The sequence below is a fragment of the Oryza brachyantha genome, chromosome 1, assembly GCF_000231095.2.
Source record: "Oryza brachyantha chromosome 1, ObraRS2, whole genome shotgun sequence".
NCBI lineage: Eukaryota > Viridiplantae > Streptophyta > Magnoliopsida > Poales > Poaceae > Oryza > Oryza brachyantha.
In genome coordinates, this window is record NC_023163.2 from 746,138 (window position 1) to 882,204 (window position 136,067).

The 136,067-nt window shown below is 39.7% G+C and overlaps 15 protein-coding genes and 3 pseudogenes across 28 annotated transcripts; 5 read left to right on the forward strand and 13 right to left on the reverse strand.

Annotated features, from left to right (window-relative positions):
• Positions 1–1,243: 1,243 nt before the first annotated feature.
• LOC102705568 (beta-1,2-xylosyltransferease XAX1-like) lies at positions 1,244–4,433 on the reverse strand. The gene is made up of 4 exons (XM_006643657.3): positions 4,174–4,433; positions 3,864–3,998; positions 2,775–2,915; positions 1,244–2,624 (listed from the first exon to the last, which is right to left on the reverse strand). Exons 1-4 carry the CDS (start codon positions 4,418–4,420, stop codon positions 1,405–1,407), a joined length of 1,743 nt encoding a protein of 580 aa, XP_006643720.2. The 5' UTR covers positions 4,421–4,433; the 3' UTR covers positions 1,244–1,404.
• Positions 4,434–8,873: 4,440 nt separating this feature from the next.
• LOC102705290 (beta-1,2-xylosyltransferase XYXT1-like) lies at positions 8,874–11,708 on the reverse strand. Its single transcript, XM_040520128.1, has 4 exons — positions 11,253–11,708; positions 10,751–10,834; positions 10,494–10,619; positions 8,874–10,267 (listed from the first exon to the last, which is right to left on the reverse strand). Exons 1-4 carry the CDS (start codon positions 11,395–11,397, stop codon positions 9,075–9,077), a joined length of 1,548 nt encoding a protein of 515 aa, XP_040376062.1. The 5' UTR covers positions 11,398–11,708; the 3' UTR covers positions 8,874–9,074.
• Positions 11,709–16,708: 5,000 nt separating this feature from the next.
• Positions 16,709–20,185, reverse strand: LOC102705014 (beta-1,2-xylosyltransferase XYXT1-like). The gene is made up of 4 exons (XM_006643655.3): positions 19,820–20,185; positions 19,632–19,697; positions 19,078–19,188; positions 16,709–18,263 (listed from the first exon to the last, which is right to left on the reverse strand). The coding sequence occupies exons 1-4, from the start codon at positions 19,947–19,949 to the stop codon at positions 17,107–17,109; spliced, it is 1,464 nt and encodes a 487-aa protein (XP_006643718.2). The 5' UTR covers positions 19,950–20,185; the 3' UTR covers positions 16,709–17,106.
• A 9,692-nt stretch (positions 20,186–29,877) lies between these two features.
• On the reverse strand, positions 29,878–33,520 carry LOC107304138 (beta-1,2-xylosyltransferase XYXT1-like). Its single transcript, XM_040519900.1, has 6 exons — positions 32,984–33,520; positions 32,786–32,872; positions 32,606–32,689; positions 32,232–32,414; positions 31,857–32,105; positions 29,878–31,287 (listed from the first exon to the last, which is right to left on the reverse strand). Exons 1-6 carry the CDS (start codon positions 33,162–33,164, stop codon positions 30,080–30,082), a joined length of 1,992 nt encoding a protein of 663 aa, XP_040375834.1. The 5' UTR covers positions 33,165–33,520; the 3' UTR covers positions 29,878–30,079.
• Positions 33,521–38,518: 4,998 nt separating this feature from the next.
• On the reverse strand, positions 38,519–41,592 carry LOC102704743 (annotated as a pseudogene).
• Positions 41,593–42,641: 1,049 nt separating this feature from the next.
• On the reverse strand, positions 42,642–50,600 carry LOC102704459 (leucine--tRNA ligase, chloroplastic/mitochondrial). Its single transcript, XM_015832633.2, has 20 exons — positions 50,261–50,600; positions 49,988–50,132; positions 49,829–49,885; positions 49,194–49,313; positions 48,887–48,991; positions 48,522–48,745; positions 48,363–48,429; positions 48,130–48,284; positions 47,186–47,447; positions 46,894–47,088; positions 46,166–46,245; positions 45,900–45,962; positions 45,739–45,820; positions 45,303–45,380; positions 45,117–45,218; positions 44,863–45,035; positions 44,620–44,797; positions 44,008–44,085; positions 43,260–43,391; positions 42,642–43,080 (listed from the first exon to the last, which is right to left on the reverse strand). The coding sequence occupies exons 1-20, from the start codon at positions 50,560–50,562 to the stop codon at positions 42,847–42,849; spliced, it is 2,832 nt and encodes a 943-aa protein (XP_015688119.1). The 5' UTR covers positions 50,563–50,600; the 3' UTR covers positions 42,642–42,846.
• A 4,871-nt stretch (positions 50,601–55,471) lies between these two features.
• Positions 55,472–57,135, reverse strand: LOC102722350 (annotated as a pseudogene).
• Positions 57,136–58,340: 1,205 nt separating this feature from the next.
• Positions 58,341–62,407, forward strand: LOC121054707 (annotated as a pseudogene).
• Positions 62,408–71,589: 9,182 nt separating this feature from the next.
• Positions 71,590–74,471, reverse strand: LOC102704185 (alanine--tRNA ligase). Of its 2 annotated transcripts, none has more exons than XM_006643653.3 (8): positions 74,263–74,471; positions 74,019–74,159; positions 73,791–73,903; positions 73,316–73,408; positions 73,058–73,160; positions 72,907–72,981; positions 72,431–72,526; positions 71,590–71,953 (listed from the first exon to the last, which is right to left on the reverse strand). In XM_006643653.3, the coding sequence occupies exons 1-8, from the start codon at positions 74,368–74,370 to the stop codon at positions 71,894–71,896; spliced, it is 789 nt and encodes a 262-aa protein (XP_006643716.1). In that variant the 5' UTR covers positions 74,371–74,471; the 3' UTR covers positions 71,590–71,893. The 2 variants fall into 2 exon arrangements, with proteins under 2 accessions (XP_006643716.1, XP_015694315.1); XM_015838829.2 differs by having other exon boundaries at positions 74,019–74,156; positions 74,263–74,470.
• Positions 74,472–74,969: 498 nt separating this feature from the next.
• LOC102722630 lies at positions 74,970–76,755 on the reverse strand. Its single transcript, XM_015836864.2, has 4 exons — positions 76,471–76,755; positions 76,195–76,377; positions 76,000–76,059; positions 74,970–75,496 (listed from the first exon to the last, which is right to left on the reverse strand). The coding sequence occupies exons 1-4, from the start codon at positions 76,693–76,695 to the stop codon at positions 75,209–75,211; spliced, it is 756 nt and encodes a 251-aa protein (XP_015692350.2). The 5' UTR covers positions 76,696–76,755; the 3' UTR covers positions 74,970–75,208.
• A 1,168-nt stretch (positions 76,756–77,923) lies between these two features.
• On the forward strand, positions 77,924–80,989 carry LOC107304831. 3 transcript variants are annotated; one of them, XR_001550886.2, is made up of 6 exons: positions 77,929–78,329; positions 78,435–78,550; positions 79,179–79,292; positions 79,364–79,444; positions 79,649–79,756; positions 80,655–80,989. XR_001550886.2 is itself a non-coding variant. In XM_015840476.2 (5 exons), the coding sequence occupies exons 1-4, from the start codon at positions 78,252–78,254 to the stop codon at positions 79,751–79,753; spliced, it is 372 nt and encodes a 123-aa protein (XP_015695962.1). In that variant the 5' UTR covers positions 77,924–78,251; the 3' UTR covers positions 79,754–79,756; positions 80,655–80,989. The 3 variants fall into 3 exon arrangements, 1 of the variants encoding a protein (XP_015695962.1); XM_015840476.2 differs by lacking the exon at positions 79,179–79,292 and having other exon boundaries at positions 77,924–78,329; positions 79,372–79,444; XR_001550887.2 differs by lacking the exon at positions 79,179–79,292 and having other exon boundaries at positions 77,928–78,329.
• Positions 80,990–82,321: 1,332 nt separating this feature from the next.
• On the forward strand, positions 82,322–85,128 carry LOC102703906 (fruit protein pKIWI502-like). Its single transcript, XM_015832590.2, has 5 exons — positions 82,322–83,024; positions 83,593–83,692; positions 83,765–83,860; positions 83,950–84,030; positions 84,562–85,128. Exons 1-5 carry the CDS (start codon positions 82,540–82,542, stop codon positions 84,622–84,624), a joined length of 825 nt encoding a protein of 274 aa, XP_015688076.2. The 5' UTR covers positions 82,322–82,539; the 3' UTR covers positions 84,625–85,128.
• A 124-nt stretch (positions 85,129–85,252) lies between these two features.
• On the reverse strand, positions 85,253–87,559 carry LOC102703427 (CAX-interacting protein 4). 2 transcript variants are annotated; one of them, XM_006643650.3, is made up of 3 exons: positions 87,471–87,559; positions 86,935–87,004; positions 85,253–86,370 (listed from the first exon to the last, which is right to left on the reverse strand). In XM_006643650.3, exon 3 carries the CDS (start codon positions 86,340–86,342, stop codon positions 85,569–85,571), a length of 774 nt encoding a protein of 257 aa, XP_006643713.1. In that variant the 5' UTR covers positions 86,343–86,370; positions 86,935–87,004; positions 87,471–87,559; the 3' UTR covers positions 85,253–85,568. The 2 variants fall into 2 exon arrangements, with proteins under 2 accessions (XP_006643713.1, XP_015688077.1); XM_015832591.2 differs by having other exon boundaries at positions 85,253–86,403.
• A 1,944-nt stretch (positions 87,560–89,503) lies between these two features.
• LOC102703154 (eukaryotic translation initiation factor 3 subunit A) lies at positions 89,504–96,986 on the reverse strand. Its single transcript, XM_006643649.2, has 14 exons — positions 96,870–96,986; positions 96,581–96,661; positions 95,874–96,355; positions 94,933–95,148; positions 94,483–94,851; positions 94,356–94,385; positions 93,486–93,713; positions 93,210–93,371; positions 92,496–92,717; positions 92,218–92,421; positions 91,512–91,715; positions 91,347–91,427; positions 90,707–90,908; positions 89,504–90,377 (listed from the first exon to the last, which is right to left on the reverse strand). The coding sequence occupies exons 2-14, from the start codon at positions 96,624–96,626 to the stop codon at positions 89,833–89,835; spliced, it is 2,991 nt and encodes a 996-aa protein (XP_006643712.1). The 5' UTR covers positions 96,627–96,661; positions 96,870–96,986; the 3' UTR covers positions 89,504–89,832.
• Positions 96,987–102,737: 5,751 nt separating this feature from the next.
• LOC102702883 lies at positions 102,738–103,562 on the forward strand. The gene has a single exon (XM_006643648.2). The coding sequence runs from the start codon at positions 102,738–102,740 to the stop codon at positions 103,317–103,319; it is 582 nt and encodes a 193-aa protein (XP_006643711.1). The 3' UTR covers positions 103,320–103,562.
• Positions 103,563–105,169: 1,607 nt separating this feature from the next.
• LOC102702601 (EEF1A lysine methyltransferase 2-like) lies at positions 105,170–108,257 on the forward strand. The gene is made up of 7 exons (XM_040523157.1): positions 105,170–105,558; positions 105,776–105,904; positions 106,321–106,455; positions 106,912–107,008; positions 107,248–107,351; positions 107,537–107,588; positions 107,849–108,257. The coding sequence occupies exons 1-7, from the start codon at positions 105,263–105,265 to the stop codon at positions 108,044–108,046; spliced, it is 1,011 nt and encodes a 336-aa protein (XP_040379091.1). The 5' UTR covers positions 105,170–105,262; the 3' UTR covers positions 108,047–108,257.
• A 187-nt stretch (positions 108,258–108,444) lies between these two features.
• Positions 108,445–112,013, reverse strand: LOC102702322. 6 transcript variants are annotated; one of them, XM_015838288.2, is made up of 9 exons: positions 111,736–111,934; positions 111,198–111,382; positions 110,842–111,074; positions 110,048–110,119; positions 109,824–109,891; positions 109,568–109,718; positions 109,372–109,452; positions 109,164–109,253; positions 108,445–108,913 (listed from the first exon to the last, which is right to left on the reverse strand). In XM_015838288.2, the coding sequence occupies exons 3-9, from the start codon at positions 111,067–111,069 to the stop codon at positions 108,800–108,802; spliced, it is 804 nt and encodes a 267-aa protein (XP_015693774.1). In that variant the 5' UTR covers positions 111,070–111,074; positions 111,198–111,382; positions 111,736–111,934; the 3' UTR covers positions 108,445–108,799. The 6 variants fall into 6 exon arrangements, 5 of the variants coding, with proteins under 5 accessions (XP_015693774.1, XP_015693770.1, XP_040383307.1 ...); XM_015838284.2 differs by having other exon boundaries at positions 111,195–111,382; XR_001550453.2 differs by lacking the exon at positions 111,198–111,382 and adding an exon at positions 109,013–109,071 and having other exon boundaries at positions 108,822–108,913.
• Positions 112,014–119,058: 7,045 nt separating this feature from the next.
• LOC102722913 lies at positions 119,059–124,070 on the reverse strand. 5 transcript variants are annotated; one of them, XM_040529528.1, is made up of 11 exons: positions 123,741–123,814; positions 123,397–123,571; positions 123,094–123,137; positions 122,416–122,612; positions 121,672–121,844; positions 121,277–121,561; positions 120,871–120,929; positions 120,725–120,761; positions 120,564–120,635; positions 119,915–120,218; positions 119,059–119,734 (listed from the first exon to the last, which is right to left on the reverse strand). In XM_040529528.1, exons 2-11 carry the CDS (start codon positions 123,447–123,449, stop codon positions 119,366–119,368), a joined length of 1,593 nt encoding a protein of 530 aa, XP_040385462.1. In that variant the 5' UTR covers positions 123,450–123,571; positions 123,741–123,814; the 3' UTR covers positions 119,059–119,365. The 5 variants fall into 5 exon arrangements, with proteins under 5 accessions (XP_040385462.1, XP_040385464.1, XP_006645447.1 ...); XM_040529530.1 differs by lacking the exons at positions 123,094–123,137; positions 123,397–123,571 and having other exon boundaries at positions 119,915–119,953; positions 120,083–120,218; positions 123,741–124,070; XM_006645384.3 differs by lacking the exon at positions 123,741–123,814 and having other exon boundaries at positions 123,397–123,731.
• Positions 124,071–136,067: the final 11,997 nt, after the last annotated feature.

Below are 136,067 nucleotides of genomic sequence, written 5' to 3' on the forward strand. Positions count from 1 at the left end.
CTTTATTACTGTTGATTATTTTGGTGTCACGTATCAAGCTGGTTATGGCCGTATGAACATTAAACAACTACTAGAATATGTATTGACTGACTGACGAAGGAGGAGAGAATGTCCAAAAACCGTAATTTGGAACGTGTTTATTGGGACATATATTCCGTTGATCGATCATTTGCAACGTACCATACTTAGTCTCGTGGTGCCACAGTGTCTCCATATTGTTTTGGCAGATTCGTTGGTTGCAATTGCATAACGTGCAGGACACAATCTTTGTAGCTGTATCTGTATAATTAAACAAACTCATTGACCTCACCTACCGATATGATCATATATAGATACTCCTGAATGTATTTTACATTGTATTACTTCTCCATGCATACATGCATTGGGTTCCCAGCTAGCTATTGCTATTATTATCTCCCATCACACTAGACAATGCAATTCATGCAAGTAAATTATGCTGGTCTGGTAGGCATCTGACTTCTGTATAGAGAACTTCTGTTTCTAACATTTTTCCATATAAATAATAAAATATTGAAACAAAACCAATCAAACCCTTTTTGGTTGTTTTTAGGGAAACTTAACAGTCTATCATGCCACCCCAGACAAGCCAAAATGGTGTGGCAAGTAACAACTCTAACCAGTGACATCACAATAATGAGTTTAAGTAAAAAAAAAGTGAGAGAACGTGGGCATGGCAAAACTCTAGTGACGCCATACAGACATGCCTTTCACCTTTTACTATTTGCGGTTTCTTTTATTTAACGCCATTGATTTTTTTAAAGTCTACATTTGATCAATCATCTTATTAAAAATATGTAATTATTAATTTTTTCTTATAATTTGATTTATTCAAAAAACACTTTAAATATGATCCATAATTTTATACATTTAAATTAATTTTAAACAAAACAAATGATCAAATATTGGTAAAAAAGCTAATAATGTCAAATAAAGTTAAAAAGAAAAGATGTTTTTAAAAAGAAACAGAGGTTGCCTTGATCGTTAGGCCCATCTGAACCGGACCAATCTCCACGGCCCAATTTAAATTTCTAGTTTTAGGGACAGCAAAATTGGGCCAGAATCCCATGTAGAACTGGGCCTCCAAAACGGGCCTTCACAAACAAGCTTCCGACTTCACTTGGTTCATGGGCTTTTCTGGGTCGACTCGCACGCAGGGGGCAAAAAGAAAAGGGAAGAAACTCCTATCAATCCTTTTCTATCCTTTTTTAGTTCTGGCTCAGATTTTAAGTGTACGCATTCCAGTATACATAAGAACAAAAGTTATGTCAAGAAAAAAAAGAATTAATCAGCAAAGAGCCAAAGAATGAACTATATATGTATATATACAAACCAAAAAAAAAAAGAGAGAGAAAGAGAAAGAAAAAGAAGAATGAAAAGAAATGGTCAGTCCTGGAGAAGGTCGAGGACACGCAGAAGCGTGGGCCTGAACCTGCGGAGGTTGAGCTTGACATCCTGCGTCATGACGACGTCGGCGAGCGCCTCCCAGCCCTGGGCGTGGATGGCCATGGGGTCGCTGAACACGGCGTGCTCCCTCGGGTACCTCGCCGCCAGGCTGCTCTCCTCCGCCGCGACGTGGTACTCCACGTACCTCAGCCCCATGCCACCCGCCGGCGCGCCGTAGAAGTTGGTCGCCATCCACTCCATCCTCCCCCACGGCACGACCTGCACCACCACGCCGCCCGTCGGGAGGAACGCCTGGTTCGCCAGCCCGGCGCCGTGGACGCCCACCAGCACGTCGCACGCGTTCACCGCCGCCGCGAACCTCTTCACGCCTCCGCCTCCGCCGCCGCCGGCCTCGGACACCACCACGTCGAACCCGAGCTCCCTCGCCATCGCCGCCACCTGACGAGCGTTCAGCAGCTTCCTCGTCCGTCGCCTCGATATGATCAGCATCCTCGGCTTCTTGCCGCTCGTCTCGCCGAGCACCGACGGCCTGTGCCTCCTCAGGCCGTACGAGTGGCGCAAGAATCTCGTGAAGTCGACCATGGTGTATCCCTTGGGGTTCCTCGTCGGATCCCGGCCAAGGATCAGGTCCCTGTCTCTCACCAGCCCAACGATCACGTGATCGAAGCAATGGACATTGCCGTCGGAGTCGAAATCGACGATGTCTCGACGCGACAGCCGCCGGAGCACCGGCTTGTACTTCTGAATCCACCACTGCTTGTAGTTTGCAACGAACAGCTGCACCTTCCCTTTGAAATGGAAGGTGGTGAGGTAGAGAGGGACCAGCACGTCAGCCATGTCATGGAAGAAGTTGCCGGTGTAGCCGCCGATGGAGAAGATGACTGCAGGGACACCATGGCTGACATTGCATCTGGGAGCATCGCCTTCGCTTGCAGCTGATGTGATCGCCACTTCTCTTACAAGAGGCAGCAGGAACTCATCCTGGCGTGCGTATGGCCTGATGCGCCGCGGCGGCGGCGGCGCAGCCTCGCGTTGCTGCGATGGCATGGTCAGAGTAACCGAGGAGGTAGCCGGAGCAACTCTAATGTCACCGGACATGTGGCAGACGACTGGCCTTGCATAAGGGAAGCCATCATCTTTACTCTTATCATCACAGCTCATCTTACTTCTAGGTTTTGGAGCTTCAATCTCTGAAACTGCTGCAAAAATGAGGAGGATAAAAAATATCAGAGATAGAATTGGACAGTTTTTTCTATGGCTGATTTTACTGGGGATTAATTATGTAGGCATAAGATAATTGTATTAAGAAATCCTTTGTATTGTAACTATTGTTGTTGTTAAACTCTGACCTATCTGTGGTGATTTCCTAAAAGAGTCTTCCTGTTCAGGAGGGGGATCATACCCTGCAGAGATTGCAACCTTTCTCTCTGGAGTTGATTTATTCTCTGAATCTGTCTCGTTTTTAAAACTTTCACTTCTAAGCTCAGAACCTGCAGAGCATTTTGAAATTGCAAAGAATTATTTATTTATTTATTTTACAAAAGCCACAACTTCTTCCTCATCCTCAACTCTAAAATGCAAGCGTCCTTTTATTGGCACCGTAATCAACAACTGAAAGAAAATTTAACAGATCCCCACTAAATCACGATAGCAAGTAGTACTAGTAGTAACAAACATATCTTCTCCTTTAATGGTTCTTCAAGAATCTACAAGCTGTTCACACTTTTTGGATAGTGTAAGTGAAACAAAGTTGTTCACTTGCATGAATCATGATCATTACGGCATATGTTCTTGAACTTTCCTATATTCTAGTCCCAACGTTGGAAGATGTTTGCATAGTAAAACGCACTAGATTAGCAATTTAGCATTGCATTGGTCCATATTTCGATGAATTTAGAACACAAAGAACAAAGAACAAAAAGCATTCACTAGATTAGCACTAGATTAAACCAAGAAGGGGAGTAGAGAATTATTTTATTACTAGTACTTGGCATTGGGGAAGACAACAGCTTCCAATGACAAATCCAATGTCCTTGCAGTTTCAACCGGAAACTAAAAAAAGTAGTAGCTGGTACTAGAAACAGAGAGTTCAAAGACAATCACTACTCCATTTAATCCTCCCAAATAATTGATATTGAGCTAGCATGCATAATTGAGGGCCATATCTGCTCATATCAATCATAGAACTGCAAGGGGGCCCAATCAGAAAATCCCAAACCTAGAAAAAGCACAATGTGGTAGTGTAGTAGTACTTGCATTGCATTTCCCCTCAACCTGATGCAACTAGAGTGGTGTTGGTGTGTGGTCCAGGCCAGGACAGGACACTGATGCCACTCACAAACATGCAGTGATCTGGCTCAACAGTGCAAAGGGGGGATGCATGCATCAGCTGGAGCAAGAGATAGAGATATAGATGATTCTTCCAGCTCTTTCCTCACCTAATTCCGGCGATCTTGTCGAAATATCTTCAGAAACTGTGGCCATAATCAGAGGAGCAGCAGGTCTTCGAGGTACATTCGTACTAGCAGCACTGCCCTCCCAAGAACTCACCACCCTGCTCCCTGCTCCAATCCCTGAAGATACAGTTCAGTAAAGCAGCAAAGTAAGACCAAATTACAGACAACATGTAAGATCAGAATCGAAGAAAGAACCCAAGAACTGAAGAAAGGAGCAACCTTTAGTCTCCTTCCTCTGTCAGTTCATCATCAGATCAGTACTAAGTGTGGGGTTCAATGATCTCTTACTTACACAGGGCTTGAGACGGCAGCGCAGAGAAGAACTTGGCGAGGCAGACGCAGACCAGCAGGGCGAGGAGGCACGCCGGGAACAGCCTGACGACGGCGAGCTGCCTGCCGGGCTCGGGCTTGCTCGTGTTCTTGGCCGCCGTCGCCGCCGCCGTCCCGTTGCTGTGCCTCGGCTTCCTCTCCCTCGCCGTCGCCGCAGCCTTCATGGCGATGGCTCTGCCCGCGCCGTGCTGCACCATGAAGGAGGCCATGGCCGCGCCTCCCTGCACGCCGCGAATTGAAGGGAGTGTGGAGGGAGGAGTAAAGTGGAGTCAGGAGTGTGGGGAGCGAAGCGCAGGGTGGAAAGTTGCCATTATTAGCCTTTGCTTTGCTGCTTCTTCTTCAGTTTCTTTTATTAATCTGTCCTGGTTTAGCAGCTGTAATAAACTAATAACCTTTAATTACACCTGCAAAGATCAGATCAGTTTCATATTCTGATGAGACTAGCATGAATGCCTCATGGGTGATTTTTTTTGGAATTTTTAAGAAAAAAACCAAACGCGTATTTACAAAAGAAAATAATTTATTAATATACGTATCGTTAGCGATATAACAACCAATGCTATAAAATAAACATAGGTGAAAAAAAATCTCAAAATCAACTTTAAATTTAAGATTTAAAATTTAAATTTTGGTTTATAACGTAAGGACAAGAAGAAAAAACGGAATGGATTGTTTTTAGTGCTGACGATTTCTAGTTAAGGTTGTTTTGTTTGATTTGGACTGCTAATGCTAAACATGAATCAACTATTCTGAATGCAAATGGACCAGGCAGTAAGTGTATATTTGGATCTAGTGACTTTTTTATATTCCCTTATCACATCGGATGTTTAGACGTTAATTATGAGTTTTAAATATATACTGATAACAAAACTAATTGCATAAATAAAGGCTATTTCATTAGACAAAATTTTTAAGCCTAATTAATCCACGATTAGTAAATGTTTACTGTAGCATCGTATTCGCTAATCATAGACTAATTAGGCTCAATAGATTCGTCTCGCGAAATAGTCCAGAATATAAGGTGTGTTTTATTAATATTCTATATTTAATACTTCTAATTAATGTTCAAACATTCGATGTGATAGAGACTAAAAAAAGCTGGGAGGATTCAAACGCCCTAAGTACAGCTAGCTCATAGGACCTACCACCAGTGTCGGACAGTGATTCCAGGATATCACAGGAGTACTTGGTGATGAACATAAATATATTATCAGATTTTTATAGTGACAATATTATAACAATGAAGTTAACTAATACAAAATAAAAATCTACTTCAAAACATTAAGAGAATGAACTAGTTAAACCTTTAGTAGTTAAAAATTACGTGGAAAAAACGAGGCAGAATATGCACGGTTCGCCACAGGACATCGAATGGGACTACTGCCAAATTAATGTAGGGCTAGGAGGAGTACGAACTGACGAACAAACCACTCTATAAACAGCGCGGTCCTGTACGTTCTTCATCACGCTGAAATCAAAACCGATTTTCTCTGAATGCAGAGATCTCAGCCTCCGTCCCGTAATAAGATCGTTTTTCAGTTTTTGACTCTTTCCGTTGTTTTTCAGTTTTGACTCTTTGTCTTATTTAAAATTTTTTTATGATTAATATTTGTTTTTACTATATGATAAAACGTGAATAGTATTTTATGCGTGATTAAATTTTTTTAGATTTCTACACAAATCTTTTAAATAAGACAAATAATTAAACACTGGGCACGAAAAAAACGAAAAATAGGGTTATCATGACACGTAGGTAGTAGCTACTTACCGCCGACACGCCATTGAGATGGAGTAAATTCAGACAGGGATTAACTGCTTGCGACAGCTTCAATTAATAAGCTTGGATTTGCACGAACAGTTGAAAGCATCAGAAAGGGGAATGAACCGAGGCAGCTGCACAGTGGCCTCTCCATGTGGCAGTTGGGCAACACCACAACACAACAACAACTTCAGCTTACTGGAGCTCTTCCCTTCTCTTCTCTTCCTTGACAAATCACAGGCTTGCTGAAGCCGCCGCTATATTTGAATTATGGCGTCGATCCATGGGCGCATGTGTGATGCTGGTGCTGCTGGATCGGTATACAAGACGAGAGCAAGAATCCAAATGCACCTTCCTATCATCCTATTCCTGCTTCAATTTCTCTGAAAAACCCTGTTGATACGACCAGACCGTTCACGGGCCCGAAACCAGCCAGCAAGCATCCGTTTCACCTTCTTTCTCGCTGCCTATCTATCTGCCAACAAATCTGTAAAGCTAGTTATTAGTACAGCTTAACAAAAGTGCTCTGTAAAACACATTTGCTTCCCTACAAGAGGGAAAATTATAGGGAATACATTTTAATACTGATACAGAAGGATTTGCCAAGCCTTTCTTTTCTTTTCTGACTAACTAGCATTGTGGTTTTTACATATTGCGTGGCTACCATGCATATATAGGTTCTTATCTTAATATTAATTGTTTTTATTTTTTAAATTTATATTTTTCTAAATTTTATTTCTACGTGGAAGCTTATTTTACCTTTCTTTATTTGTTCATTTACGATTCCAATTTTAGATATAAATTGTATTTATAGATGAACTATTCATTCAATATTAATTTTTTTATTTTTTTTAATTTTGACATTGGATCTAAACTGAATTCTATTTTTTTTTTGTTTTTGGATTAAGGTAGATTCTGTAACCCATGAGAGCACACTTGGTGCTTTATTATATATAATAGATTACATGTTGACTTTTTCTCTTAAAATTACTTACTATGTTTCGAAATTATATTTTATAGATGGACTCTTCACTCAACAATAATTATATTTTTAATTCAATTTTTTATTTTTCTAAATTATATTTTCACATGGATTTTGTTTACTTTTCTTTTTTAATCCCAAAATTGTATTCCTAGCTGGATTCTATTTTTTTGTTTTTCAGTTAATGTAAGATTAACTAGCCTATGATAGCGGATGTGATGACTCGTTTTTCTATAACTTTATACATAATAAATTGACAGCAGATGAAAATGAATGCATTGTGCTACTACCTCCGTTCAAAATATAATCATTTTTAGGTTAGAAACAAAAGTCTATGATGATAAAAATGAGAAATGATGGGGGAAGGGTATGTGGGTGTATAAAATGAGGAAAAAAAATTAATTGATAAGTAATTTATTGAACACGTAGTCATTAAATGAGAAGTAATTTATTGAACAAGTAGTCATGTAAATATTGCTAGAAATATTTATATTTTACTACAAGATTAAAGGTTAGAAATGCCTTATCTTTCAAGACAGAGGGAGTGCATTTTTAAAATAAAACATGGCCCCAACTGGGCATATCCAATCAGCAGAGGATCAGATAAGAAAATACTACCAAGTATAAGAGTCGATTTCATTAAGTTTTAAAGTAGAGTTGGACTTATTAATGGCGCCAGAGGGTGGTGCAATGCCCGCCGCCTGCATCGTTGTCATGTTCCTGTAGCCGGTGTTGCTTGCACGTATCTGCTACTCCCCTCCCTCCTCACCTGCCATTCCGGCTGCTTCGCATTACAATTTATACATTACATTACATACAACCTGTTCGTTCCTTCCCTTGTTGACATCACTGCTTGTCAAAGTTGCTGACGGCTACTCCTCTCCTACCGGCCCAGCAAGAATCGCCAAATGGGCCCTTCTCGTTTGTGGGCTTGCTGTCTCGGCCCATTGATTGGATTATCGTACTACTCCGTATTTTTCTCCAGTTTTTAATACTCCATCTAATCCAAAATACAACACTACTTCCTCCGATCTAGATTTATCAATAAACTAATATATATGCCCAAACTTATTAGCAACTACTACATATATAGATCTACATAGATGATTCCATTGAAATAGATATTTTCTAAGTTGCTATATTTCGAAACGGAGTAATTATATTATCCCAATGAATTTACTTATACTTTGATCATTCGTATTATTTTAAAAAACTATGCAAATATATAAAAATATAGGTCATTATTAAATTATATTTAATGATAAATAAGAACACAACAGAATAATGATAATTATGAAAAAAAATTAATGTGACTGGACAAACATATTTCACAAGTGAGTGTCATCGTCTATTAAAAATCAGACAGATTTTTTTTTTGTTTATAGAAGAAAACCTTCCATTTTGCGTGTTAGTGACAGGTGGAAGTCGGCGGTTAGGCAACTGAACCGACTCATCAGTTTCTGTTGGACAACCAAACTCTACCAACCTCTTGTTCTTTACAACAACAAATTCAATGCAATCTGTCATCTTTAACAGAGACATGTGCTAAGAGCAATAGCATGCTATAAGCCAGCTATAAGTATATTTTAAAGAGATAAGAGAGGAGAGAGAAAAGAGGTGAGCTACTAATCTGTAGTCAGCTACACACGGGCTCCAAGACAAAATATATGTATGACATGTGGGACCATGTATTAATGTTTTTGAGGTAACTATTGTATGAGTTGGCTATTAGATTGACTATAGATGAATTGAAGCTAGTAGTTGGCTATACTATTGAACTTGCTCTAATGTGTAGTACAGTTTCCAGTTGTTTGGTATGCTAACTGTACTTTTTTAAAACAAAAATAAATAAATTTGAACTCTCCATTTGATCGAGCTGAGATCACCAAACACAAACACAATGCGATGCTAATCATGAACAATTCGTTCCAATCCACCCTCCATTATGTGCATCAAACGGGATACAAAGAAGAGTTGAATGCAATTGTAAAGCTGTGATGATGATCATTCAATCGATCGTTGTTTGCTGTGAAAGAACTCAAAAGAATAGAGAGTAAAAGAAGAAAAATAAGATAGAATGAAATGGTGCAGCTAAGCTAGCTTAGCCTAATTACACTCTCTATTAGTTCTCTTTGAGGAGATCCATGGCGTTGCGGAGGACGGGCTCGAAGCGGGCGAGGTCGAGCCGGATGTCCTGCTTGCCGAGGTAGTACTCGGCGACCTTCCCCCACCCGCTCCGGTGAACCGACTCCGGGTCGCGCACCGCCGGGTGGTCGCGCCCCAGCGTCTCCACCAGCGTGCTCTCGTCGACGCCGGCGGAGTAGGCGATGTACTTGAGCTGCATGTCCTCCGCCGGCTCGCCGAAGTCCACCTTCCCGATGTGCTCCATCTTCCCGTACGGCACCACCTGGATGAACACGGCGCCCGTCGGCAGGAACACCGAGTTCGTCAGGCCGGCGCCGTGGACGCCCATCAGCACGTCGGCGCGGTTCACCTCCCGCGCGAACTCCCCGACGTCCACGTTGAACGGCGGGTCGCCGATCACCACCTCGAACCCCACGCGCTCCGCCGCCCGCACCACCTCGTCCACGTTCATCAGCTTGCGCGGGTGCCGCCGCGAGATGATCATCATCCGCGGCTTCCTCGCCTCGTCGCCGGGCTTGACGCTCACCGGCGCGTCGCGCGGCAGCGAGAAGGTCTCGCGGAGGAACTTGGTGAACTCCGGCATGGAGTGCCCCATCGGCTCGCGCGCCGGGTCGATGCTGAACTCCTTGTGCATGCGGATGCCGACCACCGCGCCGGGGAAGCACCGGACCTTGTCGTCCTTGTCCATGTCGACAATGTCGTACCTCGACAGCCGGTCCAGGATGCGCTTGTACTTTCCGACGTACCACATCTGGATGTTCTCCACCACCAGCTGCACCTCGCCGTCGAACCGCCGCGCCTGCAGGTACAGCGGGATCAACACGTCGCTGAAGTCGTGCCAGTAGTTGCCCGTCAGCCCGCCCATGGCGAACACCAGCGCCGGCACCGGCGACCGCACGTCGCACGCCGGGGCGTCCCCCGCCGACGCCACCTCGCGCACCGTCACCTCCTTCAGCCCGCCCATGTGCTTCCTCGAGTAGGGCAGAATGCGCCACTCCTGCGGGTTCGGGTTGCTGCCGCCGGCCTCGATCGGCGGCGGGATGACGACGGTGTGCGCCGCGCCATGGATGCGCACGTCGCCGTCGATGCTGCACACGTCGGAGGCCCATGGCCCCTGGATGTCACACGCCGGCTTCTTGGCCGGAGCGCTCTCCTCCACGGTGGCGACATCTGCATCAACGAAGAAAAAGCAGATGTTTTTACTCAATTTTTCTGTGGCTTTCTGTCCTGACAAGGCAAAATCTGCATCGAACACGTCTCTGCCGCTATCCATCTCAGAAAAGATTGAGGTGAAAAAGGGATGAACTTTAGGTTGGAATGGATTGGATTTTGCTGAAAATTAATCAAAGATGTGTACTTTATTTTCTTAAATGATTTGCAAGTAGGAGAAAAGTACCAGTGGGCTTGTCCTGGGTATGGTCCTCCTCTGTTTCTTTCTGTATCTCTATCTCTTCAGCTGACGGGGTCTTCTCCTGTACTACCGCTGCATGCTCATGCTCTGCCTTTGGTGGCTGCTTCTGCTCTGCTCCATGCAAAAGATAAATTGGACATACAAATTCAGAAGCAAAATTGAGATGAACTTTGGTTTGATGAAAATGATTGGAATCATTTACGGGTTGATTAATTAGTTAGTTGATTGATTGATCAGTTTACCTATGATAGGGGGCAGTTGCTTCTTCTCTTCCACGGCCGGGGTGATCGTCGGTGAGGGGTGCCCCGGTGATGTTTTCCGAATAGCTGCATCACGTGAAGTTCAAATCTATCAGTTTCAGTGTCTGAATGTTATTAAAACCAAGATTGTTTTCATATTTAAAGACGCTGCAAGAAAACAAGTTGGAATTTGGATTCATGGTGGTGATCGGTGCCCTGATTTCGCGGTTACGTGCAAGAACAAGCAAACGCGTGCTTTGAATTCCGACGAACTCCGCATGTATTACCAGAAAGTGATCCCGATTAACATCAAAAAGTTTTTCTTCTGAATCATGCAGGCAGAATCAAAAGGAAACCTAAAAGATTGCACCAGAATTCAGAGAACCTGAAAGCTTTTTCTTGTCTGAATTATGCTTCCTTTGTACACCGAAAAGCATGCAGGGAAAAGGCGGCCACGCCAGAAAGAGCAACTCGATCAATCAATCAAGAACGGAATCAAACTCACCGTTGGGTGCGGCGATGGCGAACTGCTCGGAGACGGTGAAGTAGGTGAGGAGGACGAGGAAGAAGCCGAGCAAGAAGCCGACACCGAGATACTTCTGAGCTGCACCCTTCAAGCTCTTGATGAGCTTGCCATGTTCACCTCCCATCTCTCCCTCTCCTTCCTCCCTCTGAATCCTTTCTTCCTCCTTGCAGCTCTACTCTCTCGTGATAAATATGTGTGTGTGGTTGTCTTTCTCTGCAGGTATCCTAGAGACACCAACTCCCTGGCATGGGAGAAGAGAGCCTTCCAAGAACTCTTCTCTTCTCCTCAATGGACCAGTTCTTGATGATGTCCTATATGGCTGGCTACCTTCAGGAGGCAGGAGAGGACTTAGTCACATCTAATTACTATATTTCCATGTATAATGACACAATTATCATGCAGTAGTTAGCTTAAACATGTGTGGTAAGGTGCATTTTTTTATTGGAATATACCCTTTTTTGACTAGTTATTGGATGCTTATTTCCAAATATATGCATATATATTTATTGGAGCAGTTGGCAGAAGGATTTCTGAAATCCCAGTTAAGTTGTGTGTACATGATTGTGTAGGAGGTAGCATGTGAGAGAAAAAGAATAAGTCATATATGAGCTAGGAGTGAATGATTGATTGATTATGGATGTAAGGTGTAGAACTTAACTAGGTCAAATGCATGGAATATTTGATCAGAATTGGATGTTTCAGTAGAACTCATGAGCTGTCAGGGCATGTCATCAAGGGCCCCAACAACCTGCCTTGTTCAGAAACTACAAAACGTTTTTTCATGTGTACACACTCTTTATTTCTTTATTTTTGTTTGAATTGTTTTTTAAGTCACGTTTACTTATGCCACGTTCTTCTCCCTCTATTACTAAACGGTGTGGTTTTTTAAAATTTTATATAGAAATATTGCTTTAAATAATCATATTAATTTATTTTATATTTTTATAACTAATATTAATTAATCATGTACTAATCTATTACTATATTTTTCGCGCCTGATAATTGACCTACAGCCGAGCGCAACCTTAGTTATACAAGCTGCTTATGTGAGCTGCATCTTTTTCCTTGTACTTATGCTTATAACTCAAAATATGAATTTTAAAATTTTAATTTAAATTAATTTTAGAGTTTTCCATCGTATTTATTTTTTTGGCTTTGTTTTTAGATCTCAAAAGAAACATATATAAAAATTTTACCCATAAATTATTTTTTAGTCATTAATAAGCTATTTTGCTTATTCTTAATTTCAGCCAAATCATCGTGTTGATGTCTCGTTCTTTTCGGCTTACAAATTGTCGTAGAGACAGTTTCTAAGCTGCTAGCAGTATGGTTTTTCCGAAAACTTTTAACAAGCCTTTTTTTTTCGAAATTCCTTTTAACAAGCTTTGTAGGATCAACTTTTCAATGTTCTAATATTTTATTGATCCGTTTGGTATATCGAATAATTGTCATAAACTAGTGAACATCCGATGAATTTAAGTCTGTCCGTGAATACACGTACGGTTTGGTTGTCAAATGCCAATCCTATCTCTTGTTTTTTTTTGAAGATAGCAATCCTATCTCTTGTGCCTGTTCTGAAAGCAATAAGAAATGTTAGTATCTTCTGGAGGCAGAGCATCCAGACAAATTCGTCACTCTTGCAGAGTTGCATTTTCTTCTCTTGGTTAAGAAAATGCTACATTTTATCTCAAAACTGAAAAAAAAATTCTCGTCCTTTTTTTCCTCTCTGCCTCTCAGAATATCACTTTCAGCCAAGAGAGAGACGATGCAAGACTTGTTTGATTGCTAGTTTCTGAAAGGAATCAGATGCAATGTCACCGATTATTTCATTGCTCATGATAGGTGACCATGGCCTACTGCAATTGTATATACATACTCCCTAAAATACAGTGGACAATCATCTTTTTCAGATCGAGATTCCTCTTGATGGTATTCATGATCAATAAACTGATGAACATTATGCTTCAATGGAGTCCAGCTACTTTCATGGGCCTCCCTTTCTCTGAATCCTGATGTTTATTTCTTCAGAGCTTTCTCTGATGCTTGTTAAGGAGTAGCTCTCAATGAAATCATCTATCTCTCTGTGCAATGCAGTACTGCTACTTCAGTGCACGCACGCCAGCTCTCAATATTAATTCGTGCCACTGTTTAGATTTTATTCTCTGATCAAGCACCGTCAGTAGTTCAGAAGTGATGGATATCTGCATTGGCCATCCTGGACTCCAATATTTACATGCAGAAAGGTCATTTTCAGGCCTGAATCCTGAATGCAATACGGCTGCCAATTGACCTGTAACTGATGAATAGAGATTCATCAAGAATTCACTCTGAAAATTGAGTGCAACATACGAGTATACTTTACTTCAAAATCAAGTATACCACAATAGCCGTAATATAATATTGGTAATCCGGGCAACTCACCAGCGCATTTACTGGTAGTATTAAAAAAATATTTTTTACTTTGTTAATTACTTGATTAGCAGTATTTTGTATTTTTATATTTTTTGCAATAAAGGTCATAATAAAAAGGACGATATTACCCTTTCAAATTTCTACGATATCTAATATTGTTGGTAGTATAATTTAATCGTAGTCGTTCGATAAAAATAGATCAATGGTATGGATTAAATTCTATTACCAGTAAAATATACTGAAGTCTCGTGGTAATCTTATCAGTAAGACAATAAAGAATGTCCACATGAAAGGTCGTTAAGTTGATGATCAACGGCTGCTGCTGGGCAGCCGGGAGACACGCGTAAACGAACCAGCGACGACATGCTGGCTTCTCTCTGTCGTTGATTAGCTTGCTAGTAACATGATGTAATCTGGACACGGTTATACGTACTACGCCACATTGTATAATGCATATATTAATTAGTGGCAAATTAATTATAGCTACTACCAACGTTCAAAATCCCTTTGCACTAGTTAAGGTCAGAGGTAGAAACTACTCCCTCCCTCTTGTTACATAATTCTCATCATCATTTTAGATAAAGATATGATCAACTTTTAAAACTTTAATTATTAATAACTTTTAAAATATATAGTTTGAAACTAATAGGACAGTATGTCACCCAGTGTGCTTTAATAAAAGAAAAAATATATATTTAAATAAAAAATCAGAATATAATTAAAAAATGATAAAAACTATCAAGCTGAACTGAGTAGCAATTACATGTACTACCTGTCACAGTCCAGTCCACACATAATAAATAGAAATCAAGTGTTGATTATAGCTATGGCATACCTGCAGTTGCAGACATGTGCCTGAAGGTTGAACAGAGTGGAGGAGCAACCGACGACGTGGCTGCAGTGCATGCATGTTGAATGGATCAACAAGATACTAGCTGTGAAGGAAGTGCCGCTACGTAATTAACGTGGTTTAGAATATTACCAATAGATGTTAATATTAATGACAAATTATTTTTTAGGAATTAGGCTAAAAGTATATCTCTAACAGGTTCCTAAAGCTATTTTTAATGAGATTTGTTCCGGTCTAACAAAAAATACCTCATGTACTAAATCGTTTCTCACTATTGGATCTAGCTGGGTAGGATGAACACTGGTAGATCCAACGATCAGAAATGATTTGGTACCGCGAGTTATCGATACCTCGAGATACTTTTTGTTACTTTTTGTTGAACTGAAGCAAATCTCTTTTTGTATATTTATGCATACATGATATCAACTCTCGTATTCTAAATTTAGACTCTCTCGTATTCTAAATTTAAAACAAACATATGTATTTCCTAATACAAAAGTAATTTAGTTTTAGAGATATGAAGGATCCAATACAATGCTTTACGAAATTAGTATGCTCTATCTATTTTTCTCGAACTCGTAAATATATTATAAAAAAAAGTTACGTTACACAACGCACAAAACAGACTGACCTTATGCTGACCTTATGCAGGGACCCTTACATGAAATAATTTCTAGCGAACAGGCGGGAATTGGTATGCTCTATCTAACTAATTATTTCGTTGCTTGTTTCACTTGACCTAACACTTTATGAACATGAGAGTTTTATTCTCATTAACTAAGATGTCATATCAACATTACCCCATTGCTAAGAGTTTTTTTTGTCGTATTTGGACAGGCTCATACGTGCATTATTTGAAATTGAAAGGTCAGCCTTATTTGTTTATTGCATCGAGACCATTCTAATAATTCTACTCGTAACTCGTAAGAAAGATTATTCAAGTTTTATTTGCAAAGGCATCATAACGTGATTTATTTTTAACGAAATTCATGCGTAACTGATGTAGGCTTTAACTACCTCGTTCCAAAGTTTCGATGGTTATTTTCAAAAGGAAGTGTTTATGTTTGAAAACATCCACTTGCTAGTTGCTACACAACTAAAGTAGAGGTAGGATTTAAATTCTACAGCCTACGAAGTTATATGAGTTATCTGAGGTTTATACAACATGGCTGAAATTTATGCCCATTTTTTTGGATACATTGAGCAAGAAAGAAGGATTTGATTACTTCTAAGAAGTTTTAAAACTACTACATCCGTTTTATATTGTAAGACTTTCTGACCTTACGTAAATTCATCGATTGATAAATGTATATAATTTATATATATGTCTAGATTCATTAGCATCCATATGAATCTAACCAAGACTAGAAAGTCTTACATTATAAAACGGAGGGAGTAGTTCCTATTTAGATCTATATATTTTCGAAGATATGTACATAGATAAGTGAGAGAAAGAGATAAAGAGAAGGTGTCTAAAACCTAAAGGCATGAGCAATTTTCCCATCCCTGAGGAGGTACCACTATTTTCTATACAAAAATTTGGTATATCTAGATACCAGAATTTGTATAGAAAATAGTGATACTCATGTTACCTCCTTAAGGATAAGGGAAAATGCTCTAAAGGCATAGGCTGAGTTTGTGGGAGTTTGTTGGGTGGGTGTCTTTAGGGGTGGTTTCAGGACGGGGCTTTGCTCTGCGTTTTATGCAGCCTGCCTTCGTCCTGCCCCTCCCCCCTCCCCCCTCCTTTTTTCCCTTCCCTGTTTCCATAGGCTATGTTCAACCATCCCGACCAAAAAATAATAATAATGAAACAGAGAGATAGCAAATAAAAAATATTAGAGTTAATTATATAGCTAGCCTTTCATGCTTCATCTGTTTGTCACCGTTAACTATTACTGTTTTTACTTTGACCATTAATAATGTTTAAACAATTAATTAATGATTAGTAAAAGTTGTATTATTATATATTTATACGTCATACACCATTAATATAACATACTTTTATATATGCATAATATTTTTTAAAAAAAGATAAATGGTAAAAGTTACCAAATAAACTGTAATTAGTGTCAATTATTTGAAAAGAGGAAGTACATGTTAGCCTAATATAAACTTAGAACTAATAATTGACTCTACTATTACACTTGTTCTTATTAGACAGAAAGAAGCGGTCTGCATCATAAACCCTTACATCGTATTGTTTGTTTATGAGGTTTGCACTAATATGCAGCACGAGTTTAACATTACAACTCTACTAAAGTTAGCCGCATTAATGCGACTATATGGCCAGAAGTTAACATTAACAGCTCTACTAACATTGCTCACAATCATTTCGATCGATCGGCTTATCGAAACAAATGAATGCGGGCACATATACTCTACCAAATCAATATTACAACAAATGTGCTTGTGCATATATATGCTCCAGCTCCACCAAATGATACATGAACTGAGCAAGAACAAAAAAAAACCATAGCAAAAAAATTCAAAAAAAAGATGTGCTGAACATTTCTGTACCAAATCATCAGCATCGGAGACGATGGATTCCTAGCTATGGTAGCGTAGTGGAGCTTACGAATGGCGAAGGTGATGAAACGCCTGCGCGAGAATGGGCGCGAAGCGGGTGACGTTGATGCGGACGTCCTGCTTGCCGAGGTAGTACTCGGCGACCATGTCCCACCCGCTCCGGTGCACCGCCGCCGGGTCCTTCAACACCTCGTGCTCCGGCCCCAGCATCTCCAGCAGCGTGCTCTCCTCGGCGGCGACGCTGTACTCGACGTACCGGAGCCCCATGTCCGCCACCGGCTCGCCGAAGTCTGCTTTGGCCATCCGCTCCAGCCGCCCGTACGGCACCACCTGGATCACCACCGCCCCCGCCGGCAGGAACGCCGCGTTCGTCAGCCCGGCGCCGTGCACGCCCACCATCGCGTCGAACGTGTTCACCTCGCGGGCCACGTCCTCCACCCGCTCGTCGAACCGCGGCGCCATCACCGCCGTCTCGAACCCGGCCGCCTCCGCCGCGCGCACCACCTCGTCCATATTCACCAGCTTCCGGTAGTGCCCGCGCCGGATCACCACCAGCCGCGGCCGCTTCTGTGGCGGGCTCTGGGTCACGCCGATCGCCGCCGCGGCTCGGGGCAGCGCGTAGGCGTCCCGGAGGAACGCGGTGAAGTCCGCCATGGTCAGACCGCCCGGCGCCAGCTCCGGCCTGACGCTGAACTCCTTGTGCATGCGGAGCCCGACGGTTACGTGGCGGAAGCACCGGACCTCGCCGTCGCGGTCGAGGTCGACGGCATCGTACCTCGACAGCCGCCGAACGATGGCCTCGTACTTGCCGAGCCACCACGGCTGGATGTTGCTGACCAGGAACTGGACCTCGCCGCCGTACTGCCGCGACGCCACGAACAGCGGCACCAGCACGTCGCTGAAGTCGTGCCAGTAGTTGCCAGTCAGGCCGCCGAGCGCGAACACGACGGCGGGCACGCCGTGGCTCACCGTGCACGCCGGTGCCGCGGCCCCCGGCGTGGCCAGCTGCGTCACGGTCACCTCCTGGATGCCGGACACGGTCCTGCGCGGGTACGGCTGGATCTTCCACTCGCGGCGCTCCGACGAACGGCTCGCCGGAACCAGGGTCACTGACAGAGCCGTGCCGTTGATCCGGACGTCGCCGTCGACGTCGCAGGTGTCAGAGTAGAAGCCGTTCGAGCTGCACACCACCTTGCCGTTCTCTGTTGCACACAAAACGAAAAAAAATAATTCACCACGGTTCATTTTTCAATCAGCTAAAAGATCATTAATTTGCAAACAAAGAATAATTAGTTCATTAATTTGTAAAAAATCATTAATTTCACAGTTTTTCAAGGACGCATCGAAAGCATGACGCTACACATTCATGGCTGCATTTAGTCTGACAATAACATTACACTGCTACTAGCCTACTTCTAACTAACAGGGAGAACTGAAGCAATCCGGAGTACATATTTGGGCCCACACGTCAACGCCCGTTAACAAGTATTACCTCCGTTTCATAATGTAAGATGTTTGACTTTTTTATTACAATGTGTAATCATTTGTCTTATTCAAAAATTTAGTATAAATATAAAAAATCACAAGTCGTGTTTAAAATTCTTTTGATAATAAAGTAAGTCACAAGCAAAATAAATAATATTTTCATAATTTTTTGAATAAGACAGATGATCAAAAGTTATAAAAAAAAATTCAAACATCTTGTTATGAAAGATAGGGAGTACCATTCACAGAACATCCATCATGATAGTACACAAGTTTGTAATTTTCTAAAGAAAACAACAAATGTTGATGCAAAATTCCAAATACTAGTACTTGTCCAAACGTCCTCTAAGCTAATAATCCAATGAAGTCATACTCTGAACATAAATCAATGAATAATGTACTAACTATATTCTGAACATAGTAGATGAATGGAGGCCACCAGGATCAGAAACCAACAAAAGGTCACTCTGATCTCTCAAAACCAACAAAATAAAAATCACTTTGTTTTCAGGAACAAATATTTGGACATACCAATCGGTTTGGCATTTGTCGAGTCGATTTTGGGCAACTCCTCTGTTGCGACGGCAGAGGACGTGTCCTTTGGTGTCTCCTTTGGCTGCCACTCCTGCCTCACCTTGTCATCTGCATTTGGCAAAAGAACGGCACCACTTTCATTCTTCAAGTCAAGTGAGAAATCAATCCAAACGAATGCCGAAATAGTAGCATGCAAAATTACAGATGAACAGAGGTAAATATTTGTGCTTGGACAGATTGATACAATCTGTTAATTAGATTCAGAAAGGTAGATGATGAGAATTCAGAAGCTTCTTCGGGCTTCGTCTCGATCTTTTCGCTTCCTTGATCGTCTTCCATCCCTAGTGTACCATGATCCGATCAAACCAAATTAAATACTCTTAGTCCTAGCCCCATCGGAGAGACGGAGACACGGCTCACTCCTTCCAACATGTTGACTTCGATCCCATCGTCGCCATTTCTTCTTTCCACGGTGACTTTTGTGTTTCTCAAACCGATCAAACAGTCAAGCAAAGTACGATCAGAACGTCAGGAATCCGTTGATTCCTCACCTGTTTCAACGGGAGCCTTGCTCATCGACTCTTTCTCGTCGATCCGTGGCGCCGTGCTGGTGACAGCTGCACAAGAAAACATTCAGCAAGAACACATCAGCACACGGACAGATGTAACAGCAGAAAAGAAAAGAAATGATCTTTGTGCAAAGAAGCGTCTTGGAGAGAAAAGAGTTCGTGGCGGTTACCAGTGGGAGTGTCCATGGCGAACTGCTGCGAGACGATGACGTAGGTGACGAGGACGAGGAGGAAGCCGGCGACGAAGCCGGAGTTGAGGTGCCTCCGGAGGCCCTTCGCCGGCTTCACCTCGCCGCCCATCTCTCTCTGCTAATATTCTGAAGCCACAACTCTGAATCACTGAAGAAAGATTGAATCTTTCAAGGTTTTGGGTTGTTCGAGAAGAATTGCACCACCAAGATGCCTCCTTTTTTTGCCCTTTATTTTCTTGCTCGGTTTACATGGAGATGAGAGATGGTGTGATGCTTGGATTTCTCCAAGCTAGCTAAGGCCAGCCAACTCGCTTTTGTAGAGTTGCATATCAGCATCAACTTGCTGTTGTTAAGCATACTAATCCATCTATCAGATTCTGATTTTGCAGTTACAACCCTTCACATGGTACGAAATTCCTTTTTCGTTTTTTTCCTTCTGCTCGTGTGTGGTGCTGGTGCAGGACAGGGTGGACTAGGGTATTAGTTAGACTATTAGTAGCAGTAATCAAATAATTATCTGTAGTGATCAAGTAATTAATTGTGCAAATGGTGGTTGACCAGTGACGCTCTGCGAGAGTTCTGATTGGGTCTTATCATCAGAAGGCAAAACTGGATGAAACAGATTGGAGTTTTTCTTTTCATTTCGCCTAATCTGACATCGACTGATCGAGTTCGTCCACATGCACGTTTGTTTGGTCCGCGTAACATCGACTTTGATTAACAAGCCCCAAGTATCACGATTGTTTTTTTTTCAGGACTGGCTGCTAATTAAGACCCAATGTGGAAACTGATGTTTTTTAGCTAATACTTTTCGTATATGTATTATAGTAGAATGTGTGTCGTACAACATTTAAAATTTCAACGATAAATTTCCCTTCAAAAAAATCAACGATAAATACAAATATTAATATCAGTTACAGAAAATGATATTGATGAATTTGACATGACGAATAAAAAAACTCGATCAGCGGGTTTAATTAAGATGTCCCACGGTATTCGACAAGTTGAGAAAAATACCATTTTTATGGTATACTTACAACCGTCTATTTTACTTTTGCTTATGCTTATAAGTCAAATTTTAAATTTTTTATTTTAAATTTTAAAAAATATAACGTAATTTATTTTTAAATCTTGATTTTTATATCGCTAAGAACATATATATAAAAGTTTTATTCATAACTATTATTTATTCGCAAATATATAGTTCGACCCCTTAATCTCACACGGAGAGCTTGGTTCTAACAACCAGTATGAGGGTGTATATTTGCGAAACCCTGATTTGAGTGTGGGTCGGCGTCCTCTCTACTGGAGGTTATTTGCGAAACCCTGTGCTACAAGCGTGTTTATAGCCACATCATGATGTATTCTGATGTGGAGCTCTTAATCTCCACGAGTATAATACAAGTAAAACAGCCATGGACCTTACCATCATCCAGCTAAGAACACCCAAATAAATTATACTTAGCACATAAAAACCCAAGTCTACTTGCTTACTCATAAGCAATCCATATGCCGTTTTGAACAAGACGTGGTATCACAATCAAGTCGATTCCATGTCAGGTCGTCCTCATCAGGGCAAACACACCAAGTTCACCTCCCTCTCAAGGCTCAGAAGGCCAGATTTGAAACAGATCATGCAATGCATGGTTTCTTCATCGATTAGATCAACCACCAACACCCCCGATCTATTTAATTAAATATGTTTCTAGAATCATTTAACTTCTGACGTGAACACCTCTCACAAGGCATGTTCTCTCCCCATGTCTAATCATTTCTTCATATAGCTCCAACCAACATGGTGGCAACTATCTTGATCATCATTGTTTGCACCTAAATTTTAATCAGTTCTTTTGGATTCCATGTGTATGTTACCAAGCAGAAAGCGATCGTATTCGCAAAATAAATAAATAAACTCACACATGTATACTCTGAATTGTCTTTAGAAAACACATATACTCTGATTTTTCCCAGATACTTGATGTACTAGCATTCTTCATTTGACTCCTCCAATATAGATGTGTGTTGTCTGAACATTACCAAAGGTTCAGTTGAGGCAATTTATAAGCTGCATAATTATTGTGTATGTCTCTTCCTGAATCCTCCATAAGCTGATAATTAAGGGTCTGTTTGTGATTTCAACAATGCAAGGCACATATCTGCAGAAGCACATCACATCCTAATCCTGAAGGAGCCTCAGCCTTTCAGTACAGTACTACATGCATCCCATGATTGGATGATTGTGAGCGCATCCAATCTGCCTCAATCTTGCTAGTTTATTGCTTACTAATCATCTGCGTAGGGCTGGCTAGCTAGTTAGTCCCTGGATCCAACTGCTCAAGTTTAAGCACATCTGGAGATTAGTAGCTATGGACCAGTTCCTTAATTGCAACCAATAAACTAATTAATCCTAGTTAAGTTTCCTTTTTACTACTGCTTGGATGGAATCATGGCACGTATAGTGGCAGTGCTGCAGTACTAGTATATTGTGATCACAGAAAGGTCAGTACCACAGGCAGAAGCTGGGCTTTAACATTGACCATTTTAGCTTCTTCTTCTCTCCCTAGCCAGCACTGTTGTTGCTCGTTCATGATTAATTATAATTATACTGCCAGACTGCAGCATTGTTGGAGATGAATTGCATCCTTCTGATCTGTTCTGTCTGGATGCATGACTCACGTGAGAGTTCAGAGTTCCTCATTTTATTTTGGATAGCAGATGCTGATTTAGATCATAGCTGGTATAAATAAGTTTTGTTAAAAAATCAATGGCCTTGTGTCTGCAGAACAAAAAAAACTACACAAGAATTTCAGTTAACTTACAGTGAACGTACTCTCTTGATCTCCATAAAGCTCATGTTGGTCTCAATTCACAAGTATTGAATCAGTGTGACTATATCTTAATTTCTCTTTTGGTATGTATATGCATACACGCCAGTACGGTCTGGTCTTAATGATATCACCTTGCTAGCTCGTGATCATTTGAATTTTATATTTACATTTGATCATTAATCTTATTAAAAATATATAGTTATTAATTATTTTATTATAATTTGATTTATTATTATAGGAAATTTAAGTATGACTTATGCTTTTGCGTATTTGGATAAAATTTTTGAATAAGACAGAACGATAAAACATAGATTCAAATCAAGATGGAGTACATTATCTGAACGATCTCCAATCCAGTGACCCCATTTCAGAGTTCAAACTAAGACAAAGGCATAAAGCTCATGGGGTTAAGAGTGAGATAGCAATAAGCAATGGTGAAACGAAGTCGAGATCGGAGACGAAGTGGAGCACCTGATTCAGATATAATTGAAAAAGAAAAATGTAATCGATCCAGATTGGAATTTTAACTTAGTGCAACTTGCAAATATGGAGTAGTAATTAAAGGTTAGCCTAGCCCTGATGAGAGTCAACTCCACTCAGTAATTAACCGTTGCTGATTGGAAGCTACTGCAATCTTCTTCTGTGCAAAGGGCATTTGTAATTGACCAATGTATGGATATATGTCATCTTGTTTGTTTCCCATATATAACAGTAAGTACTCCAGACATGCTAAAAGGCCCACCCTTTGGCCTAAAGCATATGCCTCGTCCAAAATTTAAATTTTAAAACTTAATTTTTATTTTTTCTTTAGGTCTTTTCATCATAGTTTTATTTTCAGCATCGATGTTTAACTAGCTAACAACACAAACATAAAAATTCTAATCAGAAATTATTTTCTGTGACTAATACGCATTTTAGAGTATTATCCATATCTGGCCCACCGGTGGGGCCTTCCGGAAGAAATGTGAAGGAGGTAGGTGGTGCAAACTCCACAGGAGACAGGATTATGACAAGTTGGATAAACAGTTTGGCAGCCTAATTTAATTTGGATATGAAGTTGGTGCATGCAGAGATGGAGCAACGCAAATCCGTGGAAACTGAAAAGTGCAGAGATGGAATTGCCATACATGCATTATACCGAAATACTACTGTACTTTACTACAGTACTACTCATTTCTTTGAAATGTTACTAAATTCCACCCCATCTTTTAGCCTTGGTTAGGCTTATAACCCAAAATTTAATTTTTTTTAATCTTAAATTTGGAATTAATTTCGAGGGCTCTGTACCGAAGTTTATTTTCCAGCTTTGGGCTTTTAGATCACCATAAACATGTATAAAAAATTTTATTCGTAAATTATTTTCTGTTTTGAAACATATTGTTTGATTTTTTTTTCTTTTTACAAACCTGCAGATGGCCTACTGCTGCTACTATACGGCCATATCTGTATATCTGTACCTGAATTTGTGGAGACTGGTGTGTCTGAACTACAAAGCAAAGTTGGACGAGATAGACACAGCACGCTCCTCCGCGGGCTTTCCCCCGTCGGCCCGTGATTTTCACAGTGGGCCTAGTATCTTCTTACATGGGCCAGACTGGATCTGCATTGACCATTTACGATCCAAGCGATACTTTCTCTGGGCTGAATAGTGTTTTCCATCCAACTAACGCTGGGCCTCATCTCGAGAATGAAAAAAAGAAAACTTTTGTGGGCCTAGCTGGATACGGCCCATTTATTAGGGATGACCTGTTCGGCTGTTCCGTCCGTTGTCCGTGCGTCTCTCCCATAATCCCATTCAAGTTTGTTAAAGAACTCTATGTTATTACTGCCCCGTTCCTAAACCTTTGACATCATTGACTTTTCTATCGTTGGACTAATTTAAAAATTTTACATAATTATTAATTATTTTTATATTATTTTATTTATTATTAAATATACTATTGTGCATATATATAGCTTTACATATTTGATAAAAAAAATTGAATAAGACAAATAGTCAATGCTGTTAAACATTTAGGGACGAGGGAGTAAATGAATTTATTAATAAATATATTTAATTATAACTTATATTTTTCACATATGTATATTTTTTTAAAAAAAACAAAGATTGTTCAAATATATGGTCAAAAATTAATGGTGTCATCTATAAAATTATGGAGTAACGACGTAGTATCAAAATAAGTTAGCCATTTTCCCTAATTTATTTTTACTAGCTACTTTCGTTGATAGCAGTAGTCCAGTATCCCCGAAAATAGAAAGTATTGTAGGTGAAATTTAACTTTGAGTATTGTGTGCACGAAATGGTCGACGACGGTTGACCCCAATTCGTGGCGTGATTTTCTCGCAGCCATCCTCTAACATGTGCCGGGCCCAGCCATCAAACATGGAGACCGTGCTACGTCATCACGTTTAAGCATCAATTTAACCCTTTTTTTTTGGAAGAAAGTCAGTTATACAAATTACAATGCCGGCCGTTTTTATTCTCTTTTCTGCTGATCATTCAACCGATCGATCGGTCCATCAAAACGGACAAACCGACGCACCGGACCGGACCTACGTTTGTGACGTTTCTAGCCCCTTTCGCTCAATCGCAGACATGCAGTTTATTTTTTAATATTTACTTTTACAAATAACATTTTTTTCGTTGATAAAACATCTATTATATGTATAAAGTAATAGGAAAAGGAGCCTCTACGTCGTCTCTCATGTGCTAGAAATTCTGAGATTAATCGAAGAAAAATATGAGAAAAAGAAAAAAAAAGAACAGTCGGACAAAAGGAACATTATCAATCGGACTGATATGCTAATGACCGATTACTATGTTTGTGGCTACTAAGTAAAGTATTTTTGTATATATATGATGCAAACTGATTAGGTAGAGCTATAGGAGACTTTGGCCGTCATCTGACTTGAATTAAAAATAAATAAAAATAATAAAAAGAGTCCATATGTAAATACAGTTTAAAAAATTCAAAACTTGCAATAAAATTTTTAAAATAATTGATGCTGAGGAAAAAGTCCATCTATAAATACAATTTATAAATATCTAAAGTAATAAAAAAAGTAACTTCTACATTGTCTCTCACATGATAGAAATTCAGAGATTACTCGAACAAACATATGAGGAAAAAAAGAACAATCGGACAAAAGGAAAATTATCAATCGGACAGAAATGATAATGACCGATTATATGTTTGTGGGTACTAAGTAAAGTATTTTTGTATATATATATGACGCAAACAGATTACGTAGAGCTACAGGAGACTTCGGCCATCATCTGACTTAAATTTAAAATAAATAAAAACAATAAAAAGAGTTCACGTGTAAATACAGTTTAGAAAAATTCAAAACTCAGATTAAAAATTTTAAAAGTGTTGATATTGAGGGAAGAATCTATCTATAAATACAATTTAGAAATATCTAAAATTCCAGTTAAAAAGAATCAGATTAGAAATACATTTCAGAACTAAAAATAAAGAAAAATAATAAAAAGAGTTCATGTGTAAATACTGTTTATAAAAATTCAAAACTCGGATTAAAAATTTTAAAATAATTGATATGGAGGGGAAAAACCATCTATAAATACAATTTTTGGAAAGATCTTAAAAATTGAAAACTTAAGAGAAAATGTCCATTTATAAATACATTTTAGAACTATCTAAATTTTAAATTTTAAATTAGATATTATGCAAGCGTGTACCAGTACAGTTTAGAATACAGATCATTAATACAGATCTAAATGATGTTTCATGTAAAAATATAATTTAGGAAAATTTAAATTCGATTAAACAATTAAAAAATTATTATCTAGATAAGATACATATATATAATATATATATATATATAGATAATTTATAACGATACTAACCACGCATTTTATGCGGGCCGACCGTACTAGTTATGGCTTATAATAGTTTGCTTGTGTATCTCGTTGGGCACACGTGATTGTCATACAGAGACAAATGGAACCAAAAAAGAATTCTACGCACTAGTTTGGCTCATCTCTGACCCTGATACGCTACCAAACTCGATCATCACAGGCCGACACCAATCAAATCACTCCCAGTTTCGAGTATCAAGAAACCAAAGTCAGCCACAGTGTACACACAAACAGGAAGGAGGCATTGGTCAGAGTTTGGTAACCAGGGGCATCAGCTCTACCAAAAAAACACCAAGGATAGCATCCTACTCGCGTCAGAGAATCAAAATTCGCCAAGAACAACAGAATTCGGCAGCGTTTGGCACTGCAAACAACTCATCTTCCTATTATTCTTGAGCTGTATGTAGCATGCATGAATCATCATCTGGTTTAACCGGGTCAAATCACGGCCTAACTTGCTCAACATTGCGTAATTAAGGTGAGTTCAGTCAGAGCTATTCCAAGCAGGCCCTGCAGCTTCATTTCAGTTCACACACGTGACGGTGGAAATCCAATTTGCATCGATAAAATAAATCCAAATTTCAGTAGTAGATGAATAATTGTAAATTTTTGTGTGTACGAGATTAAAATAACTTTAAAATAACTGACATAATTTTTTATTTTTCCTGATCAGAAAAATACATGAAAAAGAAAGGAGGTAGAAAAAATTTTGGATTTATGGTTAAAGAAGAAAAAGAAGAAAACTAGGGTTCCGTTGAATTTCGGATCCTTTTGCTGCAACTACAGTCTACAGCAATGGGATGGGACCAGCCCAACCCAAAGGCCAAAACCGAACCGACACTCGATTCAATTCACACACATGACAGATATGGTGATCAGCAATTGGAGGCAAGGAAGCAGAAGAAGAACAAGCTGGCCAGGAAAGAAGGATCTGGAAAGAAAGGCTGGAAACCACCCGGTCCATGCATACACGGTACTACACTTTGCCTGATTGATTGCCTCCTCTTCTGTTTCTCAGCTGCTGTTGCTGCTACTAGCTTGCAGCTGCAGCAGTCCGTCCAGAGATCAACTTTCCATGAAACCTTTATATTTTACTGGTGAATTGGTGATCACACTCACTCCAAATGCTAGTAGCGGTGTAGATTCCTGATGGCCTCATGGCCCCTATTCCCTTTCAACTGTTTTCTAGGCTTTCTTTTGCCTGCCACCTCACCTTGATCCTCTACAGGACTCCAGCCTGCCAATGCTGTTCACTTAATTAACTCTTGCACATGGAAAGCTTGAGCTTGTTATCATATATACTAGGTTATTAACCAGCACAAAGAATAAAAAGGTATCAACCACCTTGTTACCAGCAGTAGATTATGCAAATTATGTCTGCATTTGGCTGTTTGTCCATGTGTATGAGTAGTGCTAGTATCTTGCAACGAGGAAGATCACAGATCAAAGCATGGATGCTTCAACTAATTTTACAGTCATAGACAAAGGGCAGATTCCCTGTAGATCTACAGACACGTAGTGGTACTCTTGGTTAGCTAAGATATACTTGTTAATGCAGTGATTATCTCAGTGAGACACTCCATACACATGCAGGTATGCAACTGATTTCTGCTCCACAAACTATTACTCACAGTACTAATAGCATGCTAGCTGATTGCAACTGGCTTATACACGAGGAAAACCATCATCACTCTCCCATGAAATTGTCGGTGATAAATCTCCGATTATCTTTTTTTTTGAAACCGAATAAATCTCCGATTATCAATCAATATAAATCAATCAGTGAATGAATGAATGACTGACTGAATGTGATGGCAGCAATTGCTAGCTCGATATATCACGATCAGCTGGGCCCCAAATTGCACAGGTTGAAAATGGCCGGATGATTATTGAGCCTAGACCTGTCTGACCAGCTTGTTTTACCAGTTTTACTCATGCAACAGCTTGACAGAGAGTGACAGTCTCAAGTGGTCATGTAGTGGTAGTTAGCATGGATACTGTATATTAGCAGCAAGTGTGCGTATATATTCCAAACTGTTCGATTCAGTCTGCACCAATCGATTCATATGCTTTGTTCAAATGAATGAAATAATTAGTGGTCCAAGCTAGCACGCAGACATGGCGTGAGATCGATCCTCATCTCATGACCATATGGTCCTGACTCCTTAGCATGTACTACTAACAAGTAGCATAATGTAGTACAATACTGTAATGGTATGTTAAATGTTGCTAGGGTATTAGTACTTACCTTTTTCTTGCCATTGTTATTGCTTCACCAACTATTTGTTCGTCTGCCCCCTGGACATAGTTGCTTGATTACTACTAATTGCTACCACGATCGGATTAGCAAGGAACCAGTACATTCGTTATGGTTATCATCAGTACTAACTGCAATCTTTCAATTCGTACTTTGGAGGTTTCGTACCATTAATTATTCAGTGCCATGCATTTATTTTTTTTCTATCGATCGTCAGTATGGTACTGTGAATTTTAGCAATAACTCTGTCCTGCTGTCGTTTTGGAAGAACTCACGGAGCAACGTGCGAGCTGCAACTGTGTTGGAGCTCACGTTGCTCGTCCATGGAGGCCACCGACGATCCATCCATACACCGTTTTGCTTCACTCTTGGCACGATCTCGCATGCCTTTCTCAGACTTATTCTACATTTTTTTGGTCCCTCCAGAAACCTAGCTTTGCAGTAGCATGTGCTTGATTAGTTAATTTAAGGATGCATGAAGCATTAACCTTACTAACTGAACAGTGAACACTGCTACATTGATTGGTTCTTAATTAGCATAGCAACTGGCAAGTGCATCTTGCATTGAGCATGTGGGATGGTAAATTCTGACATGTTACATGGAGTAGTTCATCAAATCCATGAAATCGAAATGCGAGCTAAAGAAACTTTCCGTTCAAGCTCTGCATCTGCTACTGCTAGGACCAAGTTTTTTTTAGTAGATGAACACGGCATTGTTGACTGCCGAAGACCTGTCCGTCCTTGCTTAATTATCCGAGGATTCCTGCATTTATATCAATTGAAACCATCTGTAATTGTACAAGTGCTCTGTTTGTACATGTCCTTGATTCTCGTATGCTATATCACCGTGTAATTTATTAATAAAGTATCTTTTTGATCGTACATAAATAATTCTATGCTTGAACAAAAAGAAACAAAGAACAGTTGTTACATTATGAGCTCTGAATGAAAAAAAAAAACCAAACCATAATCTAACTAAGCATTGTACACTTTGGGGGGTTTTGGCTACTAGTAGTATACATGATCAACTCAACTACCACCCATAAACCTCATCATCCGATCGAAAAGAAGGAAAAAAACAAAGAGATGATTATAGTATGCTGCTGATCTCCTTTCCCTGAAACATCATGCATTTGGTCGATCAGCTTGCTGCTACACTCTACTTAATTACTGCTGAGAGTGAGAGGTAGTACAAGAAGAAGAAGAGAGATCAAGAAGATGGTGTACATTGGTGCATCATCCATGTCGATCGATCGATTGAGAAATCGAAATGGCTAGTGGAGTGTGGTGTTGTTGTTGCTTTTGTGCTGCCGGAGATGGGCAATGGCCTTCTTGAGGATTGGCCGGAATCTCTTCATGTCGAGACGAACGTCCTGCTTGTCGAGGTAGGCTTCCTTGAGGGAGACCCAGCCCTTGGACTTGACGCCGTCGGGGTCGGTGAAGATGGGGTGGTCGCGAGGGTACTGGTCGATCAGCGTGCTCTCCTCCGGCGTGATCCGGTACTCCAGGTAGCGGAGCCCCATGTCCCTGGACGGGCCGCGGAAGTAGCCGGCGACGAACTCCAGCCCGCCCAGCGGCACCACCTGGATCACCACGCCGCCGGTGGGGAGGAACACCATGTTCGTCAGGCCGGCGCCGTGCACGCCCACGACGGCGTCGCACGTGTTGGCCAGCTCCGCGAACGGCGCCACCTCGTGGGTGCCCTCCGACACCACCACCTCGAACCCGACGCGCTCCGCGCCGCGCACGATCTCGTCGGCGTTCACGAACCGCCGCGTGCGCGCCCGCGCGATCACCAGCAGCCGCGGCCGCCGCCCGCCGCCCGCCACGGCGCGGGGTAGCCCGTAGGTGGCGCGCATGAACCGGGTGAAGTCCACCATCGTGTAGCCGTTGGGCGCGCGCGACGGGTCGATGCTGAAGTCGGCGTGGCAGGTGAGGCCGACCTGGACGTGCCGGAAGCAGTGCACGCGGCGGTCGTCGTCGAGGTTGATCAGCTCGTAGTTGGAGAGGCCCTTGAACACCGGCAAGAACTTGCCGAGCCACCACATCTGGAAGTCGGACACCAGGAACTTCACCTCGCCGGAGTACTGCTTCGCCGTCAGGAACAGCGGCAGGATCACGTCGGTGTACGCGTGGAAGTAGTTGCCGGTGTACCCGCGGTCGGAGAACAACAGCCCGGGAACGTCGTGCCGGACCGTGCACGCCGGCGCCAGCGAGCTCGCCGCCGGCTCAGCCAGCGACTGCACCGTCAGCACGCGGACGTTGCGCATGGCGTTCGGGTCGGCCTTGCGCGGGTACGGCTTGATGCGCCACGACTCGGGGCGGAAGGTGCGCTCGTCAGCGGGGCCGGGCGGCGCCACCAGGGTGACCGTGCCGTCGGCGCCGGAGACGCGGGCGTCGCCGTCGAGCTCGCACCAGTCGATGCGGCGGTTGGACCAGAGATCACACAGCGGTTTCCACTCCTTCCGCGGCGCCGGCGCCTCTGAATCATGGGACCATCAATCAAACACCACGATTGCATGTTAATTATGACCATGTTTAGCCCCCCAAAATTACAAAAACAAATCCAAATTTAAGAACACAAAAACAAATGTTGCTGTAGACCCTACGACCACAAAACAAGATGGTGATGATAATCAAACGATAGACACGAGAGGTCTAAAAATGTGGGCTATCTATCAATAAGCCATGGAGCATGGGGGTGATGATGCTAAACTCACATTGCCCTCATCTCAAGAAAGGTGAAGGACACAGGATGAAAACAAAAACAAAGGTGGTCCAAGGAAGAGCAAGAACAGCGTTGGGCCTTGCGTTGGGATAGACTAGACATCAAAAATGTGTGTCCAAAAACTAGTCTGCACAATCCACATTCTGAATCTACTCTACATGGTGCCTTGCAACTTGCAACGAGAATTTATGCTCAAAATCTCCAAATAGGTTTCAATCCAGGGCTAAAGACGAGTGCTAGTACACTAGGACTTGGCATTTTGCAAGTAAAAAAGGCATCTTTTTTTATCGAGGAAAAGGAAGAAGTTAGATAGTACTTACTACCTGTCCGCTTAACCTCTGGAAATGCTGGAATCTGCTGAACAGGAGGAGCCTTGGCCTCTGGAACAGCTGGAATTTGCTCAACAACTGGAGCCTTGGCCTCTGCAGCAACTGGAATCTGCTGAACAGGGAGAGTCGCAGGATCGGATGCAACCACAGTGGGAGAGGTGGAGCTGCCATTGTTGCTGCTCTTCTTTTGGGGAGGATTAGCAGCAGCCTCCTGCACTTGCAGCTCCTCCTCCTCAAGACCATCTGACCAAGAACAACAGCAGCATCTAGTTAAAAATCCTGCATTTCCCATTCCGCCATAAATGAGGGGGAAAAAAAATCTCATCTTGGTTGGGTTTAGATTAGTTCGATTGGTTTAGTTTCTCACACCTGAATCCTCTGTGCTGTTTGTGGAATCCTCTGATGACAAGGGAGGAAGAACAGCACCGACAAGTGCGTCACCATCCTTGGCAAGAACCTCCTCATCCTTGCCGCCTCCGGAAGCAGGCACGCTTGCATCAGCAAAAGTCTCATCTTTCTTCTCGCCGCCCACCGATGCATTGTGGACCAAATCTAAAGGGAAAAGCGAAGCAACGGGGAGAGGGAGAAGAGAAAAAAAACAAATCTTTTTCAGATTGTCTGAACTTTGCGTGCAAACCAGTAGAAGTACCATCCTAGTTCGAATTCGATGCTCATGGACATTGCCCAAGCAAAATAATAATCTGCAAATGATTGCGAGGTAGCTCCAAGGTGGTGGTGTCTACCTGGCCCCAAAGAGGAAATCTTGTCGTCGTTGTCGAGCACCTCGGCCTTGCTCCCTTCCCTGGACAATGCATCCCGGTCCAAATCTAAGCAAGGAAGGAGAGAGAGGAACAAGAGACCGTTCGTCAACTGCTACAGCAAGTGAACCTGTTGGATGGATGAATTGCTTGCTGGCTGCTCACCTAGTTGCTGCTTGGAGCTGGAGCCATCAGAGGCAGCAGCATTCACCAGTGACCCAACCCCAGCTGCGTTCTTGGCAGGGGAGCTTACTGCACGCATCCATGGTGACTCTTAAGAGGGAGCAAGGAGGGGGAAGAATGGAATGAAGTTCTTGCAGATGTGTGAGGAGGAGGGACACCGGAGGTGCTGGGAGGGCGTACTCATGGCGATGTGGATGGCGTCGAACTTGGCGGTGGAGAAGTAGGCGCAGGTGACGAGGAGGAAGCCGGCGACGAGGCCGAGGCCGAACCGTCGGGGCTCCACGCGGCTGACGCTCTTGAGCAGCTTGCCCTCGTGGTGGTGGTGAACGTAGCTGTACGCCGCCTTGCCACCGCCCTCCATGGTGGCCTCGCCGCCGCCGCCGCAGCGCCGCCCCCTCTCTCTAGACTTCTCTTGGCAGCACGGCACAGTCACCCTCCTCTCTCTCTCTCTCGCTAGCTTAAGCTATGTGTATAGCTCAGCTCATGTGTGAGTGAGTGGCGGTGAAGCCTTAACTCACCGGCCGGAGCAAAGAAGATCGAGAAGGTTACTGCATTGAGGCGAGGTGAGATGGTGTGACTCGTGAGCTGAGGTGAGGTGGTGGGGAGGAGAGGAGGAGGGAGCGTGTGAAGAAGAAGAAGAAGAGAAACGGTAGTGTGCGGCAGCGGCAGCGGCAGCACTGCAGGAGGTCGTGGTAGCCACCTCCATTTATTTCTCCTTAACTCATGGCTTTGTGTTCTTTTCAACCTTGTTTTTTTTTTCCTCCTCTTCTTGTACTTTTTCTTTTTTCAGTGTGTAAAGGATGGAGAAGGCTGACTAATATGGAGAACCCTTTGCTCTACTATTATATATTTCGGAATTTTTTTTTCGATTTTTACTAAACGATGAGTTTCCTGTGTGTAAAAGAATTTAAATTTCTTTTTCTAAGTTAGTTTATTTGATTATATTTTTCAAATAGTTTAAAGGATTGTATAATATGATCTAAAAGTTGTAAATCCCTTCTCCGTACGAAAAGAACACCACCGTAATGTAACGTGCGTGACTGGTGGCTCTGAGTCTGAGTGAATGGATGCATGGTTCTGCACTGCTTCTCCGTGATTGATTGGCAATTGGCACCGACGACGAGCATAGCAGCCGGATCAACATGCACAGTCAAGATCTGCAGCTCTCAAGTCTGAACTATATGATGAACTCTCAAGTCTGAACTGATAAATTAAGGCCCTCGCCGGTTGAACTTAGGGGGTGGGGGAAAAAACTGAGACCGAAAAACCAAACTGAATTAATCCAAAACAAAATCGATATTTTTTCACTGGTTTGGCCACCAGCTGGAACCACTCAAAATAATTTCAATTAATTCGGCTATAGTATTGGTTAGCTGAAAAAACAAACAAATATAAACAACAGTACGTTAAAGCCCAATAACTCACAAAATCCATTAAGTTATACAACTATAATACCATGGTTGGAGATATATTAATGATTTGATATTATATTTTTTATTGAACTATTAGAAAAAGATATAAATGAGAGGAGTTGTTGTCAAATTATTTATTCAATTCATATCAATGTTTTTTTTGTAAGCTTAGTTTGTCAAATTTCAATCATGACAAAAATTGAATTGTTTGGTCCTAGTTTCTTCAAACTTATTTTGGTATTAACTTTTTGATAACCAAATTTCCCATGTAACCGAACTTACGAAACTGAAATAACCACCCATTCGGATAACGAAACTGAAATAACCACCCGTTCGGATAGAGGTTAGTTATCCAGCATAAAAAACTTAATAATAAATTAGTATATGATTAATTAATTATTATTATAAAAAATTTATAAAATAGCTTAATATATTTTTTAATGTAAGTTTCCTATAGAAAGTTTTCACAAAATACACATAATTTAGCAGTTCGGAAAGCGTGCGCGTTAATAACGGAATTTGGGTCAGTAATGGGAGAAGAAGAACGTGGCCTTAGAATGTATATGCCACTGCTAAAATTTATATTTTAAAACTTAATTTTGGGATTGTTTTTGAAGTATTTTGATTTCTTTTTCAGCATTGATGCTTAAGTCGTTAAGAACAAAAATATAAAAGTTTAAACCACAAATTATTTTCTCTCTTATTTACCGTTTGTCGTATTTTTTGCATTTGCCCTGGGGCCCTAAGATTTTAGGGGAATCTCTCTGCTCCCATGATCTCATCTAGTAATGGTCTGGTTGATCTCTCTATCTGAGGATGATACTAGTACATCTTTCCATTGATGAGCGATTGATTGATTGGTTAGTACATTACACCAACGTGCTTGCCGCTCTGATCTGATACGGCCAGCAGAATCTGCTTCTGTACTGAAGTGCTTCTCGTGCTGGTACAGATGGATTAGAGAGGATAGTTCTTCAGTTTGCTGTCTCCAGTAAGATTGCTAGTAGTAAACTGCAGCTAATCGTGTGACTCATCAGCTCACTGAAATAGGTTTCATGGGAAACTGGCTGTCTGAAATGCAGCGATCCGTTGGTTAACACATGCGTGTTGCATTAGTCTTTCTTCGGCTGATCCACAGATTACGGCGACTGAAGATGCTGAAAGGAAGCATAGGCTCTAAAGCTGCTGCTTCCTTCCGTGCTTTTCTGTGTCTGTTTCCACATTGGTCCAACGCAAGGACCAGATTGATCAGATTCAGAGGCAGCACGACAAGAGACAGCCCATCTTGTGTTCTCTATCTTCTTGAATCACACTCTAACACCCTACTCAGTAAATTGGTTAAAAGATAAGTAAGAGAGGGCTGAATTGCCTGTAGATTTTTTTTTTTTACAAAGGGCAGTAAATTCATCTCATTCAGTTTGTGATGCTACGGTAGGAACAGATTCAGTTTTGTTGTTTGGTCCAAACTCGTAGGATCGCTTCTGTATCTGCACTAACGTTCTCCTTTCGTGGTTACCAGTTGCTGTCTTTATCAACATTTCCTTGCTTTGCAAAGTGGTCATCAGCTGTATGTATTCTAGGAAAGGAGTTGATGCAGCGTTCTGCAACCCGTGAAGTCACTCTGTCCTAACCGTTCGATTTTTTGTTTTCAGAAGCACCTTGTCTGAATTCAGTATGTATAAAATTTCAGAAAAAAGCAGGTTGTCCGAAATCAGTAGTATAATTCCATATATGTTTAACCTCCATATAACCATTGGGCATCTACCCCTGTCAAAACTGGCAAAGTGATAAACCAGGACACCAGGTTACTAGATTAATCCAACCACATATAAGATATAATGCAGTAGTAGTCGTTCGTTTGCAGAAATAGTACTACTGCTCAACAACTAGCTTTACATGGAAATTATAACCCTAATCCTTTTGATTTTGCTTATAATTATAATCCAAAATTTATATTTTCAATTTTAAATTTGGAGTTAATTTTATATTTTCAATCTTAAATTTGGAGTTAATTTTAAAGTTTTTTATAATAGTTTATTTTTCAACCATTGCTTTTAAATCAATAAGAACATGTATATAAAAGTTGTATTCATAAATTATTTTTTATTTATAAATATAACATTTGATTTTATTTAAAAAAAACAAAAGATGGCAGCCATAAACTTCATTTGTCAGAGGATGACAAACAGCAACAAAAACAGGCAGGTAGAACAAATACTGCAGAGTCAGTGCATACTACTACTCATACAGTCATACTATACGTATCATACAGTACCATTCTTGGTATTCAGGTAGGCCTAGTTCTTGGTGAATCAAAGGCAAGCAATGAAATGAAATCAAATCATAGCAGCTGGGAGCCTGGGAGAAGATGATTATGTCGACGGTATGGTAAGTATAAGTACAGTAGGCAGGATCAATAAATGTCAGCATCTGGTATATAGTGGCATGTAGAGATTCAGGCAGTGGTTGCAACATCCATTCATGAAGAGGATCCGGTCGCACTTGCACATCGCCCCTGTTGCATCGAATGGCATCTTCCCTTCCCTTGATCTCTGAATCAGACATGTGTTAAGGGGGGGCCAAATGCATGAATAATCAATCGTGGCTTAGTCACTCATCAAATCATGCAGCGAAAAAAAACACACATTTCTGGCAATGAAAGACATGCAAGAATTAGGGCCGAGGGCCATGCCTGAAATATGGATGCTGGCTGGTTTATCGGGCACAAGACAACAAGCGTTAGGTACGTGAGAGAAGGAAGGAGGAGAAAGAAAACAAAAGTTCAGAGTTCAGGCATGGTGTTCATGAGGTGGACATGTGCTCAAATGTAACGACTAACGACATCTTAATTCTTAAGTACGGTTACACGGCTTAATAGCGGAATCTAATGAGGTTGATTTGTTTGTTGGGACCCAATCAGCGTCAGCATTTACATGAGGTTAGGTACAATAAGCCTTATTTGTTTCAAGGAACTTGTCGATAGGAGGGCAGAACCCTAGCTCTGTTCTGTTCGTAGCATGACCTGCTATTTTCGTTCTTCTAGGATTGATTGTTTGGGTTTTATAAGAAAAAACTAAACGATATATTTGTAAACAAAAAATAATTATAAATAAATATTTTATATATGTATTTCTAACGATTTAAAAGACAAGACTGAAAAAATAAATTTTAGTGAGAAAAACCTCAAAATCAACTTTAATTTTAAAGTTAAAAAAATAATCAAATTTTGGCTTAAAAGAAATAGAGGTGGAACAACTCTACGGAAATAGCCTGAAATCTGAAGCCTATAACCCTCGGAACGTGTAATAAGAGGCTAGTAGCTTAGGAAGATTAGTCACGCATACATTAATCAGAGTAGAAGACAATTTATATTTTTATACTAATAGCATGGTTCAGACAAGAAGGTTAGAAGAGTGCCATGCAGTAGTACAGGACTGTCGGCAGAGGCAGAAACAACAGCCAGAAAACGGTACTATAGGAGGTGATTATTTGTCTTTTTACGAGAACAAAATAATATAGTTATAAATAAAAAATAATTTGTGAATAAAACTTATATATATATATACTTTTTAGCGATCTAAAAGTTAGGACTGAAAAATAAATTACGATGAAAACCCTCAAAATCAATAAAATTTAAATTTTAGTTTATAAACACAAGTATAAGTGAACAAACGAGATGACAGCGAGTGGCGAGCGGGGCTAGTTGTCAGTGAGTGCATAATTTGCGTCGAAATGGCGCCTAACCCTGCCTAAATTCACTTGTGGAAACTTGGCTATGTATCGTACTACAAACAACCTGACGACCAAGATGCAGCATCTAGTGGTAGCGAGATGAATTGGGCTTTGGGCTTTTCTGTGCCAATTATCTGGGCCGGCCATTAGATAGGAGCAGAGAGATTCCTAATTATCAAGTTCAGAGCTGCACACTAAATAAGTCGTATCATAGAATCATATACGATATGATAATGAATAAATCCACGATGATCATACATGCAGGTTAACGTTCAGTTTAATTGCTCGGCCGAAAGTGATTAGACATGATAAATACCAAAAATAGATCGATCACTCAGTGATTAGACATGATAAACTCAAACATCAAGACCTAAAACTAATCTGAGTGTTTTCTTAGTATGCCCTACTTAACTATAGATGAAATAGTAGCCCCTAATTATCCTTGGATCTGTTAGATAGCACAAGAGGCAAAAGACATAGGTTTTTTGCCGGACCCAGGGCCTTGGTGTCCATGTTAGCAGTACAAGTTACTGGAACATCAAGATCAGTCACCAAGAAAATGCATGCCGAGTCACAGATATGATATAAATCCACGATGATCAGATCAGACACACGGATGGTTACCATTCAGTTTAACTGCTACGTCGATAGTGATAAAAATATGGTCTGATAGTGCCTACAAGAGGTCTGACGGTTAACGTAAAACACTTTTAACCTTACATCTCACAGGACGGGATGGATGTAAGCAAAGCAAAGCGACATGTTAGGCGCACATGATAAATAGCAGAAATATACTACGTATCACTCATTAGTACTCCATCTGCTTGCGCTTCCCCTTGGCTCTCGCTCCTACCTTGCCCGCTTCGTCTTCAGCTCTCTACCAAAACAAAAATAAAGATGACTGTCAAACATTATGATTTAAATCTTATCCCAGCGTTGTCTATATATGCCCCAGAGCTTGACTTATACTACTTTTTTGAACACTTAACATGAGAGAAACTGTGCAGCCAGCAGTACTTCAAGGCATGCTGCTAATGAGGTTAGTAGCCATGCATGGCATCAATGTAGTTACAGGTGAATGCACAAAGGTTGTTACTGTTTCCAGCATCAGTTGAGAGCACTGTTAGCTTTCATCTTGCACTTCAGCATGCTGCATCTTTGAGAATCAACTTAGGCTTGTATCAATAATGCATTCCGTAATTGATTTCAAAACCTCTATATTCATTAGTTAGCAATTTCACTCAGTGTTGTATTGGATAAGTGAAAAAGACTCTGAAAAGAAACACTCAAGCTTAGGCTCTGCATAAATTTGTGCATTTGCATAGCGTGCATACTACCAAATAACCAAACAAACATAGCTCATACCAATTCTCAATTTTAAAATTACTACTGTCAAAGTTCAACATGAGCGGCATAATTTTCATTTGTTAAGACAAGAGAAGGAGCTTATATTGCATAAGTGAAACCAACTATAAAGAAATTATCTCCCAAAGAAAACATAACACCAACCATAAATATGAACTAAACACTCGGAAATTAATTTCCAAACCCCTACATTCATTCATCCATTAATTAAACAATTCAATCAGGTTTGTATTCGAGAAGTGAAACTTAGCGTACACTCAAAATAATTCTCTAGCAAATAAAGCATTCCACAAACATGGATATCTTAAGCTTGTCTCAGATAGGAATAGGTTGAAAGCATAATAGCACGTGGCTAAAAGTAAGAAAAAGGTCAATTAAGATAAGTATTGCGCCAAAATAGTAAGCCACAAATGCAAATGCTAGAATTGATAAGGGTATTGTACTTGTTTGCCTATATAGTAATAAAAAGCTACTAGAGCTAAGCTGCTTTTTTTTCAGATTCAGTTCAAATTTGTGCCTATGCTTAGTGCATACTCTACCAAATCATCGAACAAACTTAGGCTGATACATTACCAATTCTTAATTTGAAAATTAGCACTAGTAAAGTTTAACATGAGCATTGTAATTAATGCTCGTTGGTTAGACAAGAGAAGGAAGCATTTTATATTGGACAAATAAGCGAAACCGTCTACGGAAACATTTTCTCCACCAATGAAAACATAACATGAGCCATGAGAATGCTAGGCCTTGTTCCTGATGGGAAGACCGGAAGAGGGAGGCTGACAAAGTTCAATACATCAAAATAAATGTCTGACAAAGTTAAGAAGCCAATTTTTTTAGTTGTACATGAGGAAACTAACTTGATGTGACAAATTAACAAGTGTCCAGGTGCGAATTAAGCCTGAAACAAAGTGTAACAGTAAAACAGTTGAGGTGAAGCTAGAAGTAGTAGCAAGTACCTTGGGGTCCGATAGGTATGCAGTGAAGTCGGTAGCAAAGAAATCGGGTGTTGTCCAGCTTAAACTGCCCTCTTCAGATAACTTTGTGGAGGACAGGACCTTGTTTTGATTGATGTCGAAGCGGATCATATAATTGGCTTTGGCCACCAGATGCCCCCTACGAACAACGTTCCCAAATTCATCAAATTGTGCAGGCACACGGTCGATATCATTCAGAACGGCATACATGACCCCATCTTCGGTGATGCTGAGGACAAGGGAGACCGGAATGACATGTGGCAACCCCATTTGGTTGAAGCTCTCACTTGCCCAGATGTCTGCAACAGATAGTGCCCTTGTATCCTCCTCCCACTCCTTGAAATCTGGGGACAGTGCCCATGTCTTGAGCATCACCTCAGCTGGGGTACGATAATCTCTAGCACAGCCGAACAAGGCGATGAACTTGATGGCACCAGAGACAGGCGATGGAACGGTGGATTGATGGCATCGTCTGATGCCGGAGCTGGTGATGGACATCGCTGCAGCACCCAGCAGGCAACGGGATGAAGCCTAGCTTGGGCCCTTCCGGCGCCAGGAGGTCGTCGCAGAACAAGATGCCCTGCAGGAGATCGACCCAGCAGATGCGGCCGCCGTCCAAGGAGAAGGCTGTGTCGATCTGGAACAATTGGTCCGGACCACACAGATGTGCGGGGAGAGGGAGATGGGGAATCGACGACCTGACCCACTCACCGCCGACGCCGCAGGCCAATGACCACGTGAAGATGGTGGCCTCGGGGAGTCCATACCCCGCGAGCCCCGGCCCAGTGGAAGTGACGATATCGGCGAGGATGTAATCATCATCGCCGGCGGCGGAGCGCGGGTCGGTGACAAGGACAGCGCTGTTGCCGAGGTACACCAGCGTGGGGTCGCGGAGTGAATTGGGCAGCTGGGGGATAGCGGTGAGGGCGTCGCCATTGTTGGGCTTGGAGGCGTCGTAGAGGAGGTAGCAGCCGTGCAGACTGGAGCAGCCCGGCCGGTAGAAATCGGCGTAGATGACGACGATGCCCTTGTGGGTGCCGGAGACGTCGCCCCGGCTGACGGATCCCATCTGCAGCACGTGCGCGGGCTTCGGCGACCTCATCTGCAGGTAGCTCACCTCAGGAGGCTCGGCGAGGAACGTGATGGGTTCCATGGCCTCCATTGCCTCTCGGGGACTTAGCGCCCGCGCTCTGCTCCATCCAATGGGCATGCCGGCGGCATCTCTGCTCGTGCCATCGGCTAGCGTGCCTCCCGCGAAGAACACTACGCGATTCATCAACACAAACGGAAGCCGGTTTGCCATGGCTGCTAGGTTTGCTTTGGTTTGGTGAAGAAGGCACGAGGGCGAGAAGGCTAATCCCCCCGTGCGCGCGCGCCGGCGCGCCGCTTTCCTTTTCTTTTTTTCTACTTTACAAAATAAGTTTTTTTTAATTCTATATGCATAAATTTTGCATTTATAAATTTACATGTATAAAGGTTTTTCTATATTTAAGTTTATATATATAAACTACCCATGATAAATTTATATGTATAAAGGAAAATTACATCCTACTACTAGGTGTAGCTACTCCCTTTCATGTCTATAAAGAGAAACACTTTTATAACTGTTTCTGCTCCCACCCAACAGAAAATATTAACACTGTTAAATCTTATATAAATTATATAACTATAGTATAGAGTTTGTATTTTTTATTGGAAGAGAGCAAAAATATGTATGGAGATGTTTCTGTATATTAGATGTGAAAAGAGTAGCTATATCTGGTAGTAGGCAGAGGCTTCCCCTCTCTCTCTATATATATATATATACTCTTTTTACATCTAAGGTGTAGAAACACCTCTTTACATGTTTAAGAGCAGAAACTAAACTCGATACATATTTGTGTCATTTATATGAGATTTAACTGCTAAGTGAGATTAGAAACAAATATATATACACACCTTATAGGAGGGATGATTGGAGGTAGGATGAAAAGAAAAATTAAAATGTTTGATTATTCATACTATAACTAGTATTTGGAATCATATATTTGTGGACAAACTTCACACATTTGAAATGCTTAATGTAGAGAAACTTTAAAATTCGTGTTTTTTTAACCAAAACGTCTTAGCAAAAGGAACATCCGGCAACAAAGAGTGGTGTCCTCCCGTAGCAAAAGGAACACCTTATTTGAAAGACCGACATGGAGGGTTCTGCAGTTCTGCTCATTGTCAAATCCTCCTTGCCTACATGTGAAGCAACCATGCACTGAACAGTACATGACAAAAGAAGTCCAGAAACTGGAAAATAGGTAGTAAACATGTATTGTTAGGTCTCACAGTACATTTGCCGGTGCCAATTACAGTAACCTTGCGTTTCACTTAAAAAGGATTCTCATCCTGTGAGTTGTATTGTGAGACAACAAATTCATCTTAAAAGAAAATTATGACCCCATGTAGTAGTATCACAGAAGTTGCATGCCAACAACTACAAATGCTACAAAAGAATAGAAATTTACACATTTCTAGTGCCTCGATAATATCTACACCTATAAGCAAGGCCTTCAAGGAAGATCAACAATCAGGTCCTTGCCTTCTGTTTATCTAGTATAACATTAAGGATCCTTCCGGGCACATAAATTCTCTTCCTGATGCCCTTCTCAGTCAAATATTTGGAGAGTTTCTCATCCGAGGCTGCTATTTGGAATGCATCATCCTCAGAGCACTCTTTGTCGATAAGGATTGTGCCTCTTGTCTTCCCATTGATTTGCACTGGAAGCACAATCTTTGATTCTTTCAAGTACTCAATTTTTGCCTGACATGAAAGAAACAATCCGCTAAAATTTATAATAATTCATGGAAGGGTTTATATCATACCCATAGGTAGAGCTTTTAATATTGGACATGTTGAACACCATGAACCTATCATTGGCTGTGAAGGTAGTAATGCATCTTTCTGGCTGATGTGCAGAAGCAGGGAATGCTTAGGCTTACCTCTGGAAATTGCTCATGGGCCAATGATCTTGAGTGTCCAAGGCGAAACCAAAGCTCCTCAGCCATGTGTGGTGCAAAAGGTGAAAGCAACAAAACAAAGGATTCGATAACCGACTTTGGGTGGGCGTCCCACTGTAAGAGAATAAAGCACCATAAGAGAAGTGAAAAAAAGCATGTTAAACTGATCTTATCTTGCATTCTTTTGCACTTCAATTTGAATATTCAAGACATCATATTGGGCTTTACGGACATCAGGATTACATATTGCAAGAGGTTCTATCCAATTTACATCCTAATTTACCAAGAGCTAAGAAGAAAATGAAGTATAGGCACAAAAGTTCTTAAGCACATTTTAAGCCTTGCTGCACAAAAGCAAACATATAGGCTTGCTTGGATTTGAATAACTGTGGTAAAGACGCCAGTTCCATATTCCTGTTTTAACAACTAATCATTCACTGGCAATGATATAACAATGGATAGTTGGATACATACAGTAGAAATATTTGAGGAGAACATGTTGGAAATTCAAGGCAAATAACTTGAATTTTAACAAAGCAGCCGCATTTTTTAACTTACGTTCATATTGGAACAGTGGATACAAAAAACTATGTTTCTTATTTAAAAGCAAGTTATCTGGTATGGAACTTAAATAGCATCACAATTGGGTCTGAAATAAAATTACATAAATGATGGCACCAGCTTCATTTAAAAGTATGAAACTATGCATGTAAATATTGCTTAAGGTTACCTTGTATGCAGCATTCACAAATTCCATCATTGCAGAAATCGCAGTGTTAAATCTTGTTTCTTGAATTTCCTCTGTGACCTATAAAGCATAATAATACATTATAGTCAGGAGTGGCATCAGCCACCATCAGATCAGCACAGTAAAAGGGAAAAAATATCCTTGCAGAGTCATGTTTCACAACAAGGAGACCCTGAGAACTGTGTGATGATACAATCTTGAGACGGTACTGCAGGACCATAGGTAAGAACAGGAAAAATAAATAATATTGCCAAAACTGTTAGTGCATAGGCAAAGCTTTTCACATGATAACTGATACAAGAAGAGAATAGTTGCAAAGTACTACCATTACAATTAATCCACCTCAATATTGAAAGCACAAAAGGTTCAAATAATTGAAATGGAAGGTAGGCAGCACAGGCTGTAAAATGAATTAATAGAATTTATTCCCCAAACCGCTAGTAAAGGAATGTAGGAATTATACGCCAGGAACTTGGTAGAACTGTAGAAGTTTCCAAGCCAAACCACTAGTAAACCTAAAATTTTGAATGGCTTTTATTTCAGAGTGAAAAGTTGAAAACATGTTATGTGATCAAGTTATCAATTGTGACCTACTCTTGCAATGCATTTGTGAAGAACTCGGAGCTGATCCAAGGTTGGTTCCTCATCAGTAACTGTAGTTCCAACTCCATATGACCCATCTGATAATGGTGAACCAACTATGAGCCTCCATGTCCTTCCTAGAAACCTATGCACACCTTCGATTCCACCGGTGCTCCATGTTTTTGAATCTCTGTTGTATAAGATAGTCTATCAGACTTCTAAAATGGCTGTAACTTCATCTAAATGAATGCATACCTCAGTGGTCCCATGAACATTTCATATAAGCGGAGAGAATCAGCACCATATTCTGAAACCACGTCATCTGGGTTGATGACATTTCCTCGACTTTTACTCATTTTATAAGCACGAGCATTTAGCCGTATGTTTGTATCATCCTTCAGTACATAATGATCTCCAACTTTTGTGACCTTGAAAAATATTGAAGGAAGAAAAAAATTGAAACTCAAAAACTTTTATCATGCCAATTGAATAAAGGTATCAGAGCCCACCTTATCTGCAGGTACTTTTTCTTGGTAGCAACCAATCAAACTTGAGTCAGAATCTGCAGAAACCCATCTCCCTTCATTGTCTCTATATGCAGTGTATTCAACCTGTTATGATATTATCTGTTAGGAACACATGCACAAGATAGTAACGAACATGTGCAACTTTTGAAGGTAATTAGTTTCACCTACTTCTCCTAGTATCAGTCCTTGATTTATCAGGCAATTGAAGGGCTCTTTAGTGGAAACTACGCCAATATCAAACAGAACCTAAAAAAGAAATTAGTTAGTTTGAAGATAAGGAATGCCAAAAGGTACCAGTAGATTTGCATGTTACAGACACAAAGATAGAAATAAATTAATGGCATAATCTGGGAGGAAAAACAAATGCAAACAGTAGCTTACTTAAAAACATGCAAACAAGAAAGTGATCCCCTGTACATGGATTTCTTAACAATAAGTCAGTCCCCTCGAAAAAAGTCATATTTAATCAGCAAAATCTTATGCAATTGGACAGACAGACAAGATCAACAAACTAAACTAAATGGTTTGTGTATATTTCCACATGTCACAAACTTGCTAGTAGCATCCAACAGAATTATCAAAGAGCAGATATTTGTCCATGAACCTTATGCCAAAATCGTGCATAAAGCAAATGCAAGACAGAATGTTCAGCGCCACCAACGTAGATGTCAACTGGACCCCAATAACTGCATGATACAAAACATAAGAATAAGTAACACAGTGCATAAACATCCCTTACTGGGGTCATATGAAAGAAGGATGCACCTCTCTTTTGCCTTGTCAACCAACATACTGGCATTTTGGGGATCCATAAATCTCAAATAGTACCTGAAAACATTGAAATGTTAGGGTTTAGAAGCCACTTGTAAATTTAATAGAATACTTCAACATGGCAATAAAGATTTACAAGCCCAAATTTGTGATATCGTTAGCAATTGATATATTGAAAAAACGTTGACAAGCACAATCTATTTGGAGTCAATTATGTGAAGTATTATAAAATTATTGAAATTGCATCATGAATAAGTTACCAGCATGATCCAGCCCATTGTGGCATGGTGCTTGTTTCTCTCCTTGCAGGCTTGCCAGATAAAGGATCGATGGTTTTAACCTAAAAAGGCAGCAAACTGCTTAATAGGTTTGCTATGTATATGCAAAAGGAAACACATCTTCATGCCAACTTTGCCAAACATATAAAGATGCTAACAGGTACTCCACCCGTTCAACAATGTAAGACTTTCTAGCTTTGCGCAGATTCATATAAATGCTAATGAATCTAGACACATACAAAACATGTACATTAATCAAAGGATGAATCTAGGCATGACAAGAAAGTCTTACAATATGGAATGGAGGGAGCAGTAGCTTAAATTAGATCTCATGATACTTAAAGAACAAGGTTTTTTTCATAGGTTCTTCCAAACAATGTTAACATCAATCGATTAATTTCTATTGTACTGGTTCAAAGAGTCAAAGTCAAAGACACATAGATGGTTTGACTACTGGACCTCAGATGCAAACCATTAGCGATTAATACATCATTATCCCATATAACTTCTTAACAGTACAAATTATAGCCACAAGATTAACTTTTTTGCCTTAGTGTATTTCCCTTTTCTAACTTTTACATCAATATCCTATCTTTGTTCATCTTTCAATTACGATATGATTGATACAAACATACTGACTAGGAATGTTCTCAGCAATTACAAAAGAAAAGGCAACAAATTGTTGGCACCAAACTTCTTACAACACATACCCAATCTGTTGCCTTGGTCAGAGGGGGCTCTCCAGTACCAGTTGGAGTGAAGTCATCCAATTCAGGAAGAGTTAAGGGCAACTGATTTTCTTGAAGAGGCACCATTTCATTGGTATCATCACGGTAAATCACAGGGAAAGGCTCACCCCAATAACGCTGTCTAGCAAAAAGCCAATCTCGAAGCTTGTAGTTCACCTAATAGTTGGGTCTGCTTAATTAATTCATAGTGATAGAAGTGGCATAATTTGCATAAAGAAAGTTGTTACATGACGAAGTGGGATAAAGAAAGCACCTTTTTCTTTCCAAAGCCATTAGCCTCTACCCATTCAGTAACTTTCAAAGCAGCATCCTTGGAAAGCATACCATCAATATTTAATCCAGATGAAGAACTGGATGAGTTTATCATGATACCATCATCTGCATATGCCTCCTCGGAGTCACAATTGCCATTGAGTGGACTTACAACCTTAATGATTGGAAGTTTGTATTTCAAGGCAAATTCATGGTCACGCGAGTCATGTGAAGGCACTGCCATGATAGCCCCAGTGCCGTAGCTGAAAGGTAGCATTTAAAATTTAGAGTGCAAAACTAACAGTTGTAAAAGCAGGTTTTTCATTTCCTCAGTTATTTGTTAAATTTACTGGAAGTCAGAGATAACACCCCACAATTCAGTGGCCGATTTCCATAGGTCATGAAAAAACAACTCCGCCAGTGCCCTTCACATGCATCCAATAGAAGCAAATTCCAACTTCCAAATTAAGAAAAGGTAAAAAAAAATACTAACAATAACAAGGAAAATTAAAAGAATCATCAAAGAGAACCTAAAGCAGACAATAAATGCGACAGTTCCACATTCAGACAGTTTTGTTTAACATTACAGTAAGTAGCATAAATTGTTTATTTTTTTAAGATGTTGAATTCTATGCCCTCTGGTGACCTACAGTGTGGATTTCATATCATCATTTTTGTTTAGAAGATGAAGATGAAGATGCAAAATGTAACTTCTTTTTTTTGTCAAAAATGCAAAAGAATTGTGTTTCATTTCATTAAGGGGAAGAAAATAAAAAGGAAAAAAAATACAAGGTAGAAGAGACAAAAAAAACCTCCTACTGCAAGCCACAGACCCACATCCCAAACAACTCTGCCAGACTAGGTGCCGAGGTTTGTCAAACTACAAATCAATTTTTGAAAAATGTCACTTCTGAGTACACAGGATGGAAAGATGTTTTGACAAACCTTCCTAAAACATAATCTGCCACCCATATTGGAACTATCTCCCCAGTTGCTGGGTTCTTAGCATAAGAACCACTAAAAACTCCAGTTTTTTCCTTCTGAAGATCAGTTCTTTCCAGTTCACTCTTTCTTGCTGCGAGTTCTATATATTCCTCTACCTACATTTCCAGTTAGCCTATATTATGCTTCTAAAAATGATGACAATAATGGTGAGAAAAGGGACCAAAAAGGCATACAAGTACACGTTGTTGCTCAGATGTTAGAGATGGCAATAGAGAATGTTCAGGTGCCAGAACAAGATACCTGCAACAGAAAAGGGTGTAATTTAACATTTGCCATCTCAGCAAAGACTAATCATTTTGTGCAAATTAAAGGAAAGGATCCAGAATACACACGTTGCACCAAAAATTGTGTCAGGTCTTGTGGTGTAAACTAACAAATTAGCACCTAGATCATGTCCTTCTTTGTCCACAGCTGAGAATTCAAGCTCAGCTCCTTCTGATCTCCCTATCCAGTTTCTTTGCATATCTTTAATGCTCTCAGGCCAATCAAGTTCATCCAAATCTTCAAGAAGTCGATCAGCATAAGATGTTATCCTCAGCATCCATTGGCGCATTGGCTATACAACAAAAGATCAAATCAATCACAGCCATATGCTTTATTTTGTGTACAGGTTCTTAACAACAGGTACATTGACACGAAAGACTATAGCTGAGAGAAAAGGCTAAACTGACAATATAGTGCGGATTCTAAAAAATACCTTTCGTATAACAGGATGACCACCGCGTTCACTGACACCATCTATTACTTCTTCATTCGCCAGAACAGTTCCAAGAGCAGGGCACCAATTAACCGGTACCTCAGCCTGATTGTAAGATAGCAATGCCAGCCTAAAAATCATTGAAAACCACAAATACAACACTAAGAACATAACAGAATCCTAAAATGAATGGCAACAGTGCAGATGATAGTTGAAATAAAGGAAATGAGAAACAGGAAAAGTATCAAACAATAAACATGTTTGCAACTCAAAAGATCCAACAAGTGAGGATACTAGTAGAAATAACCTGATAGGCCAGTCCTCTTTTCAGTAATTGAAGGAAAATCCATTGTGTCCATTTGTAGTAAGTTGGTTCCGTTGTGGAAATTTCACGATCCCAGTCATATGAAAAACCTAACGATTTGAGCTGCAACACAAGAAAGCATGCTCCAATAAACCATTGGTAATCAATAAAGGAGAAAATTAGTTGCAAACTACGCCATTGATATAAAGAAGGTATTGCTTCAGTGCTGCATTAGGCTCTCAGGCTATGAACTATGGGTGTTCCTGATGAGAACTAATCAGTATATGACCAGTGATCAATGAAAGCAAGCACCTCACAACATCAGAATGTATGATTTACCTAATTATTTAATGCCATATTACCTGCATTTTATGGTTGATTAGTATTTTTCAGTCTTTGCAATGTGGATGAATGGCTAAACCATTAGGAGCTCGGTAGCAGAAGCTAAATGCAGCAAACATGCTCTGCTTTTTAATGCAACCTAGTGAAAAACTATGACCAAAATACAGTTCATACAATATGTAATTGGTAACCCAGAATAAAACATGGTGGTTTCCGGTTCAGTTGCTACAGTGGTATCACCTAAACCTGAGAAGCAAAAGAATGATGAAGATATACATGGGCATGAAGTATGACACCTGTGAGCGGAAGCGATCAATGTTTCGTTCAGTGGTAATCTTAGGGTGGGTTCCTGTCTGCGCACAATGTACATTTGGTCAGATCATAGCAGCGCATCAACACACTATAAAGAAGAATGTCCAAAATGACCCAAGTCCCACAAAAAAGAGTAAAACAACCTCGATAGCATACTGCTCAGCAGGAAGACCAAATGCATCCCATCCCATGGGATGCAACACATTGAAGCCTTGCATGCGCTTGAACCTCGACAGGATGTCGGTTGCCGTGTACCCAAGGGGGTGTCCGACATGCAGCCCAGCTCCACTGCAAGGACAATTTTGCCACAATCATGTAACAATAGACAGCATGTAGCTAATCTAATATAACCATACAATGTTCGATGAGTTCATGCATCCAATCATAATATAAAAGCTGAAGCCACCGACGGCTACCTAGGGTAGGGGAACATGTCGAGGATGTAGCACTTGGGCCTGGAGGTGTCGAGGCCGTCGCCGATGTCCGGGGTGCGGAACGTGCGGTGTTCCTCCCAGTGCCTCTGCCACCTCGGCTCGATCTCGTCGTACGGGTACGCCCTCCTCACCTGCGCCTTCCCCGCGTCTGCGTCGGCGCCGGCGCAGCAGCGGCACCAGCCAGCACTTCGCGGCAGGCGGCGGCGGCGGTGGTGGGTGAAGTCGAGGGAGGGCGGGCGCGGGTGCAGGCGGAGCTGGAGCGGGGTTGGCATCGCTAGGGCCATCGGGTGGGAGAGGAGGTTAGAGAGTGGGAGCGCGGGGGCTGTGGCCAAATAGAAGAGAGAGGAAGACGACGACCAGACCAGCCTTGCCTTTAGGATAAGGTTTTGGAATTTCCTTCCCTTTTCAAAATTAAGCATAGAAAGTTTTTTAATTTGAACTTTTGCATTTAGGTATTTATTTTAGAAGAATTTTTTTGTGCAAATGCATAAAATGTATAATTTATTTTTAAATTTCTTTAATAATTATAATTTTTTAAAAATAAAACGAATAGTGAAATGTAATTATAAAAGTCAATACCGTTAAATAATAATAGCACGGGGAGTACTGCTCAGTGCTTGCCAAAACCGTTGGGTAATAAGGTGACGCTGGTAGCCACACCGAGCTCAAACACAATTTAAAAATAACTTGATCTTTTGATAAAATTTTGATCTCTTTTTACGGTTTGCCATGGTAACCGTGCTCCAGCGGGGGAAACCATAATTATTACAAGTGCATTTTCACTCTCTTCACGCTAAATTTTGACAGATAATTTTGTTCAAATGTTAGCAGAATAAAAGATTTGGCCATAATATGAAGATTAGGGCAGAAATTCTACTGACATTTACTGGTAGAAGAATTCAGCATTGCTGCATGCAAATACGAGATATCCCATGGGGTTAGGAAGTTACATACAGTGAGACACCAAATTTATTTGCATAGAACTAATAATACATCCAAAATATTACATGTAAATCTGTAATACTCTTTGTCTAAACCTATATCTTTGAAATCATGGTATCAGCCTTCTAGTTCACTGAGATCTTTGCCTCTTCACTCTGACAAATTCCAGGTGCTAAATGCAGGGTCAAAAGAATCATGGACTAACATTGTAGGAGACTTTGGTGAGCCCTTTCTTGACTCTCATGTTTTTGACTTGAAACATTGCAAATGAGATCAGCCTCCAAATCTATTATACATAAATGGCAGGATCCATATCGCAATATTCAGTCACCAGCCAAAGAATAGCATCAAAGTAATGGTTTGCACAAAACATTTAAGAACAAGTAAATGGAAATGAACCGATACAAGCACAGAGACTAACAAAATGCATCTGGATGCAAAAGTTTCATGGTCACAAGACAGAAATATCATTTGCATGATCGTAATGACCAATGCTGAGGAGAACTGTTTAAATCTTGCTCAAAGTATCATTGTTCAGCTTCACAGATGCCACTCAACTGTTCCGGTCCCTTTACTGGATAGTTATTAGTTTCAAGCTAGTATCACAATCATCATCTGTGATTTGTGATTAAGCCTTCAGGTATTTTCGATAGGTCTGAGAAAATCCACCCGGTGGAAAATACCACAAAAATATACTCACAAGCATTACCTTTTTATGTTATTGATGTTTGAGATGTCAGCAACATGTGTACCACCACAAGGACCACAGGGTGATCACCAACTTCTACAATGTGCTATCCTGAAACAAAAACATTAAGCCATCAACAATGATAATAATTCATGAATAGTTGACAAACAAAGAGGGTGACATGATTCATCACACTACTTAGAATTGGTGGTGTCAAGTAAGAAAAAGAATTTGGAATTAGCATTACATATCATTTGGTTATTTAGGACATAAGATAGTTTGTTGATACTTGGGGTGATTGTTTGGCCTTTTCATTAGAAAAGTCAAATGGCACATTTGCAAAAAATAAAAATTTGATATATGTATTCGTAATAATGTAAAAGTTAAGGCTAGAAAATAAATTTTGGTGAAAAAAAACCTCACAATCAACACCAAATTTAAGATCAAAAATCAAAATTTTAGCTTATAAGTATAGACATAAGTGAAAAGATGAGAGTTTGATTTCTTTGATAATTCATGATGAGTTCACATATAAGAGGAACTCAGCTGCCACATTAATGGAGATGTTTGTGCATCTGTTCAGAGGAAACTAAGTGGGATAGCTTTGGATAAGCCATTCGAATATAGAAAAATTAAGCATGATTTAGGGTCAACTTTAGAATTAGGCCGCGTTCGGTATAAGGAGGGATGAGAGTTAGTTTTTCGGTACGAAAAACATAGTAATAGATTAATACATGATTAATTAATTATTACGTATGAAAACAATATAAAATAGATTAATATGGGGTGAGAGAGAGGATGAAGCTGTGGGAGGAGGGAGGAGAGAGCAGTGGGTCTCATTTAAAGCTGACGTGGGTCCTATTTTTAAGTAGTTTGTACTGTAAAACAAGTGACATTTAGAGTGGTTTTATCTACGTGGCATATGGGGGAGTACTCTGCAGTGAATACCCTGAGCCTAGCTCGTCATGCAGTACATAGTACATAGATCTCGATCTCGTGTAGCAGCGGCATGCTGTTTGCTTGCCATCCGCCAATCCATTCCTCCACATCACACGCACCATCGCACAAAAGAATACTACTATCTCCATCCTAAAATAATGTTATTTTCTAGTTTTTAGTATATAAATGTTTGACCATTTGTCTTATTTAAAAAATTTGTAGAAAAACTTAAAAACAGTCACGTGTAAAGTACTATTCACGTTTTATAATCTAGTAACAATGAAAATATTAATAATAAAAAAATTTCAAATAAAACTAAGAGTCAAATATTGTATCTTAAAAACTAAAAAATAAACTTAATTTAGGATGGAGGGTGGAGGGGAGCGCGCATCTTGCTCGGCCTCCACCGCCTATCACTGACGGTGCCATATATACATAATCGGTCGAGAGACGAGCGAGCAAGTGAAGTGAAGTCGTTGGACCCATCGGGGGTGCAAAGTAGGAACTTTGCAGCCCGGCTGCACACAAATTTTTTCCCTCTTGTAGTCCGGTGTCAGCGACTTGACTGTTACGCTTAAACATCTAAGTTTGGATTAAAATAAATAATATTAAGATAAAAATTGTCCCCTGCGAACATCATACAGCTAAAATCACACCTTCCAATATAACATCTAGATCACTGAGAGAGATATAAAGTAGTCAATCACAAGCAAGTGTGTTAATCAGTCCGTCACACGTATGATCAAACGCCCGAAGATTCTTACTTTAAATTGCCGAGAGAGATATAAAGTAGACAATTATGAGCAAGCTTGCTATTCAGTTTGGTCATACACACATCAAACACCCGAAGATGCTGACTGCCACATACCCAGTGACTGAAAACAATAATCCACTCGGATCCTCAATTATATTCCACTCGTACTAGTGAATGGTTAGCCAGAAAGATCTAACCAGCCATGCTCCTCTTGGTAGATGCTTACTTAGCATTGGAAGTATATGGTATTCGTAAGCTTGGTTACCCAAGTTCACAAACATCTAATCAAGGGTGAAACCTCAGTTTAGATCTTTCATGGGAGTCCTATACATCTCCAATCCACCATTTTATCACTTGCAGCAATCACATCCATGTTAATAGTTCTTATGTGGAAGAGAATTCGTTAGGACTCAAGTCCTACGCTCCTCTAAAGGACCCTGTCTCCCCGTACGACACGTGTCCTGTCACAATCTCAAAGCAAACATGCCTCCGTTCTCTCATATTGTATTTTTACTTGATGCCATTAGGAACAAAGTAAATAGGGATTTGCTCTCGAAGACGCCGTAAGTCGTGGCTGCGGAGGCTCGTATGGTGATTAGATAAATTGAGATTTAAGATATTTCCTTCATTTTACATTATAAGTAAATTTTACTTATACTATAAAATGAAGGAAATATCTTAAATCTCAATTGATATAATGTAAAAAATTTTATTTTGTTCCTAATGTAAAATGAAGGAAAATATCTTAAATCTCAAATTATCTAATGTAAAATATTTTACTTTGTTCCTAATGTAAAATGAAGGAAATATTTTAAATCTCAATTTATCTAATAAACCATACGAGCCTCCGCAGCCACGACTTGCAGCGTCTTCGAGAGCAAATCCCTATTTACTTTGTTCCTAATGGCATCAAGTAAAAAATACAATCTGAGAGAACGGAGGCAGGTTTGCTTTATGATTGTGACAGGACACGTGTCGTACGGGAGACAAGGTCCTTCAGAGGAACGTAGGACTTCGGTCCTAGCGAATTCTCTTCCTTCTTACGTGGAAGGATTTAATTTACTGGCAAGCTAAGCCGAACCTAAAATAGATACAGGCCAATACTCAAGGATAACCATTTGTAGAGGGTATTTTGCATGAAGCCAATTTTGGTTACAACGATTTTGCAACATATTTTTAAACTCATTAGAACATGTACAACTAATAGAGTATTATAACATTTTGTAATAAACATTTCGCAATAGACACGCTATCTCCTCCGTATCTGAGTGCCTTCGACATATAGGAGGGATGAGGGAGTATCCAGTAGTAGGAGGGACGGCTGTGTTCGACAGTTACAGTCAGATAATTAGCCAGCGAGGATAACGTAATAATAGATTAGTATAAGATTAATTAATTATTAGGTATAAAAATTTATGGATCAATATGATTTTTAAAGCAACTTTTTCTATAAAAAAATTCACAAAAATACCTCGTTTAGCAGTTTGGAAAGCGTGCGCGTAAAAAAAGAGGAATTTGGGTTAGGGTGTGTTTGGTTTGCTATATATGCCTGGATGGAAGATAGACGTCTATGTTTTAATGTGTTCGGTTCGTGGGTGAAACACAAAGATGCTGAATGGGTATATCCAGTCAAATTGGCTGAATGAGCTCATACACCCTCACTAACCGTAATCATTAGTGATTGTTCAGTAATAAGTAATAATTAGCTTGTTTTATCACAGTAATTAACCAGTTTAAACTAGTGTTAATTAATAATGATAGATATATTTAGTTGTTAATTTATACTAATTACGATAAGATATATTATGATTAATTTATATTATTATGTATTAGTAATTCAATATGATCATCTCATACATCTTCATCCATCCAACCAAAAAAAAATTAGATCATCCCATTCATCCAACCAATCATAAAACTGGATTACCATATCTCTAAAATTATATATTATGCATGACCACATCCCATCCCACCTTAACCATTATCCCATCTTAGCCATTAACCAAACACATCCTTAGTAATGACCACCAACCAATCGAACCCTTAGTAATCTGTCTGCCGAACGCGGCCATGATCTGGTGTTAAGCGCACAGATAAATACTAGCGTCATTCCATCTGCTTACGCTTCTTCCCCTTGGTGCTTGCGCTTGCTTCTTCAGCTCTCTGCCAAAACAAAATAAAGATGACTGTCAGACATTATGATTTAAGACTGTTCCCAGTGCTATATGTACGCCAAAGCTTGAATTATAACTTTTCAAAACTTTTAAGGTGGAAAAGACCATGTTAACCATGCAAAAACTAGACCTTGTTCCTGATGGGGAGACGGTAAAGAGTGAAGCTGGCACACATATGGCATGCTAAGCTGTGTTTAAATGATTGGCAAAACTAAGAAGTCAATTTTTTTTAGTTAGTTATACAAGTGAAATTAACTTGATAAATTCAGAAGTCGATTTTTTTAGTTATTTTTACAAGTGAAACTAACTTCACGTGACAAATTAACACAAGTGTCCATCTATCGATTAAGTCGAAGAAGTTCTGTAAAACAAGTAAAGCAGTTGAGATGAATGAAGTACCTTGTGGTCCTGTAGGTATGCACTGAAGTCAACAGCTATGATGTTGGGCATTGTCCAACGCCAATCGCGGCTTTCAGCGACCCTTGTGGAGGACAAGACCTTGTTCTGCACAATGTCGAAGCGGATCATATAACTGCCTCTGTGCACAAGAAGTTGCTGATTATCATCAGCAAGGAACCCGAATTCATCGACTTGCTCTGGTATCTCCTCGATATCATTAAGAACGGCATACATGACGCCATCTTCGGTCGGGCTGAGGAGAGGTGAAAACGGCATAAAGATCAGGTGGCAGCCCCATTTGCTTGTAGCTGTCACTCTCCCATATATCGCCTACAGACAGTGGCTTGCTATCCTCCTTCCAGTCCTTGAAATCAGGAGACAGTGCCCATGTCGTGAGCATCACCTCCTTGGGGGGAGGAGCGTTTGGGCCCCAGCCGACGTCCAGGGCGACGAACTTGATGACACCGGAGACGCAGGCGATGGAGCGGTGGGCTATTGGCATCACCACATGGCGGCGTTTGTGGTGGACATCGCGGCAGCACCCAGGAGGCAACGGGATGAACGATAGACTGGGGCCCTGCGGCGCCATGAGGTGGTCGCAGAGCAGGATGCCCTGCAGGAGATCAACCCAGCAGATGCGGCCGCCGTCCAAGGAGAAGGCCATGTCGATCTCGAAGAAGTAGCTGGGGCCGCATAGATGTGCAGGGAGCGGCAGCTGAAGAATCGACGACGGGACCCACTCGCCGTCCTTGTTGTTGAGGGGCCACGCGAAGATCTTGGCCTCGGGGAGCGCGGGTCGGCCGGCGGCTGTGCTGGAGGGGCCGCCCGCGATATCTGCGAGGATGTAACCATCGCCGGCGTCGTCGGCGACGACGACAGCGGTGTGGTCCCCGAGGGGCACCAGCGTGGGGGGGGTCGTAAGATTCGTCGGGGAGTAGGGGGGTTGCGGTGAGAGCGCCATTGTTGTAGAGCAGGTAGTATCCTATTCGAGAGGCAGCTAGGTAGCCGCTGAAGCACATAACGATGATGCCCTTGTGGGTGCTGGAGATGATGCCGCCTCGCAATCTTCCCATCCACACCGGGTGCGCGGGCGCCGCCGGCACCGCCATGTGCAGATTGCTTACTTGAGGGGGCTCGGCGAGGAGGAGATGGGGCTCCACGGCCGACGCTACCTCCTGGGGATTCAGCAGCGGCGATTGATCCCATCCGGTAAACACGCGGCTTGTGCCTATGAGTTGCACTGAGCGTCGGAGCAAGACACACGGAGGAGGAGGGGCGAGAGGATGGGGGGTTGCCTCCATTGATTAGGTCAGCTAGGGTTTCCTGCACTGGAGGGGGTGAAAGGGAAGCCCACACGGTTGATGTGCTACCCGAAAAAAATAGATCTTCATGGACCAGCTGCAGCTGCAGCGTGAACCGACCTATTTCCTTTCTTCTTCAATATTGCCATGTTTTGAAACTACCTCTTACCTTTAAAACTTGTTGAAATTCTGTATTGTCATGTTTTGAAATATTATACTCTTGTAGACTGAGAGAATTCTAGTAGGAAGATCAATGGCAACGCTGGATCAATAATCAGGTCCATGCATGCCTTCTGTTTATTTACTACTCTCCGTTTTTTTATACGACATAGTTGATTTTTAGGTTCACATTTGATTATTCATTTTATTTAAAATGTTTATTCAAATATACAAAATTATAAGTCATGCTTAAAGTTTCTATTATAATAAATTATATTATAAGAACTAATTAATAACTATATAATTTTTAAATGAGACGAATTGTCTGGACATAAAAGTTAATTGTGTCATGTATAAAAATATGAAGGGAGTATAACATTAAGGACCCTTTCGGGCACTTAAAGTCATGTAAAAAATACGAAGAGAGTATAACCTTAAGGGCCTTTCCGAGCACGTAAATTCTCTTCCTGATGCCCTTTGTCTGCCGAGGCTGCTATTTAGAATGCATCATCCTCATAGCACTCTTTGTCAATAAGGATTGTACCCCTACTCTTCCCATTGATTTGCATTGTAAGCACGATCTTTGATTCTTCCAAGTACTCGATCGAATTTTGCCTGACAGGAAAGAAATAATTCACCAAATTTTATGGTAATGCATGGAAGAATTTATATTATACGCATAGGTAGAATTTTTAAAATCAACACCATGAACTTACCATTTGCTGTGAAGGTAATGCAGTCTTTCTGGCTTAATTACCTCTGGAAATGGCTCGTGGGCCAATGATCTTGAGTGTCCAAGGCGAAACCAAAGCTCCTCAGCCATGTGTGGCGCAAGCAACAAAACAAAGGATTCAATAACCGACTTTGGTTGGGTGTCCCACTGTAAGAGAAGAAAGCAAAATTAATAAGAGAAGTCAAAAAAAGGTGTCCGCTAGATGACAGGTTTTGTTGCCAATGCCAGGTTATGTCCCAGTTTAGCGAGTAAGAACTTACTAAGGTCAGTCTCAGTGAAGGTTTATTTATATTAAATTTGGTGTCACATCAGATAAGATGATGATATGTCAAGAAATTAATTAAGAGAGAGATCAGAGCCGTTTTATCCCGACGAAACGCTTCTGGCATCGTTTCCAACAAGAGGAAACCCGAATGAAACGTGACTGAGACCTTCAGCTTCGTTTCAACTAATTTTTTTTTTTTTGATCCTGTACGCCTGTCTCCGCCGGCTCTATCTCCGTCGGCGTTGTCTACCTGATTAGTGAATAACGAAGTTCACTTGGCATTTTTTTTTCTCGGCCATGGTTGGCATTATTTTTTGTGAGTGAAGGGATGTACTGTTGCGTATCGAAGTGAATGAGAGCTAGTTAACCATATACACCACTCAAGCTTTCCTCCTTAGGCCTTGTTTATTTCAGCTTAATATTATTATAATCTAGATTATTGAGTCAGATTACTATAAGCTAGATTGTTATAATATGTAATAGAATAAGATGTGAGTTGTTTCTTTCCTAGATTATTAGAGCATAGATTATTGGGTTTGCAAGTTTATAGAGGGAGTGGGTTGGCATGGTGTGTAATTTTTCACCCAATAATCTAGAAAAAGCTCACCTAAATGAGCTTAGCAGATTATAATAAGCTAGACTCTAGATTATAATAAGCTACTTCAATAATTTGTTTGTTTCTTTCAGCTTACTCTCAATAATCTAGATTATAATAATCTAAAGCTGAAAGAAACAGGGTCTTCGTAAGACACAAAGCAAACCAACTCCTCTATTCACTAGCTCATAACCAATTCTACAAAGTAATTAGCACCAACATTATAAAGCGGTGTCCCTGATACTGATCTACCAACAGTGTTTTTCTCAGACTTCGCATCACATAATCTACATAAGGTTCTTAACCACGTTGCTACAAAGCATCATGAAGACCATAGTTATAATGACTCTTTCAATTCTACAAATATTATGTTTAACGATGATGGAGTGGTTACTATACATAATGCTAATATAGTGTCATTTGGTGCTGATCCATGTGCCTTGGATTATAACAGTGTGAGGACGAGGAGGTAAAATAATATGTGGACACAGATACGCTGGTCGGGCTTTTCATTGGCGTGGCCATTGATAAACAGCTAAAGCTAGTACAAACGAGTTATGTAAGCCCAACTACACTTGAAGAGATACATGACCTTAAAAAATTACGCGACATGGACTGACCATATATGGTCTATCAAGACTTGAAAGAAGAGTGTAGTACCTTTCCGGAAAAAAGGGGAAAGTTAGACCTTCATATATGACATGTTGTGTTGCTCTACTAATTGTAAGTAATAGGACCTACTTCAAGTAATATCTTTTCTCATTTTGGATATGGAAGTGACTAACTGTAGTGGTGCTGCATTGGTTCACATGTTGTTATCTTGGACTGTATTGAAGGGAATGGCTTGCAAGTGAATGACGCTGGTAGAATGTATATGTACAATGATGACAAGATCAAGGGACTTCTTAAAGAAAATCCAAATAATAGGATAAACAAACGGAGGGGTCCGATGACATCGAAGCCCTAGAGGCTTTTATTGTAAGTACTGAAGACATGTTCATCTGTTAAAGTTTTATAATTATGACTGCGCCAGATTGACTTTGTATTTTTTTTTTGTGTCCATTTCAGTTTAAGAATTGGGAGGATACTTGTTATGCAAAATTTGTAGAAGTGCCCGAGAGTACTGAGGTGCCTGAGAGGATTGAGGTGATTGAGGTAAGTATCCATGCCCCTTTAGTTATTCAATATTTGTAGTGGTTTGTGAGATTGACTTATGCTATCCTTTTATCTCTAGTGTATTGATATAGAGAAAGAGTACCAGGAGCATGTCTTAGATAGAACCCGCAACAAATGTGTCTTGGATTTTGATGAGTTCAGTGTGGATGAGAAGACATATGTTGAATGCTTCCAACCCTTGAGTTATATGCATTCAAAGATACTGCATCTAGTATGCCACCTATGGTCACTGGATTGGAAAGACAAAATCATCTTGAGCGCATATGCTGCTGTAAGTACTTATTCAATGGATTTTTTTATGTTGTAAGTACTTTTCCAATAACTTATTCAAGAACTTTATGTTGTCTCTTTGATGATTCCAGTCTGAATTGCTGGGCCAACGCAATGGAACTGCCTGTTTGGACAAAGAGCTAACAACAGAGAAAATGAAGAGCGTGAAGCAGGTTTGTTCATTATTTTACCGGATCTTTGTATTTCAATGTTATTGGCTCCATGTGTTTGACAGTAGATTTTGTTTTCGGATATTCATTCCTATAGTTAATGAGGGTCACTTGTCCTTGTTGGTTGTTACCACTACACCAGAAAATGTACATATTCTTGATTCCGTACCTTTGAGACATCAATCGGAGGCAGCTGATGTGATAGATAGACTGACGGAACATTTGAGCAGTAAGCACGACATTAATATCTCTGGGTATACTAAAGATGCGCCAAATGTTAAGCCTCAAGATAACAAGTAAGTGGATGACACTTTTGTTGTCTGTGTTTAAAATAAACTGAAAACTGGTAGATGCTCACCTTTTTATGTGGTTTTCATGTTTTATTATATATCAAAGGGTTCGAGAATAGAGACATATTTGACATCAACCGGGTAAACATTCAAGTTTTGTTCTATTCCAAATCTAGAACAAATGATTTATTATGCCTAGGGTTTGACACGGTTCTTAACTGAAACGTGTTTCAGTTGGTTTCAGTCACATTCTTAGGTTAACTGAATTGAGCACCTTTAGGCCATTCAAATTTGATTAAGTTGAATTCAAATAAGCAATACGTAACCTAAGCTCTAGTACACATAACCAAGTTTAGAAATGCAACCAAGTTATAAACTTTTTATTTTGGAAGTCTCATTTTAAAAGTGCTCAAAGTTAGTGTTTCAGTGCTGTCCAAAGGAACTTAACTGAAACTGGATTTCAGTTAAGGGCAGATTTTATTAGGGTAAATTTAGGGTATTTAAACTTGTTCAATTTGATTTCAAAACACCAATTTACTTGATCCTATATCCAAGTTTTGAAATGCATCTACTTTGGACAACTTTTGTTTTGAAAAACTCACTTTAAAATGCATCTATTTTGGACAAATGCATGCAGGAAGCAGTGCTCATGTTCCGAAAGAAGCTTTCCGTGGAACTACGCCACCATAAGACGAACCAAGCACGAGCTGTGGAACTACGCCAACATAAGAGGAACCGAGCACGAGCAGTTGGCCCAATCAATGAAGTTACACCACCTGCACTTTAGCCAATCCATGACATTGAAGTTGAAGAGATACATAATGAGGAAAAACAGTTAGTGGATGACAGTGATGATAAGGAAGGCAAAGGCACAGGCCGTGATGCAGTCAATGATGAGAAGAGTGCTGGAAGTGATGCAAACAAAAGCGCATCAGGCAATGATGAGAAGAGTGCTGCCGAGAATGAGACCTCTGTGGAATCCACATTGCCAGCTGATGAGGATGATGCTGGTGAGGACGATGATAATGCACTCATTTCACCACCTGCACTCGTTTCACCACCAGGAAAGCGAGTGCGCAGGAAGACTGCTCCTAATAGCAGTAAGCATGACCCCCCGAAATTTGAAGTAGCTACACAACTGACTGCTAAAAAGAGAGCTGAGGTCTACCATTATGTCAAAGAATACTGTTAAGTTTGTGGATGATTATAGTTTGTTGATCCTATACGCATGTCTCTGCCGGCTCTCTCTCCGTCGGCGTTGTCTACCTGATTAGTGAATAATGAAATTCACTTGGCATTATTTTTTTTCTGGGCCATGGTTGGCATTATTTTTGGTTGCCTGTGCATGTGTACATATATATGTGTAGAACTGTTTATGTTCGATAGATTTTAGATGCTAAGTCACAGATTTGGCTGTTATGTAGAATTATCTGTGCATGTGTTAACACCAAAACTTGAAATTTCCTTATTGAATTCGGCTAAGAAAAGACGCAATCAGCCAATGAAGATTTTATCCAGAAGAGACCGAATTCAAGGTGGAATAGTGAAGACAAGGCATGACAGCGTAAATTTATCTATTAATTAGAGTTAGTTAGGATTTTCCTTTATCTTTAAGGGAGTTAGAGTCCTATCGGGACTTGTTTGTTTTCTTTTATCTATTAGAAACCGTGTTGTGTTAGAGGTAGAGCTTGTTATTTTCTTTTATCTATTAGGAGTCATGTGCGTGTTCAACATGGACTACTGTCCACCCGAGGATATAAATATGTATGCTCGGGGTCATTGTAGATCATCTACAATCAGATCAACTAAATTTCGGCGCATCGTCACCCTCTTTTTCGAGGTTTTTAACTCCAGCAGAACTTGGCACCTGACGCGGGGCTGCATCGTCTCGATGTAATCGCGTCGACTAGATTAGAACTATCTTGGTTCGGTCCGATCTTCTAATCTGGTTATACGATTACTAGTTATCGTATCAGTTCAACTTGAGTTACTTCTGTATCTCGGGTTGATCTGGTCGACCACTTTGGGCGATTTACATTGGTTTGATATTTGCTGTTTGACATATTCAATCTAATAATGTCTCGGTTCGGTCCGATATAGTAGATTGCTTTTATCATATGGTTTATATCAGATCAATGTATTTTGCTCATTGTTTTATCGGAGTACCAGCCGATAAATTATCCATCATCGGCTCATCGGCTTAATAGCAATCTAGATCTGTTTAGTATCTAGCTTGACATTGTTAGGCGTAATCTTGAACTGTCTTGGTTAAGTCCGATCTTCTATGGTTACTCTTAGTAATCTAGGTTAGATATTTTATAGATCTTGATCGTTTTGTCAGTCGTTTATAGCCGATGATATTTGCCGATCCACATGTAGCCGATTGATTTACTGCATTATTTTTATACCAATCGGCTTGATTCATTTAGATCAGCAGTTATTTATGTTGCATCAGCTTATGAGATTTACATGTCAATTGACTTTCAGCCGATCGCAATACATGATTCATTGTTTATTTAACTATTTGAGTTTATATATATTGGATTCTCAGTCGATTCAAACTTTAAATAGCCTATCGATTAGCCTATCGGCTAAACTATACCTCATCAACATCCGATCGGTTGGTTTCACAGTTACATATCGGCTCGATAGCCGATCAGCTTGTTTCACTGTTTATCTTATCAGTTGTAGGATCAAACTGACTGGCACGCCCGCGCAACTTCTAAGAATTTAGGTCCTGCACTAGAGTTGTCTAAGATTGACTCTCAGACCTACATGTGTGACACGTCATCAAATCACATTTTGACGTCAACAGCATGACACATTCTATTATGTTGTATTTCAGATAAATTTGATTAGTGATGAAAATTATTAATTTGTTAATGCATGTTGTTATCACATTATCAGCGCATACCAATAATCTTAAAGATTTGGCAAATCAGTTGCAAGTAGTGACTAAAAGAAGCAACACACGATGGTAGCATTATTTTAAACTACAAATGAATCATTTGTTGAATCATCCAAACTGAGTATCTCACAGTGATATGCATGCAGGAAAAATACAAGTATGTTTTCTTTTGTTGATTTCATTAATAAAAAGATAATCAAACATATAATTAGCATGCTGATACAGTAACATTTCTTCTGTTTATTGAATTGTACTTGACTAGCACAGCATATATGACTTAGGCCCCATTCGGCAAGAGGGGGTGGTAAGTTAACTTACCTGGCATGGAAAACGTAGTAATAGATTAGTACATGATTAATTAATTATTAATTATTAAAAAATATAAAATAGATTAATATGATTTTTAAAACAACTTTCCTATAGAATTTTTTTGCAAAAAATGCACTGTTTAATAGTTTGAGAAGCGTGCACGTGGAAAACGAGGAAGGTAAGTTAACTGATGGGCGGGGCGAACGTGGCCTTAGCTCTAATTAATATTTTTGCTTAACATAATTGTAGCAACCTTAAACTGAACTTACGCACAAGTGCTAGTACTTCTAGAGTAATACAAGTAGCTACATACTTACTATGGCACATTTGATCATAACACCATATACTAATTCAATGTTTTGTCAAGCATATGAAAATGTGAAATGAAACTAGGCACCGAGAGAAGTTGTTTCATTTCTCGGGCTAAAAACAAAAATTTGATGTGGCACTCTTGGTACCAGCGAAATAAAAATGAGGACTAAGATTGGCCTAAGGGTGCGTTCTTAAGTGATACATCAGAAAAACTTTTCATCTTTTCTCCCACGTGAACACTCTCCGAACTGCTAAATGGTGTATTTTTTATGATATGTGTCCAAACAGGCTGCAAAGGCTAGCACAGTCCGAGGCACGATCATCACGGGATGCTAGGGCATGGCACGGTTACACATGACATCTATAGTGGGTCGTGCCATGTCGGCCCATGTGCCAAAGCCATGACCCACTAAAGACAAGTCAGCTCTGCCACGACAGAGGCTCATGGACAATTAAGCCCACTAGTATAAATATCCACTATAATTTAAAATATGTGTAAAAAGCAAAAATAATGTAAACAAGGTAAAAAAAAATAAAGCAAACTGGTTGAAATAGGTATAACAGAAAAATATGTAAAAATTATTAATAAAGTATGGAGAAATAAAAAAAGAGAAAATAGGTGGAGCGAGGCACAACCTAGGACTAAATGAGACCTGTTGTGCTTGGACCATATACAGTGGGAGCGTGCCATTTAGTCAGGTATAGCTAATACTATGACTGCGTTCGGCATGGGGTGAGGATGGGGATAGTTAACCGGCGCAGAAAACGTAGTAAGATTAATACATGATTAATTACTTATTAATTATTAAAAAATATAAAATAGATTAATATGGTTTTTTAAAAACAACTTTCCTATAGAAAATTTTTGCAAAAAATACACCGTTTAGCAATTCAGGAAGCATGTGCGGAAAATGAGGGAATATAGGATAAGAAATTTTGCTGTCGAACACAGTCTACCTTAGTCTACAAAGAATTTATTTTTATTTTTATTTATTTGTTATAACATGATTTTGTTTTAAGCAATTATTGTATTAAAGTTTTCTAAAGTGGAAAATAAATGCATTGGAATTTAATAAAATTATTTTTTTAATAATTAGAGTTTGCAAGAAATGAATTAAGGAGGAGTTTGTTGAAACTAATTCATTTTCTTGAATATTCTTGATAACTCATAAATGACTAAGAGGCTAAAGCATTTCTATACGATTGCAGCTAACTCATGAATAACTAAGAGACTAGTGCATCTCTTAAAACTTCTAGATCACTCATGCATGGTTGAGAAGTTAGTTTATTTCTTGAAACTTCTAGCCAACTCATGCATGGCTAAGCATGAAGCAAGATCAAGTAATAGCTAGAAAACTATGAAAATATCTAGAAAAATATAGTATGTATATGTATGTTACATACTTAAAAGATAAGGTCTAGAACAATCTAGCTAATTGTAGAGTAATCTAACCTAGCCATCCAATATGTTGGATGATGGCCTATAAATAGACACTTAGGGGTGAGTGAAGGGATGTACTCTTGCACATTGAAGTGAATGAGAGCTAGTTAACCATATACACCACTCAAGTTTCCCTCTTTAGGCCTTGTTTCTTTCAGCTTAATATTATTATAGTCTAGATTATTGAGTCAGATTACTATAAGTTAGATTGTTATAATTTGTAATAGAATAAGCTATGAGTTGTTTCTTTCCTAGATTATTAGAGCATATATTATTGGGTTTGTAAGTTTAAAGAGGGAGTGGGTGCCATGGTGGGTAATTTTTCACCCAATAATCTAGAAAAACCTCACCTAAATGAGTTTATCAGATTATAATAAGCTAGACTCCAGATTATAATAAGCTACTTCAATAAGTTGTATATTTCTTTTAGCTTACTTCCAATAATCTAGATTATAATAACTTCAAGCTGAAAGAAACAGGTCCTTAGCAAGACACGCAGCAAACCAACTCATTTATTCCCTTGCCCCTAACCAATTCTACAAAGTAATTAGCACCAACATTCTAAAGCGGTGTCCCTGGTCCTGATCTATCAGCAGTGTTTTTCTCAAACTTCATGTCACTTAATCTACATAAGGTTCTCAATCACGTTGCTATAAAGTATCATGAAGACCATAGTAATGGTTTTTTTAATTCTACAGACATTGTGTTTAACGTTGATGGAGTGGTTACTATACATAATGCTAATATAGTGTCATTTGGTGTTGATCCATGTGTCTTAGATTATACAACACTTTATGGTATATTCAATGCTAAGTTTGGCACATATCCGTTACCAATATACTTTGATAATCTCCTTGGATACTTAATGATACGTCCATTTAAGAGTAATTCTAATAATAAAACAATAGTTGCTTTTTTGGTTAATAATTCATGTCTAAAATACTATTTAGATAAGATGAAACAATTCATGCTTAATGATATTAATGCTTTGTGAGCACATGATTTTTAGAGAATCATAAATATGCACACTGCTTCTGAACTTTGGAGAATTTATAATTATATTCCTTCAAATAATTTCGGACAGGGAGTATCGAATAAGAGAAATACCAAGTATATAAATAATGCAGTAGGATGTTTTTATTATGCTAACATCTTTTTCAAGCATGCAGATAACAGAGTAAATATAGTACTTCAAGTCTCTTTTATTGTTTACTGGTAGTCTAATATTATCTCATGTGTTATCTAATATCATGTCCTATACAGTTCCTTTTAGATCAGGTTGAGTCTGTGTTTTCTCTACATTTTCAGAAGTTCTTACCATTGATACTTTTAAGGCTTGCTCACCTTTCTCAAACAACTCATAACAGGCCATATATCATAGACATGTAAGTTACAATTGTTAGACTTTATTAATTTCATTGTCAAATGTTTTGCATTATTCAGAAAATAAATTAACTGGTTTATAGGCTTTCAAGTATGTTGGCAGTCGAAATGACTAGAATTTGACTATTATTACTTTTGGAAGATGCTTCTATGAATTGAACTATTTCTTTTTGCCCAAGCACGACGACATTTGATAAAATCTTAAATACTAACCGGAAACATTGAACTGTTAGGGTGTCACTTATAAATTTAAATAGCATATTTCAACATAGCAATAAAAGTTTTCAAGCCCGAATGTGTGATAGCGTTAACAATTGATATTTTGAAAAAAAATAGTTGACAAGTGCAATCTATTTGGAGTCAATTATGTAAAGTATTATAAAACTATTGAAATTGCATCATGAATAAGTTACCAACATGATTCAGCCCATTGTGACATGATGCTTGTTTCTCTCCTTGCAGACTTACCATGCAAAGGTCGATGTTTTTAACATAAAAAGGCAGCAAAACCGCTTAATAGGTTTGCTATCTATATGCAAAAGGGGACTAAAAACTCAAACACATCTTCATGCCAACTTTGCCAAACATAAAAAGATACTAACAGGTACTCCCTCCGTTCCACAATGTTTGAGACTTTTTAGCTCTCTCAGATTCACATGAATGCTAAATAAATCTAGACACATATATAAACCATATACATTAATTAATAGATAAATTTAGGTATGCCTAGAAAGTCTTACAATACATAATGAAAGGAGTAGTGGGTTAAATTAGATCTCATGACACTTTAAGAACTAGTTGTTCTTCATAGGTTCTTTCAAACAATGTTAACATCAATCGATTAATTTATATCTTGCTAATTCAAAGAGTCAAAGACACATAGATGACTAGCACACGGATGGTCCGACTACTGGATCTCAGATGCAAACCATTGGTGATTAATACATCATTATCCCATAGTGCTTTTTAACTTTACAAATTATAGCCACAAGATTAATATTTTTTTGCCTTGGTGTATTTTCTTTTTCTAACTTTTAAATCAATATGCTCTCTTTTCTCATTATTCAATTACGATATGATTGATACAAACATACTGTCAAGGAATGTTCTCAGCCATTACAAAGAAAGCAACAATTTGTAGGCATCAAACTATAGGATCGAACAAGATCAAACAAACCTATCAGAGGGGTGAATGGTAGGAAAAACTAAAACCCAAAAATCTTTCACGGAATAAAAGATTACCTCCATCGAAGAAATTTATGAAAGCTTTCTACCTTGATCGTGCCGCTCATGTGTCGCCGCTACCTTGATCGTGCTGCTCATGTGCCACCGCTCAGATCGTCGGATCGCGCCACTCCTATGCCGCCGATCAGATCGTCGGAATCTAGAAAATCAACAGTAGATAAAAGGAAGAAGACGTAAATTAAACGCTCTTAACTTTATTGTTTCAACTGATATTTACAAAGTGCACCAATAGCACTCCTCTTAAAATCGTTGATCTAAAATCAATAACTAAATCTCAACAAAAACACACCGAGAGCATACCCCGCGATACCTATTTATATCGATAAAAAATCTATCTCCAATTAGAAATATGACTCCTTGTCCTAATATGATTTAATCTCTCGATTTCCTAAACTAATTCAATTTACTAAAATCGAATCTCTTTCTTTCTATTTCTGTTTAAGGCAACTGTCCTTATCGATCTCCTGCTTGGACCTGCCCTGCTCGATCGGAGTCCGTCTCAAGCACCGGTCGATCTCTGAACATGTACGCAGCCGTAAGTACTGCTGCCCTGCTACAGTAACCGGAAAAATACTGTAGCGCAGCAATTAACCAACTAATCCCATGTACATACGTACATGTACATGCGTACAACACGCTTCCTCTGTTCCTTCTCAATTTCACTCTGATTTTTCTCGTGATTTATTCGATGCTTGCACATATAACTTGTGAAGTCCGTTACACATCCATCCTCATAAGGTGTTCCTCTACCGTGTGTCACCTTGCATTCAATATCGTTATCCGGCATTCTCGATCGTCTAGACCTCAGCTCCTCCATGAGCTTAGCCGCGATCCTCTCACCGTTAAGCGATATTGAACTTCAAGAACCACGACTCTAGTCCAACCATGTCACATGGCATCCCGAACATCCAGACATCAGTTCCTCCCTAAACTTAGTCATGGTCCTCACCATTGACCACAGTTGATCTCAAGTCACCTGTATATATAGAGACAAACCAACCGTTTTTTAGCACAGATATCACAATCTGACTCACGTTAGTTACACACATTGATGCTAACATCATAACTGTTTTCAAACCAAACTCTATTTAAAAATCAATTCGCAAGTCAATTGTTCATAATAAAATATTAATCATGAATATGATCATACACAAACTGCTTATAACACACACCCAATCTGTTGCCTTGGTCAGAGGGAGCTCCCCACTACCAGTTGGAGTAAAGTTATCTAGTTCAGGAAGAGTTAAGTGCAACTGATTTTCTTGAAGAGGCACCATTTCATTGGTATCATCACGGTAAATCACAGGGAAAGGCTCACCCCAATAACGTTGTCTAGCAAAAAGCCAATCTCGAAGCTTGGAGTTCACCTGAAAGTTTGGTCTGCTTAATTAATTCATAGTGAAAGAAGTAGCATAATTTGCATAAAGAAGACTGTTACATGATGAAGTGGGATAAAGGAAGTAACTTTTTCTTTCCAAAGCCATTAGCCTCTACCCATTCAGTAAGGCCATTCTCAATAGTCTCTTTCATTTCACGGATTTTAAGTGTGACATCTCAGCATTTCAGTTTTATTCTGTGAAATGAAAGAGCATCTCTTAGTGGTCTTTTTTATTTCACAGTTTCATAGACTTGATAGAGCATTAAATTCCTATGTGCCATACAAATTGTAGATGAAAGAAAGGTTTGGCATCAATGGACTTTCATGGCTTTCATTTGCTTGAAAACAACGTCATAAGCCTTTCACTAGGATGAAAGGGTTTTCTTCTCTTTCCGAACTTGCTTATCATGTTATCAAAAAATCTAATGTGGCACATAATTAATGCCAAATGAAAGAGCCATTTTAAATGGCCTAACTTTCAAAGTAGCATCCTTAGAAAGCATATCATCAATATTTAATCCCGATGAAGAATTGGATGAGTTTATCTTGGAGTCACAATTGTCATTGAGTGGACTTACAACCTTAATGATTGGAAGCTTGTATTTCAAGGCAAATTCATGGTCACGTGAGTCATGTACAGGCACTGCCATGATAGCAGCAGTGCCATAGCTGAAAGGTACTCCCTTTATAAAATAATGTAAGATGTTTGATTTTTTTTCTTGTAGTGTTTGACCATTTGTCTTATTTAAAAATTATAAAAATATTATTTATTTTGCTTATAACTTACTTTATTATCAAAAGAACTTTAAGCATGACTTGTCATTTTTTATATTTGTACTAAATTTTTGAATAAAACGAATGGTCAAACGTTGCAATAAAAAAGTCAAACATCTTATATTATGAAACGGAGGTAGTAGCATTTAAAATTTAGAGTGCAAAACTAACGGTTGTAAAAAGCAGGTTTTTCATTTCCTCAGTTATTTGTTAAATTTACTGGAAGTCAGGGATAACACCCCACAATTCAGTGGTCAATTTCTATGAATCATGAAAAAACAACTCTGCCAGTGACCTTCACGTGCATCCGAATAGAAGCAAATTCCAACTTCCAAATGAAGAGAAGGTAAAAAGGAATACTAATGATAAGAATGAAAATTAAAAGAATCTGCGTAGATAACCTAAAGCAAACAAAATAAATGCGACAGTTCCACATTCAGACTGTTCTGTTTTAACATTACAGTAAGTAGCATAAAGTGTTTATTTATTTTATGATGTTGAATTACTATGCCCTCTGGTGACCTACAGTGTAGACTTAATATCATGGTTTTTGTTTAGAAGATGAAGATGATGCAAAATGTAACTTCTGAGTACACAGGATGCAAAGATGTTTTGACAAACCTTCCTAAAACATAATCTGTCACCCAGATTGGAACTATCTCCCCAGTTGCTGGTTTCTTAGCATAAGAACCACTAAAAACTCCAGTTTTTTCCTTCTGAAAATCAGTTTTTTCCTTCTGAAGATCAGGTCAGCAAATCTACTAAAATTTAGTGGTAGAAGATTTCAGCATTGCTGCATACAAATACGAGATATTCCATGGTGGTACAGGAAGTTACATACAGTGAGATACCAAATTTTGCATAGAACTAATAGTACTTTCCAAAATATTACATGTAAATATGTGACAGTCTTCGTCTAAACCTAGATTTTGCATAGAACTAATAGTTCACTGAAATCTTTGCCTCTTCACTCTGGCAAATTCCAGTTGCTAAATGCAGGGTCAAAAGAATCATGGACTGACATTGTAAGAGACTTTGATGAGCCCTTTCTTGACTCTTATGTTTGTGACCTGAAACATTGCAAATGAGATCAGCCTCCAAATCTATTATACATAAAGGGCAGGATCCAGATCACAATATTCAGTCACCAGCCAAAGAAAAGCATCAAAGTAATGGTTTGCACAAAACATTTAAGAACAGGTAAATGGAAATGAAAGCCATCCTACATGAACTGGCAAGATACAAGCACAGAGACTAACAAAATGCATCTGGATGCAAAAGTTTCATGGCCACAAGATAGAAATATAATTTTCATGATCCTAATGACCGATGCTGAGAACTGTTTAAATCTTGTTCAAAGTATCATTGTTCTGCTTCACAGATGCCACTCAACTGTTCTAGTCTCTTTACTGGATAGTTATTAGTTTCAAGCTAGTATCGCAATCATCATTTGTGATTTGTGATTAAGCCTTCAGGTATTTTGGATAGGTCTGAGAAAATCCACCCAGTGGGAAATACCACAAAAACATACTGTTCACAGGTATTACCTTTATGTTATTGATGTTTGAGATGTCAGCAACATGTGTACCACCACAAGGACCACCAGGGTGATCACCAAATTTTACAATGCGAGGGGTGCTACCCTGAAACAAAAACATTAAGCCATAAACAATGATAATAATTCATGAATAGTTTACAAATAAAAATAAGGGTGACATGATTCATCACACTACTTAGAATTGGCGGTGTCAAGTAAGAAAAAGAATTTGGAATTAATATTACATATCAGTTAGTTATTTAAGACATCAGATTTATTTCTTTGATAATTCATGATGGATTCACATATAAGAGCAACTCAGCAAGTCCACATTAAAGGAAATGTTTGTGCAACTGTTGAGAGGAAACTAAAGTGGGATAGCTTTGGATAAGCCATTCAAATATAGAAAAATTATGCATGATTTAGGGTTGAATCAGAATTAGTATAACCAAAACAAATGCTTCTGAAAAGGATTATAGGACTGACTTTTGAAATATAGCTCGGCAGAGCACCTCCACACAATTGAGTTGCCTCCTCATAAGGTAAAATACAAGCTAAGACCTGCATCAAGAGTAAAGAATTAAAGTCACAAGATGAAAAATATGAACTTCAACAAGAACAGCTCCTAGTGTCTTACCTTGGCTCCTTTAGAAATTAACTCATTTGCTTCTTTTTCCAACTTGTTTTTCTTATCCTGCAATTGATCTGGTGGAATGCCTCCTTTGTACTCAACGAAAGGTCTGTAACGAACAATGAACACATAATTGTGCACTCAATAATCTTACTCCAACCAAATTAGTGTAAGAACACATGAGAAGCTGGACACAAAGGCCAAGAGTAATCAAATGTTGGTATAGAGTAACAGAATGAAGCATCCAAAAACAAGCAAACCTACCCATCCGGAAAATGATGTCCTTTTCCAGGTTCCACATGAGATAGGCCAATATTGCTGATGCAGATGTCCAACAAATGCCCTGCAGAATGAAGCCTGCAACATTACAGGTTAGCACAATGACTCAACAAGAAGCTAAATATGTTTGCAGATGCACATAGCAAATACTTTCTCTGTTTCAAAATATAAGCATTTCTCACTATGAATCAAACATAATGAAAAGATGATGATTAAAGGCAATCTTCTTCCATACGTTGTTGCTGATACAACATTATTCCGATATGGCATCTCTAATGAAAATCCATATCACCGTCGCTAAATTTACGCACCATTCATCATACCACCAATGAAATTAACTGTAATCGTATAACCAACGGGAAGATTTGATTTTGATCAATTTAGAGTTAATCAAACTTGATCATTTCAGCGAAATTCTCAACATCTCAATGGTATACATCCTCCACTCCACGTTCCATACCTGGAATTTAAGTTGCGCCGTTCCGCATCAACTTCCAAGTTAACGCTCTGCCCTTCACTGAACTCAGAATTGCATCCATCCCCGACATCCTCAAATCTCCCATAGTGGAAAACCTTGATAAGCCACAGCACAACACACAATTAGCCTAAAGAATTACTAAATCCAACAACCCTCTAGCAAAGATTGCAGCTTTGTCAGTCAAAAGCCATGAAGCTCTCCGGTTCTCACCACTCCATCCTTCATGCGCACATCCTCGACGAGGAACCTGGCGCCTCCAGAGGAGATGACGCCGGTGTCGGCCGGCTGGCCGCCTCCCTGCGGGTAGAAGACGGTGGAGTGCAGCACCACCGCTCGCCGGCCCCCATCCTGCTACGGACACACCCGGGGCTTAGTCAAGCTCTAGGGTTTTCGCGCGCCACCACTACGGCGAATCTGTTTGCTGCACACGTACGGATCGAGGGGAGGGGAGAACCTGGACGAGGGAGACGACGGTGGCGGTGGAGCGGAGGGCCCACATGTCATCGAAATATGCGAGCTTTGTGGGGGCCATGGCCCTCGCCGGAGCGTACTCCGTTCCCATCTTCGCGGAGGTGGAGATCGCCGCCGGTGGCAAAGGAGAGGAACACAGAGTGGTTCAAGACTTCAAACCTCAAACTCTCCCAGATATAGGGAACACAACTTGAATGAAATGAAATGAGATGAATTGCAAATTTTTATAGCCTCATGTGCTACAAGGAATTCAATTCAAACATGTGGATAGGAAAAAAAAAAGATGGTGTTAAAAAAATCGAAGGTTCCAGAGAAGTGAATTTGGCCAATTTTCTACTAGTGATCTTGAAAACTTTTTCAGAAAAGACAGGCAGTCAAACAGCAGCCATCAGGTGTATAAACAGTAAACAATTCCATCTTCTGACTTGTTACAACGGGTTTTGCACGTTGACAAATTACGAAGTTTCCGGCAGCCAACTGCTCCCAATCACCTTGGATCGTTTGCTAATAAAGTTGTCACTTTTAACAACGCAACAAAAGATGTATTGCGCTTCTTGCTTTTCAGTCATGCTATCTGGGTTATCTGAAATTTACTGGAGTAACACCTAATATCATAATATTCAACAATCAACAGTTTTAGCGCATGATCTTCGATGGTTCCAGAGAAAGGCATTAGGCTTTTATGCTTCCAGGAAAGTATGTGAACCATGATTGATCAGCAACCACAGGGATACTTGCAAAATCTGCCCAATCGTTTGCTATTCTATACCGAGAGAAATTACAGGTACAAGCAGGATGTTCTCAAACTAGAACACTACACAATAACATCATTTCAATGCTTCATCGTTTGCCAATGTGCGAGACAAAAAAATATCTATACAGAGACTGAAACTGTGAACAGCTTGGAACGAAGACTAAATCTTCAGAGTTCATGGAACACGCTTACATCTGCACCAGTAAGCCACTCCCCCTCCTCTGCCTTGCGCCACGGCGATTTCCTCATCAACATAGAACCACACGAAGAAGGGGTCCTTTGTGCTCGGCTCCCTTCCATCGTCGCCACCTCCGAGGCCGATTTCGAGGGGACCGAAAGGCCCGACCTTTATGCGAACCCGCTCGAAGATGAATGCAAGGATCTTCTTCTTCCATGACAACCTCCCCTCAAAGGTTAAGGACCCAACGGGGCCCAAATACACGCCATTCTCAATCCTCTTCCCCTGATGATAAACATTGCAAGAACACACTTTTATTGTAGCTGTACAGGTTCAGGAACTGTGTATGAAAACACACGAATGTAGCAGATCACAATACAAAATATTTGCGAATCTCAAGGTACAAGGAAGGCTTATGCAGCAATTTTGGTTTAAGTTTGTAAGTTCCTTGTTTATGTCATCATCAAGTAGCCATCACACTATCATAGAAGATGTCTACAAGGATTTCTTACAGTGCTCAGGAAACAGTAGGCAGTAGTAACAACATAAAACTGCTAGCTGTCAGGTTTGAGCATGGCAACTGCCAATTGGGCTCTCTCTTCTTTTATTCTTTTGTGAGACAGACAGAGGCGCTGCAAGCTATGTAATAACTGGGTTGTAGCTTCAATGAAGTAAAGGCTGGAACTTTTTTCCATTATCTAAAAAATTGGCAACTGGGCTGCTAAAACACCACTGTTTCACTATCATAATAACAAGTACTAAAGGACAAGATTAATCAAGAAGCTGACCGCAGCATCAAAGCGCTGGACTGCAGTCACCGGGAAGTACTGCCCTTTCTCCAGCCGACCCTGCAAGACACTTTCAGAGTTTCAGTTTTCTCAGCGATGAACTAAGCAAGCACAAAAATGCTCTTTCAGAATTCAGAAACACAGAGTTGACTGCCCCAATACTCTTGCAAACCGTCGAGAGCACATGTTCCTGACCTTAGCAGTGAAGATGAGCATCCATGTCCTTCCCGGGGACTCTGTCCCTCCCAGGGTCTCGAAGAACGTGGATGTGTCGAGCTTTGCCTTCTTGATCTTTTCCAATGCCGCGAGCAACTCCGGCGCCGGCACCTTCCTCGTCTTGGCCGCCTCCTTGAGCACCTTCACGCTCTCCGCCACGGCCTACGCTAAACCCACATCCAACAAAAAAAAAACTAAGCTTTTTAAATCTCTCACTAGAAAAAGATTATTTCTCCTGCAGCGAGGGATACTCACCGACAGATCAGGGGATTTCTCCTGCGGCGAGGGCGAGGGCGAGGGTTCCTTCTCTACGTCCGGCGAGGCCGCGGACGAAGCGGCGAGGGAGACGCGGCGGCGACGGTGTGGGCAGCCACGGAGGGCGAGCTGCGAAGCGGGCTTGCGGCGGGACTGGAGTGGCGAGAGGAGTGCAGGGGCGAAGGTGGAAGGAGGACGGAGCAAGGAGGTGGACGACGCCGCCATTTGCGAGAGACGGCGAGGTATCTACCGCTGCAGTTCACCAGTATTATGTGTGGCTGCTGAGGAACGAAGGGGCAATGGCCATGTCGCCGACGCCGAGCAGACGTGGACAAGGTTAGCTCTTGGCCAGTGGCCACAACCTGTCCACCTGCCACTTGGTCACTCTCACTGATTCTTTTTTCCATCTTTTGAACATTTTTAATTTTAAAATTAAATTCCTTTAAAACTTATTTTTAAATATAATCTCATGATCTCGCATAATGTGGCCAAATAATACAGCCACGCCAGAGAGAATGGTGTGACATGATTATTTGACTGTATCAATAAGAATAATGTTGCAACGTTATTTGATCATGCCAACTACTTGTCACACGGAAGAGCTATAGATAGCTACAGTGGTATGGATTCAAATATATAAATAAATTTTAAGATGGTTTAGTTTTTAAATTAAAAGGTAAAATAGTTTTAGAAAGTAATAAAAATTCACTCTCATTCAAGGTTAACCAAGCCGGTAGATCACCATGCTCCATGCTACTCCTTTTATTTTATATTATGAGATATTTATTTATATATCAATAAATATGTTTTATATGTCAATAGGTTTATAATCCAGGACGGCCAAATTTTATAATATGAACTGAAGTGATAGGTATTTTCTCAGCATCTTCAATGTGGAATTTTACCTTTATAATTTTTCTATACCTAAAGATGAACAAATTGTATGGGCCTTAAAACTCCTAAAACCAATTGTTAAGGATATGAAAAGATATGATTTTATACCTTATGGTTTCTAGTTTATTTTTTATATTACATATCTATAAAATCCTAATAATTGTGTTGTTTAACTAAGCTTATAACGACCCCATAAGAAAATGCAACTACTAAATGCTCTCCACGAAACCTTGGTAGCCCTTTCCCTTAACTTTTTAAAGATGTATGAAAAATTCCCTTTTCTGTACTAATATGCAGTTATATCTTTGCTAGATGCACCCAGTAAAGCGTACCCAAAAAATTCTCAATTCATACACAGCCGTTTGATCGTCTTATCTGACGGATTGAAATGCTCCATCCATAGTTGTGTCTTGCAATGCTACCTAGGACACACCCACAAATAGCGCGTATACTCAATCCCGTCGATCGCGCCTTCAACTTTCCCTTGGTGGCTTCGTCCCTTGGTGGTTTCGTCATTCTCTCTTCCGCTGGTAATCTATCTTCAAATCAAAGGTTGGATCATCTGTGCCATGCCACAGGTTTCCCTCCAGGCTCCCCCCTCCATCGTGCCGCCTCCGACGACGCGCCCCCGCCTCCGCTGCTGCCCCGGACGACACGCCGCCAACCCAGACGACGTGCCCCCGCCTCCGCCGCCTCCCACGACCGACGCCGCCCTCCACCGCTCCACCCCGGACGACGCCCCCCTCCACCAACCTGGACGACGCCACCCTCCACCGCTCCCACGACCGACACCGTCCTCCACCGCACCACCCCGGACGATGCGCCCCCGCCTCCGCCGTCTCCCACGATCGACGCCGCCCTCCACGATGTTGTATTCACAAATATGAATGCATGTGTGCATTTTTGGTGCGCTCTCTTCCTCATCTCCCTCGACGGCGGCTGTGGGCGAAGGAGAAGGCAAAATGGTACGGGGAATCCGCCGCGAGAGGCGATCGATGCGTTTCGCTGTGGCTGTCCTCGGGTAGATCTGACTCACTTGATCTGGCTGTGCTTTGGTTGGTGTTGCGCAGGGTAAGGGTACGGAGAGCTTCGGCAAGCGCCGGAACAAGACGCGCACGCCGCAGCTTCCACCTGCAGAAGAGCACCTGCTCCTCCTGCGGCTACCCGGCTGCCCGCATCCACAAGTGTAAGACAAAATCACCCGCATCCCCAATACCCACCCACTCCTGTCTATTGTGCTCCATTTGGTTTGTATTGTCTCCATTTCAGGTTTGGTAAATTTGATGACTACTCAGCTTAGCTTGGTTCATAGATGAATCTACGAAAGATCATAACATACTCAGTTAGCCTTTTTGTGATGTTAATTGTTGCCTTCAGATAGGCTGATTGTGCTATTTCTGTGCAAGGTCCTGCTTAGCTTTGATTTATCAACAAGCTTGGTATATTCACCATACAATTATAAATACCCTGAACAACAATTTTAACAACATATGTTGAGATTGCAACACATTTTTATAATGATTACTTGATTAGCATGTGAAATATATGAGATGTAGAACTGCCCTGATAGCATTTTCCTCGAACTACTTTGTTGTGCTGCACTGTAATTTGTACCTAAATGGTGTTTCTATATCTACTTTTGTCTGAGTGAGTATATGTTATATCTACTTTTGTCTGTTAATACTTTTGGCAGATGCTTTCTGACTTTGAAAGGAAACATGTGTTGTGATGTTTGCTCCCTGATTCTTGTTTGTTTCAGTCTAATAACTCACGTTCAGATCTTTTGGCCAATTTGTTTGTGTTCAAATACAAAGTGTGGCTAGGTTGATTATCATAGTTGCTTTAGACTTGGGATCTGCTAGAGGAGGAGGCGTGAATACTTTGCCATGAAAGCTATGGATAAAAGCATCATGCTTAATCGCAATAAGGTTTTATTCTTGTTTCATCTTTCAGTTATTTCCATCGCATTCTATCTCTAACAGAATTCTAATGCCTCTAGGTCCACAGAGCTATTGCTGAAAGCCAAATCCTTGATCTGCTGGAGCACCCATTCCTTCCAACATTAGATGCATCATTTCAGGTTTGCTCTATTAATAAGCTAGCTAAGATATCATGTTTCTGTGTAAGCATGTTCATTGTACTTTGCTTATGTGGATGCTATCCCTATTCTTAAGTCCTCACTCCCCAACATTGCCGCAGAATTCTTTCGCAATACATGAGTCCCGCTTGCAGGATTTGAAACATATGCATATTTGAAACATGATTTTAATTGTCTCGCTTGCAGGATTGTGAATGGCTGTTGTCATTGAGCTACGGCTTGCTATATGTATATTTGTTGTCTGCTTTGCTCGACGACGCTCAAGAACACAGAGGAGACATTATATTTTGAAACGTAAGAAAACATCAGCTCTACATATTCAAACTGTGTACTGTCGAGTAGGAATTTTGTGAATATACTAGCATTTTTTTTGAAGTAAAGGGCAGGATCCCTGCCAATTAGGAAAAAATGTGCACAATAGTTGCAAACTAATGCTGGCTAGAAAATGACCAGACCACTTAGGTCAGTGGCATAACTATGATTACACTGGCTAGATAAACCCATTTTGTCAGTAGTATGAGTTATAACCCAATTACTTGCTCTATAAATCTTAAGATCTTATTTTACTTATCTTAGATAATTGATTGATATCATAAACCCAGCCTCTACATCCTAAGGATGTACTCCCTCCGTTTCATAATGTAAGACGTTTTAGCTATGATTAGATTCATCCATTAACCAATGTATATTGTTTATATATATGTCTAGATTCATTGATATCTATATGAATTTAGGATACGTTAGAAAGTCTTACATTATGAAACGGAGATAGTACACGGCTACAAATCTTATTTTACTTGCTAATGATCTTATGATTTTGAGATTTGATTGGCATATGTATTTGTGTATTTCCTTAGCGTTTAGCACAATGAGACGACCGTCAGTTTCCAATAACATAAATGGGAGAGGGTTCACCTCTTTTTCTTGGAAATAAAGAAAAATGGTGAGGAATTTATTGATATTGTCCTTTGTGTAATATTCCTACTTTGGCCAGATTTGTTTGCCGCAAAAGTAAAATAGGCAAACTGAACTTTTACAAATTAAGCCTCTATGATCATTAGTTGCAAATTTTGTTTATCAGCTTATTGGAAGCTGTTGTAAACACATGACCCCCAGTTTATTTTTCAGTGCATTTTGATGGTGTTCTCGGAAACAGAATAAACTCACTAGAGAATATGTGCCTCTTTTTCAGGTTAGGTGATCTCGGAAAGTCGGAAGAATTGATACTAATTTCTAGCCCTCTAAGCTTGGTGCGTCCTCGAGAAATAGATAGTGAATTAATATTTTGGTGATTGGCAAGTTTGGGTCTAAATTTTAGTATAAATATTGCAGTCATGCAAATAATATTTGTAGGATATGATGTAAATTGGTGGACTTGACATGAGAATGTTTTGTGATCTATCTTCAATGGAAAGGATGGTTGTTGTGAGACAGGTTCCATTTCCATTACTAATTTGTTGTATAGTGTATTTGGCTCTTTCTGTAGAAGTGCTGAACTATGAGTACACGGTTCTAAACCTAATCTAAATTTTGTTATATTCAAGGTAATGAGTAATCACCAAATAATTTAGTATATGAACAAATAATTGTTTGTTTTATTTTTATTTTATTATTAGCAACATGAATTCCTTATGACATAAGAGATATTAAGAAGTGTATTGCTATGTGACCTAGATTGATTGAATGATTATAATTTAATAATATTTTATCAAACACGTAATAATACGTTATCAAATATATATACTTAGAACCGTAACGTTAGCATGGGCATATTATTAAATAAGTAGGGTGCCTACCTTTCTCTTCAATGCATTGAGTCCTATTTACCAGTGCAACACCTTCTTATTTGTGCTTCATGCACTGTTACGCATTGGAGATCTACGAGAATAAATAAAGCAACTAGGCTGTGTTCGGCTTGAGAAGGATAGGTTAACTTATCTTGTCATGAAAAACGTATATTAATACATGATTAATTAATTATTAATTATTTAACAAATATATAATAAATTAATATGATTTTTTAGAACAACTTTTCTATAGAAAAATTTTTACAAAAATACACCGTTTAGTAGTTTAGAAAGCGTGCGCGCAGAAAACGATAGGGTAGGTTATCTTGTTGGGGGCGAACGAACGGGCCTAAAAGTTTTTGTATCTATGTTATTGTATCTACGTTAGTGGTTTAAAAGTCGAGCCGGTAAAATAGACTACGGTAATTAAATGAAAATACTAAAATTATCTCAACAAAACATTTAAAAATCAAAGTTTGGCTGGGATTAATAAGCAGGAGATGCAAAGTTCAGAAGAGAGGAGGTTCCATATACATTTATGATTTGATGTTGTTATTTATTTACTTACCCGTCATAAAATAAGTTTATTTTATGATTTAGATATAAGGTTTAACTCTTCGTCTTATTTGAATTTTTTTACTACTAAAATTTTTATTATTATTAAATGATAAAACATGAATAATACTTTACACGATAAATTTTTTAAGTTTTTATATAATTTTTTTAAATAAGATGAATGTCAACGTTGGACAAAAAAATCGAAAAATAAAGTTTTTAAGTGATGGAGGTAGTATTTATTTATTCTTTCACGGTCATACCGTGGTAAGGGTTTAGTTGTTAGATTTATCTCAAAGTCTAGCCAGGTTAAAAATAAATAAATTAGAGTAGAATAAAATTAATTAAAATTTAGGAGTCAGACTCATGCTCCATAATGTCTTCGCCGGCTATTTTGAGCAAATCGCAAGTGAATTGCACGCTTTTCATTACAGGATTACTACATCTATTGTAGTAACGGTCTCCGGTTATTTTGGATCCTTTTCAGGAAAAAAAATCACAGGAGAAATTTCTCTTTGAAGGAAAAGAAAAGAAAAACGAAGATGGAAAATTGAGGAGAAATTCTCGAGAGGAAAAGGGAGGCCGCGTACAAGTCTCCTCCTACCTCGCGGGAGGCCGCCGTCCGACGAGATCCCGCCACCGCCACCGCCACCGCCACCGCTTCCTCAGCCTCGTCGCGCGCGCGTGCTGGTGCTGCGGCTGCGCGCCTTGCCTGCGGATTCCTCTTCCCCCTCCATGCTCCTCCGGTCGGCGCCGCGCCGCCTCCACCTCCTCCGCCCGCACCACCTCCGCCTCCTATCCACCGCCGCCGCCGTCGCGGCTCCGCCTCCGGCGCCCACCGAGTGGACGGAGGCACCCGTCTCCTCCGTCCGCGCGGCCACCGCCGACGCCTCCCTCTTCCACGTCTCCCTCGACCTCTCCTCCCACGCCGACCTCCTCGCCTCCCACGTCGCCGCCGGCCAGTTCCTCCCCTTCCGCCTCCCCGACACGCCTTACCCGATCTTCCTCGCCATCTCCTCCCCTCCCCCGCACCTCCTCCTCGCCAGGTCCTTCGATTTCCTCGTTAAGCGGCTCCCCGGCACCCCCTCCGCACGCCTCTGCGACCTCCGCCCCGGCGACCTCGTCCACGTCGGCGGCAGCGTCGTCGGCCGCGGATTCGAGGTCGGCAGGATCGCTGACGCCCGCGACATCCTCGTCTTTGCAACCGGATCAGGGATCAGGTAGGGCTTCCTCGCCACATGAATACGTTGAGAGATCTCATACGTTGAACCGTCATCAAAAGTTGTTCGAACTAGTGATCTAAACTGATTACAAATGCCCTTGTGACATGATTAATGAACAATGAAAACCCGGAAAATTCACTTTCGATCGATTTGTAGATGGAACAAGTGATAGTCTCCAACCGTATATTCTGTGTACCATTAGGTATTGAGTACTCTTAGGTATTTGCCATTTGAGATGATTGATTGCTGAATAGTTGCAGAATTCTTGTCTGTTTTATGCTGCCATACACTGCCGAAAATTGTACTGTCTTTGATGGCTTTCCTTGACTTGATTTTTCTGTAACTCTGAATTCCTTGAGCACATGCAAAAATGCATCTTTGCATAGGTAGATTGCCTAATTGGGTTCATAATATGCTTTTAGAGTATAATCAACACTGTTGATAAGAAAACATCACTAGCATATGTATCGTATCAACTACAAACGAAAATATATTATTTTGCACAAGACATTCGCCGGTTGCATTTAAAATTTGCACCTCTGCTCACATCATTTGGTCATTGCAGTCCAATTCGGTCACTCATTGAGTCGGGTTTTGGTGAAACTAAGAATATTGATGTAAGACTCTTTTATGGGGTTAGAAACCTTCAGAGGATGGCATATCAGGTAAATGACAGTTTTTAAGTGCACAACTCCTAAGTTCAGATTTGTGTGTGTCTGAAACCAATACTCTGACAGGAGAGATTCAGTAATTGGGAATCCAGAGGAATCAAAATAATACCAGTTCTGTCAAGACCAGATGATCAATGGACTGGTGAGCGAGGTTATGTCCAGGTACTGTATGTAATCTTTTTGCCACGTTGGTCATTTTTAGTTATTTGCTAGTTTGTGTATTCTTATAGCTCGTGTTTTGCATTTAGCAGAATGCTTTTTCTAGGTTGAAAAAAGTTGTAAATCCTTCATCCATGGGAGCAATTTTGTGTGGACATAAACAGATGTCTGAGGTATGATTACCTTTCCTCCTGTTTCCATTATAAATACTAAAGTCGTTGCTTAGATACAACCCACATACCATAACATAAATTAGATGTTCTGCTTTTTGTCCAAGTGTCACAATGTTTTATGTAATTTGATTCTGAATTAGTCTTACATTGAACATCTGCACATAGAAACTTAACCTTAACCATTGATAAGCTCTAACAATATAACTGTTCCTGCCACTAGAACGTGGTTGGTTTACATTTGCTCATGAAACTATTCCATACAAAATACAGACATCAGTGTAGATCTGGATTTGTTGTTAGTGCTCAAATCTGAGGAGATGAATGAACTATCATCTAGTGGTACCAGTTCGCAGCAGAGTGTACCAATTTACCGTACCATTAAATTTTGCTTTTATCCACACAATAACTGATGCCAAGTTCTTCTCATGGGCTGATATTTTGATGTGAAATCATTCAGTTTTGGTGGTGATCTGTGTTGGTGACTTGGTTATTACATTCATTCTGGTTTTCATCTACATTGATATTCTGCAGGAAATTACGAGAGCTCTTGTTGCTGACGGTATGCCGAAAGATAGAATCTTAACAAACTTCTGACTGCCACTGGCCCACTAGAACACAGTTTTTGGCCTTCTAGTTGTACCTTTATTACTACAACACAATTGTTATTCTTTACAGCAAGTGCGATGGAAACTCGCAAGTCGCAACAGAGGAACAGTTTTGTACTTACATATAGGAGCTCTTTTCCCCCAATTTTCATGTACGATGCACCATGCTACATTGTATATGGATGTTGATAGCCTCAGCCTGATGTATTAATAACATCTGGTGGAAGACCCAAACTGGGGTAGTTTTGTACCTCCTAAAACAATATCCCCGTGGAAGGTAGTGTTGATGTACTCGCTCAATAAAAGGGGTAGCAGTTACATTTTCATAGTGTTCCGGTGTGCCTTCAGATATGAGTGTCCTGTTGCTAGAAGGCCATTAAAGTTTTGAATTCATTCGAGATGAGTTCGATGTATATGTAACTGCTCTTCGATCATATAGAGCCTATATAGGCATGATGGGCCATATCTTTGCAATGTGCGATCCAGCTTTATTCTGTCCCTTCAGGGAGCAACCTGTGCCAAAAAAATGCGCCTATTCAGAAGCAGATGCAAAGTTATGAACTTTTTATTACATTGACAATGACTAATGTAAAAATGCATAACCCAGAACCGGTATCAACGTCGTCTCGGTTTTTGATTTCCAAACAATTCAGCATCACAATGCAAAAACATTAAACGATTGAAGCAATACTAAGCAGAGAAGGCATCTTTGTTCTCATTTTAAGCAGTCAATATAACTCACATTAGCCAACATAGTCTCATATGTGAAAAGAAACGACGAAGCCAATAAATGTCATGATCACCTAATCGGCCAAAATGTATCAGTACAGCGTCAGCAACACTTAAGATTAAAAACAGTGGCATTGCGTAAGACTTATTTTTCTTTCTGCGCCCCCAAAACCAATTCAACCAGTGGCACTGGTGTACTGGACTTCAATCAGCGTTGCCATCTTCAAGTGTTTTGTGGCCATCATGCCGTTTCTTGTCATTAGGTTCAGAAGAGTTGCCACGGCGATCATGATGGTGATGGTGGTGCCGGTGACGGTGTCCACTCTTGTGAGAGCTTTTACCATTTCTTGCCTTGTCATACTCACCAGCAGCTCCATCATCTGATGACTCCTCCAGTGAGCGACTCCTGCGGTGCTTATGGTTGTTGGAATCTGATGGTGCATCCTCATCACCAGATGATCGGTGGTGGTGGCGCTTGCGTCTCATGGAATGGTCCTTCTTGGTAGATCTCCTCTCTTCATCATCACTGCTATAGTCTGAAGCATCAGAGTCAGACCTAGATGAATGTCGGTGATGTCTTCTCCTGTGTGAGCGCCTCTTCCTTCGACTTTCTTCAGATTCACTATCATATTCATCACTATCACTATCCTCACTTGAGCCTGAGCTCATCCTCTTTGATCTGCGCTTGCGCCTCTTGGCCTCATCAGAGTCAGAATGACCATGTTTCCTGTGTCTTTTGCGGTCTTTCCTCTTCCTATGCTTCCGATCGACATCACTGTAGTCACTTTCGGAGTCTGACAAAGAATGATCTCTTCTTTTGTGCTTTCTTGACTTAAGCTTCTTTTCCTTTGCTTCTGCATCAGCCTTTGCTTTCGCTGCTGCTTCCAGCTTTTGTTCCCATTTCAGTGGGGCTTCTTTTTTCTCAAGGATTCTCTTCTTCTTCTCTTCGAGCAGCTGGAGGAACTTCTTGGAATCCATCCCAACAGATCAGATAAAGACTTAAAACCTGTGGGCCATGAAATGATGCAAGGAGGTGCATCTCATAGAAGAGACAAAATCACTGTTAGTTCTTTGAATATCAAAAACAATATAAAATATAACCAGAACTAAGAAGAGGCAAGATCTAGATAATTCCAAGAAAGCAACTAGGAAGCAGATACATGTAAACTCAGGCTACATGAAATTGGTCCTAAAAAGAACAGGTCTTGTTATGTTTCACATACAAGCAAAACAAGCTCATACAGTTCAAATATTAGAGCAAACTTCCACAGAAGAGTATCTGAACCCTATGCCAGTTGCAACAGGCTTGCAGCTTCTTAGCTTCCTGAGTTCATAAAACCATATAAGCATCTAATGAACACATTCAAAATTTACGCACATGATTGGCTTATTAAAAAAGGCTACAGCCGGTCAATAGAATGCACAATATTTACAAGAAAAATAAGAACTGAATATGGCATTGTTTATAAACAGAGATATAATTTTGAGCTTAAGATACAGGCATAGGGCACAACTCCATACACAAACAGTACACAGTAATAAAAGAGCGAGATAGAACACAGTTTCTTACCTTGTCGTCCGGAGTCTCCAAATTTCAAGAGAAGATCTTCGTCTTCCCTTTTACCGAGCCCGCAGGTTACCTAAAACAGCAAACGAAAGTGAGTAAATTTGCAGCGGATTTGACGTAACTTTCATCAAGCAGTTTCTTTTAAGTTGCCCCTGATCTCGACAGGAATATATATGTACACAAAAGCAGCAGCGGGACATAGACACATATAGGCTGCACCCATCCCAACCCCCAATTCTTATTGGTGTTCGCGGCAACGTGAGGTCACGAAATTACGAAACATATCATCAGATCTGAACTGTGACGAAACCCTAGAACGGCGAACCACGCCCAAACCCAAACCTAGCAACTGATCCCCCCGCAGATTGCGTCGAGTCTACACACAGATCAGAGCATCAAGCGATCTAGGTCCTCACCGTAACACCATTGAAAAATCTAGAAAAAAGATCGAGAGAGAGAGAGAGAGAGAAAAGAACTGGAGGCAAGCGTGAGAGCATCCGAGCAGTGGATGCGGCGAGCTAAAGAAGAGAGTAACTCACGACGGAGATGGGGGACGCCGCGCAAGGAGAGGAGAGGATCCGGCGCCGCCGCGTAGAGGAGATGGCGGAGGGAGGAGGCGGCACGCGGGGAAGGGAGGGGGAGGAGGCGTGGACCGAGCCCACCGACTACTACTTATGAGCCAGTGCGGACGCGGTGGGGGTGAAAGTGAAAGGGTGGCCCACTCGGCAGTGGGAGAACTCAAGTCGGCGACTCCTTTCTCTTTTCCATATTTATTTTTTAAAAATAAACCGTTTCAAAATTATTTTTACAGTATATACTATGTCATGTCGGTGTGAGTGTGTCACTGGCCTTGTAGGAAACATAGATATGATATGGCAAAGGATGCATATTTTGGAAAAGAAAATAAACTATAGGATGGTTTACTTTAAAAAATAAATATTAAAAAGATATATTTAGTTAAAAATAAATAATAAAAATATGTCTAGTAAAACAATTTCATGGATGGACTGGACACGATAGGGAGTGGTAAGAAGGCTCGATTCACACGAATAGTTCGATCAAGCCAACGTTCCCAGAACCATACCACGGCACGGCAGTGGTTATTGGTGGTTTGGTTCATACAACATTTAACCAAATTCAAAACATTATGAAAAAATCATAAAAATATGGCTGTACATATGGATTTATCAATTTATTCGCATGTGATATTTCCATACATACATACATATACACATACCGTACATTCCAATACACGAAGGGGAAATTGATTGGTTCAGATATTTAGTGTTTAATAAGTTGAACGTATTACTTTAATGTTATCAATAGGTTAATTCAAACTGATTGATAGCATACGTCGGATACCGTAACATTTTCTAATATTTGATATTATATTACGTTACCTGCATGAATTTTAAATATCAATGGTACTGTCTATTGATTTATGAATTGTCATTTATAATTATTCAGACGTTCAACTTTTAGTAAAGTTTATACCATTTTTCCTATTTACCAACTAATATGTTATTCATATACCAAATTACCATAGTAGTTATTCCATATCTCCCCGTCTTTCCACTTATATTTATATTTATAAGTCAAAATTTAAATATTCATTCTTAAATATAAAGTTGATTTTTATCACCGAAATTTATTTTCATGTTTGTTAAGAATTTTCGTGTAAAAAAATTATTCACAAATTTATTTTTTGTTTGAAAATGATATTTAGCTTTTTTTTTTCATGAAAAAGTCAAACAAGCGTCCCTTATTTTTCCATAATTTTTAAATATTTTATGATTTTTTTCATTTATGTTCCCTTAGACACAACTTGCCACGGTTTTCTACCAAAACAACACGATAATTGTATGAAACCAAGTGGTTTTGTCAAGAAATCTATAGAGACGCCGCAGAGACCGTAGATTTTAAATTCAATTTTTTTAACATGAATTTATTATGGTTTTCATGGTTATGGTTTTTGTAGTAACCACACGACCGGCGGAAGGCGGTAACGGCTAAATGCACGTTTTTTTTGTAAACCCTGGATTCAAGGTTGATTTTCCTGGAGAAACGATGATAGGAGGAATGTTGTGATGCCACTGATCAGGATGGGTTTTACTAGCGGACTATCTTTTCCTTTTTTTGCTTATAAAACATAATTTAAATTTATAACTTTAAATTTAGAATTGATTTTAGAGTTTTTCATAATAGTTTATTTTCAGCCTATACTTTTAAATTACTAAAAACATATTTATATATATATATATATTCACAAATTACTTTTTAGAGTCTTACTTTTAAGCCACTGATCGTTCACAAATTACTTTTTATATAAATTTGTTATTTGGTTTATTCCTTAAAAAGCCAAAAGACGAGCCTCGAATTTTTGTCTGGCAAATGTTTTACCGTGCATTCTAGTAGTAGTAGTTCTGATCTGCAACTCCGAATTCCAGCTGAAACTTTAATCAGAGTCGTACAACGAACCAAATACAGGCAGAAGGGCACTTGGCTACATTTACAATGCAAGATTGGTAACTGCGTCTACTCAGAGGCACAAATTACAACGGGGCAATATAAATAGGGTCAATTGCCCTAGCCGGCAATGTAGAAACGAGCAAAAACTTGGACAATATTCGAGTATTACTAACAGCCATCATAGTTTGGACAAACTTAACAAGTAGCGATCCAGTATGCATGAAGCAATTGCAACGAAACAAACATTTAACATAAATTAGGAAAGGTGCTATTGCCCTGGCACAAGTCCTAACTCCAAAATTTTACGAGCGCAAACAGTCAAATGTTCAACCATGCTTCTCAGAATATTAAGCAGGCATATCTCAGCAATGGCCCTGGACAGCAACAAAAAAATCTCAACGTAGCAGAGACCACATTTGAAAGCAGACGGCTTTAGTTGCGAGGCCTGCTGCTGCTCCAGGTTGATGAAGACGACGAACTTGAGGAGAATCTTGATCCACGCCATGTGGGCACAGGACCACCCTGGCCGGCCGGAGGATCTTGGCGAGCAGGGGGTGCATCCTGGCGGAGCGGACGCATATCATTATCTTGGCGTAGCGGACGGATATCAGGGCGCGGGCGATCATCACGTGAACCCCAACGATCTTGTTCAGGTGCAGCGGTCGGTCTCTGGCTGCCAACACCACTGCCACTATCACCACCTCGTTTGAACTTTGGGACATACTTACCAGGAGCTGCAGCAGCAGCCGCAGCGGCCGGTGCAGCAACCGGCTGTGCTGGCTGTGCAACCGGAGCAGCATCAGGTGTGCGCGCTGCAGGCTCAGCACCAGCACCAGCTCCAGCTCCTTTTCCAAACAGAGCCTCCCTTCTCTGTCTTTCCTTCTCTTCCATCTCCCTCTCTCTCTGCAGCTGCTTGGCTGCAATTGCATCAAGCTTAGCCTTCCTTTCGGCTTCCTCTCTCTTTCTCCTCTCTTCCTCTGCAGTGAAGGTAATATCATTATCAACAGCATGTACAAACCAAAAGTTTTAAATCACAATGTTGAAACAAGCAAATGATGGTTAGGTATGAAATGGATAACATTTTAGAGATTTAAGATATTCACTGTGTAAGCAACAGAAGTCAATACCGCCGTTTAGTTGCAGTAATTCAGTTACTAATGTATAAATGGCATTATACAGCTCTATCACTAATAATGAAGAGCACATAAAAATAGCTGGAGTGATTCATTATGATAGTGGAAAACAAACTAATAACCCAACATAAATACTACAAAACACAGTTTTAATCAGTAAAGAATTGACTTACCTTCACGTTTTCTAGCTTCCTCTTCCTCACGAAGCCTTTCAATGCGCTGCTCCTCCAGGTTCAGATGATACATTAACTTCCGCACTGTATCTCTTTCACGCTTCCTTGATGATATCAATTGACTTGTCTTTTCATCCCTCTCTTTCTTTAGTCGACTAAACTCAGATTCACGACGCTGGACAATTCTCTCCTGGAAAACATTCTGCAAGCAAACAGGTGAATTGAAAATAAGTCGGGAGGAGAATAGACAGCAGTTTGTGCTCTGTCAAGAATTGAACTGGTATATTAAATAGTGCTCAAATCATGCCAATACACACACAGCCAAACAAGATACATGTCAAGTTTAGTCATCTTAGTCCCATAATCAATTAAAAAGAACTCATTTTGCCAGTATTAGAATCTCAGCAAGTACAGCATATCATCTACGCATAAATACATTAGTGTGCACATCATATTCACACCATTCAACTAATATATACTGTAACTAATCTTTGCAACACATTATCTTTGGAATTGGAAAACATGGTTTTGGAACAACATAGAATGATTTAGAATGGATCATATAATCCTTTATTAATTACCAAAAATATGAAATAGTGCTAGAATATCATGTCTGAATGACAAATGCAAGTATGTATACCTTATGATCCAACATTCGAGAAAGTCTGTTCTTCTCCTGCAGGTCACCAGCATGGTGCTGCTTGCTGAGCTCAATCTCCCTCTACAAGCACGGATTATAGTGATTTTTCCCAACTAAAACAAACATCTGCAATCTGTAAATAACAAGGAATAGGGGTAAACATACCAGTTGCTCTTGCTCGTGAAGGATTTTCTCTACTTCAAGGCGCTTTTGGAAAGCTTGTTCAATCAGTGGTGCCTCTTCCTCCCTCTTCGCCCTCTCCAAGTAATCCATTTGTTTAGCAATCTTTTGCAGTTTTTTCTCCAACTCTTGACGCTCCTTCACCTGCTCATTCATGGCTAATTCCATAACAGCCTGCTTAGTAACATCCTGCAATGGAAACATTCAAATATAAAGGGCCTGTATACAGTTCTATAAATGTAACATATAACTGGCCAGATATAATACAATGACTAGCTGAATAGCATGTCTAAATATGACACTATAGAAGGAAAAAGGAGAATACAAAGGGCATGTATACAGTTCTATGTATTTTACTTGGTTGACCTATGCCAAATTAACATTCAGTTTTTGTAATTGTATTTCATGATTTCAGATGGTGTTCCAACCAGCCTAGGACCATCAAAAACAACACATTAGGAAAACATAAAGTTAAAACCTGTTCGGTTGAAAAAGGAACAATATTTAACTGAACATACAGACACCACCAACCCATCAAATAAGAAAATCAGTGAAACAAAGGATTTTCCAAAAACAAAAAAGAAAAATCAGACAAAAAAATTACAAGTATTAAACAAATATAAATTATGCACTAGTTTAAACTACATTAAAACATAACAGATATTAGTATAATATTTATATTTTTCCTTACCCCCAGAATGACAGGCTTTTTCCCTTTCTTATTTTTATTTATCTTTGTTGCAAGCATTTCTTCTGCTTCCTTCTTCTCTTTTTCAAGCATAGATTGGCGAATCCTCTCCTGCTCCCTTAATCTTACATCATTGAGAAGCCTTAACCTTTCATCATCAGCAGATTTCTTCAGCGTACTCAATCTCTTTAATTCCTCTTCCTTCTCCTGTAATGTGAGAAGAGACCATAAGCGCAAAATACATTAATAGCTGGGTGTATTGACAGTTAACAAATGGATACCTTTTCCAATATTTGACGCTCAAGGTCTTCTTTGCGTTTTTCAATAATTGATTTCCTCGCAAGAAGCCGTCTGTGTTCGTTCTCCACTACTCCAGCAAGACTTGTTAAGTTTTTGCCAAGTTTGGATGGCTTCTTCACAGGTGGTTGGATAAGACTCCTTGCTTTATTAAGAGACTCAGCCAAAACACTAAGGTGATTACTGAGACAATCAGATTCAGTGTCCTACAAATAGAAATCAGACAGAAATGAAGTTGATGTCACATGTCGGAACCAGTACAGTCTGGACTAATAAAACAGAAATCCAGTAATCAACAGCATATGAACCAGTATTCAATTAAAAAAACATCTTAGAAAGTATTAAATCAGATGATCTCACATCAGGCACTACATAGTTTCTTTAATATCTAAAAAGTACAGCTATATAACTCAGAGTTACATTCAGAATGAGAATTGGAATTTACTTTTTCTTAAAATATGAATAGCAGCGACTGCAGGGACATCTGGTAAAATGAAATACAAAGAATACAAATAGAACTAGGTCATATAAGTTCCTCCAAGTTTTTTCATTTTTTTCCTGCTTCTATAAATGCCAGTTCGACAAACCCAGTGGCAGACAAGACACATGCACTGGTTAGTAGCAAATAATAAATCCAAATTCCACAACACAGAGAAGGCTAAAGAGGCCAGCAGACTTGATGAACTGAAGCCACGTACCATATTACCAAAATGAACAGCTCCTGACAAATGGTTGACTTTCATAGCAACAAAATTGTGTTTAACAGCATCAACAGAAATCTTCTCGACAACAGAAAAGTCAAAGAATGGTATCATCTTTGAGAGCATATCAATTTTTACAGATTGAAATATCTGTGAAGCCTGAAAAGGAAGAAAAGAAGCCACATCTCACATGTGTTAACTGAAGAATACTGTAAAAGGCTAAAGTGTAAAGACAATAAAACAAAACTTCCTACAGTAGGTCGTTGAATATACCTGTTGCAAGACCCTCAGGGTTGTCAGCTTTTCCAATGCAGGAAGGTACTGCGACAAAAAAACTTCTGGAACTGAAGGAGCTGATGAAAGCTTCCCTCCAGTCTTTGCAATCTTGGAGAGCATTGGTTGTACTTTGGATACGAGATCCAGAGGAAGAGACTCATGTTCCAAAAGGTTGTATAAATCTTTGACTTCTTGGGAAGCACAGGAAATAACCCCTTTGGCAGCCTAGATTTACAACATGTGCACAAGAGATAACTAATTATCCATTAGAAATGATGGCCACATATTAGTTGATTGCAACAGGTCAACAAAAAATGTTACCCTAACAACAACCTTATTTTACCAACACAACCAAAAAAAATGAACTTTCACATCTCCGCGATTCAATTGACAACTGAGGAAATATATATAAACATGAAAGGATCTAGATGTCAATTTTCTCTTACTGCTTTCACTAAGTTACCTAACTTTACGCGATGCAATAAAAACATTTCATGCCCTGAGCAAGGCTCATGGCACGCCATACACAAAAATTGATACTCCCTCCATTCCATAATATAAGGCATAACCACTTTTTTTCTTTGTCCCATAATATAAGGCGTGCATGCAAGTATGCATTAATTAGCACATTTTTTATCATCAAAACATCCAACCACATTACATGCATGCATATATGCACCTAGGTAATCTAAACGAGAAGATAGTTATAACTCTTTCTTGGTCTTTGGGTTAGTGGTGGTTGTGCCTTATATTATGGAATGAAGGGAGTATTACAAATGATAGCAAGACAAACAGATGTAACACTGTGTCCAAAACTCATCAGCATAGTTTAATAAAATAATGACCCAAAATGGATTCAACGCATACCAACTCAGAAAGAAGCGATGCTCTCGAAGGCTGCAAAGGTGATGGGAGATATGTCAGGATTAAGGAATAGAATAAATAATATTATCAAAAAAAATAATGTTTGTTTGGGAAGTTCTTGAGGGCTAACCACTTCTCTATTCTCACGCTTGGAGTCAAGGGAGAAATTGACAAGATTGGCTATCCTTAGATTGCGATCTTTTTCATTTTCAAGCTCAAGATGGGATGCACCATATTTATGGTCATATGGCGACACAGCAAGAGCAGCCAGTAAAACAGAAGAGGCTATTAGTTGAAGGTCCTTTTGAGACAAGTTCTTATTGTAGCTCTTCTGCAAGTTGAAAAGCTTAAGCCACGCATACGCATGGTACAAGTGGCAATCAGATATCCAGAATATTTCAGTTAACTTAGCATAATACACAACCAGAACAGATGGTTTCGGTGTTTTCTTCACCATGCTCATCAAGCCATGGATGTCTTCCACGGATCTAAAGGCTTCCTGAAAGAAACAAAGCTTAATGATGATGCAGCAAAGATCATGTTTTGCACATAAAAAGACTAGGTGATACATGGAACAGACCTGCCAAAGAGAGAGATCTGTAGCAATTTTTAGTTGTTCAACTCGAGTGTCCAGGTATAGCTGCAAGCTTTCTGGGGCAGTCAGATCAGGACGATCTCGCTGGTCACGGTATTTGTTCAAGTTAGCGAGATGGTTTCTGATTATCTCGCACAACCTTCGGAATTCAGTGGTCCTCTTATACTGTTTACAAAATTGAAAAGCCTTGTGCGCAGTCATCTGCATAAGAGAAGTTAAAAAGTATAGTCACATTAGCAAATGTGGCATGCAGAACACAATGTGAAGGGAATCAATATCACACTACAGAAAATTCTGGAAGGTATAGAAAAAATCAATAGAGTAAAATGATCCCGAAAATTAAGCTAGTTACAGAAAAGAAACCGGTGGACCCATTGAGTGACCCAAAGGTAGTTATAAATCCCCCTTGCACCAATTGACAATTACAAAGACATCTACAGAAGTATAAACAAAAAGATGGCATAAAAAATGATACTATGTCGTAAATGAATCATCATCAGTTTAAATTTCTGTCACCATGAATAAGTTAAGCGGCAAGAGGAGAATGTACAACAATTTCATTGAATGCAAGAAAAACGTGAAACCATTACAGTGAAGATATTCAAAATAGAGTATGAAAATGTGATTGCAAGCAATAATAGCTAACGCACACTAGGGTAAAATCAAATTGTTTGTGTTTTGTAAGTAACAATGTCCTGGGAAAAACTGAGCTCAGAGAATTTGTCAACAGAACAAAATGAAAGGAGTCAGGAAAAATAATGCTAGGTCTCCAAACTCATTAATGTGTCTATTCACGCCATCTAGGCAGATGTGGTTTAGAACAGATGTGACAGCAATATTAACATGTCAGCCAAATAAAATGCCATGCCATACATAAACAGCACAATCAATACATGAATAAGGTAAGCACATAAAGAATAGCTTACAGCATATAACGCTTCAAGTTTTGAATTGTTTCTCAATATCTCAAGAACTGTTCTGTATGTCTCCCAGAGAAATTTGAACCACGGTGTGACATGCTCCCTGTCTGATCGGTCCTTCCCTTTCTCCCCGCTAACATAGCTGAGCATCAAATCCTCTGGTCGCTTGTCTGCTTCCAGATCTTCTACATCCAGAGCATCATCCAGTGCTTGTGCCTGGTTTCTGGCTTGCTCCGCTTTCTCATTGGAAAGCTGCATGAAGTGCTTTATCACCTCCTCCAAGGATGACACATTGACTTGTTGGCAAACAATCCTGTACTGAATAAGGCCATCTTTCGCAAACCTGCCTTTCCTCAGGTCTACGCAGAGCTCTACATACTTCATCATGATCCTTTCGAGTGGCTTCTGCCATGACCTGTATCTTTTTGAGGTTATGAGATCATGCAAAGCCTGTAAGGCTGCCTGCTTCTGCCCAACATGTATCAGCTCTGAAGGAAAGCAGACGCCACCATCAGTATAAAAATCGTTAACAGCTTGTATAGCACGAACGAGCAGCATACACTGTATTGCTAGAAGATTAATGGCCCAGTCATAGTCCATTAGCTATCTAAGACTGAAGGAATCAAACTACGCTCCTTATCTGACAAATTTCCTGCTTTCTAAACAGTGACAGATGATTTGCTAAATACATATAACAGATCCAAGGGACTCACCCTCCGCTCTCTTGAGCGCGTTCTCAGGTTTTGCAAAGGTCGCCATGGCCGCAGCGGGAGGTCTCCGGAAGCGATCTACTCCTTCAGCACAGCAAAATCAGGATTAACTCGCCCATTCAACAACGAAACGCCCAAAAAAATTACACCACCACGCTCCATAATCCAAAACAACAACGCCCACACCCCCCCTCCCGAACAGATCGGAATCGACCGGCAAAACCCGCATAGGAATCGCCAGACGAGACGTAACACGGAGAAACCACCACCGTCGGAGGATGCCCGAAGCTACCTGTAGATCGCCGGAGACGTGCGCGGTGGACGTCGCCGTCCGGCCGTCGGCGGCGTCTGCGGCGGCGGCGATCTGGGCGGAGGGATGGGGATGGGAGCGGGCGGGAGCGGGGGCGGAGAGTGGCGGCGGCGGCGCGGGGTGAGAGGGGGTTTATTAGGGTTGCGTCGCGTGCGTGGGGGTGCTGCTGGTTGCTGCTGCGAGGGGTCCAGGGTGCCCGCTTCGTGGGTCTTCACGCCGACGTGGAGCGACCTAGGACCGTCGCTTCATGGGGCTGGGTCTCTGCTGGCCGTCCGATCTTGTGGTTCGAGTCGTCGTTATAATTGGGTGCCTTCTATAATTGTGGCCCAATTCGACAATCTTAATGGGCCCTTCTATTTTTGTTCAGAAATAAGTGCACCATGGGTCTCTGAATTTACGACGAGTTTGTTTTTTTCCCGTTAATCGGAACAGCAGAAATGTGTATGTTAAATTTGTATAATTCGTTAAAAAAAAGTTCCTTAACAGTATTGACTCACATTTTAACTAATTTTACTAATATGACATCCGATAGTCCCACATATCAGGTTATTTTATTTTTTCTTTCTCTTCTCTTCTTTTCTTCCCTTCTCTTCCTTCCTCCCCTCTCTATTTCTCTCTCTCTATTTCTCTCTGTCCTTCGAGCATGCAGCTGGCAGCGGGCGGTGCTAGCGTGCCAGTTGGGGCGCAGTCGGCGAGCGGCGGCGGAGGCTAGGGTGAATGGCGGTGGGCAAGCAGTGGAGGGGGCAGGCGGGCTGGGGCACGGTCGCCGGGCGGCAGCGGGGGTTGGGGCAGACGGCGGTGGGCAAGCGGCGACAGGGGCAGGCGGCCTGGGCGCGGTCGGCGGCGGCGGCGACGGCAAGCGGCGGGGCTCTGCTCTCTCCAGCACTTGCTGAGCACAGTCACGGCCTCACTGTACGGGCCATCGAACGCGTCGGCGACGAACTTGTCGAGCTCCTTCCTGCCGCTAGCCTCGCCGACCGGCTTGATGACCACGTCGTGGCGCCCTGGATCTGCGTGCCATCAGAGAGCTCGAGCATCAGTACATAGTATTGTTCTTGCATGCAAGTGCTCTTGATTGTTCTTATTTTCATCATTTTCCGACTCATATCTAGATGCATGCTATATAGGTTATCTTCGAATTTTTTATTATCTGCTTGTGATCGTAACGGAGAGAGAAAGAAGAGAGAGAGCAAAGGAAGGGAGAGGATGGAGATGTAAGATCAAGAAGAATAAATTAGTGATTTGCGAGATAAATGTTTTTGTGATATTTGACGGGCGGTCAGGCCGCAGGTATATGGGCGGTCAGACCTTTCAAATAATTGTGGTCAAACCGCAGGTATCTGGGCAGTCAGACCGACAGGTCAGCCCCGAAAGTTTCAGCTTTTGGTTTTCTTTTCGATTTTGGTTTTGTTCTTCGTGAATTCGATTTCTAGTTGGTTTCTATACGTATGGGTACTGTTGTTTTGCTAATCATGAGTCAAGTTGGAAATAGCTTGGTCTCGAAATATGGTTTCTTTGTTTGATTCATGTGTAGTTGACTTGATGCCTCGGGAGAGTATTGCCGGTGATGGATCGGGAGTCAACTTGGAGATAAGTTGACGTCCGGCGGTCAAGATATCATGCAGGATACTTAGGCTAGAGTTCAATGCATATGGTGGTGAAGATTCCATGTGGCATACGATGGAGATATTGTGTGCGTATGGGATATAGAAGTTGAGTTCGGATAGAGTCTGGATTTGAGAAGATTTATTGTATTAGATATAGAGATATGGTTAGTTACGGATAAGGATATGTTTCCCACGAGATTGGGAGTCTTAATTCGTGCTAGATACGTGGGCCTTGCATACCCACGTCAAGGTTATAAATAGGTACCGAGGGGTGTGCCCCCGGTGAGCTTTTTGTGCCATTTGAGAGGAAAAGTTAGAGTTTCGACTCTATTTCGATTTTAGATCGAAAGTTTTGGTTATGAGTGTTTTCTATGCACTTTGTAAACACTGGTTGATCAATAAAAGTCGAGAGATTTAATCTATATCTTGAAGCTTTGTCAATCGATGTTTTTTCAGGATCCCGACGATCTAACCGTAGGTAGGCTGGCAGTCTGACCGGCCACTCAACGTCGGTCTGACCAAGGTTATGTGAGCGGTCTGACCGGCCATATAACGTCGGTCTGACCGGTGGCATAAACGCAGTGCGACCGGAGGCTTCGTTAAGACTTTTGTGAAGGTAATCTTTTATTTCCGTGAAAAGATTTGGTTTTTTTATCTAACTACCATTCACCCCCCCCCATTTGGTAGTTCTTTTACTCTGTTGCGATCCTACAGGAGAAATTTTTTTAAAAAAATCTGACATGTGGGACCCACCAGACGTCACATCAGCAAAACCAGTCAAAATTTGAGCCAATACTGCAAAGGGACTTTTTTTTAACGGATTATACAAGTTCAGGGGTATACATTTCCGATATTCCGGTTAAGGGATGAAAGACGGACTCGCTTGTAAGTTCAGGGACCTTTGGTGAACTTTTTCCTTTTGTTCAATAGGAGTCATCTAAAGGCCCAAGAAATCTTAGTACGCAAATAAGATATTGATTTTTGGAAAAAAAAAGTTTTACTCCTCTGAACTATTTTGTTAGAGCACTTAACCCTCTAATTATTTGTTTGCTCATTTTATACCCTAGACTATTTTTTGTTAATCTATTATGGTTTGCTCTGAAATTTTGTTACAATGCTAGATGCATTACAACTTATATATCGTCATTTTTTATATATTTTTTTAAATTTGTTACATAAGTTAGAAACACCTTAGACTGATTTAAACACCAATATTTTAAATTCAAGCAAATAGCCACAACAAAATGAAAATACTTTTAAACTTTGATAAGGTGTTATATATGATTCTAAAAAAATTGCTTAACATACAACTTTTATTAACAATAACAACAATAACAACGAAGAGAAATATTATAAAGCAGTGGAGTGAATTTTCTTTAATACTTTATGGGTAAGATGAACTAGCAAACAGTTTACGTGGTTAACTAGTCCGAGCAATTAGTTTGGGGGAGTAAATGGATTTTTTTTCCTTAATTTTTTGGCATTCCATGAATTAGGGTTCGATTATTACATCGTCATTGACTCATATGGTCCATCACATTTAGTAAAGAACTTAAAAGAAATATAACTAGCACAGTTGCAAAGGATGCATCCCTCTCGCATGGGGGTGGGGAGTTGGTCTACTGTATGCAGTAGCTAGGTCATAGTCGTGCATGCGCCCTGCGAGATATAGTCATTCATTCATCACCCTTTATCTTCCTCTATGCACATGACATTTCCTTGCAAGCATGCTGATGTTAACACCCTTGATCTCAATACAATGACATACAATCTTTAGCCATATCCCAAAACACAGATACAAAGATATCGACTTGTACAAATATTATGATATACTAGTAAGTATCCGTATGTCATTATGAAAATATAACCATCATATTGGCACATGTAGAATCTATTTTGAAATTCACAAGTAATTAGAGGATTTTGTTGTTAGGCTTTTTTTAAGAGAGAATGGTGAGTAGCCTCATATGCTTGAATTTGCGGTTTGGGAGTTACCACTACTAGATAAGATGTAGCCAAGTTAGGAATAATAGGATGGCTCTTATCATGGCAAAAACACCACTAAAAACAATAACAGGGTGTTGTTTGTTTGATTTTTCGAGTTTAATGTAAAGGAATTGATTTTTATATAGTTTTTTCAAAAAAATAATAAGTGGTGTCACCTAAAGGTAACATGACACGAAGACACCCTATATAGATCAATATATGCATGCAAGGGACACGTACTTAAGAGCCCCAAACTTCTCGCCCCCCATTTAGTGACAAGGTGGGTGTTACCTCGCAATTTGGCGACACCATATTGCCACCAAACGTCATCGTGAAATGGGTATTTTTTTTGTTTTTAAAAGATATGTTCATAAAATCATAGAAAACATAATAATGGTAAAAAAATCTTTTATAGTTAAGGGTTAAAAAATAGGTTTAGATTAATAGAGTTCATTGATTTTTGCATAAATTGCATATGTTGTTTCCTGCACCATTCATAAGCCAAACTGCCAAAGGATGAAAAGCTGATGCGAAATTAGCATCCTTTAGTTTTTGCTTATGTTTATAAGTCAAAATTTTAATCTTCATTCTTAAATTTAAAGTTAATTTTGGGTTTTTTCACCAAAGTTTATTTTCCCACCTTTTTAGATTGTTAAGAATAAATATAAAAGATATTCACAAATTATTCTTTGTGTTAGGAGTTGGAAATGCAAATATTGCACGCCAAACTGCCAAGGTTTTTTTCCCTGTGGAGTCAAATGGCAGAGTAGGAAATGCAAAGGGAGTAATTGTTTTACTGTTTCATTAAAAAAACAAACGACATATTTTCAAATAAAAAATAATTTATGAATAAAACTTTTATATACGTATTATTAGCGATCTAAAAGTCAATGCTGAAAAATAAACTTCAATAAAAAAGATTTTTCTAAATCAACTCCAAATTTAAGGATGAAAAGTCAAATGTTGGTATAATCATAAGGAAAAGCGAAAATTTTGGGTAAAGTATTGAGCTAAATTGGCACGTAATGTGAAATTAACACCTGTAAACAATTTACAGAACGATGGTTAGATTATAGATATTGGCCTTTTTGCATCGCCGAAGAGTGAATAAAGAAACACATTAATAAACATTTCTCTTAGGATTCCATTTCCTTGATTGCCATCGCAGGCATGGAACTGAACACAAGAGGCAGATATATGGGAATATATGGAGGGGCCAAATGCCAGATCCTCAGATTTTAGTTAGGTTGGTTGAATGCAAGCTGGATCCGTCGTCGTATTCGCTTAGCAACACGCACATCTTAATACTTTATTAATCTACTTGTTTGTTTAACATTTTGGTTGCCTAGAGCAGAAGAACAATAATAATTAAAGAAAAGAGCATTGCGTTAAGCTAAGTTATAAAATACACTCGCTCTTTCTTTCCCACGAAGGCGAAACTGGAATCAGTTCTGAAGCCCCCAATATTTTTGCAGTTTGTAGTTTTATAGAACATGATTAATTTCAGTTAAACTCCTGACTGTTAAACTGCGCAGTGAAAAATCGATCAGCTAAGGCTGCAATCTTCAGAGCTTAGACACACAAATTCAGAACTCTGCCTGCACATAAATTTCACCTCCTGATTCGATCGATCCATCAATTCTGCTGGCTTACTCTGGAAAGAAAGGCAGACATAAACAAAGAAGAACAATAGTTTTTGATCGATCAGTTTGTGGCTTCCAACTCAACGCTTGCTAGCTCTAGCTAGCAAAAGAGGTCGTTGGTGCCGGACATTGCCAGAACATGTCCATATTCTAAGCAGCAGCCTGCAAAACCAAGATTATCTTTTTTTTCTCCCCCCAAAACGCTAGCTAACTAATCAAAGATCCTGCTTAAGCTAGCGTTAAGCCTGGATGGAATAATCATCTCGATCTTATGCTAGCTAGAGTTGTAGAACAGTGACATCGCACCAAGCCCGTCAATCCGGCGGTTAGCTTGATGGCATGCACTAATCTAGCTTGTCCCTGCCAACCTGTAGTTCATCCTCTCGCTGCCACGTTTTGTATCCATTTTGATCAATTCGTCCTAGCCTAGGTCGTAGATAAACAAATTGGGATTAGCATTAGATAATTAAGCAAGCTGCTCCTAACCCCTCAAACACACTAATCATTAGCTTGTCTTCTTCCCCGCGCTACCAACCAACTTGTGCTGCTGCATATAGACCATTGCCTCTTCATCAAACGATCTCCCTCACCTGCTGTCTTTCTCTCTCTATCTCATGGGGATCACGCCGTCGTGCATACCGCTGGCTCCGGTGGCGGGTGGCGGGTCGTCGTCGTCGTCGACGGCGTGCAAGATTATCCATGTCGATGGGACAGTGACGCGGCTCGCGCGGCCGGTCAGGGCGTCGGAGCTCATGGTCGACTACCCGGGGCAGTTCGTTTGCGACTCTGGCCGCCTCGCCGTCGGCTGCCGGGTACCCGGTGTCGCGGCGGACGAGCTCCTCGAGCCGCGGCGGGCGTATTTCCTCCTGCCCATGGACATGCTCTACTCCGTGCTCACCGATGAGGAGATGGTCGCGCTCTCCAGCTTCCACGCCGCCACCGCGGCCACCTCGTCGTGGAAGAGGATCGCCACCGGTCGGAGTCGCGACGGGAGCCATGGCCGGAGCAGCGAGCCGACGGACGACGACGAGATGATGAGCGATGATGGCGGCAAGTTCTTTCCGGTGCTCAGCCTGCAGCTCCAGGCGCCGGACGCCGCCGCCGCTGGAGGAGTCAAGCCGAGCGGCGGCGCCGCCGGCATGAGGCGGAACCGATCATGGCATCCACGGCTGGAGGCCATCGACGAGGTGCCGTGAGCCGGCGGTTGATCGGTCGCCGGAGACGTAAGCAGCTTGCTTTTGCTAGTGTTAGGCAGCTAGCTTGAGCTGGCTCTCGAGTGTACATTAGCTAGCTCTAGCTATTTTTCCCTATTTCCTTTTTCCTTTTCTCTTCTTCTTTTTCTTTTTTCTTCCTCTGTAAAGCTCACATTTTTTTTTTGCTCTATAGTTTTGAGATTTTGCGACAAGAAATTATATCCATTATGTATATTCCCATCAGATATCATAAAGATCAGCAATAAAAAAGGAAACATGTTCCTTGAAACAAGACCTGGCTATGCTTTTCTTCTGTGATGTTCACCTTTTTTTTTTTGCTATAATTGTTCTGGTATTTTGTGGCAAAAAAAACTAAAAACATTAATTCACTCTGTATAATCCTCCCAGAATCTCATAAAGATGACCAATCAAACGAACAAAATTGTCCCTGGAGACAAAACCCGGGGCTATGTTTCCCCCAAATTTATAAATGGAAACATAATCCAAATGCAACTTTTTAAAAGCATTTTTTTCATAACATTTAAGAATTAAGATGACAAGCAAAAGAAAGAACAAAGAGAATGATCCTTAAATGTGATTGGTTGTGTGGAGGCATTCTTCTAACCACTTGAGCAGCAGGTACACAGGCTGTATGTAGCCTGTAGGGAACAATTGATATGATATGATGCTGTATATGACTGGAGCTGAAGCTGTATACTGGACTGGATATCAGCTGTGCATAATAGGGCAACTTGCAGGGAAAACAACAAAGGGAGCAAGTCTCAGGGGGCCTCTTTATACTTGCATGCACCACACCATGCTTCTTTGAAGCAAACGATGAGATATCATTAGATATGCCAGTACATCATCTACTAACTCTGTGATCATATAGAAATTTCGCTGCCAATTCATCAGAAAATTCAGAGCCGATTTAGATAAAGGGCCTATGGGGTGAAGCATCTTACAGTTTTTTTTGCTTGGTTTCACATACCCCAAAATTGCCATGTTTGAAACAGGGACAAATTCGTCTGATGAATTCAAAATTTCAACAATTCCATGATGTTCTATGCCCCATTTGATTTAGATTATTGAGCGAATTAATGATGCAGATTATTTACTTGATTATAGGGATAAACTAAACATTTCAAGAAATAAGCTTAATAAAATATCTTAAAACATTTTTTTTGAAAGCATAGGTAAATCAATACAGGAGTAGTAGATTTTTTTATGAAAAAACATACTCATTTCAAAAGCGTAGAGCAAATAATATGAATTTCAATCTAAAACTTGTTTCGGAAAATCATATCAATTTATTTTAAGTTTTCAATAACTAACCGTACTTAGTTTATCATTCACTAATAACACACTTCATCGGTTTTATATTATAAAATATTTTATCTCTATTTAAATTATATATATATATATATGTGTGTCCCCGAATTCATCTGTATCCACGTATATAAATATCAAGCGATTTAACTTTTCTTTCCTACCAGACTCACCCTACTGTCATTATAAAATCGGCCCGGTCCACCAATAAAAAAATCGGCCCAGCCCCAACGACTAACGGCCATCCTTCCGTTTAACATCAACGTTTCCCGCGAAATCCGGCCTGCACCGCTCTACCCTACCCTGGTCCCACTGCCACATGGCCCCCATGCATAAGTGGGCCCACATACCAGTGACCGCTTCCCATGTACCCGCCGTTCCTCCTCGGTCCCCGCGGCAAATCCAATCGGCTATCACACCGACAGGTGGGCCAATCAGGCTGAGGCCCACCTGCCATTGACCCTTCCTGCTCCTCCCGAGAAGCCACCTCAAATCATTCACTCGTCGACTCGTCGTCGTCCCGACACAGGAGGGCGGCACCACCACCACCACCCGCGACGACGCGGCGCGGCGGCCGAGCCAGCCGGGCTAGGGTTTGGGCTAAGGCGCGCGGGGCCATGGCGGGGATACGGTGGCCGCCCGAGGACCCGGAGATCTTCCCGACCAGGATGGTCAGCGGCGGCGGGGGCGCGGGAGGAGGCCCGGGGGGGCCCCCGGGCCCCCCCGGCGAGATGGCCTCCGACGACGACCGGTCGGTGGCGGCGGACTCGTGGTCCATCAAGAGCGACTACGGGAGCACCCTCGACGACGAGCAGCGGTACGCCGACGCCACCGAGGTTCTCCTCGCCTCCTGCTCCGCCCACGCGGCCGCGTCCACGGCCTCCGTCGCCGCCAACCCCTCCACCGATTTCAGGTGAGCTGATCCCATTCCCGCGGTCCGCCGTTGCTTGTTGCGCCGTGTGATCTGATTTCCCTTTGTGTTTTGGGGAAGAAGAGGGGCATTGTGTGAATTGGATCGTGCGATTTGGTCCAACGCTCTCGCGGTATTTGCATTTTGGTCCTTAGAATGATTTTTTGTTTGTTTGTCTGCTCGGCTGACTCATGTTGTCGGTGTTGTGAATGCTGAACAGCTTCGACAAGGATGTGCCGGACTCCAGCGAAATGGAGCCACCGATGCTGGGCCTGCCGAATTATCATCAGGATGGCTCTTATGCAGATTACCTTGCTAATTTTCAAGAACGAAGCCACGCAGACGACTGGTAAGATTATGAATAGAGTGTAGTTCTCATCATGGGAATTATGTTGTAGCTTTTTGTTCACAACATGATTAGAATAACATTGAACAAAACTAGTTTTTTCCCTCATTGGGGAATGCATAACATGTTAGCATTGCAAAAACTAATAAGACAGTAGTTTTGATATCAGCCAATATGTTTTTGAGTATTTGTCTTCTATGTGAGGTTTGCCTGTTGCCCACTGCTCATTGGCCAAATGAAAATCAGAGCTTTTAGTCTTGTCTTTTGCCTGTCTAGCTACTATTGGATGGACTAGCTTTTTTGCAGTAATGTTCCATTTTAAGGGTAAAATAGTAAAAAAGATGTACAGTTTTTCTTGCTCTACCTCTTCAATGGTTATATTACTTGCTACAACATAAGCCTAACTAGTCCCATTGTAGGTTTGGCACAGAGAACATGGATGTCCTCATAGGCTGGACAAAAAACTTGTGTTCCGACAAAGATTTGTGTAGCTGCAGTGTACTCGACATAGGAACTGGGAGCGGTCGACTACTGCAACAGCTTGCAAAGCAAGGGTATACCGATTAAATGACAATCTTTCATTTCCATTTCTTCAATCTCAGCTTACTTTAACGTGAAAAATGCTGATATCCTTGTCAACTTCAATGTATTGGTGTTGAGATGCTTTTCTTAACGTTTTTTGACAGCCCTCTATATAATTAGAGAGCATGAATTTGGAGTTGTAAAGTTTGGCATCTACATAAACATGACAAGTAGAACTGATTAAGATAGCTAGACCTATCAATTTTTCAATGGTCTTTCTTGGAAGCTGCATCTGGGTTTGCTGTTAAGCAAAGGGATCATGCTAGTATAGTCATGTTTTTTTTTCCTTGAATAGCTTTATGACTGTCGATAGTGAGAACATCTCTATTGCCTTGGAGTAGTTTTATATATTAGGAGATATTCAACTATGCATTTCACTCTGCTGCAATGTTAATGACTCTTGGCAGTACTGATATGTCCATATACAGGTTTTCTGATCTGACTGGGATTGACCATAGTGAAGGTGCGATTGAGGTTGCTCGTAATCTTGCAATTCGTGATGGGTTTGAGCACATTAATTTCCTGGTGAGTTGAGCACTGGACCATTGGATGCATATGTCCATATCTGTATGTTCACAATTTTGTGTTCTTATTGTGCTATACTGTATAATGTGCCCATCCATGGCCATCTGTTTGTCTCTTAGATACCAAAATAACACCTTCCAAGGTTGTGCAGCTAACTATCAACTCCCTTGAACAAAGTGCTTTAAAACAGCAAGAGGAGGAAAGAGCTAATTTAGCTTATATGAATCTTTCTCTTGTAGGTTGATGACGTGTTAGAGTCAAAGTTGGAGAGGAGATTTGAACTTGTGATGGATGAAGGAACTCTAGACGCGATTGGGTTGCACCCCGATGGACCTGTAAAGAGGTAATGTGTGCGAAGATGTTGATATGTGCTTTAATCTTTATGATTGATTACCATAAATTCGTATATGCCACGTAATATTAGGAATGGCTAGATACTCTAAATTGCTTAAATTGTTTGGACTGCCATGGATCACACTGCTCGTTGGTTTCAGTGTGTTAATCTATTTCCAATTTGCTGCATTTCAGAATGATGTATTGGCAGTCGGTTGCAGGGCTGGTTTCTCCTGGTGGCATACTGGTCAGTACTTCCATCACATTCAACCCAAAAAAACCTTTTGTTGCATGGTGTCTCACTTGCAACAAATTCAAACTGTTTATTGTGGTGGAACGCTTGCATATTCTACCAATGGAAATAACCAAGTTGCCATCTACAACATATGGTGTTCTGTTTAACTTAGTGATCCTGCTTTACCTATATAATTTCACAATTACATTAACTATTTCTTGAAACTCATGTATGTTAAGATGGCCTCTGATGCTACTTTTGCATGTGCTTAGGTTATCACATCATGTAGCAGAACCAAAGATGAGTTGGTCCAGGAGGCAGAGAACTTCAACCAAAGAAAGCTGGGTGCTATGGGCCCCGAAGGTGCTCAAGCCAGTGATGCTGCGGTGTTCAAGTATCTCGACCATGTTCAAACTTACCCCAGCGTGGATAGTTCATGCATCACAACCGTTGCTTTCTTGCATAGCTGAAATATATATATGTATGCTCTTCTTTTTCTCACTAACTCGTGATCCCAGTGTGTATCTCCATTACTGTAGTTTCTCTTCTGGGTTATAGTCTACTTTGTCAGATAGATTATTCAGTTGTTACGTTGCTTTGTTATGTCTTGAATTCTTGATGGCTGTACTCGTTGAAAGCGTGACAAGCAACTATTACATCATATATGCATAACTTTGTGCTCTGGTAGCTGAACCAAGTCATCAACAATTAACCAATCGGTCAGGCAATAGCAGATCCTGTGACCTGACGTGCATGGGTTGAAGAACCCATGGGAATATGGAATTCCCAATTTGCATTCTGGCTCTACTATTATCGATGAAAATGATTGCGATTGTAAAATGAGTAACGCGAGTAGATGAATCCAGAAAATAACGTGTAATTCCTTCCATTTGCAAGTAATCTGAATAGTAACAATATTTTCAATACATAGGAGGTAGCTGAACTTGCTGCAGTGCAAGAGAAGCTCACAAGTTACAGCATCTGGGTTAGCAGGCGATCAGTTCCTTTCTCATATGTACAGAGCCACTACATTCTTGCAAGTGCACCTTGAAGCGAGTGGCTTCAAACTATCTTCATTTACTATGTCACATATGGTCACTTTCTTCTTCTTTTTTCTCTCTCTCTCTCTCTTTTTTTTTGATTTTTTTGCGCGAATTTTTGCTCTATGAAGTGCAAACCACACAAAGCCGATACTGGAGGTGAAGACATCGTTCTTGATCATGTCAGTAAATTGGCACCAGGCGTGTCTGAGAGTGAATTGGCTGTGCAGAATTGGTATCTGAATCCCCCTCCTCCTCTTCACTGTCTGACGAAGTCATATACATTTCCCGGCTTTCCTGCAGTGTTAAGTGATCTAGATCCCAGAGTTATGATCTAGCCAAGAAGACTGTAGCTTATACTATGAACAGTAAGATGAACTCTGCTCAGGTGTAGACCTTCTGGTACTGAATGATAATATGCATCCTACTTCCAGCTAGATTGAGCAGGATTAGGGCTACATTGGTTCAGACAGTGACCATCATCAGAATCACTGCACCTGAGGAGGTTCCAACAATGGCAGCTGAGATCATGAAATGATAGAATTACCTGCTGGCGACGACGACGATGGAAGGTTGCCAATGCTCTCACCATGACCAAGATCGGAAATAGAATTCCCGCAGTCCTCAATACAAGAATCTTTTTACCCCATCAGAAGTACAGACATGTAGTCAGAGGCTTGAACTCAAAGACAACTAGACAAGTGTGATAAAAATTGCAGCGATGATCTAAACACAATGTTGGTGGTCAATCTTACCGAGAATAGGGCCAATGAGTACTCCCCATTCCCACCAATCATAAGAGGAAGCGTGTGCCGAAGAACCAAGAGCGCCATGAACTATTGAATCACAGTGACACACTTCCATCAGAATTCAGAAAGGAAACATAAGAATTAGCAAGGATGATAGATACTTGTCATAAAACGATATCTATCCAGATGTAAGAAATCTCACAATTATGGCGACTGTTCGGCAACACAGTGTGCTGCTTCTTGTCCTTGTGGGTAAGTAGTCCTCATAACCATCCATAAAGTCCCGCTCTGATGGCACCATTGTTATTATCTGGGAATCATGGAGATCTTGCCTACCAATCTCCCAATTCCCCCTGTAGGAGGGATCAGGGAAAGAAACAAACAAAGATGTAAGAATTTACAGACACTGGCTAGTACGCACAGCAACCAATTATCATTTAGGATCTCTGAGAGAGTACCTGAAGTTCATCGGTATACTTCCATAGTGAAACAGTTGCTGTGGGGCAGTATAACCAGGTTTGAATTGCTGCAGAAAGAGATAGCATATGAGCAGATTAGCCCATGCATGCTTCAACAGTTTTCATGTCCTCCAAAATGTATTGCTATCAAGCACTTTCGTCTGTAATATAAATAATTCCATACAGCTACAGAGAATGCATAGTTGAACCAATATTAATTTTACCTGCAAACATATTTCGCAAATGGTGTCACCTTTCTCGTTGCACCAACGCTGAATGCATTTCCGGTGCGCATACTGCAAGGGAGAAGCCAGGAATTTAATATGGTGTGACAATTCACCTGCATGACCAACTTAAATACCATCTAGTCTCAGTTAACTCTGAGCACATCATTCTATTGCAGAACTATCATAGTATCATTTGCTAGAACAAGAAACAACAAACAGCACCAAATCCAGAGTATTTTACTGAAGTTTCAACTACATTTGACCTTGGCATGTAGTAGCAGATAATGTGGTTAGTTGCCCCACACATTGCGTGAAGGTCACATAGATAGCCACTTCCATTTCCCTTGCTTCGAAAGAACACCAACACCTTGTTTTGTTTTATTTATCAGAAACATCGCTATCAAATAGGAAGGCCAATAAGAGACGGTGTCGTCTAAGGTACATTGAGCCAAATGCAGTTATTCTAGCAACAACAACACTAAATTTTAGCATTGACCTTTTTTTTTGCACACTTAAATTAGCATTGCACTACTCGTAAGTGCACAACCTAGTGAACCTACTGCATCTAACCCCCAACCATAAATGTCAACAATTTTCATCCCAAGTCAACTAGTGAACTACTCCATAACTAGAAATCTAAAGTGACAACAAGAAAATCATGGACACCAATTAACTAATTTATCTTCTCCCACTAAAAGAGAAGACCAAATTTCCCATCTGAAAAAAAAGAGAGATCTTTTTCATAACACAAACCAGAAATACAGAATCAGAAAGCCAAGAAAAGCAATGACCTTGAGGCTGCCGCAGCAGGCACAGGGAGCCTCCATGCTGGTATCCCAATCCTCCTCCTGGCAAATCCTGCACTCCACCATCTTCCTCGCGGAGCCGCCATCGCCGTCGCAGCAGTAGTCGATCGCCACCGTCTCCGCCTGCAAATCGGCCACCTGCTTCCTGATTGCCGCGTCCAGCGTCGACTCCGTCAGCAGCCGATCCACAAGCAATGCGAGATGGTCGCCCATTAATCCTGCACAACCATGCAGTCCACATGGTTCAGAAATCGCCATCCAAGCAGCCTGAATCATTTCTTGCAACAATCTATGCTCCTAATAAAAAAAAGAATCAGTGTAATGGCCTAGGAGAACACCACGAATCCAAGAGGGAAACCAAGGAGTTCGTCAGGCATGTGGTGGAAGGATGGGGATGCAACTGCTGCCCTTTTGGTACGAACTGACAGGAGCCAACTGCTCCGTGATGGTAATAACCGCAAGAAATGGGAAGCTAAGTAACTGGACTTGTTTGATAGGCACTGGATCAAGTTGGCCCGAGCAGCAACTGCACCAAGAACAGTCAAAACCCGCACAGGATTTATGAACAAGGCTTGACGAAAAATGACATCTTTTCATAGAATGGAAGGGAACCATGGCCAACTAATCGATGAGAGCTCGAACAAGAGGGGGGTTGCTAGCATTACAGAACCCACAAAGCACATCTATTAGTGCTGAATCAAAAGAACACAATAAAAACACCACCAGGAAAAGAACAATTCAACACCAAGAACTCACCAAGAGAGAGACGAGAAGAGACGCAGGAAGCACAAAAGGAAGATGAAGCTGCTGGTTTCAACGCTCTCAAGGCTTATAGCAAAACTAGAACAGCAAGAAGCAAATAAAAAAGCAAATCTTTACCTTGTCCAGGTATCAACAGCAAAACTCCAGGAGAAAGTTGAAGCTTGGAAGGCTGGATTTGGGGGGTGGGGTTAAGGCAAGGTGAGGGGGATTGGGGGAGGGGTTAAGGGAAGCAAGAGATGGAGTGGAAGGGGATGTAACAATGGAGGCCAAGCCAAGGGAAAACACTCAAGCTCACCCTCACCTCCTCCTCCTCCTTCCTTCTTCCCTCAAATTTAAATTAGAAGAGAGGCAAAGAGAGAAGGGGGAATAAGTATCACCTAACAACAACTTCACTGATACTGCTCTTTTGCATGTTTCTTTCTTTGGAATAGCCTCTGATTCCCTCTCACTTTCCAAAGGCTCTAAATTTTCTGGAGCTTTGTGGTAAAGGTCTTGCCTTTTATTATTTTCTCTCATCTCTTTTCTACATGGTGGTGCTTACAAATCGGAATGGATGTACTGACTTTTACTATGACTGCTTTCAGCTAGGAATATCAAGGAGTATAGAGGGGAAAAAAAAACACCAACGCCACTAATGACAAATCGACTTCAGATTTTCCAGAGGGCTGCCTTGCAACATTGCACACATGTTGTACTAGTAGTAAAAGTCATTAGTACTACGAGTACATGTCGTGGTAATAATGATGCAATAATGCCGCTGTCAGTTCCAGTAAACCGTTCTGGTGTTCTAGAACAGATGTTATCTTATCTTAAACCGATAAAAGTCAACGTTACATGCCCTTATTACGCACACATGCTGATCAGAAGTTTCTCTTGTCATCTGTGAGACATTCAACATGTGCAGGTACTCCAGTGAGCTGAAAATGTTCAGCTAAAACTTGATAATCCATCCAAGCATAAAAATTTTCGTGTCCAAATAAATAAAAAGTGACCCCGCATAATCATCAGGATCAGACGGCTGAGACGTAAACTATCGCTACTCCCTATGTCTCAAAACAAATTAACTTTTCAGCAGTTAGATACAATGTTTAACTCTTTGTCTTATTTAAAAAAATTACGATTAATAATTTTATTTTTATTAGATGATAAAACATAAATAATATTTTATGTGTGACTAATTTTTTTTAAAATTTTAAATAAAATAGATGATCAAATGCTCGATATAAAAACCGGAAAATAGGTTTTTTTTGTTAGGGAGGGAGTAGTTAGTAGTAGCATGAGGATGATTAGGCTGAGGAAAGATTCTGCGTACTTGCAAGAACGCAAAGCTCGAGGGGAATACGGATTCCTTGTATGTGTGGAGGTGGGTGGCCCACCACTAACTGCAAGAGCAGCCTGCCAAAATTACGTGGCTGCCCCTCCCATCCCATCTCCTCACCCTACGAAGAAGAAGAAGTAGGCGGCAGTAGGCTAACGGCTTGCACACGTTTCCCGCGAAAACTACGGCCGCCTCTAGCCACGACGCCCATTCCTTCCCGCGAAATTCTCTCTCATGCACTTATTTTTCTTAGTGTTCTAACTATACTGGATATTTTTATTAAGCAATTAATTTACAGGTTTTCCTTAATTACCGAGAAGAATTAGTTGATTGCCCAATGAAAACTCAAGCTTGCACAGGCAGAGTGGTAATGCTTTGCCTCACGTTCATGATCTGCTTGCCGTCGTCCCAAAATAAACTTATTTGTAGTTATTTTTGTTTGTCCTAAAATAAATTTATTTTGAGTAATTTTGTATTATAGTTTTTGAAAGCAAGAATACATGCATCGTTAATAGATAAAGTAGAGAATAAATAATCTTATTAGAATTTGATTAGTGGAGGATATTTTAGTTTTTAAGTTTTTATCGATATGTACATGATGAGTGAAAGATAAAATTATTTTGGACCGGAGTGAGTAACTTAATTAGTCATAGCTAAAATTTAAATATTAATATCAAAGTTAGTTTTGGAGTTTTTTTAGTCATTATCTTTTTTTCGCCGTTAAATTTCAGACCACAACAATATGGATACAAAAGTTTTATCCACAAATTATGTTCATTGCTCCGTTCATGTGGCTTCACCTTATCAGCCCTAACCAAATGATCAGAATCCAGTATGGAGTTATGCTTAAACCCTAAAATCTAGTTGCTGTTCCCTTCGATAATGCACGTTTACATTTACAATATGCGGATAAAAATATATTTGCAGAAAGTTTAGACAAAGACGTTGTCTAAACTTCATTTAGACGTTGCGGGTAAAAATATATTTACAGTATTATGTAAGTCAAGAGTTGCTTCATTTAGTTACCGTTCCCTGCGATAATGAACATTTACTTGATAAAGCAATATTATTTGTTAAAGAAAACAGATGATATACTTAGACGTTGTCTTTATGCTCTAGTTGAGGCTGGTCCAACAATGGCAAGCGTTGATTCATTTCACTTCAAAGCCACAGCTTAGGTCACCATTTTGCATATTAAAGATTTGACCTAAAACCCTTTTGCATTTCCACCTTTTTTATGTCACAGAGATAATCTTCATGCCTTTTCTCTACTTGAGAGAATCAATGTACAGCAACTTGACACCAAGCAGACGAGGAAAGTTAATTTGATGACCACTTCAGCAGGTATTTGAATTGACAATTCGATTTCAGGTCTTCACAATCTTGAATGATTGTTTTGGCAATGCCTATCTTCTATTGTCTTTTCTTCTTGTTCTCTTGGGTGAAATGATGTTGTCTTCTGTTGCTCAATGTGCTTGTTATATGAAGCTAATCTTGTATCTTGTAGAGCTCTAGCGTTTGAGCACTGGATATTGGACCAAAATACTAACTCCTTTTGAAAGCTTAAAAAAAATTATCAAGGCTTGTCATGTCCACCACCTACTCTCTTAGAATTTTGTCTGAAATGTGCCAAACCATATTCATTTCTAAACTTAGTTTGGTCAATGGAGATGATCCAAAAAGTAGGCCTAAAAGAGACCTATTTCTAAACAAGTATAGTTCACAGCACAGGTCTGTTTGGTACTTTGGTTAGAGTTGGGTTGGTGAACCCCAATACCAAGCGATCTGTCTCACATCTCAAGTGCTTCCATCAGGAATCATGCAGATGAAAACCCAGTTGTTTAGGTGTGAATGATCTGTTTCTGTTGACCTATATTGTCCTAATTCTCTTAATTCACAACAAACACACCTGTTGAACACCAATATATAGTAATGACCTTTGCATCTGTTCCCCAAGTTCTGAAATTTGTCAGAACAAGGAATGTGTTCCTAACTTCCTATAAACAAAGTGTGTTAAAGCATGTGTGGATTTTTAAAGGGTGGTGTGAATTTGTTGCACCTGTTTTTGCTTAAACTTCACTTTGGCAAAATAAAATAAATTTGTGATGGGATCTGATTTAAGACAGAACAGAACTATCTTTTGATACAAGGAGAGGACCACACAGTAGCTAGGTAGTCTAACTAAATTTTGTCTGAAGCTACCGCTGACAAGCCAAACCTTTGATGTGCCAGTGCCACGAATTTCGAAAAAAAATTTGTCTTGCATAGTTAACGCATACTATTCTAATTCATAGAGGCAGTTTGGAGCTAAACTTTGCCACTGTTTTTCTTTGAATTTTTATTTCCTACAAACCGAAGGGATTGCTCCACGTAATTTTACGTGGAGCTAGATAATTCACGTTGAGTTAGTTTTAATATATACCTTTAAAATTTTATTTCTATAGATTATATATACAACTCTTACCTTTTTTTTTCTACGTATCATATATAACTCTTACATTCTATTTATATAAGTTTGGATTTTATATACAACTTAACTTCTATTTTTGTAAGGTTTGGATTACATATATAATTTTTATATGTGATCTATATATATTTGAATCCAATATACAACTCTTTGACTTTTTTTTGTTTACAGATGCAGTTGTATTTTGTATATAACTATGACCGCCTTCTGTTACCAGACTACTAACCCGAGATTTTCTTATTTTTCGCGCGCACGCTTCGTAAACTATTTAACGGTATATTTTTTGCAAAAATTTTCTATAAAAAAGTTACTTTAAAAATCATACTAACCTATTTTACAATTTTTCTCTCTTCTTCTTCCTTGAAATATCTATAAAAATAGCCATTCGTCTTTAGTGAAAAAGTAACACAGCCGTGGTGTCACTGGTGTGAGCGCAGTTCAGACTGAAGCCAGTGAAGCCCTATATTTGATTCCCGGCCTTTTTTTCCTCTTCTTCTTCCTTGAGTACTTTGCATGCGTATGGCTGTATTGCTGTTGAGCTACACACACCGACATGCACAACATGATGAATAGCAGTATATATTGCAGTAAAGTATGGTTAGTCAGCCTCCTTTGATCGAAGCCTGAAGATTAGGTGCTCCCTTTTAAGCCTGCAGGCTTATCATTACGCTGCAACCTCATCATGTACTAGCATCAGTATTTCTTTCAAAAGCACAAGATTTTGGGTGATGTGCACAGCAAAAAAGGCTGTACAAGTTGCATTTAGTGTCCATTCTTTGAGACAGACCTATGCAGAATTATTCACTTCCTGTTTAAATCTTCAGGCTTGAGGGCAGGGGCGGATCCAAATTATCAAATTAGGGGGCTAATTGCTTTCTTCCTCCTTTAGCCCCCTACTATTCATATTTTCTCTATTTTTCTTTCATTCATTCTTCGTATTTTCTACGGGGATCCCGCGGGTAGGGGGGCTTGAGTCTCTCAGCACCCACGCTGGATCTGCTCCTGCTTCAGGTACTGCACAGTTGCAGTTACGACTCTGAATTACTTTGCTATTGTCAGTCCCTGATTATGATTAGCAGCATTGCAGATTTAAGGAACGGCAGTGTATACCATCCTATATCCCGAAATGGAGTGAAAGATCATCCTGGCACAAGAAAATACAGATGAAAAACGTAAGCCTGCACTGCAGATTTCAGGCATGCGTCAGACGTCATGGGCTAACAGTGCATACGCATCATAATGCAGGAGGTAGATATAAATATAAAAAATTCTATAATTTAATTTTTTATCAAAATATAATCAGTTCTATCACTTAACTTTCAAAATTATTCATACTTTATCCTCACCCACCCTCTCACTCCATCGATTTCATTATTTATTAAAAGACAACGTAGTATTTCCTTCTCAATTTATCTCCTACTAAATAACTTAGAAATGACTATATTTCGACACCGATGCAGTGTTCTGTATCGACAGTAGCAATATCAGGCTTGTGCTGGTAATGGGAGACATACGGTATATGGAAGCGAACGCCAAAATACATTACATCCTATATGTATTCACATGCATATACATGATGACTACGTACGTACACAGCTTGCTGGATGATCCATTCATCCATCCAGCAGCTGGCCTGCGAAGGATTGCATCGATCGATTGTTCTTCTCTTGCATTTGCATGGATCGGAGAAGAAGCAATGAGAGATCAGATCAGAATGCACTGCAGCAGTCACACTGGTGTCTGTCTGCCACATGATCTGAACATCTGGACAGGGATTCAATCCAATCAAACCCACGAATGTCTCCAAAGGAAGAGGCTTGAGGCCCCATGATGGATGGATGCAGGTCAAACCCTGCATTATTAGCACTTCTCTATCTATTTCAATATATAATTGTTTTTAAAATAGTGTTAAGTCAAACATTTTAAAAATTTTCTATTAATTAAAAAAATCAAAAAGATCAAGAACTTAAGAATGATGTTACTAGTTTTATCACTAAACAAACTATCATAATATATAACTCTTTATACTTAAGATAACATATTTTTATAAATATTGCTAATCAGATTAACATCTCGAAGACTATGTAAGGATCTAAAATGTGGTTATATTTTGAAAAGGAGAGAGTATATCTGAAGATCTCATATTCTTTTAGTTTTGTTTGTTACTTGAGGTCAATGTACAGTGTCATTTTGCTGCAATTGGCTTGGCAAGCTAGCCTTGTGGAGCATCGAGTTTATCTGATTTTACAAGGGTCAACGATGACTCGTAGGTCATACTCCTGAAATTCCATGTACTCCACCACAAAGACTGAAGGCTCTTTCTGAGCAATCCATTTAATCATTTACAGTAGGTGCCGACACCTCCGACGAGCCACTGCCGCGTCGATGAACTTATTGATGATTCCTGCAGTTAATCATTTAAAGTAGTACAATGAGATTAGCTGAGGATTTCTCGGGAGCCATTTGGATTTGACAGTCTTCAACCTAAACCTTTGTGTTCTATCTAACCCCAGGAGTAATTAGCTGTTTCCAGATCACACTGGCATTGATCGCAACCTGAAAACAAATTTGTGCCGATCGAAACATTGAAGTTAGAACATTGCATCTCACATTGGCACAACTGCACAGTAGTAACTGAATCATGAATTCATGGTCATAAGCCAGAACGGTTGCTTGTAATTACTGTACAAGAATCGCATTGTCATAGTGGATGTTCACGAGCTATGGTGAACTTTAATGATTTTTTTGGGGAAAAATTAGTCAACTTTAACCATGCAAAATCTCTCAAACCTGCTAACACGGAAGTGTGCACTGTGTAGTGTTGATGAATGTCAGTTTAGAGCAGAATAAACAGGGTCATCATGGTTTCCCAGCAAGTGAGCAAACATCAACCAAGTGCGTTCTTCAAGCCAAAGTGGTTAACCTGCCAACGCAACTAGCAAGAATCCAAATTATGAGCTGCTGAATCTTTTTTACTGATGCAATGATGCAAAATTCCAACAACTTCTGAAACTTGAAATCTTGCAACACACGTGAGTGAAACTTCTTAGCCATGGTGCTCATCAGATCATGTAAATACTTTTTCACAGCTAGAGGTGCGGTGAAAATGCTAGTAAAGGGTTTTTTTTAGCTTGGAGCTGAAGTGAATTGGAGCGTTTTTCCTTTTGTCTCATCTTTTCTGAATAAGCTTTTCTGGAGAACCTTTCTATAGATTTGCTATCTGTATCCTAAAGAAAGGGCAGGAGCAAGATAGTCACAAATGGAATGATTATGTGTCAGGCTAAAGTAATGTTCCCCACTGAAAATTTATTTACTACTAGTTACTTTTGACATTGAGCAGCCAGGAAGACCGGAGAGAACCCAAGATCCGAAACAATTCAGGAAAAAGGAAAATGCAATGTACTCCAGTCTTCACTCCCCACCAAAAGTGCATGTAACCACATAGCCCTCCGTCTTTTTTGGCTTGTAATTCTACTTATAATCCAAAATTTAAATTTCAAACTTAAATTTAGAGTTTTTCCTTGTACTTTATTATTCAGAGCCTTTGCTTTTAGATAGCTAAAAACACGTATATGAAAGTTTTAATCATAAATTATTTTTAATCGTTAATAAGCAGCTTTACTTATACCTATAAAAAACAAAAATATGAGCCACATATGGAACATGTCCAGCTGAACAATGATGGAGGATACAGAACATTGCTCTTCATATCATAGTGGGGCTTTGCCCCAAATTTTGTTAGCCATTAGCATTTACAATTATTCCCTGAAACATACCATGTATAAGTCATGGAAGGAAGGAATCATCCACCTAGCTCTCCCCTGCAAAATGGGGGCTTTGCCCCCAGTGCTTTCGCCTTCTTCCTTTTCCTAACTATTACAGGCAATTGCTATACTAGTTTGAATGACCATAGAACTGAGCTAGTTTGGACAAGCATGGAGTAAACACTCATCCACCTACTATCATGGAGAGCAGTCTACTGGTGTGATCCTTGACCCTGATGGCAGCTCGGACTCCTCCTCCCTTTGGGGGCGGTCCGCAAAAAGCATCAAGAGGAGGCCAAGTACGAAGCCAGAGGCAATGAGAGCCAGGCCTGCTGAGACCAAGCTGAGGTCGCGCCACAGAGGAGGGCAGTACTGCGAAGCGATGGAGTTGAATGTGTCGCGGACGAACTTGCAGTCCTGGAGGTTGAGCATGAGAGGGGCATAATGGTACAGAGCGTAGCTCACATTGGCAGCTAACACAAGCTGGCTGTATATCTCCGGAGTTATGGTTCTGGGGCCAGAGCACAAGTCTGCGTCAGGAACCATGCATGTATAGTTCAGCCATGCCTGAAAAAGAAGAGATTGTTTAGTTGTCAGATAAAACTTCCACAAATAACCCTATCTAGTAAGATAGAATTTGAAAAGTAATGCAGATAATCCAGATCAATAAGAATCATCAAATATAAAAAAAACTTAATTGAAACTGGCAAAATATGAAATTAGTAACAAAACAATGCTGAAACTTACCGTGGTTGCATTATCAAAGGTGACCTCCCTAGACTTGCACTGCCGATCAGTCAGGTTTGCATCGTAAGGAGAACACAGGTAAGGCATGAACTGTGTAGGATGTTTATGATGTGGTCTTCGATTTGAAAGAGCAGATATAGCTTTATTAACTAACCGTACAAGAATTACCACAACATGTTTACTCTGGTACAAGGTTTGATTGGTTGTGCTTTCATCTACACATGGAAGAATGTTGCTGAGAGTTGTCTCTGCTTGAGGATGCTGTGCCCATTCATCCATTGCTCCACAAGTATCCTTTGCAACACTGTTGCAGAGATTATAATGCCGTTAATACCAAATAGTGGGGTGCATCCTCATATAAAAAATATTTGCTAGCAATTTTTGAGAGGAATACAATCAAGGCGAGTTCATAGCATATGAACATGAGCCACACATCAACTGATAATCAAACACTTCATAGTTTAGTCCTACAAATATATTTGTAGCTCTTATACTTTTCATTAATGAAAGTAGGGGTCTGCCTCCTATTTCGGAAAAAAAAAGGAGATATTTCGATTTGCTTTCATGGTTGCATAATACGGAAAAAAGAATTCTAGCCCTTCCTAGAATTATTTTGCAGGATATGTAGGCCACAGTAACATAATAATACCTGTTTAATATCAGAAAAACCCCTAGAAGAACGAAGAGAGCTGCCACTACACTCCAGCATAAAGTAACAAATCTGAAACATTCAAACAGAAAGTTGTCAAAATTACTACACTACATGCCTGCTCATAGACACAATACTTGGTAAATGGTCACAAAGCTTACACATAAACTGTACATCTTGGTCCATATAGCTCCAGAACTGCAAATGGGAGGAATAGCGTTGTTGAATAGTGACTATTAGCACACTTGAGAAAACAAAACCAACAAAAAAAAGGCCACCCAATTGACTAACAGAGTGGACTTCTTACCATATCCCAGGAATGCAAGAGCAGGAATCAACACCGCTACGCAAATCAAGCCAACAGACCTGTAATAAAATAGGACTTAAGATTTTCAGTTGAATGCATACCATTACTAATAATGTGCCAACATAAAAGAATGTATCACCATGATAGCCATTTTTAATTGTGATTACACTTCTTCTCAGCACAGTGCAGTCATTTTGAAGAAAAAGTCTAGGCCCACTGGTAAATAAACTTTACTTTTTTTTTAGATAAAGGGTAGAACCCAGCCTCTGCAGTATGCACCAGCAAGGATGCACACGGCCAAGGTAAATACACTTTATAGTCACATGTGCTATTATTCAGTCAGTGATTTGCAAGATCAAGAAAACTATAAGGGATATAAACAATGCATAGCAGTTTTGAAACATACACATTATGGAGAACTTTTCTGATCCTTCTGTAGTTTTCTGATGTCTTTTCAGATATAGTATCAGCTGCTTTATTTAAGTCAACTTTCAAGTTGTCAATCTGGCCTTGAACATCTGAAGGAAGATAGAGTGCTGCCACACTGATTGTCTTTGCAAGTGACAAGTAATCGGTGACATTCCTTAGTGTCTGAATAGTGAAATCAGATTGGTTCACAACAAAATCAACAGTGCCCGTAGCTTGTTTACCGAATTTACTCTGCCCATACAAAAGGACAACAGATCCAGCTCTGATAGAAAATGTAACATTGGTAGATATTAGAAACAATAGTTAATTATATTAGATATACACACTGGCCGTGTAATAGAAAACATATTTATAAGAGAGTTAGTGCATTACGTTAAGGCAAGTGTGAAGACCACAAGCAACACAAGGTGCAGTATATCTGCATGAGAATCCTTTTCTTTGCCTATTCTTGATTTACAAAAGCAGTGTACAGCTACAGCAATCCCAAATGAGATAAACCACACAGCAGCAAGAACAAATCCAGCAACTCCTGTGAATGAAACAGACTGAAACAAACTTGGTTCAGTTAACATATAGGTGGAACATGGTCATTAACCAGAATGAAGAAAGAAAAAAAACAGTTCAATCGTAATTAAACTGCAAATTTCTGGATTTCTGACATGGAAAATTTGTGGATTTCACAAATACCTAAGACCAAATAAAAGAATTACAAGGAATTCTATCCATTAATAGACTAAATTCTATAAGTTTTCCTGTAATTGGTTACTGTATTAGGACATCTGGGCAAACCCTTGCTGTCAAGTGGAATAGCCGACTAAAGGAGGACCCAATAAAAGTCATCTACACCATACAATGTTCCTGTTAGGGGAAAAGAAAAATCAAGCTTTTCCATCACAATGGTGATTTCGTTTTATCTCTGATAATCTAGATTCATCAAAACAAAGCATTCGTTACGCACCAGACTGAATTTGTAGTTCGTATACAGCCTGTACTGATCTACACTATCTTATTCCAACAACCAACATAAAACAACTGTCTACTAGCATATCATGACATCTCTAATAAACTAGAGATTAAGACTATTGAGACTTTTAGTGTATTGATAGCAATGCATACCGCCCAATAGTGCTTGTTAGTGATGTTCCACCCTCCTCCATACATCCTAAGGTGATCAAGAACATCTGGCCGCCGCGTCCTCTCCTCTGCCAGAACCAGCGGATACTTCGCAACTGGACCCATAGCTGCTGGCCCTGCCGCCGAGGCCGGCATCCCTTTCAGAAGCCCCTTCGCCCATGGTCCCAAGTTATTCACTTCTGTTGTAGCAGCAGTTCACACAAAAGGAGAACAGCCACCTTTTAGTACCAGTCCAGTATTTAACGACAACAACCATCAAAGTTCCGCTGATATATTTAACGACAACAACCATCACAGTTCCGCTGATATATTTAACAACAACAACAACCATAAAAGTTCCGCTTGCTTGTACAGGGCTAAAAGCAAATGGGAATTGCCACTTGGTTGTAGCCTTGTACGATAAGTAAAGCATCGAACCTCACATTTCCAAGCATAAATTACGAATATTTAGATTCTGCTCCGTAGGAACCAGTGAACAAAAGAGCATCCTTTGCACAGAAACAAGAAAAATTCAGTTCTACTACTCCCATAAGAAAGAAATGCTTCGTGTGAACGTGGTTACTTCACGTCAGGCAGACCGAATAGATCGTCCTAGCAGTCGCAGATCAGAGCACCGACACGATTAATAAATACTAGTACTAAGTACACCAATAAACCAACCAGTGTTGACTTGTTCCAAACGAGATGGAGTGCTTCTTTTTTCCCTACATGGGAAACGAATCACCAAAATTAGAACCCCTAAAACTACGGGGTTTAAAAAATCAACTAGCAACAAGCAGTAGAGGAGATCTACCCAATAATAAACGCAGTAAAAGAGAAGCAATCTGGCCCGCATGAAACAGCAATCACCGGCGGATCATCCGGAACAACACAACACCCTCTCTTTATCCCAGAAATCGAGCAAAACAAAAGCAGGAATTCCCCGCAAAAGAAAAAGAAGAAGAAGCAGGAATAGCCGGATACCTTTTGGTTTGATTCTTCCCGCGAACGTAAAAAAAGAAGAAGTGCATCTCCATCGAAATCGAGATGAGATCACTCGACGCTGATGGTTGTGCCCGCGGCGACGAGAAAAAAATAATTTATGAATAAAAACGCAACTGCTGTACTAGATAGGATAAACGTAGCACCGGCGCCGCTCCTGAACAGCACGGTGGAATGAAAATCCACCAAAAGCAGAGCTCGAATCAGTACGAAAACGGATTGAAACGGATGAACTCGACCAACTTATCCGATCCCTTCCGCTCACTCTACAGTACCAATCGATCAGGTAAAAAAACAAAAACCCCTCAAAGGCCCTAGTTCCCTACCTGGCACGCTGTCGATCCCCTTGGCGGCGGCGCCGCCGAGGTCGGCGAGCGTGTCCCCCGACGACGCAGCGGCACCGCCCACCGCAGCCGCCGCCGCGAACAGCGCAGCAGCAACCACGGCGGCGGCCCTTCCTCCCATCTCGGCACCCGCCTGAACCAATCACCGCATCCAAGCCAGACCACGCACCGCCGCTGCGCAACGGCGGGAGTGGAAGGCGACACCCTCCACCTCCACCTCCACTGGACTAGGCGTCTCCGTCTCCGTCTCCGTGTCCCATCTCTCTCCCTGTCTCGGGTTAGTTATTAGTACCGACCGCCGCGCGACGGTGGCGGCCGCAACGGCGTGTGCGCTTCCCCCCGGGTGCGCGTAGCATTTCATATCGGGACCCCCACACGCACACACTGGTGCGGCCGACGTGGCAGGACGCGTCAAAAAGTGGCTGTGACACGTGGTGCGTGGGTCCCACCGTCAGGGACATGGGGCCGTGCTGTCTCGGGTGCGCGTAGCCGGGGACGGTGGGACCCACGGCGCATCCGGATCTGTTGCGGCGTGGGACCTGTGCTGTGTTGCGCTCCTCTCCTCGCACCACTCGTTCCTATATGAAGGGCCAACGTTTTCTCGTTTAATTACGCGTGGTGCCACCGGGTAATTCGTCAGGAAGGTTGCACGATGGGCAGGGGTATTTTCGGGAACTCGGACACGTGGAATGGAACGGGTGGCCCCACCTGCACGTGTCTTTCTGCATACTCCGGCCTTTACTGTTGCTATGCTTCGTGCTGTGTCCGTGGTAAGATTTCACTGTTCGTTTTATTTAATATATTTATATTTATAAAAAAGCTTTTAAAAATAGCTATACATAATAATATTTATGTTTTATCATCTAACAACAATAAAAATATTAATTATAATTTTTTAAATAAAACGAACAATCAAACTCTAAGTATAAACAATGTAAAATGCAAAAATACGTTTACTACGGACGCTGGAAGTATTGGTTGAAAACCGTTGTAAGATTATAAATTTTTGATGTTTCAATAGAGAACTAAAAGTAGATTTTTAAATTTGAAACAATATAAAATAATCAAAAGTAACATATGGCTCGAAAGGTTACAACTCGATCGAAAAGGTGAACCCACCCGAATTGGGGTTGGATAATGGTCGCCACTAGTCTACCACTATCAAACTAATTATCAGTGATCGTTGCTTTGGTTTAGTGCAGTGCAGGCGAAGAAAGGTGCCGGTAATTATGCATTCTAATTTGCTTGTTGATTATACTAATAACTAGCACCATACTACTTTTAATTTGTTAGTGGTGACGGGCACATGCACACGGCCGGTATGAGCAAAGAGGGATGGGCGAAAAGCACAGATTAATCTCTCTTGGACTCCTACAACCAAAACATGCACACGTATGCTGCCTTTTTTTATGGATGGGTCGTGTTGCTATGTAATGTATCTTTTTGAGAAAGTTTGTGGTTTTGCTTTGGTTGATTGCGTGGTTAGTGGAGGCCGAAAGAGATCCGGCCGGTCATCCGGTCTACTGCCGGCTGCCGACTACCACCACCACACTCCCTTGCTATTACCGCTCATCCGTATTTTAATAAATAATACTATTAATTTTTTAACATATCTTTAACTATTTATTTTTAATTTTTTATATAATTTTATAAAGAATAATTTAGATTTTGAATATATTTAATGCTAATTCATAACAAAATAAATTATAATTATAATTAAATTTATATCAAATAATCAATGGTAATATCTATTAAAATATGTACCGAGTAGTAGTGTAATGCAACAAAATCAGTCTTCTGAATAACGTACTCCTGGTTACGTGCATGTGTTTGGTCCCTGCAAATGCAAATAAATGCATAATAATACTGTTTGCAACGTGTCATTGTCTTAATGTTTCATCTCCCGTTCCTTCCAGATGCATACTGCTGTATTCGGTCTAGTTTTGGTCTGATAATTCTTCTCGTCTTGACATCGGCATAGTCTTCTCAATTGTATTTAACCATACTTTTTTATTAAGATATATATATATATATATATATGTTTTTTTTATTAAAGTACACTTTATACCTCATATAAATGTTGCCATAATAATTCAAACTGAATATTATAAAATTTGTTAATGTTTAGAGTTTTGAAAATTTAACCACATAATATTTAAATCGATAATAATTATGGAACCACAGTCAATCGATGCAAGTACCCCTCTATACTAGGGCTCTCATAAAATATAATTATTTTAAAGTTGGTAAGCACTACTCATCCATGAGTTAACTACGCTCAATATCAAATCTCAGCTTAGCTAAGCTGCTTTCAATTTTCAAAGATGAAGCTAGAAACCACAAAAGGTTCATTTGGGCCAATTAGGCCGTAGATTAAATGAAGCCCAAGGCCTAATGCAGCAGTGGGCCCATTAATCTCCATGCCGCCGGCCTAATATGTCCAAGGCCCAGTTAATTAGTTTAGTCCCTGTGATCATCCGGTCCAGGAAGCCCAGCATCAATGGGCCAAAGCCCACAACATTTAAGAAATCCATCACAGCCCATCCCAATGCAGATTTCTTCAAGCTCACAGAGTCACAGGCTGCAGTCGTACATGGGCCTACGCATAGCTGCTTGAGTACTTCGTCTATTTCAAAATATAAGAAGTATTTGATCTATTTAGGATAAAAGTTTGATGAAAGATTACTCCATTAATATAACAATCTGATAAAAAAATAATCTTAAAAAACTATTGAAATGCGAATCTAATGCAATATCGGATTTTTTCCCTATATTTTGAAATACAAAGAGTATTTAGAGTGCTATTATTATTATCAGGCTTAATTCAGAGCATGCATATGCATATTATTAGTGTTAGAGTGATGTAAAAGGATTTGAAGTCCATAATTTATCTGACGATCGATTGATGGCAACACTGCAGATTAAGCTCCATATATGCACATAATCACATCAAACACGACATCAGCTGGACAGCGGTAGATGCAGTACATAATGCATTACGGTCACGGCACGCTGGATAGCGAGGTCGATCGACGACTACTGCTGGAAGTAATTTATTCATTTTACCGTATAACACCGTTAATTCTTTATCATATGTTTAATTCCTCGTTTTATTTATATTTTTTTAAGATATAAGAAAATATATGTTATACTTAAAATATATTGAGTAATAACAAAAAAATATGATATTTGTCTAGATTTTCTCTAAAACAAGATAAACATTCAACAGTATATTTAAAAGTTATCACCATTATCTATTAAAATTCAGATACATTAGTTCACATAGGGCCATCAAGCCATCAGCACTCACATAGAGCCATCAAGCCATCGTTTTCTGATAGCTTGGAGGTAGTAGCTAGCTAGTGAATTAGTATGCATATGCAGACTTGCAGAGACACACGAGTAATAAATTATACGGATGGATCAGTTGTACTTGCTTTTTAAAATATACTAATTATTTATAAAATTTAAATTTATATTATAATTTAAGTATTTTTATGTTAATTTATGATTTCAATCGTTCCAATGATTTTGGAGCCAATAAAATGTTTAGAAAAAATATAATTAATTTAAAATTTAAAAATTAATTAATAAAGTAACTAAAAGAGATTCTTTTGACGTACTATTTTGTAATGGAGAGGTAGAAGCAGTACATTTTATTATTTAGTTTGTCACAGCAATCACCGGTTCGACTACAGATATCCATGGATTAATGGTTAATTAGCTGTAGCATTTTATTTACAAATCAGTTAATTACTTCTTTCGTTCCGAAATAAATTTATTTTTTTTATTTTTACTGTTCATCTTATTTAATTTTTAATGATTAATATTTTTATTGTTATTAAATGATAAAATATGAATAGTAACTTTTAAGTTTTTTCTATAAAAATTTTAAATAAGACAAATAGTTACGTAAACTTAAAAAATAAAAGTTGTTGGGACGAAGGTAGTGCGTTACCTGCTCCAGTCAATTATATTACCTCCTGGGCGTATCGTCTGCACCCTATTTAATATTTTACATATAGCTAAAATCAATTATAAATAAATTTTTCGATATCCATCGCCTCCGAGCCATGCAAGAGTACCGTGCACGTCGATTCCGTCTCGAGACGATGGGTCGGCCTTCTCCTAGCTAAAGGCAGGATGTTTCTTGCAAAGTTGCCGTCTTCTCATGGCATTCTACGTGCCCTAGATGCGATGGCTTGGTTTATTAAGAGAAAACGACGAATGACGTGTTTGTCAATAAAAAATATTTTATAAAAAGTTTAAATATATGTTTTTATGATATAAAAAAAAGTCTTATAGGCTGACAAATAAACAACGATAAAAATCCTAAAAACTGCTTTAAATCTAAGATTAAAAATTTAAGATTTGATTTATAAATATAAACTTAAAATCTGCAATATTTTTACTACTCCAGCTTGATGCTAATGCAGTAATTAATGTGTGCTCACGCGATGGGATGCTCGCATTTCATGGGCTGCGTGATGTATGCTCCGAGCTAGGCTAGGACGTACGTACAATTGCCATACAGTACATATGTAGTGGATAGTATACTCCTGTCGCTGTTTTAGAATGTAATTTTTTTATTATCTATATTCATATGAATACCAGTGAATATATATATATATTTCTTAATATTTAAGTTTTGATACTATTTTGGTCTAATTCGGTTGTGTTCACCCTGGCAATTGCAATTCAAGAGGGATGCATAGATCAGGAGGCAAGGCAGTACAGGAGTAGTGGCGAACTGCTGCTCTGCCATGCCTAATTGCCCATGCATGCCGCTGCAAACATATAGGCGCGGTTCCCTAGGAAGGAGACATGCATTGCAGTGGTGGCCACTCGGGAATACTGAGCAGTAGTTTTTTTTTCAAAAACATACACAAACATATTTGAAATATTAAACGTTAAGCAACTGCGAGACGAATCTTTTTAACCGAAGTAATCCGTCGTTAGCATACGTGGGTTACTGTAGTACTTATGGCTAATCACATGCTAATTAGGCTTAAAAGATTTATCTCACGATTTCCTCCATAACTATGTAATTAGTTTTAATATTTATGTATATTTAATGCTTCATTTAGGTGTCCAAAAAATCGATATGATGTTTTTGAGAAACTTTTTAGTAACTGAACAGGGCCTCGATAGCGATGAAAGTTTAAGGAAGTTTAATAGGTATTAATATATATATATATGTTATATATATATATATATAATTTACAATAAAAGAGAGAGTTAGCTTCTATAAAGATCAAACTTGATGTATACAGTTGCTTAAATAAACCATAAATTATATGAAAACATACATGGAAAACAATTCATTTCATGTTCATGTATTTAATTAACTCTTATTAATCACTTCTATACAACATTTAAGTGATATGTCAATATATAAAATCATAAAATTAAAAATTTGCTTTAAGAGAACTTAATTTATTCATTCACTCAAATGTTTTAATAGCATAAAATCATAAGATGAAAATCTACACCGAGAGTAGCCTTAGACTGCCTCTTTTTAGCTTATGGCTTGGGCTTATATCTCGTTTTTCATTAGCACATTTTTTATTTTTTATAAAAACTTTATATATATATATAAGTTGCTTTAAAAATTAAACAAAATTATTTTTAAAGTTTTAAATGTAGTACTCAATTAATCATATGAAAAATATCTCTCTTGCTTTGTGTGCCAGACAAAATATTCAGCTTAGGTTCACTCCTTCCCTAAATACATTGAATTTAAGCCCTCCTCATAGTATTACAAATCAATACAAAGGCATAAAATGTATTCCATTCATCTAGGCCCCGTTTAGTACCCCAAATTTTTTTTTAAAAAATATCACATTAAATATTTGAACAACTAAATGAAGCATTAAACATAGATGAAACAAAAAACTAATTGCATAGGTAGAAAGAAATCGTGAGATGAATCTTTTGAGCCTAATTAGTACATGGTTAGCCGTAAGTGCTACAGTAACTCATATATGCTAATGATAGATTAATTAGGCTCAAGAGATTCGTATCGCGGTTTTCAGGCAAGCTATGAAATTCGAGTTTTCATTCGTATCTAAAACCTCTTCTGGCAAGCTATAAAATTCTAGTTTTCATTCGTATCTAAAACCTCTTCTGATATCCGATCCAACATTCGATATTACAGTCATTTTTTTTTTTTGCTAAACGGGGCCAGGTAGTACTCGTCTCGTCAGGGCAATGTGCGGGTTAGCTCAGATCAGGTGGCACCACACTCGCACTCACACTGGTCATAGCCAGGCAGCCAGCTGGTGGGGCCCTTTCAGTTGACCGGTCAAGATCTGGCCGCCATTGCCTCTTCCTGCCGACCACCACCTTCCAGTTGTGTGTTTGCTGACTAGGATGGTCCAATGCGTGGTACTCCCTTCTTTTAAATCTAATTATTTTAGAGCTGAATATAGAAACAACAAAATTGATAAGAATAATTAAATAAAATATGATGGGTTAAGAAGAAAATATAGACAAGGAGATTAATTAAGTAATATTTATGATTGATGGGAATGATTTGATAAGTAAAGAAATAGTTTTATTTTATAATAAAAGGTGAGTATTAGGGTTTATTTTTTAGTGTTTAGATAACTCTTCGTTTTATTTAAAATATTTTTACGATTAATATTATTATTGTTACTAGATGTTAAAACATATAACTTTATGCAAGACTGATTTTTTTATTTTTTTTACAAATTTTTAAATACGACAGATGGTTAACGTGCACAGAAATTAGAAAAATAAAATTATTATATAACGGAGAACTTGGTTTTGGCATTTGGGTTATGTACGGATTGGGTAGCACATGCTCCCTCCTTTATCAGGTTATAAGGGATTTTGATTTTCTATTTATAATGTTTGACTACTTATCTTATTAAAAATTTAAAAATATTATTTATTTGTTTATTGTTTTCTTTATTATTAAAAGTAATTTAAATATTATTTATAAATTTTTATATTTACCATATATTTTTAAATAAATTTTTAAATAAGACGAATGGTTAAAAATTATAAGTGTGAGATCCCAAATATCAGAGCATATCAGGTGTGAGATCCCAAATATCCGGCCACTATTTCACCTCGAGATCGATGCACCTCTCTGACGCACGCCATATTCCATGTATGTGCTCTGCTCCTCCACCATCCCCTGCACCCTCTATACAATGTTTCCACGGCCTCTCCATCCATCTTTACTCCCTCCATCTTCTTTACTTGCCTCAGAAATATATACATATATATATATATATAAAATAATTATTGTATTTTGATTAAGTGAAGGACACATGTCTTCAGATTTAGAAAATTAGTAGGCGATTATATTTAAGTTTAAAAAATTGAAGGGTGTTTTAGTCTTTGTATTTTTTATTGTATGGGTAAGGTTTTTTTTTAATGGAGGGAGTACTAACCTCTTCGGCTGTCTAATTTTTCACTCCCCTCCCAGGCGAAGAGATACTTCTCCTTCTCGCAATATACTTCATCGGTCTGGTAAAAAAAAATATCTTTTTAATATCTTTCATTTGTTTAACAATACTATATTTTAGCACAATCAATATATTGATGTTTAAAAGAAAGCAGACAAGTGTATGAAGTCTGAAAAAAATAGTAAAGCATACATTGAAAACATTAAAAAAAGATATTGTATTTTTAGTTTTATATTGGTATGCATGTGATCGAATAAAAATAAAGTCTTTTTAGAATAGAAAAAGTAATATTTTTAAATGAGGTCTAGAAAACATATTTACATAATTTAAACTAAGTTAATCCAAACATGTTACAAAATGGAATAATAATAATAATAGTTTTGCTATACCAAACTTTATAAAAAAAAAAGGTTCACACTTCTCCCGTACTAGCTAGTGTACTACACTATTTATGGAGTACTCCTTTGAGTTAATAATATATCCATCACAACGAGAATTCATATATTTTTTTTGCGAGCGGAAATATAATGCACGTAATTTGTTTTGACTTACTCGCTAGGGTATAATAAAGGATGGTGTTGAATATCGTTTTCTTTCATTTTCTGTCCTTTCTAGTTTTACTCCTGTTAGCTGCATTAGTTTGTTATTTATGATGATTGAGTATGTGCTACTAAATTAGAGCTAATTGTGGCCCTATAAATAGTCACTATTAACTAGGGGTTTACTGCTTATGAGAGTTTATTTAAATAATTAGATTAACAAATGCTTGATAAACAAATAATTTTGAATATTTGTTTTATATGATTACATTTGGAAGAGTTTAAAAATATCTTATACTAAATTGAGCTGTAGCATCAGCACGGATATAACACTAGTATTTATGAAATGCTCCCTTAAGTTAACAGTATATCCATAACTTATTGTGGCTTACTCACTAGGTTATAATAAGGAAATTGGTATGTATACGATTCATCCATCTGACTTGTACGGCCCAATTGATTTTCGGCTATAATGCCACTTACTTGAGCTCTTTGCCTAATTAATGATTACAGTGGTTTAATCGTACGTAGATAGTACAATTGGATCGTATGTATAGCGAGACTTGTTATAATTAAGGATGGTGTTGAATATTGTTTGTCTCGTTTATTCTATTTTTAGGGTTTTATGCCTATTGACTACTACGAGTTACATTACTTGTTATTTGTGACAATTGATTATGTGACCATCGAAGTGAAATGGGCGCCAGAATTTAATACCAAAGGTCAGTAGAATTTGAACGAGACAGTTGTGGCGTCAATATTGTGTCCAGTTAATTATGTCTGTTGTGAGATTTTACGTTCCGGCAATAATTGATTCAAAGTACTAACATTACAATGGATTACATGGAGATAGTATTATAACAAAACCATAAGTTAAACCATAGAGTATTCCTAGCAGATACTCTATCCCATCGTCTACAAAATAAAACATCATCTATATTAGAAAGAGAAACTCTAAATATGGATGTTCTCTTCTCCCTCCATATCTCAACATGTAATCACAAGAGAAGAGAGCAATAATAACATAAGAGTAGGTGGTTGCGAAATATTAATAAAATATATCTTAATGATGTAATATGAACGTTCTAAGAGAATATATTTAGTACATGGAAGGCTAAAAATCAATAGCGGACAACCAGTGATGGAAAAAAAGATTAATTTTTATAGACGTGGATCACTGTCGCTAATAGAGGTGACAGCAGCGGCTAAAAATGACAGGTATGGATGACAGAGAGGTTTTGACAAGTCGCAGACTGTTAACAAATACACATAAACTGAGAATTTATCTTTAAAAGAAAAAACCAAACGGCGCACATATAGGTATATTCGTAAACAAAAAATAATTTACAAACAAAATTTTTATATGCATACTCATAACGATCTAAAAGTCAAGGCTGTAAAATAAACTACAGTAAAAAACGTCAAAATCAATTTCAAATTAAAATTCTAAATTTTAGGTAATAAGTATAACCCAAAGCTAAAAGATTGGGTGAAAATGATAAACAGACGGCATGATCTATCTATATTGCGATTGGACTACCTGATGAAGACGGCCGATCTAATTAATTTGCTTGCTTTCTGACCAAGTTAATCAATTAATTTGCACCTTTTTCTTAAGCTGACTCAGTGAGTGAATGAGTGGTGATCAACGAACATTGCATTTGGGGGACATTGCTTTGTTTGGATTTAAAGCTTGTTTTAACTTTTACAAGCAACTTGTTTGGTAGGAGTCAACTAACAAAACCCAAGATCTATAATATATGAAGATAGATGCTCGGCTCACCTTTCTACCTTCCGGTTTCCCTCTCTAATTTTTTCTGTCTTTCTCTTTACGGAAAGGTGACCATGCATCATCTGCATCTGCAAGTGATTAGGATGCCTAGCTACCAATTAATTACAAGGACACCAATAAAATCAAGAAAAAAAATTAATTCTCATGCATGGGCAAACTGCAATTCTTTAATTTATATTAACCTCATGCTGGGCAAAAAGTTATAGTAGTACAGGTCCAAGTGCAAAAGGAGAATAATTTTTTGAGGTAAAAAAGGAGAATAATTTGTAATAAGCAATTCTACCTCTAGCTAGAAAATTAAATAAGCTAATTAGCTAATCAATACTCACTAGTACTAAACTATATACTCACTTCACTCCAAAATATAAACATAGGGCTTATTCGGTTTGGGGGAATTTCAATTCAAAAGAATAGAAAAAGTGGAGGAATAGAGATGTATGGCAACGTCATTTTATAGGAATTTTTCCAAGAGGTTTGAATAGATGGAAATTTTTCTATGTTTTCTCTCCATGTCTTGTAGGAAGGGAAAATTTTCTTTGATTTTCCTATGATGTATTTCTACAAACCGAATGATTTTTAAAGGATCGTTCGTTTTTCCTTCAAAACGAATAGACCCTGATTTTTTTCCCCGGGAAAGCTAACTAGAAGTACATTTTCTTTAACCTTTTCAAGTCATATGTTGTATACGTTTTTACAAAACCAAATAGTACCTACATATAATTCATAACTGTGAAGTGCCGACAAAGGAATTAGATTCGATTCAGAGAATTGAATGAGAATATATGCATCCCATGCATGTGAGATCTCGTCAAGCTAGCTAGAAGCCATTGTATACAGATGAGTATCATGAGATCGAATTAAGTGATGAAGCATTGAAACTAGCCGCAGTTTTCAATGGCTGAGAGGACAGAATGCATTATTCTCACTCGTGCTCATGCATGCATGCTGTCATATGTACAGTGTACATTATCTCTGATGGATCCACACACGTACGTATACTTAATTAGCCTACAATATAATTATAATTATTAATTCATCTACAATATAGATGCACGACCGATCGGTCGATGATCGTGCAAAGCTGCTACCTTTTGATCTTTGTCGTGTTCTCCTTGTTCTGCTAGCTACATGATCAATCAACTGTTTCGAAGATGTTCCAAGTCAAAAACTTCGAGCATCAGTTTTTTTTTTGTTAAAATGATTGGATTAGATTTATGAGAACTTGTATCTGATTTTACTTGAAACAAAAACTAAAATTTAAAAATACCTAGATTTTAAAACAGATGGATTACTTTCGTGTAGTGTTAAAAGTATCATGCTCGTTTCTGATTATTTGTACTATATATGCACATCTCAAACTTTGCATTTTGTGCAAAAGCAGTTCTTGAGATACTTTTCTGGATCAACCCCTCAATTTTGTAGGAATTTATTTATACCTTTAAATAATTACCCCCAAATATTTGATAATTAATCAATCCATTAATTTAGCTATCTTCCAACGGGATACTACAGTTCTAATATAAAGATTAGAGGGGGAATAATTTAATCCTTGGATTGGTGGAGACACAGGGATGCATATGCATTAATTATGTCGAATTCCGAAATGTAAATATGCTGCACATATCCTTGTAATAGTTTGCTTTCCCCTCTCTCCTGCAATATTGCAAGCTAGAGCTTCATGGAAACAGAGGAATAAAGATCACACCTTGCAGAATTAACCCCAAAGGATTTCAAAACACACGAATACCAGCTACCGGATGAAAAGGGAGGGAACGCACTTCAAAATTCAAATGGAGTCATCGTTTTGCTTTTTCAGGCAAAAAAAGAAACGAAAACATAATTTATAAATAAAAATTCATATACGCAAGACTAAATAAACTATGATAAAAAGATCTAACTCTAAATGTAAAGTTAAAAATTCAAATTTTAGCTTAAAAAACAGGAGTAGAACTGGCTGAAAAACTTGGCGCAAGAAACATTCAAATCGAAAAAAAAAAATCTTCTTCCAGCGTACATGGATCCACAAACTTCCAAACACATTAATTAATCCAACCAAATTACAGCTTGGGTCCATTAAAATTGATCCCGCTATTTCCACCTGGCGATCGACGCCCACAGCTCAGACGTAATAATCAGCCTAATTATGCTTTGCCGTTGACATTCCCCAGCTTAGGTGGTATATATATACTAGCTAGCCAGGTTCTCTCTTTTTGCCCGGTGAATTTTTTAAATATAGGTTGCAAATGCAAAAAGTTTCAAACTTTTCTTTTATTCTCCTATATAAACTTAAACCTTTTTAACTCTTTGCAAGGACGCCCCTGTTTGGGAGTGGATTAGAACGCGTCACTGCCAAATGACACATGCTCTCTCGCTCTATCTTTTATTAAACAAGTTGTATTAGTGTGATAACGACAAGGTTAATGGTGCCCGGGCCGTCTTTTCACAAAGAAGAGATGATTATTTTACCTCTATCTTCCTTAATTTGTCTCTCGTCCACAATATTAGTAACATACTCTCTGCGAAGTATAAGGAATTATGC

Coding starts and splice junctions, on each gene's coding strand:
- LOC102703906 (XM_015832590.2), top strand. CDS start 82,540: ATGCTCCTCCGGTCGGCGCCGCGCCGCCTCCACCTCCTCCGCCCGCAC. Junction 83,861..83,949: donor GTGAGCGAGGTTATGTCCAG/GTACTGTATGTA, acceptor TGCATTTAGCAG/AATGCTTTTTCTAGGTTGAA. Junction 84,031..84,561: donor GACATAAACAGATGTCTGAG/GTATGATTACCT, acceptor GATATTCTGCAG/GAAATTACGAGAGCTCTTGT.
- LOC102705014 (XM_006643655.3), bottom strand. CDS start 19,949: ATGGGCGGCGAGGTGAAGCCGGCGAAGGGCCTCCGGAGGCACCTCAAC. Junction 19,698..19,819: donor CGCCATGGACACTCCCACTG/GTAACCGCCACG, acceptor TTTCTTGTGCAG/CTGTCACCAGCACGGCGCCA. Junction 18,264..19,077: donor GACAAATGCCAAACCGATTG/GTATGTCCAAAT, acceptor TGTGTGCAACAG/AGAACGGCAAGGTGGTGTGC.
- LOC107304138 (XM_040519900.1), bottom strand. CDS start 33,164: ATGGAGGGCGGTGGCAAGGCGGCGTACAGCTACGTTCACCACCACCAC. Junction 32,415..32,605: donor GATTTCCTCTTTGGGGCCAG/GTAGACACCACC, acceptor TTTTCCCTTTAG/ATTTGGTCCACAATGCATCG. Junction 31,288..31,856: donor TCCAGAGGTTAAGCGGACAG/GTAGTAAGTACT, acceptor CCCATGATTCAG/AGGCGCCGGCGCCGCGGAAG.
- LOC102705568 (XM_006643657.3), bottom strand. CDS start 4,420: ATGGCCTCCTTCATGGTGCAGCACGGCGCGGGCAGAGCCATCGCCATG. Junction 2,916..3,863: donor GACAAGATCGCCGGAATTAG/GTGAGGAAAGAG, acceptor AATGCTCTGCAG/GTTCTGAGCTTAGAAGTGAA. Junction 2,625..2,774: donor TAGGAAATCACCACAGATAG/GTCAGAGTTTAA, acceptor TCATTTTTGCAG/CAGTTTCAGAGATTGAAGCT.
- LOC102703154 (XM_006643649.2), bottom strand. CDS start 96,626: ATGGCGACCTTTGCAAAACCTGAGAACGCGCTCAAGAGAGCGGAGG. Junction 95,149..95,873: donor AACTTGAAGCGTTATATGCT/GTAAGCTATTCT, acceptor TCTCTTATGCAG/ATGACTGCGCACAAGGCTTT. Junction 91,428..91,511: donor TTCACGAGCAAGAGCAACTG/GTATGTTTACCC, acceptor CCGTGCTTGTAG/AGGGAGATTGAGCTCAGCAA.
- LOC102702601 (XM_040523157.1), top strand. CDS start 105,263: ATGGCGGGGATACGGTGGCCGCCCGAGGACCCGGAGATCTTCCCGACC. Junction 105,905..106,320: donor CGAAGCCACGCAGACGACTG/GTAAGATTATGA, acceptor GTCCCATTGTAG/GTTTGGCACAGAGAACATGG. Junction 107,589..107,848: donor TTTCTCCTGGTGGCATACTG/GTCAGTACTTCC, acceptor GCATGTGCTTAG/GTTATCACATCATGTAGCAG.
- LOC102702322 (XM_040527373.1), bottom strand. CDS start 111,069: ATGGGCGACCATCTCGCATTGCTTGTGGATCGGCTGCTGACGGAGTCG. Junction 109,719..109,823: donor AGTATACCGATGAACTTCAG/GTACTCTCTCAG, acceptor TCCCTCCTACAG/GGGGAATTGGGAGATTGGTA. Junction 109,254..109,371: donor ACTCATTGGCCCTATTCTCG/GTAAGATTGACC, acceptor TGGGGTAAAAAG/ATTCTTGTATTGAGGACTGC.
- LOC102702883 (XM_006643648.2), top strand. CDS start 102,738: ATGGGGATCACGCCGTCGTGCATACCGCTGGCTCCGGTGGCGGGTGGC.
- LOC102704459 (XM_015832633.2), bottom strand. CDS start 50,562: ATGGCCCTAGCGATGCCAACCCCGCTCCAGCTCCGCCTGCACCCGCGC. Junction 48,746..48,886: donor GTCATCCTGTTATACGAAAG/GTATTTTTTAGA, acceptor TTTGTTGTATAG/CCAATGCGCCAATGGATGCT. Junction 47,448..48,129: donor GCAGATTATGTTTTAGGAAG/GTTTGTCAAAAC, acceptor GCTACCTTTCAG/CTACGGCACTGGGGCTATCA.
- LOC102705290 (XM_040520128.1), bottom strand. CDS start 11,397: ATGGGAGGTGAACATGGCAAGCTCATCAAGAGCTTGAAGGGTGCAGCT. Junction 10,835..11,252: donor CGCCATCGCCGCACCCAACG/GTGAGTTTGATT, acceptor CACGTGATGCAG/CTATTCGGAAAACATCACCG. Junction 10,620..10,750: donor GCAACTGCCCCCTATCATAG/GTAAACTGATCA, acceptor TGCATGGAGCAG/AGCAGAAGCAGCCACCAAAG.
- LOC102703427 (XM_006643650.3), bottom strand. CDS start 86,342: ATGGATTCCAAGAAGTTCCTCCAGCTGCTCGAAGAGAAGAAGAAGAGA.
- LOC102722913 (XM_040529522.1), bottom strand. CDS start 123,879: ATGGGAGGAAGGGCCGCCGCCGTGGTTGCTGCTGCGCTGTTCGCGGCG. Junction 122,613..123,740: donor GGGGATCGACAGCGTGCCAG/GTAGGGAACTAG, acceptor CTGCTACAACAG/AAGTGAATAACTTGGGACCA. Junction 120,930..121,276: donor AGAAAAGTTCTCCATAATGT/GTATGTTTCAAA, acceptor ATTTTATTACAG/GTCTGTTGGCTTGATTTGCG.
- LOC102704185 (XM_006643653.3), bottom strand. CDS start 74,370: ATGGGAACGGAGTACGCTCCGGCGAGGGCCATGGCCCCCACAAAGCTC. Junction 73,161..73,315: donor GGACATCATTTTCCGGATGG/GTAGGTTTGCTT, acceptor TGTTCGTTACAG/ACCTTTCGTTGAGTACAAAG. Junction 72,982..73,057: donor TAATTTCTAAAGGAGCCAAG/GTAAGACACTAG, acceptor CTCTTGATGCAG/GTCTTAGCTTGTATTTTACC.
- LOC102722630 (XM_015836864.2), bottom strand. CDS start 76,695: ATGGCGGCGTCGTCCACCTCCTTGCTCCGTCCTCCTTCCACCTTCGCC. Junction 76,378..76,470: donor AGAAATCCCCTGATCTGTCG/GTGAGTATCCCT, acceptor GGTTTAGCGTAG/GCCGTGGCGGAGAGCGTGAA. Junction 76,060..76,194: donor TGCTCATCTTCACTGCTAAG/GTCAGGAACATG, acceptor AGTGTCTTGCAG/GGTCGGCTGGAGAAAGGGCA.
- LOC107304831 (XM_015840476.2), top strand. CDS start 78,252: ATGCATGTGTGCATTTTTGGTGCGCTCTCTTCCTCATCTCCCTCGACG. Junction 78,330..78,434: donor GCGAAGGAGAAGGCAAAATG/GTACGGGGAATC, acceptor GGTGTTGCGCAG/GGTAAGGGTACGGAGAGCTT. Junction 79,445..79,648: donor CATTAGATGCATCATTTCAG/GTTTGCTCTATT, acceptor TCTCGCTTGCAG/GATTGTGAATGGCTGTTGTC.